Raw genomic sequence first — 111,900 nt, 5'->3', positions numbered from 1 at the left:
AAAACTACTCTTATTTTAGTAGGATTCCTGTTCTCTGCATGGTGGGATTAAAATACATATTATTTAAAGGTGAAGTGTACCTCATGTTCAGTATGTATGGGCAAATATTGAGGACAAATGTTTTCAAAGTTTAACAAATGTTAATGGAGTAGAACTCCTAAGTTACTTGGTTTGTCTTGAAAATACTCTCCAGGATTCCCTGTTTGGCCTTTAACATTTTCCTTTACATAAGTTATGTATTTTGTATATAAATATGTGTATTTCTGTATAAATGTATCAACCCCTCCCCATCCCTCGTGGTATACATGGGCAAGGAAAACCAGCCCAAGAGGCTGCACATTTTATGGACCATGCTTACAGAGGTTGGGCATTTTGTCTGTCAAGAATATGGAGCAGCCTGTTTCAGTCTCTGACACCTGACTGTCTGGTTATCATGCAGTCTCTCAGTGTAACTTGCCTTTTTTCGTCTCTCCCAATTCGTCCACTGTTTACAATAAAATATCGACATCCAGCTGCTCAGCAACAGCATGTATTTCATGCCCCACTCCATGGGTGAGTCTGTGTGACAAACATACTGCTCAGCCAAGAGGAGACGACTGCATGCGTAATGCTCAGCATAGTTTGTAGCCCGCTAGGTAGCTTCTTGACAAAGACAAAAATCCTCTTTGCCAAGTTCATGGGGGTGGAAGAAAAGGTCAGATGACTCCTTGGCCTTTGGTGCTTCTGTCATTACAGAAAGGTATGTTCTGTGAGATACGTTCAGTAGTATCTGCCTGTCTGAAGAGCTGTACAGCTTCTGCTAACGTACTTTGTAAATGCCTGTATTTAGATGGTCAGATCTCTTTTCCAGCTTGCAAGCTGGAGAAAACTGTTTTTCAGCTGGTCTTTTTTTCTTGGTGTTTGCCCCAGAGTTGTCCATTACTGAAAAAAATGTTGTACCATCCTACAGTTCACTGAACTTCAGACGTAATACCTCTTTCTGTGATATTTACACCTTTCAAATATTTGTGGATTTCTACTCTTTCCTGATAATTTTAAAAATCCCTCATCCCACATAACATATTTAACTTTTACTTATAACTATCCCTTGAAGTTTCTTCTTTCATCAATACACTTCTGAGAACAGTAGTGCCTGGACCTGAGTGTAACATTGATTGTACTGTAGTCCTCAACAAAGGCTCTGTTACCTCTATTGTGTGAGGCATTTACATGATCCCTAGCAGACTGGCTTTTCTACGGCTTGTTCTGTACCTCAAGTAGGTTTTAGTACAGTTCTTCTCATACAGTCTAGAGAAAAGAAGAAAAGCAACTCTAATAACTACGCAGTAGCACTGGAATCAAGCCCACAGACATTATGGTGCTGAATGTGCAACAGTGTAGTCCAATAAATTTTGGGCCAGCAACTAATGGCCTCTGTAATCATGCACCTGCTTTACGTCAGAGAGTATCTCTTCTCTTCAGAGCTGCACCACGAAAATACAGCTTCCCAGAGAAGTTAAAGATGTCCCTGCTCATTGTAGGGGGTGTTGGACTAGATGACCTTTAAAGGTCCCTTCCAACACAAACTATTCTATGATTCTATAAGTTAGGGCCTATTCTGAAAAATAATGCTGAAAAACATGTTTGTGTGAGATGAACTGGCTGACATAAAATGTATTGATGGTTTGCAGATAAGGTTTGATCAATCAATAGATTTTACAAGGCGAATATGGAACTTGGACATAAAGTTCCACCTAGTCTGAGTGGGATGCATGGGGTTAAAGTCCAGAATCAGCTTTGAAAGATCACAGAAACACAAAAAAATTAGGCCCCAAAGAAGATGTTAAGAGGTCATACGGTTCATCATCATGTTTCTGGGCAGGATCAGTTTACCAGTGAGTCTTAAGAAGGGGTTGGCTAATCTGTTCTCTGAGTTTCTCAGTGATAATAGATCCACAGCCTTCCAAGGCAATCTATTTATATTTCACTGTGCTACTGTTAGAAAGCTTGCCTTACTATCTAACTTAAATCCCCGTACTGCAAATTAAACACAAAATTCTTTATTTGCAATTTCCTACTTTGCGGACTCTGCCATGATAATTCACAGCCTTTTAAGATGCTATGGTTAGCATGTGTGAGCCAGAACTACACTGTGCTAGGTGCTGTTCAGATGCCAGACAAAAGTGAGATGTATTTCCCAAAGAGTTAACAAACTAGCAGGAAAGTGCAAAGGAAATGAGAATAAGCACAAGAGACAAAGGTCATAAATTGCAGGAGATTTATACCCTGACACCATCAGAGTACCGTATTTGCTGACGTACCTACTGGCCACCTACACACAACAGCTACACCTTTTGCTCAAGAGCAAGCAACGGATCACTGGTGTCCTTAGAAGCATTTTAAAAATAGGCACAATGACTGTAGCCTATATTTTTAGGGAAAGATTTGGGAAAGTATACGGTCGTGATGCAAGTCAGTGATGTATGTTTGACCCCACTACTTAAAACTCTATCACATGAAAACTTTTTCACCCATCTCAGCACTGAACTTCAATCCCAGAAATTGGCTTTTTATCATTTACTGTGTCAGGATAAGGAGTCTCTGCCCTTTAGATCATCTTTAAGAATAAGAATAGGTTATGTTCTTTCTAATAAGGGGTCCTGCTGCTACAGCAAACTTTACTCTACTTCCCTCACTTAGGGTATTGATTACATGCCAAAGCCACTTCCTCATTTATGTGAATCAGCTGAGAAATGGCAGCACTGACAATGAGTGTTTCATGTACACCTCATCATCCTGAAGTGCCGTAGTTTTTTAGTGTGTTATGATCCATAACCCAATTATAGGCTACTTCATTTTTCAAGAGTACAAGCTTACATATGCCCGTACACATCCACATGGTTTTTTTTGTGAATGCAAACACTCTCAGTACATGCATTTTCTTCCCAAAGCATTGCCTCCTGTTGCTATTTGCAAATAAATCATATCCCATATGCCATCCTAGAAGTGGTTTTGTTTCTGGGAAGAGTGAGATGACCACCTTCTCATAGGATCACACCAGAAATAGCTATGAAGGGAGAAGAAGAGTTTTTTAAATTTTAATTGCTAAAGTAGAATTGACAAACCTGGAGTTCTTTATTCTGCATTCAGACTTCTTATAGATTTCCAGGGAAGTGGTTATGAAATACATCATTTTGAAACACCAAAGCAACTTAGAGTTGCTGGTTATAGTAAAAATAAATGGATTTAGGGCCCTAAGTCACAAAGGCACAGAGAATTTAAGGGGAAAAGAAAAAGCTTTTGGAAAAAAAAAAACATTATGGAAATTCAATTTTGGATTGGGTTCATTTCACCTGATGTTGTCTGTGTAAATGCTGTCTGAAGCCAATGAAGAGACACAGACATCTCCAGAGGAGAATTCAGTCCTTCTCTCTTAATGCTCTACACTCTGCGGCCAGAGGGTGCTCTTTGAAGTCCTGTTTCCCTCCACTTTGTAGGAGTGATTCAGTTCCTAGTCAAAAGCAATTAGTGACATTTTTGGTGCCCTAGGGATACTGCCTGCTGTTCAGCTGCTTCTCCACATGTCTTGGGTCTCTTGCAGGCCCTGTGTCACAGCTGGCAGTTCCATGTGCATGTCTCAGGTGCCCTGGATGGTGTTCAGGAAAGGTAGCCTGTCTCTTGCTATTGGTTGAAATGAAACACTTCACTTTTAGACACCTTAGTGCCATTGAGACATCTGATGGTACAGCATTAAAACCATTTCATTTAAGAGGATGCCATCAAGGCCCTGCATTTTCTTTTGAGCTGATGGTCACCTGACCCTGCAATAAGGCAGTTCAGGTTTGACCTCTCCAGTTCAGCTCCCTGCTGCCCTCCAGGCAGCCTCAAACAAACCCCAGTCTCTACAGGGAGGCGAGTGGGACTCTGGCAATACAGCCAGGTTTGGAAGAGAGAGTAAGACTCCAGCAACACCAACTCAGAGCAGCTCAGACTTTGCAAAGAGGTCAAAACATAAGAAAAGCTGAAGTTGTCTTTCTACCATGTGGTAACAACATAAATCTTTCTCTATGCTTCCCGTTCTCTTCCTCTTCTCCCCAGTTCCAACAGAAGGGGCTGAGCTGGTTATCTTCACAGTTTATTTTGTGTTAACTCCTCTCATTCCAGTGGCAGGAGAACCAGGGCTTATTTTCAGTGCCAAACCCATTCTGTTTTTTCTACCACAAGGAGAAACATTGAGACGAGAGTATACTTTACACTGACCAATACCAAAGGTAGGGGGTTAATTTTCACAGACCCAGTTGTATGTTTTGATTCTGGCCCTGTGGTCTGTGCATAAAAAGAAGCGCTGAAGTCACTCCACAAGGGAATAGGTGAGTAGCTTTATCTTTTCCAAGTCTCTGCTTGTTAAATGTCTCCTGGATACAATGCATAGTCCCCTTCTAAGGCTAAGGGTTAGTAATCATCAAGAAATGACTCTGATCTGTCAGAGCAAGAGGAAAAGAGCAGGGAAAATGTAAACTTCACATTGAAGTAGATGCAAGTGGAATCCCTTCTGCTAGCTAGGATGCATCATGGCACGGGCTTTTTAAAAGGATAGAGGTATAATAGCAGCTTCCAGCCATCACAAGAGCTACATGAGGCCAAAACCTGAACTTCCCTCTCTCATTCCTTGCATCTATACCAGAGTGAGCTGCAGCTAATGCCAGTTCTGTATATTCAATGAACAATTCTGTCTGGCATGAGCAGAGAACAGAACAATATCCCCCCAAAAGCAGGAGAGCAATTGCACCTTCCCTGACAGTGTGCTTCAGAGCAGTCTCCACAGACACATCATGTCAGGGAAAAGCTCATAACAAGTCTTAGCAGTGCCTATCTGCACACTCCTCACTCAGGCTCCACGTACATGAGCATGTGTTTGTCATACATGTGGTCTGACCTGTATTTTTATTATACCACAGGCTGGTCCTGTTTGTGAGGCTGCTGCAGTAAACTTTCTATTGGTCGATCTTCTAATCAGCAAATTTCTAGCTCCCTGTTTGCTTTGCTTCCCCTTCTGCTTCCCTCTCCCATTTTACAAAGGAAAAAATGAAGGGGGAGAGATAAAAAACCTAGCTACAGAACCAGCAAGGCTAGGCATCAAGCATGATTAGCTCTTTGCCGGAGGACCAAACCCACTGTCCATGACTGTGATGAGTCCAACAATCACTTAGAAGTAGCTTATGGAAATGGCTTCTCTGATTCCCGCTTCCTGCCTTTTTTCTGTTTACTGCTCCAGTGCTTGACCTATTCAAGCCCACGATCTGGGCTTTTACTCCAACCAATCCATGAGACAGAAAAGTGTTTCTGACTATCGGGGGCTGGGGGTTTTTTTGGTGGGTTTTTTTATTCAGCTTTGTGTTTTTACTTGTGTGTAAGAAAACTAGATGCAAGAGATCGTTAGAGAATCAAACAAGAGACTACATCTTCTAAATATATGCTAGGAATAACCTCAAGCTAGTGACTCTGGATAAGTCACCTTTTTCTTGATCTTGGCATGTTATGACTGGAGAGTAATTTACTAACTTTTCCAGCTCCTGCAATGGATAGCCATCTGATATATGCTAGATTATCCTAGGTAAACACTCATCATCCATATTAATACCTGCTTCTGGCTGTGGTTATCGATCATCTAGCAAGAAGGTGATGTACTGCAAATGCACAGGGCTGATGCTAATGTATTCAGAAGGTATTCACCTGGCTAATGGGGTGCATCTCCAAGTGTATCCATCTTTCAATCATTTCTCTGACTTCCTGCAAGACTACAGGTTTCCCTCAGGAGTCATCAGACCTTCTACTTCTCCATCTACAGGGCTGATGAGATCCCTTTAGACTCCTCCGCCCTGCCACAGAAGGGGAGGGTACTTTCACTCTGAAGATTTAAAAAGGGACCCCCAAACCTGTAGGAGATCTTGTCACACATTATCCCAAGAAAAGAAGACTGAAGATTTGCCACTGAACTAAGTATGAAGGTGAGTGAGACTCTTTGGGTGTGTGGGAAATGTTTAGTTTGCAATTTATGCTTTTTCATGCAAGTATAATATTTAGGAACTGTGGGGCGGGGGGGTGTGCTTAATAATTTAAACTTAAAAATAACCTGAGAGAAATATACACAGTTATATTCAGTGTGCTTCAAACAACTGCATTAAAAAAGCATTAATAGCACAATGTGCTCTCAAAAACAGGATGAAATAAACCACTGTCAATCATAATGTAAGATGCTCTCTGTTGCCCATCACTGTTATCAATACATGAATAACACGGTCTGTGCGAACAAGCAGAGATGCAATTTGTTCTCAGAGGATTCATGCTCAATGCTTTCATTTGCATGTGCTGGATCAGCGAACAAACTCCAAGAATCAAAAAAGCCAGTCTCGTGACATGTGTGTAATCATGGTTGATACAAATAAGATGCTAAGTTTGAAAACTTTCTTTTCCTGAGGAAGTAGTGATCCGCTCTCCTGGTTGGTTGGTTGGTTGGTTGGTTGGTTGGTTGGTTTGGAATGGCAAGTCCCCTACATTTGCTTGTTGTCTAAACTCTATGATTCAAGGTTTGGTAAAATCAAGATATACTTTGTATTGTCTTTCTGCCTTAGCACATTATTCTCATTTCTGGAAGATCTAATGTCCTTGTAAATTGGAGCACAAAAGGTGCTTGCCTCGATGGCAGTTCTCACTGGTATGGAACCTTTATAATGAATATGAGTAAAGAGAATAAAGTATGTTTGATTTAACATTCATCCTCCTGTCTGATCACTGTGTATTGAAGCTGAAACAGCCACTGTTTCAGCAAGAGGAGGTTTGGCAGCAAGACAGGGAGAAAGGAGTGACTGGAAATACCCTCACATTTAGATTTGAAGTTGAGAGGATCTACAGATCTGAAAGGCTTTCCCTGTACCTTGTGGTTCTTTGTTGTGCACAGGGACTGCATAAACTGACAGCATCTGCAATGGCACTGTTTCTGGCAGCGTCCTTCATATCTTTCTCCTGGAGTGCACCTCAGGTAAACTGCTTGCTCAGGCTGAATGTGCAGCATGAGTCTCACAGGTTGGTGCCATTTAAGTATTTGTACTGGTTAGTAATGGCATGAAACCTTGACATGGATATTTTCTCTTTTTTGGCATAAAGGCTCATTTCCAAAGGAGAAACTGGACTCCCCAGGCTATGCTCTATTTGAAGGGTGCACGTAAGTCCCAAGCTCTTTCTATTTTGAGGAGATAACTTTCTCTAACACTGGGTTATTCCTGATCTGCTTGGCTCCACACAAGCAGTAAATCCCTGAGGATGCTGTGGAGGTAGAAGTTCTGAGACCTGCAGGGATGTGCTAATTAGTTATTTCTTCTTGCCTCTGAAACAGTGGCATTGGCAGTATTATTATTATTTTTTAAAGAAATCAAATTGAAGAAAGCAAGTGCGGAAGAAGAAAAGCAAAACAAAGTACTGAAAATATATAGAGTTTGAAGCTTGATTGTAAAACCTATTGGAAAAGCAGTTTCCTTAGCTGAAATAACCTTAAAGGGGGGTTAAGATACAGTGGATATAGTTATCATTCCTTATTCTCACTCAGGCTTTATTAAAACATCTTCTCAAGCGATAGGAGAACACACATTCCTATTACAAGCATCTTGCATTAGCGTTGGTGTTAAGACCACAAGCATCGTCTCCTAAGGAGAACTTGGATGTCAGTGTTATCAATATTGTGGTGTTAAGGTTGTGCAATGAACTTTTGAGTTTCTTTTGTTAGTCTAGAATTAGAGAAGCATTAAATATAAAGATAAAATTTAGAGCCAAAGAGAGATTTTGTCCTTTGATGCAAACCCACAAAATTTAACAGAAATATTTGTATTTTAAAAAATTCTATACTGAATTGTTGTTTCAAAATTAAAAGCTATCAGGTAGGGTAGGTAATAAAAGAGCAAGAAAAATAGCTTCCTTGAAATAAAAAAAAAATAAAATTGAAGCTCACAACCCTGAGAGAAATGCAAAAGGGAGATAATACAAATAATAAAACCACAAAAATAAATATAGGCTCCAAAGACCTGTAAGTGTAACTGAAAGAAGTTCTAGTGACATTAATAAAATTATTTCTATTCATAAAAAGAAAGAAGTTGGCCCTTTTTTGTTTTGTTTAATGCTTCCAACTGAATAATGCACTGTGTTACTTCTACACTGACCTGTGTATCATTCCTATTGATGCACAGGAAGTAATATGATTTTATTTTTTTAGCAGTTTTTTTCATTTTTTAAATAGATATATGCCTTTAAAAGGCAATATTTTATAGTCCAGCAAAGGGCTTGAAGGCTCTTGACCGTACAGCAGTCGAGGAAAGAGTGAGGAAAAGACAGTAAATTCCTCCCTATGTACAGTTCCTACAGCAGGTTAATAGAGAACGAAAAGTGCTGAAACACCAGTTCTATGGAATAAAGTATGTCTTGAGTGTTCTGGTTCAGGATGAGCTATTGCTGATTTGGAAAGACTCTGGAATGGACTTATGCCTTCCATTTTACGTTTGTAGAAGGATTGCTGTAATTTTGTACTTTGAAAATACTGCTTTAGGGATTGTAAAGTAGGAATTACAACACATTTGGGAGGTTGTTTTCACCCTTTTCCCACTGCTTTTGTAGAGGGACGTCGATTCATCTCAGATGAGAGCCAGCGAAAGGATCTGTATGACAGAATGCAGCTTGGTAAGTACATGTGCACAGGTATATGTTACACATCACTTTCCTCAGATTATGGGAGAAAACTGTGGAAACTGGAGGGGATTTGTTTTCCTGCAATGTTATTTAAGGAAGCAATTAAATTCCCTTTTGTTAGTTCCTTCATTCCAAAAAGCACATGATAAAGACTGTCTGATTTTCCTCTCTTGTGTACCTGTGTGACTTCATTTACATAAGTGATGTTCCAGACTGACCTGGCAGTTAAGTGGGATTATCATCAGTACCTTTGACTTTCTTTTTCTACTGGAAAAAATCAGATCAAGTTACTAATTGTGCTGAACTGACAAATGACAAAAGTAGACAACATTAATCCATGCTAGACAATGTTTCTGGAGGAAACAATGTTGTAGCAAAGTAAGGAACATATGAAAAAAGAAAATCTTATTACCTTCTAAGGGAATTTAAAATAGCCTCTTTTTTTTAAAAAGATTGCTAGTCTCTGTGTTAGATATTTACCAGGCTGGTTTTGAGCAGAGAATATTATAGAGCGAAGGAGACAGTATTTTTTTGTCTTTGCGTTTCTAGTTGTAGAGATAAAAAAGCAAAGAACAAAATAAATAAATGCCAGTAAACACTAACAAACCATGCATGTCTGATTTTATAATTCTAGAAACACGCAGCCAAAACACAAATCCTTTATCTCTTTCTGAAGCTGCAGCACTGTTCCTTGGTTCCTTACGGAAAGCACAAGAAGAAGGTAAATGCATGTTTTGTCTTACCCTGATGTTTTTAAAAGGGGTTTATCAGTATTTCATTTACTAACAATTTAGTAGGTTTGAAATGAGATATTGTTCCACAGAGTGCATTGTGTTAGAGTGTACATTTACAAAGAGTGTATTATATTAGGGTGTACATTTCTACAGATTAGAACATGAATCAGATAAATGATAGTAGGTAAACTTTGTATATTCTGCTTTTAATTTGCTTTTCAGATTTTTATTGGTTTAGATTCAAGTGAACGGCTATTTTGAATTGAATTTTCCAAACAAAACTCTACTGGGGCTCGTTTTTCTGCAGAATATTGTTTGCCTGTGAAATTTTCATCCTCCATTGGCTCTTTTGTCCTGGTGGAAAGGCTTAAAAGCATCCTAAAAAGCCCCCCCGCCACAATAACCCCAGCAAAACTCAGCTACTGAGTCAGGCTTAATCCTCATCTCCTTCATGTACATTGCACTCCCTTAGATGAGGACCCCTATCCTATATTCCCCAGCTCCCTCACCCTGCTGTAGTTCACCTTTCCTCCCTAGACCAGCTTTCCTGCAAAACCATTATCCTGAACCCCTCGTTGTCTGATGCATACATACAGCTCACCAGGCTGACACCCTAAATCTATGTTATCCATGTCCTCTGTCTTTCTACCTTTCACCTCTTCAGGTACATAGACTATTTTTTGGAAATGGAGCTGGGGATATGGAGGTTGAAAAAGGACCAATACACCCTACAGGTGGCTGTGGAGAGTCCATGCTGTGCTTTGACCCCTGGGTGCTGGGGAGGCTGTTGTAGCATGTGCAAGCCCAGGAGTTTGTCTAAGTTACGCTCTTCCCCTCTTTGGTTCAGGACAGGGAAAAACAGAGGGTGGCTAAAAGCTACCTTTGTTTCTTATTGTTCTGGTTGTGAGTTCCTTATTCAGACTCTTAATTGCTATCATCATGACAGGAAAAAAAGTGCTTTACTTGAATTAGGAAATGTGAAATAAAACCCTAGTAAAATATGAGGTAGTTTTGTACCTTTCACATAGATGAGTGGTAAGACAGGCCTGTTACTGTCTGATCGCCCTTGACATCATCAACAGTGTGTAATAAAACACCACCTTGTCATCACTGTAATATCACCTCTCCTTAGATATCTGAAGTACACACCTTTCCTGAAATGAAAAGAAGGTGTGAGGAAGCACCTCACAGAATTTACCTGGTGTATGTGCAGATATGCTGGAACCACTCCTGTCTTTTGCCACTTCCTAAAATCTCCCACTGTACCTCATGTAATGCTGGGGCTCTGTGCTCAGCTCTCTCTTTCCTGCCCTGGCAGAACTCCGCTAACCAAAAAAATTCAGTGGCATTTTGACTGAGAAAGGCAGAATTGACAATGAGCATAGTGTTTTGGACAAAATATATGAGCAGTTCTAAAGATAAATCAGTGTATGTGTCATTTGTGTGCTAACAAAAAGAGAAAATCCTCTGAAGTTCACGATTCATAAGTTTTAGTGGTATTTTCCTGCCTGCTGTTGCTGTTCCAGAGGAGATGGTGAACAGCAACAGCCCTCTGAGAAAAAAGGTGACATATCTGAGAGAGCTAAGCAGAACTGGCAGCTTGTTTGAAAAATACTATGTGGAATAACATTGCCATCGTTGTAGTAAGGAATAACAAGACAGTCAAACCTGGGTAAGCCATGCACTTTCAGAAGATCACTTTCAGGTGATTTCAGAATCCTCTTGACTGAGAGAAATATGCAAATAAAGAACAAACACATTATTTTCCTCTGCATAAAAAATTTGTGCCTTGTACTAAGATACCCCTCTGGACATGGTTTGTATCTTTGCTCTTCAGCAAACAGAAAAATTCCTACATTTAAAATGAGAGAAGACATGATTATTTCTACAGATGCCTGCATCTCTTAGCTAAGCAGTCACATTACACTAGGCATGTGCCTGAGGCACATCTATCTGCTGAAAACTCTGGCTGACTGAACTTTCATTTATCTACAGCTTATTTTTCCCCATTGTGTCTTGTCTTACAGTTGAAGAAGAAAACACTGATCACCCTGGCTACTTGACAGATAATCTATCAAATTGGTGAAATATTTCAAATTTCTTTAACATTTGTATTGCATATATCCTGAAATCATGACTTGTGTAAACAGAGTATTTCATCCATCTTCACTTAAGTTCACAAAGGGTGACATATATACACATTGCAAAATTTTGAATGCAAACAGATTAAAAGTTATTTGTTCAGGTAAGGAAAGTATTTGTAAAGTTCCTGCTTTGTTTAGACCATTTCATATGTCCCACCCAAAATTTAAAATACACTGTACCATCTTACCTGAAAAGATGATTAAAACTGTCTTTTTGGACAACTACTTCATTAAAAACAACTTTTCAATAGTCATTGGGAAACCAGTTACCACCTTCCACCCAGCTGTATATTGAAGCCTTTTTATTTCTGATAAAGGTAGATTCCTTCACCACTTCACTGCTGGCCCTGTAAGTTGCTGATAGTCAATAAAGTCAGTGAGATATTAAAGCAACCCAGCTATCTTTGACTGCAAAGCCGGTGATTTTTTTTTTTGCAGATAACTGTCACCACTCGAGAATAGGCAACACCACTTACTTAGACCTCAGTACTGCCCCAGTTACATGCATACAGAAATGTATACTCTGAACAATCCTACTGAGCAAGTCCCGCCACATAAAGGTAGTATGGGGATAGGTCTTACAGGACCAGGGCCTCATTAATGACTATGGCGTACAGTCACTACTGTTGTCAGGAGGTGCAGTACTGCTGGAGCTAGTGGTAGAGTACTAGGTACAAATCTAGTGTCATGCATGACAACAGGCACACAGAATATTAATCACATCGTTAGTGTACTTTTTTGTTGGCCTGGTTTTTGAATTGCAGAACTGGAATTATACATAAATTGGTTAATTATCATTCCATGCTGATAAGGATATATTTAACATTATTTATGTAGTTTTGTGGTCTTACTGGAAAGCCCTCTGTAGTTCTCATGTAATTAAAAAGTAGCCACATGATTCTTGTGTCCAAGCAACTATGTTTTATTTTTTTAACCTTTAGCCCTAGTCGTGCTCTTTATCTTTTAATGGTACTTTCCTCTGATCTTTCTCATGACACTGCTAATTAATTTTGTTAACTCACACTAACTATAATCTTGCTTCTCCTCAACACAAAGAAACACAGCTGAAGGAACAGAGGAATTAATTTCTATCATGGGGCTATAGGCACTTTCAGTAGTTGTTTATAATCTATATCATTTCATGGAGGAACGTAACCAGAGAAATCAAAATGTCCTTGTTTGTTCATTTTTAAGCACTAATATATCTTTCAATAGCAGTATATGATGCATGACAGAATGCATTCATGATGAACTTCATCTAAAGACCAATGGTATCCACCAAAATCTTTTCATTAATTTAATTGCTCTTTGTTTCAAGCATTCTCTGAATATCTCAGGTGCATCTAAGTTATTTTTCAGCATATTTTACAGTATAATCAGTCAGTGCTCAGACAAAAAGTAGAACCCTCATACATCCTTTGGTTTGTTAGTATCATGAAATTCATATGCCTCTAAACATCCCAGAGATACAAAAACTGTACTAATCACATTCCCAGTTGACTGATTTTTGTATGTATTCCTGATCTAAGCTTACTAGCTTAAACAGTTCTTTACAAAAATCATGAAACAGAATAAACATTCTGCCTTGTTGGTGAGCTGTTTGTGAAACCCTAATATTTTCAATCTGGCAGATAATCACTTATGCAACAGATAACTGCTACCAAGCTTGTCAGATGTCAGTAACTGTTAGAAATGTGTGGCATTTAAGTTAGGCAATCTGTTGCCTTGACTGAATGAAAAGCCATTCCCTCTAACATTGCAAATTCAAAAGGCAGAAATGTTTTGCTGTAGTTAAATTGCCTTGCTACTGATGGCTACTCCTAGCATTCAGGGCAGAACTAAAATAAGCCTAGAGGCATGAGGTAGAGGTCACTTTGGGCACTGCGGGACCATTTCTGAGAAGAATGGGCACAGTATTCACATTAGTCGTACCTCAAAAGTTGTGCACTTTCTGTCACCAGGGAGATGCTCAAAGCATGTGAGTATGCTGAAACAAACACACCTGGATTTGTGCGAGATGTCATGCCAGCTCTCTGCATTTCCCAGGGAGCTCAACCACCATAAGCACATCTAAGAGAACCTGCAACCTGGATCATACATGTTGCTTATTTTTCTCCGCTGGAACTTGTCCAGAAAGAACAAGTGTAGCTGTCTTAATGCAACACTAGCAAAACCTTCCTACTTTCCATATTGTCTGTGCTGTGTTTCCATCATTTAGCAATATTTACAATATGTGTGTAGTGATCACATCTTTCAGCACTGCAATGAAGCTGGGTCTGGAATGATGATAAACAGATATTCACCAGCATGTGGCTACTAGAACATTTTTAGGCAACAAAGGAAGTGCTGGATCACACTCAGATGATGCTAATGCAATTTTGATGACGGAATTTGGGGTGAAATGCTTTCCTTCCATACAACAGTGCATTGAAATATAAGCAATAATGGCAGATTTCTTGAATTTTATTTTTTTTTAAGAGAACATTAACTTTCAATCAATATGCCCTTTAAATGTTCTTTTGCTGGGACTCTCATCCATTACATTCTTTGACTCTGCAAGGGAATTTTGATTAAAAGCACTTTGGGCAAGAATATACATTTCTGAACTCACAAAATGCAGTTGTTCTCCACTTAGTAAACTGTATGAAGGAAAATATTTGCAGTATCTTTGCTTTCACCACTTTCATACGAAAAATAACTACTCATTGTTTTAATTACTTTTAAAAAGGCTAAAAAATAGTGACTCCTTTTAAATCCAATTAAGTTTTTGCCATAAAAGCCTGAACCTGTCTTCTGAGAATAGTTATTCTTTCAGGTATCCAAATCAGCTTAAGAATGAGAGTCCAATTTTAAAACTGATTTTAGGTGGCCAAAAATACAAATAGGCACCTAATCACTTTTATCCTATATGGCCTATAGTAAGAACCATATCATCAAATGTTGGTTAAGTGTTTGAAAGGTAGGTGTCTAATCAAAGTTGGACATTTAGGCTCCCCCTGGGATTGACAGTGAGGGTAAATACCTCCAAAGGTTACATCATCCTACCTGCTGAAGAACAGGCTGAATCAATTCCTGGAAATGTCTTTTCTTGAACAGCATGAGAAATTTTTGATGCAAAAACTTCTAAAATAAAAGATGAATCTCCTTCCTAATGTCTTCATGTCAAGATCTACTTCTGAAGAGCATGTTCAGGCACTCTCTGCATCTCTAGGAATGGAAATACTTTTTGAAAGCTTTCTGTAAGGCAAATGAAATGTCTAGTTCTCATTGTGAGATTCAATTATTCCCCAAGCACTTTGAAGTTTCAGGTGCTTTTTGAAATTAGTCTGTGGGGGAGATGTGTTCTTGGAATTCTTTTAGCATTATTTGTTATGATTAGGTCTCTTCTAGAAGAAGTGAATTAGACCATGGACTCATGGGGCAACTGGAAGAACTAGAGTTACTCATCTTTAGATGTTGTCACATTGCTTTATGGCATGTGGGTTTGTCTGCAGGGAAAGGTGTTACTTAAGGAAATTTTGTCGTTCTCTTTAGCCAAGTTACATTAATTTCCTCCCAAACTAGTGTGTTAACAAACTTAGAATCTAAGACAAGGTGAAAACAACAAAAGAGACATACCAGAAAAATCAGAAAATAAATGGTCTGCTGTTTATTGTGGGTCTAAATACCTTTAGAAAGATGACTTCATTTGCCTCTAAAATTCAAATGCCCACTGCATAAGACTTTATATGGTTCCACAGGAAGTATATTTTACCACTGGATCAAGACACTTCTTTGTGTTGTAAAAAAAATGTTTTAAATGATGTAAGCTTACAATAAACAGCATAAGGAAAAAGAATGACCATTTTCTTTTCGGTGTATCTTTTTTAACCCTGCCAAGGTTTCCCCAGTGTAACACTTTTTTCTCTAAATTTTTTGAGCTCTGGCTTAAAGTTCATGTTAGTTTAGGAGGGGAAAAGGTGAAACATAAATGAAGCAGGAATTCATTTGGGGATCCATAATGGAGCTATCAGCATAGACTATGATTAATATAGATGATTATGTAGACACAGGTATGGTCTGCAGTTTGTATAAGCCCCTGAGGGTATTGTCGCATTCTCTAGGTTTATTAAGCTTGAGAAATCTCTTCTATCTCAAAGGGGCACAGAAGAATTGTCATTTAAACTACTTTCAAGGTGAAATAATATTAGGCTTTCCAACAGTGTAGCTCAAGTAACATTTAAGATTCCCCTAATTATATCAGCTGTCCTTAACACAAAGCTTGCCAAGCCTACAGGAGAAACTGCTGAATGGATGGAGAGACCTTGTCACGGTGAGAGCAATGAATTCAGTTCCTGTATTCTCCATGCTGCTTCTTTTTTCCTTGTGGCAATACTCCAAGGGAAAAGGGAGACTTGATGTTTTGCCTATCCCTTTTGGCTTCCTCATCCTCATCATATCTTTCATCCTCATCTTCATCTTCGCCTTCACTATGGTGAGGGCTGGAATGCTGAGAGACAGAAGGTGATGGTGGCACTGATGAAGGCCTGGGGTACCTGAAACCTTCCGTCTGGCAGAGAGAGAAACAAGTTGTATATATTATCACAGTGCTCCTCAATTGGTTGTATACAGCAATTTAAGGCTATCAACACTTCAAAGGAAACCAATGGTGGGATGTAAGCTAGACCTGCTCTGCACTCTAAAATTAAAATCCCTTGAACCCAGATCCCCTCAGTCCTTCTCTGCCAGTAAGTACACACTTGTATGGCAGTGATCTTTAGCCTATGCCATAAACAATATGCTGCCCTTCCAGCACTGCTTTTTGCAAAATATGACTATCTTTATTGAGCCTTAAAACCATCAACATAACATGAAATCCTTCTGTACTCTGTAGTCAGAATATGCTTACTGAAATTCAGAATTCAGTCTGAAGTTTTAAAACAGTTTTCTAGTTATAATGTCAATATCTACAAAACCAGAACCAAGCAAGTGGTTTTGGTCTGAACCTCCTTTCTCCTTCTTATTTAAAAAAAATTGAGTTGCTCTCTGGAGGTGTCTGGATGTTTGGTTTCAAATAACATTGTTCTTATATTGGATCTGAGCAGCCTCCCTCCTCAAACTGGTGCTAATATGCCCTATGCAAGAACTGTTTGAAGGTGTGCCTTTAAACTGACCCCTTGCAGTTCCAGCCACAGACTCTTCCTCACATACCATGTTTAGATGAAGGCAATACTTTGCCTTGCTTTCCCTAGATCATCTTTTCCCAGCTCCCCTTCTATTTGGTTTGTGCAGAACATCTCCATAGCATTTATCAGAAGCAAAATTAGAACCTGCCACTCTTCTAATAGGAATTTCAAGGGTCAATTCCTCAGCTGGTCTAAAATGGCATAGTCCCATCCATGTCACTTTAAATGACTTGAAGAACTTTTCCTGTATTGCACCTGGTACCCCTCGTGTTTGCATCTGATACCATTACAACTCCTGACTGGAGCTTGGGTCTATAATTTGTTGAGCTTTTAACGATAAGTTCCCACTTCCTTTCAGTTAAAACAAAGCTTGCTAATTCTTTTCTCTCTCTGCTTCCCCCTCCTCCCCCCGTCCCCCCCTGTCCCCCGTAAAGTAGCTAAAATGCCAATGATCTCCAAAAGCACTTTACCTTTAGTGGAGCACTTGGTTCCATCTCAAATTTATCTGGGAATGTTCTGCTGAGGGCCAAGTGTCTGGCATGCATGTAATACTGCAACATAAAAGAGAAGCCTTTACAAGTCAAGGAAGTCTTGGGTAGATTTAAGCAGGAAAAAAAGGAACGTAAAATGAGTATCTTCTAAAAGATGATGCTGAACAAATCTAAACATGTTTTCAGCTAAGCAGAATCCAACTGATATCGCTGCTTGTAATGAACACGCTGCTGTGAAGTAGTAAGCCATTCATGTTAGATACACACTGAAGTAGAGTCTGGAACAGAAGTTGAATAAGGTTTCTGTAAGACTAAGATGTATTAAGATGGAAACCAGCATATGCCTCAGTCACTGTAGTTCTTATTGAGTGATAGGTACTCTTTATTCCTCAAGATAGAACTGGCTCTTTCTTAACCAGAAAAATTTACATCTTTAAATGTGCATGTTTATACACATAAACTTTGTACTTATCCTTGCATAGGAAGCATGTATAACAGTTACAGAGAAGTAACATTTATGAGTTTACGGAGGCCTGGTATTTAAGAATTCAGCAAAAATATTCATGGATCCACTATATTCACAAGTCTGCATCACACACATGGGAAAAAATAGCTTGTTGTGTCAGGGTATTATGTTGTGTTGGAAACCATATAAACAGAAAGGTTCTCACACAGATATCAGAGCAGGACAAGGTCCAAAATAGTTACAAAACTGATATATGTGCATCCACTTCTTTGCTCCTGTGGACTTGAGAATACTGCTTTCCTACTGCCTTCTTAGTAGGTGGTACTGCAGTGTTTTCTATGTCAAATTAAAACCACTATTTTTCCTTTAAGGCGCAGAGGTATTTTAGGAGTGTTGAGGAGGCCCAACAAGGCCCAGCAGCATTTTAGGAAGAACAGGTAGGATTTTTGAAAGAGGCCAGATGACTTTGGGGCACAAATCCTACTCTAGTGTAGGGTTGCCAGTGTTGTCAGAGACACAAGTTTTTTACATTGTCTTTAGCACCAGGAGTACAAAGACCTCAGTGTAACTGGCTTCTGTTCTAACCTATTAAGTCATGTCTCTCCTTACCACTGGGGAATGGGAGCATTACACTGAAATGTAAAGGCACGCTTTGCCTTTAGCACCTTTGAAAGGTGCTTTTTCAGAACAGGGATGTGTCCTTGTATTGTAGCATGATGCTGAAGACTGCTAGTTAGATGTATGTGTCTGGAATTTTTAATACTTCTGCTACATAGTTTCACACACCCTGCCTAGGTATCTCCAGTCCAACAGATCTGACAGCCTCTCAGTTCGGTTTCTTTGGATGATCCTCTGGCGACGGGACTGCTGACAAAATCCATACAGGAACTGAGTCAGCTGGTTGCATGATTCATCAGGTGAGCGGAACCTCCTGTCAACTATATAGATGCCTGAAGGACACAAAAAAGGTGAAGATGAGTGGAGCTGAAAATGGGATCTCACGTCTTACATTTCCATTCCACCTTCTGTCACACAGTCTTACAAACATTACATGTATTATCTGTTTTTTTCAATGTTACAAGGCAGCTGTAAGTGGAACATTTGTTACTATTCTAATGGAATGGAAAGCTACAGAGAAATATGTATTTTTTATTTTAATTTTCTTTACCTTTCAGGCTGAAATTCAGCAAATTATTCAAAACTCAGAGGCTTTGTTGTTGTTGTGTAAGTATGTCCAAAAGGATTCAAGAGTTTCTAGGTAAAGACATACCATCTTTATCTCCTATAATTTTTAAAATACTGACTGCTTAAAAAAAATAATCTAGTGCTTTCCTAGTTCGCAGTAGAATTTATAGGTGAGGATGGTCAGAATCAGCCTGTAGGACAGAGGCTGTGTTTTCTGTAGAAATACAAGTGTTTCCATAGAGATAGCTAACTCACATGCATTAATCAATATACAATTCCGGCAGAGAGAGGGCCAAGGTAAACTTTGCTTCTATGTAGTTTGTAGAGATCAATACTTTATTCTTGCACCTTCCTTTCACCAGGATGTTGGGAAGAAGAGGGTACTAAACCTCAGCTATCTTAAGGGACAAGACAAGATGCACAACTACCTTAACTGAAGTGCCCAGTGTCCCCTAGGAATGTACAGTAAGTTATGTCAATGTTCACAGCTATGTTTTGGCAGAGAAGAGCAAGTGAACTGTGCTCTCAGTCTGTACCTTTCTGAAGACTCTCAAAGACATGTCTACCCAGGCAGGCATAGCTATATTTTGCAAGTGACTCTACCCCTGCCCCTAGGTCAGGGCATAGTTGGTACTAGTGTGGATCTGTCATTGCCTGATTGTGCAGACAAGCCAAGGTACTTAGAAAGAGGCCCTAGTTTGGGCACATTTTCAGTATTGTCTTGACACACCAGGAGCTGGCTACCCTCCTCCTCACCACACTCCAATCACAGACCATTTCTAAACCTTTATGAGCAGATTCTTATCTGTAAGTAGGTTCCTTTTATTTTCACAGGTTTATTTTTTAGAGTACATGATAATTTACTCTTTTTTTGGTGGGGACAAATTTCACCAGCCTCAAAGTCCCAGTGCATCCTTCTTGGACCATTCAAAAAGAAGCAGATTTTCACTGCTTCCTTTGAAGGGCTCAGAGTGTTACAGTGTAACCAGAGGCATTAAAGGGGAGCCTTGGGAGACTCTAGAGTAGTACCAGGAGTGGTGAGTTTGGAAAGGTAAAGCAGACAAAAGGTTAAAGGGAGACAAATGGGAGAGAACCTGGAAAGGGTTTGGATAAATATGAAAGCTTGAATGGCTTGTTCAACATAACGAGATATTCAGAGCTCTGAATATATTCCCCTGATGAACTCCATTGCACTAGTGAAAGCAGGAAATCGAGGAATAACAGCATCGTTGCTGTGCTTTTTGCTTTCCTAACTCAGAGGTGGTATTTTTATATGGTGTTAAAAATTTTACCATAAGCTGCTGGGTCAGCAACATGTTCCTGCATGAAACAGCCAAATCCAGAAAGGTTTGTGGTTACACTGGGAATACCCATCACAGTACATTCAGCTGCCGAAAGAAACAGACAAAAATCATTTCAGGGAAACATGCTTTGAATGGTTTCACCTTCAGAGAAAAAAAAAAAGACACAGGCAGACAGAAGGTCCCATAACACTAGAGCTGCTCTGAAAATGTCAAGTGAAAACTATTATGCTTTGTTGTGGATTTGGAGAAGAAGAAAAAAGAAAGAAAGAAAAAGAAATTTTAAAGAGAAAATTTCACACTGTTTTTGCAAACATATCTTTGTGTTTCCCAGCAGCTAAACTAAAAACTTTCTGGGAGTCCAGTGTTGAAACAGGGAACCCCAATATAGGGTCTGGACTGTTTGTTTGGATTTTAAATTGAAGCCTGATGTACACATATGCTCGTTAGTTGTTCATAACTATTTACAAAACTGAATATCTTAAGTGCAAGAGCATGTTAAACTTTGTACTTGGATATTCATTGTTTGTAAACTGGTCCCTATAGCAAGAAAAAACCCCAACAAACCCCATCATTAATTCAGGACTGCATTCAAAGTAGATGTGGAGCTAGTTTTATAAAATTCAAAAATGTATGCATCTTTTGTAGTTATTTCTATCATCGCTGTGAGTAAGGGTAACTGCTTACTCAGGCTTAAACAGTTTTTGTTGATGAACATAAGCCTAACCTAAGACAGCATGCAGATAAAGTAAATACTCTAGTTTTTGAAACGCTGAAAGCCATCTACATGGCCTTCATTCATATGACAATAAAACTGGTGTCTATAAAACAGAGCTATAAATCTACTTTAAAAAAAACACTTTTTGTTTCTGGGAGAATTGAATGGGTATCAACAAAGAGAATTGCTTTTGCATTAGTAAAGGAAAGAGAAACTACCTTTTTAACTAGTGCACATCACAGCTTTCCTCAGAACTTCTAAGTACCAGTCTAACATTTCTGTCCAGGTTTACTTTAATGTTCACTTCAAAATCATCCATGGCTGCCACACTTTCTTTATACCTTAGCTGAGATTAGAACAGGAAGAGAAATGGCTGGAATGCAAGACAACAATGCAAGTTGTCTTACTTGGAATTGAATAGCTCTCTTGGAGAGAAATAGCTCTGGAGAATGACTAAACTTGCAAAATATCTGTTCTGATTCATTGGCTTACAACAAGTGCTCTTCAGAGGGTCACCCCAACTTTCAGATGTGTATCAACACTACAGAAGGTGTTTTGGAGGACATAAAAACCCCAGGCACCTAGGCTTTGATCTTCATAGATATTCAAGTTCATAGTTCGCACCGATTTCATCAGATGTTAAGTGCCTTTTGTAAATCTGGGCCAAATTTTTTAAGTCAGAAACTATATGCTCTCTGTATCTTTAGAAGTTTCCATTTAATTCTGTGAGATTCTCTACCACTGCATGTATTTGTGGTAAATATCTTAGATATGGTGTTACGTAATTTTATCACACTTAATTGTTATCTTGAATTAAATCCACTGAACTATGTCAGCTGGTAGCATCAAGATTTCTTGCCCTACTTTTTTCAATATGTACATTCCTCTAAATCTTCTTTTAAAAATCATTGAATCAAGTTAATTTGAATTAATTTTAAAAAATGATTTTTTGTTCTAAAGCCACAGAAAATCAAAAGATTACATGTTAGTATGGGAAAGGGTCCAGCGCAGGGACAAATGTGAGTAGTTGTCAGTCAGTAGATGCCATTTTATACCACCTGGCCCCCAAATTTTGCCAGCAGTAAGACCTTTGCACTGCAGAGGAAACAGAGCCAAAAGAGTTTTTTCAGCACTCCAGAAGAAACTGGCTGCAAAGCTATTCTGCATCAACAGAATGGGTATTCATCTTTTGATACTAGTTAAGTGTACAGATTGCCTACCTGGTGTGTAACCCCAGGGTTCATAGTATGATGGAAATACACCAAGGTGGCAGCCTCTAACAAACTCCTCATAGTCCAAGGGCAGCAATGGGCTTGTTGAAGAAAGAAACTCTGGATGTAGGATCACCTGGATATTCAAAACTTACATTAGAGGTGAAAGAAAACCATCATCAATACATTTTAATGATCAATAAGCTTAAGAAATTTCTTCACTCTGGTCTTTTTCCTAATTATCTGGACAACATCTCCTCTACCCATCTGTTACCTAATTCACTTCCCACACTAAAATGTATCCTGCCTATGTACTATCTTGTCCTTGAAATAGTACTGATAAAGAACCCTTTTTCTGGACAGGTCTTCAGCTTTATCCTTGTTGATCAAAGAAGACCATGTGCACTGGGAATTATGCCTAAGGCTGTGGCATTTAGCAATACTAAATTGGTTCTCTTAGTCTGTTATACCAAGCTACAGAGTATTGGGACGCCTTGTTCCAGAAGAGGTGTCAGGAGGATACAGCACTTATGAGTTTCACAGCATCCAACTGAAATATAGGAATGGTTATGGTACTCAGTGGATCTCTCAAGAACTGAGAATTTTGAAACCAGATGTATTACAGCCCCATCATCACAATCCTGTGCCTAGGCTAACTGATCTTGCTGAAAGACAAAGCTTATTAACTAGGGCTAATGTCCCACTTTCAGGACCCAAGCTAATTTATCTGCATGACTCTGCAGGGCTTGGGGTTACTGCCCCATATTCCACTGCTAAGTAGAGAAGTGCCTTGTATATGCTGTCCAGTCAGCTTTGGGAGGAAGAAGTGTGAGGGAGGGGTTTAATCTTCTCTGGGCTTTTTTGCCAGCATAAACATACTGCAGCCATTATTTCGCATCAAGCATATGCTTTTATCCTTTCTTAATAATATAGTCATGCTAGTCACTTGAGTAAATCAACACATGAATGTATTCAACCAGTAAATGGGCTGTAAACTCATTATGCAAGCTTATTTGATCCCAGTGAATCAAATATTTTCCACTGGAATTGCTGAGGCTATTTTTCACATGCCAGCTGTGTCTGCATGGATATGTCATACATCTCTCAAAATGACTTTCCATTTGAAGTTTACAGAATATTTGTCCATGACATTCAGCTCATTAAGTGTTAAGCCTGTTCATGCAGCAGGTAATTTTCCAGTGGTGATGACAGTTTTGTACAAACTTGACATATAGTTAGCCAATCAAGCCTGCTGAGAACCAGGAAGAGGTGTCTGCAGTGTTATATGCTATCTGCTTTCTAAGGACTTCAAGCAGTTAGTTCTGAGGAATTTTTTATTACATTTATATACAGTGCATCCTTCCACCCTACTTTTGTTACATCTAGTATATTATTACCATATTATGCTCTCAGAGTTCATTGGAGACACACACTTAGCAGAGAATATGTTAAGCCAGGAAAAAGCATCTAGTAAGTTGAGAAAAATGTTTACTCTGTTATTGTCATGTATTTAAAAGCCAAAACACTGAGAACAAGTGATATGTCATTGTCAGAGATACTATGGATCTGACTTTAAAAAGGTTTGGGCAAGGAAGAATTTGCAATTTTAGGTTCTACTTTGAATAGATAGATGATGAGATAGTCATAGTTAACAGAGGGAATGCCAGAGATTGCCAGACCAAAAAAAGCTTTGGCAGACTAGTGAAAGCGGGAGCTGATAATTTCTGTGGTCTGGCAAGATAGACATGGAATTAAGGAAAGATTTATTTACATACATTTAGCTTCAACAGTTAACGTAAACATAAGCACAGCATGAACAGGAAGTATTTCTGCTCAGGATCAAAGCCCTGATTACCTTCTACAGCAAGTGCTGAGTGTCAGGGTGAGGTTCTTAAGAGATGAACCAATACTCCAGAAATGTCTGTGCTCAAACTCTGGACCTCCAGTTTTAAGCAAATGAATCTATTACAGAGTTTTACATCTGGGTGCAAATGACCTGTGGCACTTTCTGGATTTCAGGAGTAGCAGCTCGTCATTGAGTACAGCAGGCAGCAATGCAAACAATTCCCTAACATGAGATTTCTAACTTGAAATTGACTTGGTTAAACAGCAACTGAGGATATCTGTGAAGTGACTAGCTGTCATTCCTGGAAAGGGAGGAAGACAGAAGAAGTAGTCTATTCTGCCTATCAAGAATTTGACTGCACTCCGCATGCTAACAATCCAGACTGAGACTGTATAAATTCCATTTTATATCTAAAATGAAAGTGACAGAATGTACCTTTACTCTATCTGTCCGGTTATTGAAAAGGCCAATGCGTCGGATGGTATTGAGGATTGGATCATTGCCATCATCAATCATGTTGTGGGTGGTCACTGGAGGCAGACAGTGTCGCTGATGAGAGAAAAGGCAGTCCATAAGCCAGACAAAACTCTTGGCAAAGAGTCCTGTTACCATTTTCTAAGGTTAGTGGAAGACAGTGGGAGATTTTGTCATCAATGTGAATAGGTTTTTACCCTTTCATTTTAAAGTAAGAAAGGAAAGTTATGATCATATAATGTTGTCTTTTATATAACTAAGGACACAAATGAGACTATAAAATCTGTCACAGGACTTGTTTCAGTTACCTTAAAATAAATATATTTGTACTAACTTCTAGAAAGGCCTACCATTTAATTTTAAATGTTTTTAGTCAATATGTTATGTCTCCTTAAGAGATTGGTTTTACATATTTAATAAAAATGGAAGAATCCAGGGTTCAGGAACAATGCAAAGTTCACATTTAGTGCAGAAGAAAAGAATTAGGAATTTTGGTGTCCTGCATGTGACTGGAGGAATATCCATGAATTCCCCAAAATAATTAGTTTAGGTCATACTCTCAGTAAAAACATTCACAGCTGATGTTTAAATGTTACTGATGAGAAGTATATTTGCTGAAAACTTCTTTTTCAATGCATGCATATCACTATAGGTCATACACAATCCTTGTACATAGTCATATTTATAATTTATACTAGATGTTTGTGTAAATAATACATTTTCTGACCTGAGTTGAAAAGATGGCTCTTTTCATAATGGTTATATCATCTCGGTCAAGAATCTTGTTCAAGTCTGGAATTTCTCCTCTGCAGAGGCAACACAGAGCCTATTTTACCATATGACTTATTATCAGTTGTATAAAGAAAATGAAGAAACGGCGAGCAAGGTCTGATCTGAAGTCTGCTGATGTCAACATGAATCTTTCCTTTCTTTTCATGGCCCTTCTATATTCCCAACATTTTATTCTCCTATACACTTGCTGACCTTTCAATTAGCTTCCAACAAAGCTAAAGAATTTTTTTTCTGTTTTTCAGACACACCCTGTTTTTGCTGAAGTTCCAGTCATCTCATCTGTTCTTTGGGTCATTCACTTCCAATTGTCTTTTGAAAGGATATGACTAAGCCACTAATACATACTACTTTGTCACTAGTGCTTTTTTCAGCCGAAGTAGCTCATTTTTGACAGTGAGTAAGCCTTTGTGTTACTTAGACATCCCCCATGTCTCTTAAGACTCTTTCCACAATGGGATGCTAGTACCTTTAAATCTTTTCTCTGTGATTTGCCTATTGACAAGTAACATGTATATGGAACAGAGGGTCCCATACGCTTCTCCTATGCCCTTCCTATGGATGTCAAAATTTCTTACACAAAGAGTAGAAGCACAGAAACACCACAGGTAAGGGAGCTGAATATGTGCTTCTGCAAGGCAGAGCAAAGTAACCTATACACTCACTTTAGCAGGGCATTGTAGAGTTTCTTTCCAAACTTTTCTTTCACAGATTGTGCAGTGTCCCTAGAAAAATAAATAAATATATGTATAAAACAGAAGAATCCAGGACAATGAATAAAAGAGATTCCTGCTGTTGGAAATTAAATTGTGCTTTCATATATACTGATGGAACCAAGAAGGTAGAAGCAGATAGAGGTCTGGTTCTCAAAATTCTTTTATCCAGCCAGCAGCCGTACTGATGGATTTCAGCACAACTGAGGATTTGACCTGCATCCAAAGATGAATGCACTGTGAAAGCCAGGAACAGACCTCACTAGTGATTACTTCTAATATTTTGCTTTCATCAGTAGACCACACTTTCATCTCAGCTATGAAAAAGAGAGCATATATATGACTCTACGTAGAGAAATATGATCATTAACATTGGGCACTAATCAAGACTGAGAGGTGTCCAATTTCACTTGACCTAGTAGAAAGACGTAAGATATAAGAGTTAAACAAATGGGGATTTTAAAGTAAGCATCTCCCTTCACTTTCTGCCCTATTTCCTGACTCAAAGACTTTTGAAAACGAGCATTAGACTAAAAGGTAGTTTGTCATAAATTAGTTTGCAAACCAAAAACATCCTGGAAAGCTCAGGCCATGTTTTAAGCTAATAATAAAGCCCATGCCAGACAAATCTTATATTTTAGCTAAGAAAGAACTCCAGTGAACAACTGTTCTAAATGCAGAGTCATTTATATTATCCTGCCCCTAGTTGAAGTAACTTGTAAGTACAGCTGGAAGTGCTGTTGTCAAAATAGCAAATACACTCTCAATTTGAGTGAAACGCCCACTTCATGGAACTCTTCCTGCCTTTCTGATTTCTAAGAATTATACTTTGGGCTACGACAAAACTTGTTAAGTGAAATCCTAAACTTTACCAAGCTGAGAATCCACATACCTCTATTTAGTTGCTTTCTCCCAACTCACATAGACTCACATAGAGTTAATTTTGGATGAGTTGTAAAGCACTTAAATGTCAAATGAAATTGATCCAAATCCCAGCAAGCCTGTCCCCTCATGACTATATTTTCATAGACTCATGCCATGCACAATATCCAAAACTTAACCCAGATAGGATAGACTGCTTTTTCAGCAGCAGAGGAAACAAGGGATTTTTATATCCCAGATCAGCCACTATCTATTCCTTTATAAGTGCTAACCTCTTCTTGTATTTAATTTCTGTGGCATCCTTGAAATCATCTAAAATTATTTTGTAATACTGATATCAGGTGTTTTTATCCAGGAGCTCCAGATTATAACCACGATAATGCTGCATATGATGATGCAGAGGGTCTTTTGCTTTTCACAGAGCACAGTGGGAAGAATAGCTGGAAGCAGCATTTTTTGCATGATTTCACATCTTTAGGTTTACCTTTACTGTAACTATTGTGGCTGCATTACTGAATACCAGAGAAATAACCATGTAGTAGAGATACAACATGGAAAAATCTTTGTATATTTAATTTAATTTAAACTTTCCTAATATCCATATATTATTTATTTAATATGTACCTGTTGTATTATATTCAAACATTACATACTTTATATTAAAGACAAAGCAGAGACCAAAAGCACTTGTTGCAGTTATGGCTGCTCCTCACTGCACACATTATTTTCCTACAGTTCTGCGTACCGAGTTCTCATTAAAAACTCTGGCTACATTACTCCGCTTTAGCCATCTACGGTTTAAGCTAGTTGTACAAATTCTCCACACATCCGCAGAGGGTGACAGTCCATTTCAGAGGATGATTCCCTTCATTCATCTTAGACACTTCCTGAAGTGGTATAGGATGAAACATCATTTGGAGTGAACCATCACTCTCCACTGGCAGTGAAGGCAGTTCACATGCATTACTTTTAAGAAGCCAGAGTTGGACAATTAATTCCAACCTCTACATTTGTGGTAACTGTTTCCAGCATGGTAAGCAGGTAGAATGTTTCCTGTAAGTCCCAAGAAGATGTTGTGTGATGACTCCAAAGATAATCTAGAGAGCAGATAGATTTCTCATACGTGTCTTCTTTTCCAGATATGGCAAAACCTGAATGATTTCAATGATCCTTGTTAAACTATTTCTGTCACTGTGTTTGTGCAAGTTTAGTATCCGTTAATCAAAGACTTCAACTTGATTACTGCTATCCAGAAACTGAGCCAGAGATCATCTGCTGGAGGCAGTTAATGAGATAACAAGAAAAATAGTATCCTTCTCTTACAAAGTGCCTTTCGTCTACAGATCTCTAAGTTGTATAGATTTCTATCATCTTTTAAATATAGAACTGGCATCAGACAGAGGTTAAACACAGGGAGACACAGGCATAAAAGCAGAAGCTAGGTCTTGTGGGTTTTAGTCCCTTAGCTTTAAGACCAGCTTCCTTACTTCTGCAGCAGAGTTTAACTGCTCTAGCCACCTGGTAAGGTGCACATTTCCATTTCCCTGATTAGATAATGAATCTGTAAATAAGTTGAGTGAAGTGGCATTTTTCACTTTTTTAAACAAAATACATCCTTGATAACCCACTACTGATTTTCTTTATGAATTTGAACCTTCAGTTTTGCCATGTCTCTCTGTTCAGAAGTACCTCACAACATGTATCTTTTCCTATGTAGAATCACATAGCAGTTAAAGTGAGGTGAAGGTTAAGTCTGTCTGTGCTTTGCTTTTTTGTTTGGGAAGTTGTAAAATGAAAACTGTTAAAGTGAGAAGGGCTGTGACAATTTTGCCTTTATAGCTGTAAGTTTCACTGCTTGAGTATGGCCATTGTTTATTGTAGGCTATATAGAAAATTATAGACAATTGTTATCAACCGTTATTCTGCTGGATTAGACAGTACAATTTCCATAACTCTAAATAAAAGAGGATGTGCAATTAATTTCTTTTTCCCACCACTGGCAGAGAAGCTTACTCTGATAAATTAGCAGGCAGTCCTTATTTTGTAGGAGCTAAATGGCATGTCCAAAGGGAGTACCAGAAACAGTCAGAAGACATCCAGAACACTGGATTTTCTAGAACCTTTGACTTTGCCACTGCAAAACAAGTACTATTTGCTAACTTGTTACAAAGAATGGCAAGGCAAGTTTACAAAAAATAATCTAGGACAAAAAAAGAGAAATATTTGCCCTTATATTTCATTCCTATCTCTTTCATTCCCACAACTACATTCTAGTTACCCACAATCCTCAATTTTAGCAAAGCAAAAAGAGCATTATTCTTCATCAGAAACTTTTGCATGTCTCCTCAATTCACTGTACAAAGACCTCAGTGAGAATGGCAATTACCAGAGCTGCTTCCGGACTGCTTGTCCTTTCAAGGTTTCCACATTGAAATTGTTTGTCTTTGCTGGCATGATGAAGAACACAACAACTGTAACATCAGTCTTATGAACCTACATGGACACAAGATGGAGAGGAAAAAAAATCTCACTACAAGGTATCACAACCAACTTTAACACTAAGAATTAGTCATAGGAAAAGCCAGTGCACTTTGTTTGTCCAGGAAGGCTCTGATCTTATACCTCTCCCTTTAGTTATGAAGTTTTTGTCAAGTCAGAGCTATACCTGAGGATAGATACAGGTAAACAGATGTCACCCAATTCCAATTTGGGCAATAGAGATCTTCCTAACTTCTCATGGTTTAGAGGCCATGGCTTAGAATGTGAACATAAACTACAAAAAATAAAAATCCTACACATATTTTCTCACCTAACACAAACTATGTTGGCTCAAAGGAGTCAGCAATTAGTTTACTAGCTAAGGTATGACCAGGTATGGGGTGAGGGAAGCAGAACTACTTTCTACAGCAATAGTGCCCCAGCTGTATGGGCAGAAAGAGGCAGAAAGAGCAACCACTATCTAGCTGAACCCCTGGCAAAGAACCTGCCAGACACACAAAAAACTGCAAGTGACTTCTTGCTCATGTCTCACATCCAGCTACTGCAAAGGCAAAAAGCATTTTCTGTAAAATCTGACCCTTTACTTATAGATGGTTTCACTTGCTGGTTTCTCCTGTGCACTAAGAAGGTCAGAATACTAGGTCCCTGAGGAATTCCTTGCATGGAGCAGAATGAGGTTGTACTCCTGTCAGCAACTATTTAAAGAAAAGTTAAGGGTGAACTCTGTTCAGAGCTATAAAAATTAAATTATTTTGAATTGTCTCCATTCTAAACTTTAGACACACATGCATGCTACTAGCATGCGTTCTCTCAGATTGAGGTACAGGGAAATGTCTAGTATAAAATAACCTATGGAAGCCATCTATCATTTTAAGGTTCTTCCCTTCCCTCTCTTCAAGGCAGGTTCAAAGTCCATCATGCTATGATCTCAGTGTGTATTAATAATCTGTCCCAACATTCATATTACATTTCCAAAATGTTAGTAGGGTTTTCAAGTAGCAAAGGAAAAGGACTCTATAAAATAAAACAATTCCATCCAATGATATGTATTTTTTAGGTTCAGGCTGGGACTTGTTTAAGCAGCAGCATCATTCCCAGATTCACAAGTAGTACATGTATTCTGCTGTTCCCAGTGGAATTACCTCTTGAAATAATTACAGAGCAAGTGTTCTTTGAACAGCTAGTCAGGTGCTGGCATGCATATTGCAACAGTAATGCAATAAAGTCAGGCTCAGCTTATGGGAGATGCAAGTCCCAATATACTGTTCTAGAGTTTTGGAAAACTAGCCTCAGTTTCCTTTGACCTTCCATTGGCCATTGATGTCATATAAATCATTAGATACCATAAGAGATTGCTGCAATCAATGCTTAAGCAATTCTTTCCCTCTTACCACATAAGACCTTTCACATTATCAGCAGTCATAGTTAATAGCTATGTAAATGCCATTAACAGGTAGCTGATGTTGCACAGCATTGCCAAACAGCAAAAGTCAGTTGTTTGGCAAAGTTGTGGAAGAAACACTTAAGTTATGCGAGGTGATCTGTTGTGTGAGTGAATGGATTAAGTATTTCCAGAAAGTCCACAGGCTCTAATGGTGTATTTATAAAAGGTGTGCTGTGGTTTAACCCCAGCCGACAGCTAAGCATCACGCAGCTGCTCACTCACTCCCCCTCACCCAGTGGGATGGAGGAGAGAATCGGAGAAAAAAAAAGAAGTAAAACTTGTGGGTTGAGATAAGAACAGTTTAGTAGAACAGAAAGGAAGAAACTAATAATGATAATAATAACAATAATAAAATGACAATAATAATAATAGAATTGGAATATACAAAACAAGTGATGAACAATGCAATTGCTCACCACTTGCTGACCGATGCCCAGTTAGTTCCTGAGCAGCGATCCCCCCAGGCCAGCTACCCCCAGTTTATATACTGGGCATGATGTCACATGCTAGGGAATATCCTTTTGGCCAGTTTGGGTCATCTGTCCTGGCTGTGTCCCCTCCCAACTTCTTGTGCCCCTCCAGCCTTCTTGCTGGCTGGGCATGAGAAGCTGAAAAATCCTTGACTTAGTCTAAACACTACTTAGCAACAACTGAAAACACCAGTGTTAACGTTCTTCTCATGCTGAACCCAAAACATAGCACTGTAACAGCTGGTAGAAAGAAAATTAACTCTATCCCAGCTGAAACCAGGACAAAGTGGTGGTAGAACAAGTATACTTAGGGCTTTGAAAATTAATATTTTTTCAGCCCTGCTGACAATATAGTATCAAGATTTTTATCCAGATTTTCTGTATCATTTAAATGACAGAGTACAAAAGAGAGAGTCTGGGACAACAGCCAGTCGATCCTTGCTAGATGACTAAAAACTGATTAGCATTTTTTTTTATTTTTCACTCTAATGTATCAGTCTTTGGGACACATCTAGAGACATTTTCTATGATCTCATTTGTAGGTGGCAAGTTCTCTGCTCTTTGATCATGACAAGGCCTAGGCCTTATCTTCATTAAAGTATCCCATAAAGGCATTTAGAAACATTGCACTCATTTTGTACCTGAGGAAACAGAAGCATGGAGGAGTGAGCAGCTTCCCCATGCTTACTCATCAGGCCACTGCCACACTGTGAATTTTAATGCAAGATTCCATCCAATGTGATAATAGTACTCAAAGATTTAAAAGAATATGGTCAGGTCATAATGAATTAAGCAATTTGCTTAAAAATATTTTTTTAAATTGCATCATTAAAGGATTTTTTTTTTTGCCTTCTAATATGTAAACCATCAGGGTAAATTCTTGAATCATATTTTCAGTATTTTTCTCTGAAAACAAGGGAGGTAACCATGGATTAACAAATTGAACTACATAATCAATTATTTTTAAGCAGTCCAAGATTGTTATATACTCTGATGACTCAGGGAGAGAGCTTTATGAAAACTGAATATCCCATAACTATTTTCCTATAAACCAAAGTATGGCATGGAAATTGTTGCAGGTGACTTCCATAGTATGGTAAGTTTGAGCATAGGCTCTATGTTATCTAGATTTGCAGAAGATTTCTTACCCTAAGCAAAAAGTTTAATCTTGACAAGGCTTCTAGAAACATATCGGCTCCTTTGTTGGAAAACTCATATCTCCCAGCAATGAAGAAAAATAAGGTCTTCTCAAGACTGAAGTCAAGATGGCTGAAACCAAGCAAACAGACAAGAGCAAACTATTTCTCAAGATATAATCAAACAAAACACACAACAGCTTTCTATTCTGGAGCAATTTATTATCCCAGGAAAATAATGAAAGTGAGGCTTTTCTGCTGTTCTTCAAATTGACTATCTTAATCGGATAAACTGCATCTTGGGTAAATGATGAAAAAATCAATACCTTCTGCCTGATCCCACAATCTATTAAGCAGAGTTAGAACCAGTGTCTGAAATTCATTTATCTTCTGACTGAGAAATCCCAGACAGATATTTGAATAAGTTGGTAACATTTGGACTTCTCTATGAAGTACGTGTTAGTCTTCCTGCTTTGGTTCTTGCTTTAAATAGTGTTGGACAACCATTGCTAATTTTTGAAAAGTAAAAGCATACCCATAGAAATGACCTCGAATGAACTCTTGGATCCTAGCCTTGTACATGGAATGCAAATTCTGAAACTCATGCATTGCTGAAAATTTCTTAATGTTCAAGCCATTTGGGGTGACAACATCTGGAAAAGCAGAGAAAAGGCAGAGGTAGACATCTTCAGAGTCAGAGAAATCTTTAAGGAAAGAACCAACGTGTCTTTCAGTTGTCAGTATGTGAACAGGTTAGGTACCCTTATTACTCATGCGTAGGGAACAGCACTGTCTAACACAATGGTCTCCACCAGCTTACTCCACAAAGCTATTGCATGTGGCACTCCACTGTCTATAGCATTGAAGTGGCTTTGTACCATTTTGACCTGTACTCAACATTAGCATGGACCCTGCTGAACACTGAGGTCTCCCCATGGCCTTTTGTACTGTCAAGACTTAAGTAATGTCTCCATTTAGCCATATGTTTTTTGTGCAATATGCCCTTTACCTCTTTATTCTTGTATCACTGTTGCCTGCTTTATTACTATAGATTGAAAGCTCATGAAAGCAGAAACTGTGCTGTATTATGCACTTGTTTCCTGCATGGCAGAGGAGAGGTTTGTTCTGTCAAGACTTCTGAAGATTTACCAGGAAAGGGAGAATATAAGAAACTTTTTTTAAAAAGACCACCTTTCAGTAATCTGTTGGATTTCTCCTAAAAATAGCCACAGAATAGTATGCTTTACCCTTTTATGGCTGCTCTCCTCAAGGATTCCAAAGCATCTTACAATTAATTTTTTTTTCATTTCCAGTATCTTCTAAGGTAGAGTTATAGAATATACACAGAGGATAGACATAGCTTGTTCCAACCAACACTGAAATTCAGTCACTCTTCACCTTTCTGGTAGAGCACAGCAGCTGTTTAAAGGCTTGCCCTAAATCTAGTTGAAGTAAATGGAAAGAATGCCATTTTCTTTTCTTTGAGTTGGCTTATGAAATCCATGCATAGAAATGAAAGGGAAGGCCAGTTCCTCAGCAGATGTATTTCATAGTAACACAACTGACTTAAATAGACCTATACTAATTTATGATTAAATTACCAGAGATTCTTCAAATACAAAGAATCTTCAAAGAAGCAAGAAATGCTAATTATTAGAGGATGCACTGGTGCCGATTTAATGCTTGTTCTCCTGGCAAGTGTCATCAGGTGTCTAGTAACCACAACCATTAACTGTAGTAATTTTAAAAGTTCTATGCATCATCCAAAGGACCTTCAGTAAGATATCATTCCCTCCACACATGGTTCATACAAACAAAATAGCATCTCCTTTGTTCTCAGTGCACATGGTTAACTCCCCCCATACATCAGGTTTACTGATGGGAGTACAGTCTCTTGCTTGCCAGTGATACAGGACTTGAATGTTACTTCTATTGTGGTCTTTCAGTCAAGGATGCCTGACATTCAGGGTTTCCCATCCCTTCCCCCAAAAGCAGAGGTTTGCATGTCTAGCATTAAGCATCTGACCTAATACAAAACTGTCTGTTATTTCTGGAGAGGCTTATGGAGATGTCTTTAAAACATCTGTGGTTCCTTTGGTTGATTACATATCAAGATGACCTTAAAATAAGTACAATCAGTTCTCCATATGCTGTCCAATATACTTGCCTGACATTTTTCATGCAAATGCCATGGCCATTTTTAATGACTTCCTTGAAACTTACAGTCTACTTTAGCAGTATATGCATTTCCCTGCCAGGTAAGCAATCTCTGATTAATCTTTATCTTGTAAAGTGCTTTGGGACTCTCCAGGTTAAACAGCAGTAGATAAAAGTATAACCTTTATTGGTAACCATGAAATACCAAAAATTTTGATGGATCTGTGATGAAATACCATGTTTGAAACTACAGACCAGACTTTACTAGGAAATCTTTACTTGTTAGTTCCTTAGGATTTGGTTCTCAGTGTCAAGAAAGGAGTGTCTTGGTGGGCCTGACAAGAAAACTTCTGTTCTTATCTTCTGCTGCCCAGCGCTAGGAGCTGCTCTGAACAAAGACCTGTGTGGCCTCATATGAGTGGAGGAGCCAACAGAGCAGCAACACCCTCCATTTCTCTTTGTCTTCACCAACAACGTATCTTCTCCTTCCTCTGACCTGCTTCTTGTTCAGCATGGAAGAACTGGCTCATGCAGGACATAGCTTTGAGACTGTAACCATTTCAAGCTCTTCCCAATAAAGTAAGAATCCTTGACTGGGTATTTCTGACCAGTTTCCATCCACTCTTTTGCATTTATTTATCAGGGAGTTTTGGACACTCACCCATCATCATCAGCCTGTATATAACCTACTCCCATGTTCTTTGATTCAACTGCAGCTTCATTTACCCTTTCATCAGGATTGGGGCTCAATCCATCTCTTATTGAAGCCTTTGAGATACAGAACAGACACAGTAGCCCAAAGCACTCAGTTCACTATTTCTGCTCAACATACAATAATATTTTGAATATGTGTGAGGCAATGTGCCCTTGCCCTAGGGAAGAAGTGATGAGAGAGAGCTTTGTTCCTATTTTAAGTGGTTTGGGTTTTTTGTTGTTTAATGAATTAATGACATTTTTGTTTTAAAATTGTCCCAAGTAGGTCAAATTAGAATTATTTGACTTCTGTATTTATAGGATATAAACTGGCATTGATTTAGGTAATAATAGCACAGTGTGCTGTTTTCTGTTGGTAAGTCACTAAGAATCATAAAATCGTTTAGGTTGGAAAAGACCTTTAAGATCATCAAGTCCAACTGTCAACCCAACACCACCATGCCCACTAAGATTCAGGGTTGACTCATACTTCTTCAGAGTTTGCTTCTATGATTTTGATCAAATATACAGATAGAAAGTCTAGATCTAGATCTTAACTGATACCTAAGTCTCCTGGAATTTTGATTCAAAGTCTTCTCTACTGCTAGTGAGAAACAGGTTTCATACCTGAATGAAAATATTAGAAATCCCATATCAGTTTCCAAATCACAGGAATATAACATGATCACTGACAGAATCTTGCATGATACATCAAAGCAAACAGGTTCAACATCAGATACTCAAGCTTTTAACAAATATAGTTTGATAAATTATTGATCAAATAACAACAGCAGCAAGTGAAATCAGCGTAAGGCAAGCAGTCATTCTGCCAGGTTTAGACTGGCAAATTGGCCTTTGTCCTGGTGCAAAAGCTCTCTATGCAATCGTGTCTACTGACTTTTAAAGGGGCTTTTGCAAGTGATAAGATTTACAATTTAAATTATAATCCAAGTTTAATGTTAATGAGAAGTAGCAGAGACTGCTCTACTTAACACATTTCCTCAGTTATTTTTAGTTAACAACTTTGTTACAAAGTTTACCTCTCGATAAATTCTAATGCAAATAAAAGTTAATTGTGCCAATTCTGCATTCCCTTTTTAAAAGTTTATTTTTAAAGTGGATTGAGAAGTGTACACATTCTTTCAGTATTCATGTTCTTTTGCAGAATTCAAGCTTAATGATCTACTGAAGGATTGCTGACCTTTCTGAACAGCCAATGTCTATGTTGATTTCACAACTTCAGAGAGAATAAATAGTATGAGAATAGACTTCTACACAGTTTAGTTGTGGTCTAAGATTCAAAGAAAATATTAAAGTACTTATTCCCATCAGAATATATTTTCCACTTACAATTGTCTCCTAGGATTTGGGGTACCAATTCCTACTGAATTTCTTTCTAGCTCTGTCAACATGAAGCATGATATGTCAACAATTTTTTAACTCAAACATTAAATATATTTACTTGGTTTCTTCAAAGCTGCAAGAATAACAAAAAAAAGCTCAGGCCTATGAATCTCTGTGCATAGAATTCTCTTCAGCTTCAACTGACATTCTATCTGTGAGCGGTCTGCAGATTTTCTCTCCCACTCAGACTCATTTCAGTCTCCTAAAATCTCAAAACATAAACTATGATTTTCAAGAGTGGGGAGAAGCCTCATGCCAATATAAAGCAGCTTCAAAAGTCTGATTCTCAGAAGTCAAGTGCTCTGCACTTGGTAAAAAACAAGACCTTTCAGAGATATCCCAGATTAGATGATGGAACACAAATTACTTTTAAGACGTGGCTTTCATGTTTTAAATAAAAAGGAAAAAAACTTCTAGGTTCATCATCCTATTGACAGTTAGTCAGGAATGAGACAAAGGATCCAATGGACAACTCTTTTATCCTGATGCATGAACCACAATGTCGCTTGAAGCATTGAAGTTAACAGGAATAACAGTCCCAAACTATAATTAGCACTGGGATTCACCTAAAAAAATATCTACAAAGAATAAGCAAACCAAAAAAACCTGAAGTCATTTGAGCATTGCTATACTTAAAACAACCAACCAAACTGTGAACACACCTAAATAGTCTCAAAATTGTTGTGCAGTTTTTCCCCCATGATGCTTACCTGCAGATGGAGTACTGTGGCTTGTCGTTACAAAGCACTGTGCTGATTTAAAGAGAACTTAATGACACATCAAACTGGGTTCATGACCTTATTCAAACTCCATGCATGGAAGACAACAAGGTTTGTTGGTAAGTTCCGTATTTTATGAGACGAATACAAAGGGGAAAATCAGACAAACTCTTGGGCACATATCTTGACTATTTTTTCAAATTGTACTGGTTGGTCTAATAGAAAATATTATATCTATCTATGAAACTTACCATGGTTAGGTCCTAAGATCACGATGACCACAACCACACTGCTACTCCTAGCTGTGAGAGATACAGGGAAACAAACTGTATTGATTTACAGTTTGTTTTTTGCCTTCTCACCTCTTTCAATATTAAGTAAAGAAAACCAGCATTAGCACTGGAAAGCAAAACTCATCTAACATTCTGTTTTGCATATGAAACTTTTTGCTACATTTCTAAAGAATATATCACTCACCTCTAGCAAAGCAACAAATCTCACACTGTAAAAGCTGGTGAAATGTATTACAAAGGTTCCAGCTTCTGCTTTTGTCAGTTGACCTGAATACATTACCATCACTGGAAACCCTGCTATAGACAAAACTCCTGAAGCTGAGATGTCCTTGCAAAGAATGCCTAACATCCATGGAGTTAAACTAATGCTCTCCTGAAATGGTACTGAAAGCATTTATTAAAAGGTGCTGAACTTGATTTCTTCTGGATTACATATGCTACTAGAATGTTTTTCAAGTGATATTATCTGCACTCTTCTTTTGAAAATTGGTTATTCTTTGTAGTGTAGCCAGACATATCTATGCATGTGTCCTTGCTCTTCATGTTTGTATACCTGTCTCTATTATTTTCATTCAGTCTGAGGAAATGTAGGTACTTGGAAGAAATATAATAAGAAAACAATTCAGGTCTTACCAGGATTTCTTTTAAGCATATGTTCTGCTTCTATAGCTGTTATCTGTGAGACTGTGGTAAACACATGGGCACAATGTACAGATGCCCGTTCCATACAGTACCGATGGTAAATCTGTCTCTCTCCCGCTTCCTTGTCAATGTCAAACTGTTAAATAATAAAACAAACAAAAAAGACACCTGTGTGATATGCTCATCAGACTTATTACCACAAAGGTCTCTCTTAAGCTTGATTTCCCCACGGAATAAGAATCATGTGATTGGCTTGTCTTTCTGGTTTTTGAACCATTTTATCGACTTCAAAGAGTTTGAAGGAGCAAGAGAGGTCTCAGTTCCTGCATATTTGTGAAAAAATGGCAGCTCTGCATTGGAAGGAGACCTAGATTAATGATCCCATGAAAGGTAAGGATCTGTGCTATTTGGCCTGCTGGCTGGCAATATGCCATGCTGCATCTTGCTTGGGCTTGTTGGAAAACTTGGGAGAGCAGGGAAGTTGCTGGACACTGAAGGTATAGGAGAGAGAAGAAAAAAGGAATGGGGATGAGGAGAGAACCTGGGGACTACGTAGAATGGTGGGAATCATGAGTAGGCAAGAGAGAAATGGAGCTGTGGTGGAGAGATTGGATGTAAGGACTTAGTCACAAATCCCAAGGGAACAAAGAAAATAGTAAATGAGATATTTTCTCATACTCAGAGATGTTCTTTCTCCAAGTCCACCACTGTTATTTGCTGCTCCCTTTACTTCAATTTGAACTCCATTAATTTCTAGAGGCAGATGTAAGTTAAACTGCTAGATAAGACAATCCCCAAAACCAAAGTATTTCTAAATCACCTTTAAACCTTGCAGCTACCCCTTTTTTTACTGAGCTTATATTATCCTCATGGGAAGAAAATGCACAATACCTATTGAGCCCATGCTTAAGGGTTCGAATGTTCACTAATGATGTCCACTGCAAAATTGCTACAATGTAATCTGAAAAAGAATAATGCTAATGGTGTGCCAATGATTACAATTAAATTACAATCCTCTTAGTCTTACATGATGTTTCACTTCTGGGAACAAAAGCGTTGACCTCCTAAGGTCAACAGCATGGGCACCAAATAGACTGTGTGAGTTACATGGAGAGTGACAATGACTCTCAATGAGCTCTGTCATTATCAATGCCTAATGCTAGGTGCACAGTCTGATTTTGATTGCATTTGACTCTGTAACTTCATTGACCATAATAGATTTAACCATTATTATAGGCTGGGCAGACAGCACTTTCTATAGTTAGGACACTCTGACCTTTGCCACCGCTAGTTGCTTCTAGTACTTTAGAACTTAGCCAGAAGTAAAGCTATTTAGACCATGACTTCTCATGCTGAGTACACGCTTAAGGTTGGTATAGAACATATTTTAAGAAATTTCAGCAAATGTGAACCATTTCAGGGAACAAGATTTAAGCAAATAATTTTTCATTTTTACTTAGGTATATGTATATACGTAGATATAGATATCTTACAACTGTTTTGTTAAGAAACTTAAGTGCTTTTATCCACTGAGCACTCTGATTTTGCAGTGGTGCTATGCTGCTGGTGGGAAAGTGGCTTCCACGATATTAGTTGAAAATGCCACCCTAATGTGATCAAAAAAGGAGTCTTGAAAAATCTTGGCTAAAAAGTCCTAGAGAAACTAGATGCTTTCTTTTGGTATTGATGATTCTATATGTCAAGAGTTTCTAAGCTTGCCAAAGATATTTTTAGAAAAGCTAGGAAATATGCTTTACCACATATTATGCTATACATTATGATACCATTTTTTCACTTGTATAATCATATATTGTATTTACCGCATTTCCCATGAGAATTTTGGTGCATGAAATACAACTGTGTCACAAAAAAAGATCTTTTCTCTAGAACATACGTCTCATTTGTCACAGAAGTTGAATGGTAGAAAAAGCACAGGGCAGGAGGGTAGAGGAAGAGAAAAATAAAAGTGAATTAATTTGACTCCTTTGAGTGCCACAGATCTCTAACATGATGCTTCGCTTACCCTAAACTGATTCACATGCAGTTCTTAACTGTGTATTCCTCCTTTTCTGGGAGACTACCTTGAGATCTTTGAGTCTGATCTGTTGAAGTGTTGAGCATTCACATCTACATCTGAAATCCACTGGACCTATGCTCTGAGGTTATAAAGTACTTGGTACTGCTAACTCCAGTAAAAGCTTCCCTAAAAAAATATGCATGATGTAGCTACCTCCCCTCATATGAGTGTGGTAAACTAATTAATTAATGTTTCTGGAGCATACACATACCACTGATAAATGCTGCAAAACAGCTCTTAAGAAAATCACAGATATGTTCTTCAGAGCAGAAATCTTAATTACATGTTGTAAACAAGGTAGGAAGCTGCATATTGAACAGTAACAAAGCCAAAAATCATTATGATTGTTCAACGATTCTGTGTACCAAAGATACAAAATAGGACAGTTCTTTAGCATGCTGGGCAAACACACAAATGGGATGGGGTACCACTGCACAGTCAAAACTATGGAAGTTTTTTCAAATACATCTGACTCTGTATTAAAAATAATTTAAAAATCGCTAGCAAACAAATAGCTGGCCAAACTTTAAAAGGTTTTTGTTCTCTTTTCCCTTTCTCACGAAGAATGGGTTCTTTACAAAATATAATTAAAAACTACATTTGGGACATGTTCACTAACTGTAGATAAACACTCCCTCCAACACTACTGGGAAAAAGGTTCACAAAAGGATTGTTCAAAGCACTATGGCTTATTTCTTGCCAGCTTTTTTTCTTTGATTGCACAAAAGCATTTTACACATTTAACACATACACATACTGATGTTTATTTCTTTATTGCTATTCATTTTTTCATCTTCTGGAAATGCGAAATATTTTATTTTGCACATGCTTGCATGACTTTTGGCATGCTTTTTCAAAGGTACACAATTCCATGTCTATTAGCAAGTATAAACCAAGGTCACAGAGTTCTCACATTTCATTTGCTCTCGCTCTCCAGCAGTTTCCTCTACCAACTGGTAAAGCAAGATCTTGACCTTTGACCTCATTAATAGTGTGGAGTAGGAAACCTCATTGCGCACTTCTGAGCAGGCTAGATAAGTGACTTCAGAAAATAAGCCTTAGACAAGTTGAAGGGCAGGTTAAATGGAACTTAATTGATGAGACAGTGCAGGAGACAAATTTAGTCCACACAGTACTGTGCAAAGACAAGCTGAGCTTGCTATGACAGTATTAGCTCCAGAACTAGAGGCATCATGGGGCACGGCACTGTGTTGAGCCAATATGCCGAAAAGAAGCAGAACACCAGGGCAACTAGTTTGCTCTTCACCCCCAAACCAATGTTTCTGCTCAGCAATTGGCTCTGCTGTCTGAACATTTGTCCACCCTAGCTCAGGCAGCTGTGAACTATGTTCCATAGTGTTCACGTTCAGCAAGAGCAGAGCAAAATACCTGTAAAGTGCGTCATGCTTACTTTTGTTTGTTTGCTGTTATCAGCAAATGGGAACGCTAGCAAAGCCACAAATGAAAGCTGCATCAAGAGAAAAACAGATCTAAGTCGGATTAACTGTTTATAGAATCATTTAGACCCTTAAGATCATTGAGTCCAACTGCTTCTTCCCTCAGTGACTTTTAAAGACTAACGACTTCAGTAGTCACTTCCCTGTAAATATTCCACTGCTACTCCCAGTGAGGAACCCCTCTGACTCTGACTGTTAGAAACCAAACAGGTTATTAGAATTTACATGATGGCAAGAATTAGAGGAGAAAATGCCTTCCTTATAAGGCTACTCTAATTTCAAAGTAAAAAAAAAAAGGTGTTCTGCAGGCATAATGCTTTGGAGTATAACTTGCATTTGCTGCAATGCAATTCTGAGGAAAAATTTCAGCTCATTTCTGTCCTTTCTATGGATCCGTGTGATGAGCATAACATTTCATTCATGTCTTAAAATTTAGCATTTTAGGGGGCACAGTAGGTAATCACTGAACCTCCCAGTATGACATTCTGTTGAAGACAGCTAAGACGATCTTTGAATGCATAAAGAAGAGAATATCAAGCAGTTATGGGATACTAGCATTATGTTTCTCTTGGAAACAGTGAACAGTCACTGAAGTAATCAATCCAAATCAGACATTCCTACTTCAAAATGAAAAATACAAATTGCAAAGGATTTACAAAAGCACAAGAAGAATATTTGAGAGTGGAAAAGAAGGAAAGACTATGCTAGCTATGTAAATACTTTCCTGAAAAACAGATAAATTATTTGTCACAGTCTGCATACAATCTCTAGATACTGATACTAGGCTATGCTTTCATAAAGGAAAAAAAAAAGTATGATAAAAGCCAACAGAAGTTAAACCAAGACAAATTCAAACTGGAATTAAAATACGTAGTTTTGATAATGAGTAACTTTGTGACACCTTTGCATAAATTATATAGATTCCCCTCACCACTTGAACCTTACCTCAAGAATGGTTAATGTTTTTGTAAGCAGTTTGTATCTCAAATAAAAGGTATAGGTTTGATGCATGAATTTTTAGCTGAGGATTTTAGGCAGAGAATGAAATTATCTCTTCTGGTCTTTAAAATCAGTGGTGCATTCAAGTTCACAAGGTGATTCTGCAGTGGAATCAGGAGCAGAGATAGGCCTGAAATTCAAATTCCTTATCTACCAAAAGGTAGAATGGAAAGATCCTCACTTCTAGCATAATCTCACTGCTGCCATTGTCTGAATTATGTAAGAATTACTCTTTTTCAAATCCAGTTTACGTCAAATTTAACACCCATTGATTGTTACCTTGTGCAAATAGAACTTTCATTCTTGTATAGCTCTGCCATGCCAAAAAAGAATGAAATTTACACTTCCTGGCTTAAGTCAGATTTCCATTAGCTGCTCTACTAACAAAGAGGATCAGCTTTGCATAACAGTGAGCTCAGTGGCAGCCGTTGACAGTAGTGTACTAAATGGAATGAGAGCTTGTGATCCTATATTGTCAGCATAAAAGCTCTTGATTATTCATTTTCATTGGGATATTTAATACTTTTCCTTTTAGACTTCTTGGGATAGAATTCTCCACCACTTTGCAAACTAGATTCAGCTGCACTTGTATGAGCCAAATGTAGAATGTTGCTTGGTCTAAATAAAAGTTACACATTGGCAGGGCAACATTCTATAATGAAAAAGGCAATGAAGAATGAGGCTAATTTTTTTTCTTCTCTTTAGAGCACTTTTTCCATTATAACTCAAGGTGATTTTTTAGAAAGAAGCATCAGAGGCTGAACCTTACAAACTTCTCCATTATGCCGGGCCAGTGGTTCACAAAACCATTTCAGATAGTCACCTCTCAGATGAAATTCCAGGTTAGATCATTTGCCAGAAAGACTATTCCCAATACAACTGTCTATTCACCTATGAACTAGCCTGGATCATCAGTGTCTCTCAGTCAATTTATGAAAGGTGTTGGTCTATTTCAAACCCTAGAGGGGTGAAATGAGACCAAAAAAACCGCAACCAACCAACCAAAAAAAACCCCTAAATAAGCCAGTCCCCTTAAACAATGGGGAAAGCAATAAAAGATTAACATTCTTGATCTTCAGCTGAGAAGTCAGTTCCTCCTGAAGAGAAAAAGACTCCACAGGCTCAGAACTTTTTTCACAAAACTTCTTACCTTCTGGATTAGCTATTTTGGTTCAGTTTATCTTAGCAACAAACGTAACCTTACTCTTACTGGTGTAAAAGCTACACTGGACATGGGGACAATGGGAAAAAAATGCATTGCCAGTTAGACTACTTAGATCTACAAAACTTCTTAAGCATAGTTAAATCTATGATAATATTTCTGTTGGGAATTAAGCTCATAGCATACCCTGCTTGTTATTGAAATTAGAAAGGGTTGACTTTGGAAGGGTTCAAGTAAGTAACCTGTAGGTAGGGTTAGCAGTCCCTGGCCCAGCCATTTACCCAGGGTTCTTCAGATGCTTAAAAGTAAATACAAAAACCACACACTACCAGTTACTGTGCAAGTCACCTTCTGTTTTGTTCTTTTTGTTTTCCTTCCCTTCCTTTCTCCAGTATCAGAGTGATTTAAATGTAAATCTAGAAACTAAACCGTACACTGAATAGCTGTTATATGGTTATTGCCTCCGGGTTCCTTAGCTCAGACACAGCCCATCTGTTTGTTACATGCTGCTGAGGACACAAGAGTTAGTTCTGGTGTTTGCTACGCTCCTGTGCAAACTGTTAAGGGTTTAACACCCAGGTTTCCACTGGAGCAGAGACAGCTAAATTTCTCCCAGTCCAGATGAACTTAGTTAAGACTGTAAGAATATAAGAATTGTATAATCTCATACAGTAATGTTGTGTAAGAACCAGGATGCTGTCTGACTGAGGCAAAGAGCAGATGGCTCAGGAACAGGTCAGGAGTCAGACAACACCACAGTCTTACATCTGTAGCGCACCCTCCTTTCTTCCAGCAATCTACAGCTCTGATCTACTACATTGACTAGGTTTTCAGTCCCCCAGAAAATGTCCTCTTAGAGCTTACAGGCTGACACGTGCCCTCAGCTCATGAAACAAAGGGTTTTGTTAGCCTAAAGTTGAGGCCTCTATATGATTTATGGAGTCTGTAAAGAATCATGCATCACAGTGTGGCAATCCTTCACTAAATCATTCTTCCCTTTCCCCAAAAGACTAGTAAGGCTGAAGGTCAAATTTTCGCAGGTCCAGTGTTCGTGAGGGCTATCAGAAGACCACATGGAACCTTCCCTTCCAGTTTTATCACCTGGCAGGGGCTGATGACTTGGGTTTTTTGTTCATAGAAGTGCTAGAGAAAATGTCAGCCACCCTGCACTGTACAGACCTTTGCCTGATCATTGGTATTGATGTTCACTCCAAATAGGTTGGGACTCTGGCCAAAGTATCCTCTGGTCTAAAACTACTGACCTCACTGGCTTACTTCAGAGAATACATTTGTACCTTCTATACTTATGCCAAGTGGCACCTATTGAACTTTGCTAGGAAGGTGAATTAAAGTGGTATTTTCTCACTGTGGAATCCAGAGAAATAAAGAAAATCTCTAGTAATCCTTTACATTTTTAAAAGAGATCTTTCAACTCATCTGTGTCTTCTGGTCCTGCTTATCTACAGGAGTGGTTTAACACTGAATGGAAGAGTGCCGCATTGTGTGGCCATGTGTGCATGAATGCATGTGTGTGTGCAGAGCGTGCAGGGCTGGTGGACAGTGGAGAACAAGCTGAGAGGGTGTTACAGTGTCAGGGCTAACAGGAAATATTATGGTGAGGAACAGCACACTGGTCCCACACACCCAGCGCACTGTGAAAGGAGAGAGAGGACTGTGAAGATGCCAGGTAAATATCTTTTATCAGTCCTCAAACAATCATGTCGTGGTTTTGCCTGTGGATCCTATTGTTAAATCCTTCAACACTGCAGAAAAGCGCTTGGCCTCAGAGGGCTGAGTAGAGCCCTCTAGCATGGGTTCTAAGCCACCTTTTTGTGGACTGTGTTGGGGACTAGAAAAGGGAACATGAGGTTTCCTCTTTTCTCTGTAGGATCTGTACATGCCTGATTGTCTGTAGGCACAATTAGGCCATACCCTTTCCTTTTGCGCTGCAACCATTTTTCTGTGATATCTGGCACAGCACATACTACAGTTGCATCTTTCCCACCTATCTCAGTTGCTGTGCTTAAAGCTGGTGGAAATTGCGTTCTAACCATGAAATGCTGATCAAAAGTGAGAACTTAAAGTCAATTATTATTATGCTTTAAAGGAATAAAATTATGCAATAGCACTGAAACAGGAAAACCAGCTATTATACTTTGGGGTAGGAGGGGATGACACACCCTAAAAATATATTGTCTCATCCAAAGATTAAACATTAGGAAGCCCTGGAGAATCTTATTCACTGGACAAATTGCTTGTTTGACTAATAGTTTACTACTAGAAGACAGCAACAAGAATAGCCTCTGAATACCTCACTATCTGTATCATTTAATTACTGTACTCTAGATCAACCTCTCAATGTTTCTCAACTGACTTTTGTGCCACGTTGACCCTTTTACAGCCAAGGGAGCCCTCATTAAGATATCTGATCTCGTACTAAAAGTTAACTTTGTCAGGATGAGCTTTAGCACCCTATAGGCATGTCAAATAGTAGTATAACAGCTTGGCATCATTTCCTCTATTAGTACCTTTAAATATCAATCTCTCCACAGAGGGCATAAAGCATCATGGTCTAGAAATCCACAAGTTTCCTCCCTTAAATATTATTTACAGCAGTTTATAATAATACTTTAAACTGACACATGTTTCATTCCATATATTCTTAGAATAAAATGTGAATAGAAATTTCTGTATTTGTGATGTAGCTGATAGTTTCCAATGGGATTTGTGAAGCTTTGCAGAGGGATGGACAGTACCTTATCACATGAAGTTGGCCATGTCATGTGTGAACAGTAAAAATTATATTAATACTGTGACTAGATTATAAATATATTAAAATCTGTAAGTCTGCTCAGATGTAAGATCATTACTTTTTCTTTTGAGTACACAGACAAGGGTGAGGCCCCCAAAGTTATCAAGGAGGGGAAAAAAAGTTGCTTTTGAGAAAAGCAAACTATTTTGCCAGACCACTTGTAGCTCACCAAATTACCCAGAATACAAAACAAACCAAATTTCTTTTAGAATTTCCTTTACAAAAGGAAGGAAAGGCTCTGACATAGTATTTTTAGCACCAGTTTGTAAAACATTCAGCATTCTCTTTTTTTTTTTTTTAAACTTTAATTTCTCATTTTAAATGCCCCCCCCCCCTTTTTTTTTTACTATGGGTTCTTTACTAACGAATTATGTGTAAGAATGCAAGGGTGAATGAATAAAGTTACTGCTGAAAAGTCCCCACTTTCTCAATTGTTAAACCTGAAACTGCATGGTTTTAGTTCTTTCAATCTAGCTCTATCCAGAGAAAAATAATTTAATGTGACTTTAAAGCTAGATTTTTCACATATACACATAAGGAGAATATAAGGGAGTAGGAATGTCTAGACTCCTGAAACTTGGGTCTAACAGCTTGACTGGGTTATTCATGCTGCCTCATTAATGCACCTAACAAATGTAGCTAATTTAGGAGACTAGTTTTCCTAGGTGATGGAGACAGATCTTTCAGATGGTAATCTGAGGATGTTTGCCTTACACTAATTGTGAAGAGGCCAGTGTAACTCCACTGATGATATAGGGAGCCTAGAAGGAGTAACCACCTATGTTAGTTACCTCATACTGGGCAGAGAGAATTCCCCCTACACACTACCATGCTGCAACCTTTATGCATAGGAGTAAATGAGTGGAGACAGTCTTTTACTCTTAATGTGTTCAGTAGATTCAGTAGCTGCCTTTGGTGGGAAAGGAAAAAAAAAAAAAAAAAAAAAAGGAAGAGTAAGAGGAGTAAGGTGAATAACTGTTTCCTCGAAGTACAAGAGAATGGCAGTCTATTCTGTGCTTCTGAATAAGGCCAGTAGCACACTACTGCTTGGGCCTTGTCTTTGGAAGACACTGTTCCACAGTGTGTCAAGCTTCAAACATCCAGTTGAAAACTGCCAACTAAGTACTTTTCTTCAATGATTTTAGCCAGGGAAATGCATGGACAGTAAGGCAGTTGTTTCAGCCTTTTAACTACCTCTACCCTCAATAAGTGTTAGAATGCAAAAATCTCTTGAACTCAGTTTGTCTGTAACCTTATTAGAAATCCCAGATCATATAAGCTACCTCTGGTGAAGGCAGTGCTAAAGACATCTGGGTCCTTGAAATACCGGTTTGTGTTAATGCTTTGAGTGGAAAGAGAACAGTGAAAACCAAAACCACTAGACAGTTTACAAAAATTCCAAGAAACAGATGTGGTCTTTTGAACTCAGAAAATACTTCCTATATTTGCCAGTTACAAATTAGGCCTAACCTGAAAACTTTGAAAGTAGAAGGACTTATTATGACTTGCAAGAATTAAGAAGTAGGCTGGGGAAAGAAGAAGAAAAAAAAATTAATGGAATTCCAGGGTAATTTCAGCAAGAGGAGGGCTACCAGCTGTTTTTTATACTGCCTTTCATTAAGAAAGAGTGCTGTGAGGCTGCACCTGAAGAGTCAGATGATGACTACAGCTGAATAGGTTTTACATTCACTGGTTACTCATGCTGCTAACAGTAATTCCCAAACCATAGCAATCAACTCAAGCAATGGATGGCTTTCGTGAACACAAAGGGGAAGATTCTCAAGGACACTTGACTTGAAGTGATGTCTGTGCCTGTAACTCTCCTTGCTTTTGAAAAATGTCCCAAACCATTGAAAAGAAGGTTAAGAATCTCTGTTGGCAATCCCATACTGCTACAATAACACTCCATATATCAGTGGATTGGACTAAGGCACTGACTTGACTGGAGGCTGAATGAGTTTCAGTGCTCTGCAGTGCAAATCTGGTAAATCAAAGTTCACTGAAGGTAGTGCAAGTATTCTAGACTCCACTGAGCTTTAAGACCTGTCAGATGACACAGAGACAAAGGCACTCACGCCTAGACACCTCATGGTCTTACAAATAGCATTTCTTGTGCTCTGGAACTGACAACCTATCACTCAGCTGTGGGTCAATAATAAGTGATCACACAAGACAGAAACTACAATATATGGTGTAGCACAGTAAACAGAAAAGGAGCCAGGAGCTGATTAGCTGAAAAAAAGAAGGAATGAGTAAAATGTCTCTTACCTGGTCAAGATTGTTGTAAAAATCTATACTGGCTGCACACAGGTATCTCCCAAGCAGAGTCGCATGGGTAGTAAAAATTGTGGCAACAGGAAGTTTCTGAGATCGAGACAGTATTAAACCCACTCCTGCCTGCCACTCATGGAAGTGGGCAATTATGTTGGGCTTGTCATCAAACTGACAGGAAAGCTGAAAATAATTAGAAAGAACATACATGAAACACACATTATCCTGCACATCATCCAGCCCCAGAACCTTCTTTTTTTCATGCCGCCTTCTGTGTGCTTGCTTTCTTTCATATGACAAGGCAGTACAGTGTTTTAAGTGGTCACATGTCTTGATTCCCATCAACACTAATTCTTAGCCCAAGAAGCACACGTGCCTCACTAGTGCCTCAGAACAGTATCTTCCTAGAGTGTTGGGGAGCTCTGGCAAGCACAGTCACTCTTCTTTCTTTTAACTTGCTCTTCTGCTGTTGAAACTCTTGTTTGCATAAGAAAATCATGAGCACCTATGACAGACAGATGATTCTGCAGATTAACAAAATTTCCTCTTTTCAGGTAGGCTGTGGTAGAGTGACATGTGAAGTCACAGTGCTACCATTAATTCTTTCTGTCTGTCTATATTCCCTGTGCAAGGTAGTACTTAACTGCTGAGATGGATTGACTGGCTTCAAGGACAGTTAGTGAGTGTGACAACTTGACTACTATAGAAGAGAAAAGGGGAGTTTGAGATCCTACTTGTAAGAGCATCAGGTGACAAATAAGGGAGTTGAGAACAGAAGGGGAAGTGACAGTAAAGACACAGCAGATTTCACATAGGGCAGACCCTCCCATTCTCCCAGAAAAATATAGTTAAATGACCAGTTAAGATTTAAGTTTTAAATACAAATTAAATCTACATCAGGTGTCAACTTCCTTAAAATTAGTTTTCAAACTGGAAAATATGAACCACATCCCAAAGCTTTTTTTGCCCTGCTGACAAGGCTGAGGTTTGAAAATCTCTAGATTTAAAAACTGTACCTCTTTTAAAAACCAGGCTGTTAACGATCCAAAAATCACAGCATCGTTGGCTTCCCGGTCATGAAAAGGGATCCCTATGTTGCTGGCATCCCAAAATTCACCTTTCCACCTATCCAGATTCCAAGCTGCTGATCCTATATCAAACAATAAGACATACGGGCTGCCCTCTATCAACCATCTTCCAAAAAAGACCTATGGGAAAGAGGCGAGGATATAAGAAGAAAATGTTAAAGTGAACATAAAGGCCAGTTAGCATAACTATTTTCATCCATCAAAGCTTAGGTATTTTACATAAGGAATATGTGATCATAGTCCTACATACCCAGGATTTGTGGTTTTCCTTGCAAAATACAGTGGACTAAAGGCAGGGGTAAAAGGAAACTACAATCTTTGGAACATTTAATTTCAGATTTTCATTGGAATGTTAACTTTTTTTCATGAAAAGAAGCTTAGGAAGACTATACTTAGTTGAATAATGAGGTCTTATGTTCTTATTGAAGTATTTATGCCATTTTTGCTCTTATTTCAAAATTATTATTTTGTTTCAGTCAGATTTGTCACCAATCTTTTGCCATTTATGCTAGATTACTGGCAAAAGATTTTGTAGGACAGGTGCTTGGGACCTGTATCTACCATGACGTTTCCTCATTCTGCCCAAGCAGCGCAGCTGATGCCCTTCAGCAGAGTGGAAGGATCAGTCAGAAGGTGTAATAATACCTAAACCCACATCAGCCTAAAAATACAGCTTTTTTGCTTTATCTGCATCAGTATAGTTAAACATCTCTAAGACTATTTAGAACTTCACTGATATAACCTACCTGCCCAATCAGGAGAGCAGGTTGAACTGTCATAAGGCAACACAATGCAGCTGGGCCCACACTACAGATTGTACCAGTCTGTGCAGTCAAACTATTTCATATGAATTCTACCATCAAAATGGCTATAGCAGCAGAAACATATTAAGTGGGAAGAACAAGGTACTATAGGGAGGCTAGTGCAGTTTATATCCCATGCAGAGGAATCTTTTATGCCACTGTTCAATCTTATTTCATTCACTAACCCCTGGGACCTCAAGGGTTGAACCCAGCCCTGATGCTAGAATGGGCTGAATAGAGGTCACATCTTGAAAACAGTGATATGAAAGCTCTTAGACCTATTTGCACAAAAATCAAAGGTTGTAACAAAAACAGGTGTGTGAAGGAGGGTCAGCTCCTTATGTACTTATTTCAGGCTATCCAGGTTTCTTTTTCAGCAAAATGAGGATAAAAAGCAGGGAGATTGTGTAAACCCTGACTTCATCTAAATATGGAGTCAGGTTGTGGCAAGGAACACACCTGACCCAAGAAGTTTGGAAGCATTCCTAGGTCCCCTCGTTTAAAGGGATCCATTGTGATGCATAAGCAAAATCCAGACATAAATGTTAATAGGATAAGCACAGCTCCTGGAAACTAGAGCGTCATTATTAGAGATCAAAGCTATACTTGACGTACCTGGGACAGATTTGCTGCTATATAGGAATACTCCAGCAGCACAATGCACATGTTAGGCTGGCAGAGTTAGCTGTTTAAATTGAATGTATTGCTGGAACAGCATGAAGTGTATATATAACATTGCAATTAATCTGCCCCACAAGTCTTTAGCTGTTTTCCAAACAAAGGAGTGTTACACACCTTGCAGAGACATCTCTCTAAGCAACAGAGGCAACATGGAAAACTTGATCAATCACTTATAAAAATCTGATTAGAAATAAGAAATGGCAGTTAGATTAGAACTCTCAGTTTGAACCTCAGCCTGAACAATGCAAGCATCACATAATGTTAGTGTCCCCAACAGACACTTTCCCAAGCTGTGGCACATACACATCCAACAGTACACTTCTACATAATATGCAATAGGGCATTAGATCCTAAGAACAGCAGAACTGCTGTTACAACAGAAGATAACGTTGCCAGTTCCACAGCTGGTGGCAGCCCAAGAACTTCATGAATTTCTATATTAAAGTGTGTCATGCCCCTCAGCCACAGAACCTTGTAAGAATGCTTCCTTGCTGCTGTATCTCAATGCTTTTCACATCTGTTAGGCACACATTATAAGCAGACAGTTTTTCCTCCTGCAAACTACTATGTCTGAGGGACTCAGTGCTCATTCAGAGTGAAGGTGAGTTCTAGGTCTCCGATGAGGACTTTCAAGAAAGGAGGTCAGATTTAGCATGTGTTATCTTCCACCCATTTTCAGGTAATCAATTGTTCTCAACGCTGCAGCTGTTTGCAGCATAGTAGCTTGCCCATCAACACAGCAGATTCTATTCCTTTCAGCAGATCACCTTTGATAGGAAGAAGTTTATTCCTAGTTTATTGTTGGAGAAACAGAGTGACAGAAAGGCTATGAGGTTTGACTGAGATCACACAGAAAACACTGGTTAAAAATTGTGTAGGAAACACAGATGAATTCACTCCTTGTGCTGTGGTTTAACCTCTCTTCCTAGGGAACAGACAGCTAGTTGCATTGATCTGAGGAAGCAGATTCTTTGTCAGTTGGGTGCTTTTCTTAAGTCCACCTGTTGTTTGTCCCTTTCTGGCTTTCAACTCAATATAATGCTACATAAGAAAAATTGTGAACTAATGGAATGCTCTTCTCTCTCCAGCACAAGAATGCCAAACGTAAGGGTTCAGTCAAATTAAGGTCATATTATATCTACTAAAATCTCACTGCATTTAGAGACTAGATAAATAAGTCATTAATCCAATTAAGCAGACTTGCAGATAAATGACTGTTAAAACCTGTAATTGGATAAACTGGTTCTTCCTCAAAAATAACCTTTAATGAATTGACTCTGCTGTTCTAACAGTGGATTCTGAGCCTTTCCCATTGTGACATTGACCAGGACTGCTGTGTCAAGTGGAACGGCAAGAGCATTAACCAAAACTCTAATCTCCTCAGAGTCAGCTTTGTTGCCCTGGGAAGCAGTAGCACATCTGATTTACCTGACACCCTTGGCTTTTCATGGTGTCCATTGCCTTCTTAACTGCGGGGTTTGGAGGTTCACATGCTTCCACCTGAGTCTTCACATTGTGCTCAAAATAGGGACCAACCAGAAAATAGTTTTCACCCCATTCATCTGCCGTAGTTCTGGCTTTTGTCTGGATCACAGTGTAAATGCCTCCCACTGCAAAAGAAGATCACAAAGAACAAAAAGTAGAAAGGGGCACAGGCCACAAAGCTCTGGAGTAAGCTCCAACTCACCTGTGGATCAGATACACCTCTAGTTAAATCACTTCACATATTCAGATTTTAAGTGAAACCCAGACTCTATCAAATAAATAGAAGTTCAGTCTCTTAAATGGAATCAGAGCTTCACAGTTCAATTGAGGAGTATGCACTGATAGCAGACTGTGTGTAATTCTTAAATGACAATTTAGGGCTTTGCTCACTCCTGGGTGACTACATATGGCTTCCCTGAATTTCTCCTCTAATCTCAAATGGATGCTTTCTATCCTTAATGGTTATTTTTATGTAGTCTATGATTGTTCAAATTTCTTTTAGGTGTTCAAAGTCACACCACAAATGTTCAGCCAATATATTATTTTATTCTTATGTTATTCCCCCCACTTTGGATTGTGAAATCTTTAGACTCAGATTGTGGAATTCAAATCCTGGGGCTTATGCTTCCATTCTCCCATGCCTAATCTTGACTATACTACATCCCAAGCACAGCTTTCTGCTTTTTTATTGCAGCAGTTATAATTTTCAATCATATTTTTTGTGATGTGGAAATACATGTGGTGAGAACTGAGCTGGCACTTCCAGCTTGTTTTACACCAATCGCTGAGAGAAGTTGGGGGACTGATGGACTTCATTGACTACTGACTATAAAAATGGATTTAAACCAGTATCCTCAAAGCAAAAGGTGTCATGTTCCATTACTATTCTAAAGAGTTGTTAAACTTGTAATGAATGTAGCCTGTGTTGCCAATATAAATATCTGTAGCACCTTCTACCAAAATATTGTCCATTTTAAAAATAAACGCAATATTAAAATGTATAAGAGAATGCTACAACAACATGTACAGAGGCTAGGTAGCTGCTGTACATCACAGACAAGCTTAGCATAGCTCCAGTGATTTTAAAGAATGGTAAGATAAATGAAGCTCAACAGGTACAAGCAAACAAGAAATGAAAAAATAAGAAGGGAATTAGTGTTCCTACATAAAAATTTCATCCTCCACTGAATTTGGAAATGTTTGGTAATACTCCAGGCAAGATGACTGTGCTATGCCTTTCAGCAGTGATATCAAAATTATGTAAGGAGTCAGCACTGGAACTTGCCAGTGATTGATAGTAGGAACTCCAGACTTACATTTTTAAAGGTACTAAGGTAGTCAGAGGTGCCAGTGCACTGCATCTAATTGCATATGGCAAGAATCTTGAGAAGTTACCTGATTCTTCTTAAAAATCTGCCACAAATGACCACTATTTACAACAGAGCAGCTGAAGTTGCTCAGCACTTAGGGACATTAGTTCCCAAGTTAATTAACCTGTAACACCAGACAACTATGGAAAGCCTTCTGCCAAGCCTGGTATCTTGCAGCCCTGAGGAACTGAACAACAAACCTACGTTTTCAATTGTGCTCCTGGGAAAGAAATTGTGCACTTAAAATCCTTTTCTCTACAAATATTCCATCTGTTTTGAATGCTGGAAGGACCCCTAGCCCTACTATTTTTATGTCAAGATGTCTCAGGATTCTAGGTATTCTACAAAGAAAACCAAATGCAGTTCTAATCTACCAGCTTGCTAAGTAGAATTATTACAATAAATTATTACCCTACATAGTAATTCAAGACCTAAGATGACAAGAATCTTACAGATATATGTTCCTAAATCAAGCTTATTGTTCAAGAGTTTCACATCATATAGACATGGAACTGCAGAAGGAAATTTATGCATTAGACTATTCTTCTCTGCTTCATTAGGACCAGAAATCTAAGAAACTAACTTACAGTCATTGTACTCTTCCATGGCTGCTCTGGACAGGGATTTAGAGAAATCTTAGGTAAGTGACACTATATATTCCCTCCAAGTTCATCAGCTCACAAGCCGAGGGAGACTACCCGAATAGCTTGGATTCAGATAAACACGTAATTTTAATTATACGAGACAAGTCAGAATGTTCAACCCATAAAGTGATACAGTTATGATGACAAGTCTGTTCTCATGGGGTGGTAAATATGAGCATAAGGCACTTCAACATGGATAAATACGGGGCTTGGGAGAAGTCTTAGTCATGCAACTAGTTGGTTTTAATTGGCAGAAATACAGAGCTTACAATAAGGGAAGATTTTTGTGCAAAGCAGCCTGATGACCTGGGCAAAAGAGAAAATATGTACCTGCAAGCTGTATATGACTAGAGAGGTGCAAAGCTCTTTCCCCACCACCACAAGAGTGGAGATCAGCCTCTTTCATACCGCAAGGCATTCAACATTGGGATCAGCAAGGTAGCTGAGTTTCCACAGCTATTAATTTTAAGAGTAGCAAGAAAGCTGCAGCTCAGGAGCTGAGTAGAGCCCAGACCTTTGCTTTTTTATAGCCAGCAACTGAGTGTTTCTTTTCACAAGGTTTTCCTTAGGATCATGGTGTGTGTAAAGCGTGCCCTGCCAAAGATGCATGGAAGACCTGTTCTGAGGGAAAGAGAGGAGAGTATGCTGTGCTCTGCCATTGTAATCTGTTGCATGGCAAGGTAAAAAACATTTCAGGTCACTGATTTGCCTGAAATGCAATGAAAAGTACTTAGGATGAAAACAAAAAAGTATGTTTTACGGACTGTGAAAACTCTTCAGAAGATAGCTGTGATAAAAGCTCTGCGTTACGTGGTCCCAAAATTTGCTTTTGCTTTCTCTGTTACTGTGGAAATATGACTCTCAAAGCATGCTGTGCATAAGCTTTAAGTTACAGGGGAGGGAAAACATGCAAGTGAAACTATGTATGTGGAAAGTGTTGGGCATAACTTAAAAGACATCTTGAGAAGAACAGACCGATGTCTAGGATAACGTATTGACTTTTGAAATTACATTTCTCCATAGCAAATTCAAGGAACACAATATATATCACTAAGAGATAGCTTATATCTGCTCAGTTACTTCGAATTCCCGGAAATACCTGTGCCAGTAAGCAATGCATTACATATCCTACTGAGTAAGGGTTTACATATTCACTTGGAGCCTAACAGAATTCTCAAATTACTTGCAACAATTTGGTAACCTCCTTCTTCTTCTCTAATATGATGGTTTAAGGTCATATTATAAACAGAAAACCTTTCCAAACAACAGGTATGTACCAAAATCCCATGATGTTGCAAGTTTCTGTATGCAGCCTCTGAAGTTTTGTACTTTGAAACAGGTTTTAAAACAAACAATAAAAGACAAAATGAGAAATAGATGCAGAATCAGGAGAGATCAGATCCAGAGAATTGGTTCAGATTGTCACAAACATGGGAAATTAGCAGTAAAATGTGGATACAGGGCTAGTTTAGTGTTCTGATCTCCACCAAAATGCTTTATTCAATTATTTTAAATTTTAATCATTTTAAAGTGTCCTGGAGAGAAAAATACTTCTATTATTTCTTTTTAAAACAGGTTTTTAACTTTCCCACCAGAATAAAGGAAATCAAGTTAAAAAGAAAATCAATAACAAATATTTTTCCCCATTTATTTATTTTCCATTCTTCCTCTTTTTCCAGGGAAAAATAAACTGGCATGGAAAGGGGAACTAAAATGTTTGGGAAAGAAGGATTTTGTTCATTTAAGAGAAGTTTGACTTTTTTTAGTGACCTCTTTAAAAAACAGAAGATAAAACCAGAATATTTTCTCAGAAAATATTTCATAAAATTATTTTTAAAAGTTTGAATGTTTTCATATACATTACCACTATCATGAATTTGTCTAAAGGAGTTATCTGCATCACTCCAGCCATTTTCTTCTTTCCTTATTTCAAGTCCTGGTGCATTATTTCTTTTGTATATTTAAAACCCAGCCATTAGAGCCCTCCAGGATGGACATCAGAACCATCTAAATAAATAAAAAGTCTGTGAGTCAAGAATAGTCTCCTGATATCATATCACTACTGAGGACAACATTAGGCAGAAGCAGAGATCTTTGTGCAAGATCTAACACGTAGATGTGCTCTTTCTGCTGCAAGCTGTTATATGGAAAGATGCAGTGCCAGTGCTTTTTGTCACCTGATTAGGAAGGGTCCACAGCTTCCAGGATTACCTAGGAATTGCACTGACAAGAAGTGTCTTCTGGAGCTGTGATCCTTTGAGCATGGAATTGCCCAAAATTCTCAAAACTGCCAAAGATACCCACCATTCATTTTACTTGCTCTCCCACCCACCCCTCATTACAAAAGGACAGAGAAGCAGAAACCAAAAAGGAAGGAGAGAGATAAGAAGTGAAGCTATGCAAGTGAGACAGAGATAAGTGGAGACTGCTGCTGATCACCAAGTGCTTCCTCACACACCTTTGCTACACAGAGACAGAGGATCAGGATGCTCCCAGGGCTCTTCAGCTTCTTCGTTATGGCCTGACTGAGCCATTCGGAAGGTACTATAGCTTTCCTGAGGACCGTGGCTGCTATGGAATCCAAGAGAGCAGTGGGACCCTGGGTTCAGGGTTCAAATTGATTTCACTGCCACAGTTATTAGTTACATCAACTATCCTTTTGTCCCTTCCCCTCAGAATGACTCTCTGATCTATAGAGATGGGATAAAATTAGGCTTAAACTTATCCTTTTCTAATGTTTGGTTGGAATTTTATCTATTTATTGATTGATTGCCTGCTGAGATTCCTGGGGACCCCTTACAGAATAAGGTTGTAAATTGTGTCAGGTGAAAAAAACCCAGCATCTTCAGAGAGCAGATGTTTTTCCTGTATTTTTTGGCTACATTTGTGGCCAGGACTCATCAGAAGATAGAAGTGAAATTCTGTGAAATTCTGGCATTTCAAACATATTCTGAAATAATACTGAAACACTGAAATTTATGACAGATGTCCACAATGCAGAAGCTATTTCTGTGTGCATCATCCCCAATGCACAAGATTTCATTTGAGATTGATTTGACATTGATATACCACCCCACTCTAGAAATGCAGAGATTTGATGCTGTGCTTATGCCAAGTTTATGCCAGCACATCCCCACTCCCCAAAGTGTGCTAGTTCAGGTGTGTCACAGATTACAGCATTCACCTTCTCCCAAGGAACTTTCATCACTTCTTAACACAGAGAGGTAAAATGCTAGTCCTACTGACTTCAGTGGATTCAGGATTTAATTTCCAAGAGTCCAGATTTTCACCAGAGAAACTGTACATAGAACTCTGCTCCAGCGAGAGCTGAACCAGGGTTTGTTTTTAGGAGAGTCTTCATTCCAATAGGGATGGAAAAACTATTTAGGATTCATCTACCAGTGACTCTTGAGCTAATCTGTTCACAGATGAATGATGATACAAACTGGCTGTTTGCCCAGCATTTTTAAGCATTCTTCTATTTTCTATCTAAAAGCTGTTAGTAGTACAGCAGGAGATACTAATCTACATATTACTGGAATGATTTTAAAGACATCTTTATAGAGCACAGACCAGATCTTGAACATTCTCAGCTCTTCTCATTAATGTATCAGAAAATCCACTAAACTACAGTTAACTGTTATTCTAACTTACAGATTTAGACTTCTCTCCCCTACTGAGATTAAATACTTCAGTTTTCAATGGGCAAACATTTAAAAGAGCTTAAAGAGGATGGAGCCATTTTCACTGTGGAAAATGTCCAGGACTGCTGCCATTACTCCTGCAATGGCCTTTGACTGCTCCCTGTTGATAATTTCCATCTGTGGGGCTTCAGACACAAGATCTACAGAGCTTGTAGCCACTTGATTTGTGCTCCTGTCCTTAAAGTTTTTATTGGTCTTCATGTTACGGAGGAAAGAAAACCAGTCTTTTTTCCCAATGTGCAGAGAGATATGACCAGACCTGTATTTACCAGAGCATGGTGGCCGGGAGAGAGGACGAAGGGTGAAAAATGCTGAGCTTCCCCATGATTACCACCAGATCACGTGGCGCTGCAGTGCACTGGGGCCCTTGCCTGCCTGCTTTTTTCCCCTTCTACCACAGAAACACAGTAGATCCACTTCATGGTATGGGTTCTTGCCCATCAGTGAAGAGCCAAATAAAGGGAGGAAAATCTTGCAAAACAAACTACAGTTTTCTCATTTCTTTGGCAGGGGACTTTCAATACAAGGTGATTTCAATGTTGTGCTCGGTTTAGGTGGCAAGTTCCTTTTCACATGACTTGGGTGAAGGGGAAGGGAGAGAGACACTGGCGAATGAGCCTTTTTTATTTCTCATTCTCTCCTTCAGCTACTTTATCTTTGCTTGCTCCAGACAGAGAAGAGGAGAAAGAAGAGTAACTGAGATGTTGGTGCTTTCCAACACATTAGCACAGGCAGCAGCCAGGACAGAGAATATAAAAAGGAAGCACGGAGAAGTAGAAAGCTCTGCCTTGTTACAGCATGTGTTAAATGATCTATACTTAAAAAAAGAGTGACACCTTCACTGTACCAGCTGCTGAGAAAGAAGTGATGAGACTCTGGAAATAACGGATACTTGTAGATCTCTAAGCACTGAATTCATACAACTGACTTGTCCTTCCCTACAGCTGCATCTCATGCCTCAGTACAGCCAGCACCATCAGGGAAATCTCATTAAATGCTTGCTCCCCATGGGCAGCCTGGAACATGAAGACCCTCTCACACTACATAATCAGATGTGCTCTAATTTGCAGGACCTCTTCATCATCCTCAGATTCTGAAGGAGAATATATTTAAGAGGTTCAGAAAACAGCTCACCAGCTGTAAAGGGCACTGTTTACAGGTGCGGGAATAGATAGCCATCTATGAGCTCTGATAGCATGTTCCTCACAGGGAAGAAGACATTCAGCCTTATTGTCACTGCCACAGAGAAATGGAGGAATCACTAAGAAGCAGCACTGGTCAATGAGCAAATGTACCCATAGCCAAGCACCTAGTGATGTGCACAAAGTTAACACAAAGACTTGAACTCTCTCCTGTAGGCAGCAGCAGCTTTACACCACTTTAGCAGCACAAACCAACTTCATGCTGAACTACTCTGACACACCTTTGCATTGCCAGAAAGGAAGAAAGAAACCTTCACGTTAAGTGCTCAAAATTAGCTTGTCAGGCAATAAGCCCAGCTAATGCTTTTCTTTCCCTCTATGTTAGGAACATATACAGCAACATTAAAACTAAAACATGTAGCAGTACTAAATCTATGTGGGGTCAGCCTACAATAAATAAATAGTTCTTCCTTCTGCTAAAGGAGGCGGGAAATATACAGTGTAACCTATTATTTCCTAAGCCTATGTATCTTCTGTGATGACTCTCCCTGTATTTTGTTGGCTACTCTCTCCTAAGAAACACAGTGCCCTAACATTTTCCAAGAACTGTTTATAAAAGTTAGGTCACCAGGGAACAGTATCCCACCATGTGACTTAGACATTCAGTTGCCTGGAAGATATAGAGATAAACCTTCAGTATCAAGAAATAACCAGAAAAATAAGCTGAAATAGGCTTATTAAAGAGTTTTTGCACAGATGTTTCCAGTCAAGGTTGGTTAATGGAAACTTTGCACTGAGATCCAGTTCTAATGAAGAAATTGCCATGGTTAGTTCAGCCAGCCCTGTTTGAATATATAGGTTTGGTAAGTGGTGTAATTAACAGCACCTTATTTTTAAACTAACTGAATAAATATTCACTCTCATAAATATTAATTCTCTCATAATATGTAAGAATAATAAATTTTAGCTGTGTCAGTTGATTTGGCTTCAGTGAAGTCAACAAGAGCTATAAGGATGATTAAATGATTCACTACCTTTTGTACATACACAGCAAGACAGATAAATCTAGTTGTGTTTTACTTTTTCTTATACATATTGTGTGATATCCATAAGCAGTGGGTTCAGATGACTCAGAAAATATATATACTATGGAGTTCAGAGATATTAGCAAGAACACCTGAATTTCCTAGATTTCTGCTGCCATCTGCTTGCCAGTGCCTGCCTTACCATGCACACTGCAAAAGCAAATACTGCATGCTCCAATTTCTGACAGTAGTAAATGAACTTAAAAAGCTTGACTGAAGCTGCTGAAAAATAAGCCCACAGCGATCTGAAGTGCAAAAGCTACTCTGCACTGCCTCTCGGCATTGATACATCTCACCACCCTAAAAAGAGCAATGTAAAATTGTACTGCAGTGCGGATTAAATACCCGAAGCTATCACAGAATAGTAATTCCAGTTTCACCATGGGGATAAACCCTAGTACTGTCTGTTCCTCTCACACACATTTCCCCTTTAGAGTTAAAATCTTAACAGATTACAGATCCCCTCTCCTGACTAATCTCTCTATTTATCTGCCAGGACAGTAAGACACATGAGGTCAATCATTTACTCATACTAACTTTTGTGGCAAAAACGGAGCCTGTTCACCCTTGGTGAGCTACACCTAGCTGAAAGGGGATGATTTGATGAGTGAGTTAGAAATGGAGGCAGAAAGATCTTTGCATAACAAGCAGTGTGCACTTTGCTTGACAAGCTGTGTGCAGTGAACAATTTTTCAATCTGGACACATACACAAAGCATGAAGTCCCTGTCTGGTACCACCTGTGGTTGCAAAGACCAGTTCAAAAGGGTTTCAGCTGACATAAAGACTGCTGGTCATTGACATCTGCTTTTTGTTCAGTGGCTTCAATGCAGCTATGTTTATTTATACCTGTTTCAAATTTGGCCTTTTCTCCACACTGCTCTAGAAGGCTGAGGGAGACTGCTAAACTACTTTGAATCTGATGTCTGTTTTACAGCTCATTTTCATGCATTACATTCCCAAGTGAATTTGCATGGAAGGTAAAATATAAATACATACAAAGCAACATCTATATATCCATACATCTGCACACCCAGGCATAATACTTAGATGTTTGTTTAAACAACCTGTCCCTGGTGGTGAAACATGTAAAGACACACAGATGTCCTGACTACATGCTCATCCCACAGAAGCACAGGAAGATGCAGCCCACACACAGGATGTACGATTACACACAGGTGCCACATGCACTCCTTCCAATACAACAGCTGTGCAGCTGACTTTTCCACAATCTCTCCTTAATGCCTTTCTTGTCCAAGCCCTTCATGCCTCCCTCCACTCCTGTGAAAAAAGCGATACCAACTCTTTATGAGCGTTGTACAAACCTTTGTTGGTAACTTCCCAAGAAACTTCAAAGAGCAACAAATCCTCCACTGGTAGGTCTTCATCCTCCCACTGAGGAAGCCCATTAAGAGAAGTCATGGACAGTGATCTAGCCAGTGGCATTTTCTTCAGCCCTCAAACGCTCACCACGCAGGCCACAACAGTTAGCAAATGTCCAGTTAATGTAGCAGTTCTCTGCAGTTCTGGTTAGAGCAGTCTGCTGGTGCGCTGGGCTCTGAGGAGAAAATTATTCAGATAGCTGGGAGCTAATGGGTTTAAACTGTCTGACCACCAGCATTAAATTGGCTCAGTGAAATCCTCAGGGCTTGAGAAGCAGCTGCTGGTAGAGGTAAGAATTTAAGACTGACCTGAGAAAGGTCTTGACTGGTTTGGGGCCAGGACTCTTTCTTTTTCTTCTCTTAGAGGGAGGTAAAAAAAGGTTCTGAGCTCCTCAGCCACAGCATTCACTATCTACCACCTCAGGGACAACTGAAACTCACAGTTGTATATTCAGCACTGCCCTGAGCAAATTCCAGCAGGGAGGACACTTTGAGTTCACCACCTGATCTGAGTCCAGCCCCTGAGTCCTCCCCTCAAGATACACCCTCCCATTAATGCACATGGACCTTCTCTATCTGCTGGCCACTTACCAACTGGGTTAGTAGAGTCTTTCTACATGATGTCTCTTAGATTACTTGACAGGTTAATTGCTGTTACCTATTCTTGTTCATTTCATCAGTCTGTAAGCACTAGTTTACCTCATACACTATCTCCACAATTAACTCCAGCTGTGTTCCCAGGGCTCTGCACAAGCCCTTGGCTTCATTCTGCTCTCGAGCAGCCCTGAGAGCTTTTACAAACAGAGCTACAAAGGCTTTATCCCTACTTTGGCACACACTTTGGCCCTCCTTGCAGTCCCGGTCCCTGATTTTGCACCTGGTTTCTCTTTTTCTATGCCACAGCCCTTTTCTAGCCTCTGGGCCCATGCCCTCTCCCCAGGCGAACTAGTGAGTAGTATGTCATGGAACAGTATGCCCCTGTCTTGCTCCAGCACAGAGCTGGGATGCTGCAAGTGGTGCACATACATCTGCAGAGATGTTGGTCCCTAATTCGCAACCTGAGATCCTCACAGCTCCACAGAGCAGCTGCCTGCTTGGAAGATGCTTATGTGCTTACACGTCTGGTAGAGAAGCCAGTGCTTCTGGGACAGCTGTGTAAGTTGAATCCGATTCTGAGCTTAGAGCACAACCTGCCCAAAATCTGCAGTTCAGCAGTGAGCAAATCTCCAGGTGAGATCCAGGGCATCTCTGGCACTGTGGAGAATAACATCGTACCAGCAGGCACTGACTATGTAGTAGCATAGAGGGAAAGGCTCTGAGCCCACTTAAGACAAAACAAGTCCAAGGCTATTGATTTAGAAGACAGGCAGTCCACCTGCATAGAAGTCTCTTAGACATAACATAATACAGCTGAGCCTACCTTAACGGCTAACTATCTCCCAAAAGACTTGCTCTTCTGCTTACACTTCCCATGCTTTCTCTGCACTTACCACAGTCAGACCCACCCCTGAGCTGATGGATACAGCTCACTGAACTAACCTCAGGATGGAGAAAACTTTTTTGCCAAGTTAGGAACTAGAGCTGTCTCAGCAAAGAGCCTGGCAAGAGGAGATAGAGCAGCACGGCTGGGAACAGGGAGAGCCGGGAAAGGTGAGGGTGAATGCGGCCTGGCCTTTCCAGCCAGCGGAGCTGGCAGGTGGGCTCAGCTGCACCGTGCCGCTTCACCCGCCGGCTGGGCTGTGCGTCAGGGGAAAGAGGTGTCCCTTCTAGGTTGACTGGAAGGCGTCACAGCCTGCCCAGGGAAGGATTCAGGGGTTTATGGGCTGGGTGTCTTTTTGTCTCAGTGGTTTGAGTTGCCCTATGTACCAGTTTATGAAAAAAAGCCTGGCTGAGAATCATTATTTTTAGGGGACAGTGTGGCTTTTACCACCCGGAGTAGGTAGGAAACCAGATCATCCTAGAGGTTAAAACCCGTGTTACTTGAAAGAAAAAACAGTAATATTTTAAGGGTCACTTAATTTCTGAACCATCAAATCTGCCCGAGTCACATTTTCACACTTTTCCCCGGAAACCCTGAGGGCGAGGCTGAAAGCTGCCGGTCTCACAAAGGCCATCTCAGGTGACCAGTGGAGAAGGCAAGAACAAAGCAGCCCGCAGGCCCGTCCTAATCCCACAGGCTTTCGTCAGCCCCGTGTCAACGGATACACTGCAAAACCAGACATTTTAAACGAGGCGGAGGAGCGGTTAGACCCCGAACTGCCTCACCAGTTGCGGCCTGTGGACCGAGTCCCGGGGCGCAGCGGCCGGGGGCTGCTTCCCGCCCTGCCGGCCCCCGCGCCGGGCCCCTCTGCTTCCCGCCCTGCCGCCAGGGGGCGCCGGGCGCCGCCCAACGGCCGCCATGTCAGCGCGCAGGGTCTCCTCGGCCCCTCGCGCCTGCCGCTGTGGTGGCAGGCTGGGGCGCCGGGGTATCCCCCTAGCAGAACTGTCGCTGGGGTTGTTTGTAGGGTTAGGCCGTACGTACGAGCTTTTATTTAGCGAAAAATGAGATTGCCGCCCAAGGAACTCACACCTGCTCATTCTAATTACGGGTAACTAGGGTGAGCTGCAGCTTCCCAGAGGGAAACCAGGTGGGTTTGCAGGTGCGCGGGCCGCATCGTCACTGCCGGCTGGGTACCGCTGTCCTCTACAGCCCTTTGAACCTCATCCAGGACATGTAAGCCATCCTGCTCATGCCAGTTACCTCTCCACAGATGACATACAAACCTCTTGTTGTGATGCCAGATAAAGGATGGCACTGGCTCACTGACATAATCACTGTCCCCAAGCATTCAAAAGCCTAAAAAACATGCAAATAATTTTAGAACACTGGAATGAAGTTGTAATAATAAAATTTTTTAAGCTCTTTGTATAGTCTGTGGTTTTCAGGTTCTTAGGTGTCATGTTTTTCCAGCTTTTTTTTTTTTTTTTTTTTGTAATTAGGGGATACTTCTTTTACTTTCTGGATTTAGCAAAAGATTATATAGCCCCTTAAACCTTGGAGAATGGATTTGAAAGAATCATCAGATACCATGAGATAATTTCACAAGCACTGGCAACACCATCATTGCATGAACCTGGGCAACTCATGTAACTACCCTGTGCTTTGTATTTATCTTTCATAGGTTAGAGAAAATACTCAGGGTTTTTTTTAAGTGTTTCTGATCTTCTGAGAAAAAGTGCTCTATAGCACTATGATCATTAGTATTCCTTCATATTCTGAGTACATTTGACTTTATCCAATCCGTATGTCTTAAGCTTTTTTTTTTCCCACTGTGCCATCCCAGATTCTTGCTTTTCTGTTATTAGTGAGGGAAAAGTATCTGAAGTGCCTAGGAAAGGTTAGATCCAACAGGCAGTTCAAAAACTTTCATCCCTGCAAATGTTCTCAACTGCTAGAGAGCAAAGGGCCCTATTCATTATATTTACCGCCTGCCAGGATTAAGTGTGGGATCTCTGTGATGTGCCTGGAGTTATCTATGTTTACTGCCATAAAGGAGATAATGCCTGTAGCTGTGCACCTACAGCAAAATGAGCTCTCCATGAGCAAAGCTGTATTCTGACATTAAGAATGGGCAAATTTAGCACACACAGTGGAGGGGCAGTCACCAAGAGCGGAAAGGAACAGAAAGGTAGTCACTAGTTATCCTCCAAGCGAAGTGCAATGAGGTGCAAATAGTGCAAGGGATGCTCTGCTGACACTAGAACAATGTGTCATTTTTGTCATAGAGGCAGGGAAAGGTTGTGACTATGGTTGTACAGTTTGTTCCTTTTTAGCAAAACAGCAAACAACTGCTGAAGTGGGAAGATGGAAACCTACCCAAAACAGTAGTTTTTAAAATATAACATTGGTTAAAGTATTTTCCAGAAATCTGGAAACCAGTGAAACTGGTTTTGACACTGGCTTATCTAAGTTCTCGTATTGCTTTTATCACCAAAGTATAAAAATGCCCTCTGGTAATGCATTATTCACTGTGTCTCAATTCTGCCAGACATTTGTTATCCTATGAAATTCTTTTTCAGCCCACAGAAGTGAAATAATTTTGCTTGCAAGGATACTGGACAATAAGAGGGCTGAGTCTGCAAGGTCTTTGAGGAGAAATCGTACAAAGTGTGTATTGTTTTTCCCAAATTTCCTACAGTTCTCTGGAGATAGCAATGCAGGGACAATGCTGTGCATTCTGCCCTACCTAGAACTCTTTTTGAAACTGTCACGTCCTAGGATGCTGTCTTCTCTTCATGCTTTGATCCAACTCCTTCTATTTGGGTGGAGCAAAGTTTTCTGCAAAAACTAACTCAACACATCACTTCAGGAAGTGAGTCATGGATGTTGTCTTCACACCACAGTCCCTCCAGAAGAACCACTTCAGACATTTTTAGTTGGAAAATCAACTTCAGCCTCCCTAGCTGCAAGTGAGAAAGTGTGTTAGGGGAAGAAACGCTCTCAATGTGTGGGAGTTTATAATGAGCTAACTGTCTAGGTGTGGCTTGTTCTAAACATAACTGCGGTTTCAAGGTTTGCCTACGTTAACTGTAGGGGAAAAAAAAGGCACAGGTGTTAAAAATGCTCATACACATTGAGTCAAATTTTACAGGAGGAAGCTACGATGGTTTGTAGCAATTACTGGTATACACACACTGTACTTTAGAAATAGGGCAGTAGGTGGCACTGATGGTATTAACATGAGTTCTCCAGTGTCTATAGTTTTGTTTGACCAAAAGGCTGTTTTATCCCTCTCACTAAATCCTGGTTCATGACAAACCTTAGTTCTATGAAGCCCGTGGAAACAGAATCACAACACAATCAGCAAAATAGGCGATCTTGATCTGGAAGAAAAGCCCTTGCCTCAGGCTGACAGACATGGGGAAGAGAGGAAAAGAAGAGCAAAGACAGGATCCTTAATAAAATGAGCTCTTAGTACTCAGCAGTGTGGGCTGCAAAGGCTAGAGCAACCATTATGAAGAAACTTAAGGAACTCAGAGATAGAGGCTGAGCTCTATTTTGTACCCCTACAAGTAATACCCACTCTTCTAAAGGGATACATTACAGACATTTGTTTGCTGAGGATGCTGTTGACTTTAAAAAAGCAGTATGATAACATTTTATTTCCTTTTTTTTTTTTCCCCTCTTCACCCCAGGTTTTTGTTCCTTTCTTTCTTTTCCTCTTTTGAACTTCATTGTGGTATTTCCTGTCTTCAGTTACCTAACCTTCAAAGGTGTTCCTTTGATCTCCATTTGATGTAGGTGACTTTTTGACCCCACTGGAAGCCTCATTGTTTATTACCTTTGCAATTTAGGTGTACTGATGAACCTCCCTAGAAATATTTTAGAAGAAAACTCAGATTTTTACTTAATTAAAAAAAAAATAATTTCCAGAATTTAAGGTAGAAATGTCTTATTTTCTGTGGTTTAGTTTTATGTTATACAACCACAGTTGTCAGCTGCACTTGCTTTTAACCATTCTAAAGAGAAAAGGGTAAAGTCTTACTATATTTTGCTTCAGAACCTAGTAAACCTCATTATAAATCCCAAAGTGGTATGAAAATTAGAATAATAAAGCAAACCTGCCTAAGTGATGTGTCTAAATTGTTCACCAGCATCCTCCTCCTTTTTTAAAGGGGCTTTGTGATCAGGCATCTTGGCTCTCCTGGCCACCTACCAAGCTGTCATGTGGTCTGAAACCCAATGGGAGAGCTGGATTATGATGGACAGACTTTCCTTAATAAATAAGACTTATGAAATGCAGGAGTGTACAGGTATGCATAAGACTGCTTGAGACGTGGAGGGTCTTTAGTAACCCTTAAAGCATTTGGCATTCAGTGTATGACCAAACTCCAGTCAAATCTGTTGTAAAAGTGTCTGGAAAAAAATTCTGGGAGCTTTACATCCAGGTCCTAGTAGCTGATAAAATCAGGACCTGTAGCAAGGAGGTGGGGAACACATGTCTGATAGCTCAGCTAGCCTTCTCTCTTTCTCTAGTTGAGACACAGCTATGATTTTGCTCCATTCAATAACCATGGTAAATTGCTTACCCAAGGGAACTCTGGAAAAATCTATTGGTGGGGATGTACACCCCCCCCCCATCAATTAGTTTTGATGGATCATAAGTGTTTATCAGCCTGATCTTACTTTCCTAATACTGTAGGCTAGAAAATCATGTATTATTAAGCACTCTAACCTTGGTAGAAGACTTGAGACTCAAACTCAGCCTCAGATCCCTGCATTATGGGGTAAATGGCTGTTGAGAAAATCCTGGCTGAGGATACTCCCAAATCGGTAGAGACTCCCTCAATCCTGAATCCCAAACACATTAAGGATAACTGTATATAGTTATAAGCCCCTTAAAGCCACAGACTGATAGACATAATTTTATATCAGTACTACAAACAATTTTGTACTTATCTGTTAAAATACTAATCAAAAAAATCCAGGTCTTCATGGCATTTAGGCTGCCATGAAAGGAATAATTTAGTTTTAGAGAGAAAACTGCCTGTTCAAAACCATAATTACTGATGAGAGGATAATAGCAGTTGCGTGGCATGACAAATAGCTAAACAATTTTATTTTCCTACCACAGCAGAACACCTATGAAACTAAAAGGAATTCACGCTTCAGAACAGCATATGAACTGCTAGGAGTGCTGCTGACCGCTCTTTTTGCAATGGCTGACATCTTTAGGCCTGATCATAAGGGCCTTAGCTGTTGCGGAATCAGACCCTGTCAGCCAGACTGTTCCTTTTTGCCGCCATTTACCTGTTTACTGTGTGGGCTCTCCTGAGCTGCTAGCTTTGCTGCGCAAATGTCATGAGAAGTGAGGCTGCCTAAGCAGCCAGCTGAGGGCTCCCCAGCATTTTTAGCAGCATACCAGAAAGCTGCTGGAGGACAAAGCTGTTTGCAGAGAGAATAACTCATTGAGAGAATAGCTCATTTTCTAGCACATTGGTCATTTAGGGTCATTGCAGAGTTTAGGGAAAATCAGGGAGTTGTTCAGAAACGCTCTAGGGCCAGCCCTAACAGCCTGCCTGAACTCAGCAAGTTCAGATCATTCCAGCTGTGAAGTGACGGCCTTCATGCCTGCTTTGTGCAAGTCTAAAAAACGCTCCAAATCACACAAGTGGAGATTTGTTCCTTCCAGTTAGAAGATGGCTATACAGCACTCCTGTGAAATGGCCAATAGGGAGAAGAGGCTATGAAACATCTTAAGTTTTGGGGAGTGATGTGACACAATGGACTTTTCTCAGTGACATCTGGTATACCTTTTGTCCCAAACAGGCATGGCGTGCATGGACTCCAGGACACACCAAACAAAAGACATTCATATCAGGTGGTCTGAGAGGCTGATGTTCCCAGCTCTGCAGAGCATTGTGGCCTCTGCTGCTTCATCCAGGAGAGGAAGAGTAAGAGCTACTCATCCTGCAGGTATCAAATCACCAGGGCCATGTTTACTGTTAATCCTTTTGGACTTGGCTTTGGAAAAGGATGCCAGGGTAGCTTGGCCTACTGGATCCTGCAACTTGGATAAGCATCAGAATGCTGCTGTCCTATTTAAAGTTTAAAATAAATGCTGCAATGAGCAAGTACCCCTCTGAGGCACAGGACTGTTAAATGTGTAAACGCTATGCTACAAATTACGTATGCCATTTTCCCCTGTGAGTTGAGATTTGGGAATGTTCCCATTTTTAAGTCACCTCACCCCAGGCATCTGAAGTGATCTCTTCACAAAGGATGGACATACAGCCCACATTCTCTGAGAGAGCAGTCTCCCTTTCTGTATCTCCAGCCAGGCACTAGGCATTAGAGACTGAAAAAAACCCACTAGTTCTTTTGGGAAAGAAATGCATAGGCACACACAAACACAATTTCTGAGAAATATCCAAGATTTTCTGTGTGATGTCTGATATGGCTGTAACTTGTAAAACTAAAATGCAAGGCTAATACACTATTTTGCCTGTCTTTTCTACTGTACAGTGCCACGCCCCCACCTATAATTCAGACTTGTGTACAAAGACACTCACAAACACCTTCATAGATAGACACACACATATTTGCTTTGATATATATTTGTTTTCTGTGGTCAGTACAGTGTTTGTATCATATTTAGCATGGGGATTTGTCAGTCTGTTGGTGTAACTTGTGGTATTTTCTCCTTAAATGCAAGTGGTAATCACAGAAAGACTGAAGCCTCACTTGCCTAATATTCTGGGAGTTTCCCTTTTTCTCATGATTCCTTTTCTCATCATAATTGCTGTTCCTTTCTGTTACATCAAAGGGGACTCTTTTAGGTTTGTGGGGTTTTGTTAGAAATGTTAGAAAGCTCAGGCGAGGTATGAATTCTTAGTACATCTCTTTTATCTTGTGTGACCTTGGAGGAATTATCAGGGCTGGCAGCTCAGCTTCACAGAGCTTATCTGCATCTCCTCAAGTAGCCAGGACTGCATCATTTTACTTCTCTGGCTGCAAACAAAGGTTTCTATGCTTCGAAAGACTATGCTGCAAACTCAAAGGTATAGTGCTGAAAGAGGCATTTCCATTCATTCAGCTATGTAAATATAGTGAAGACTTTCAGTATAATAAGGACTTAATAAAAAACAGGTTATCCCATGATCAGCATTAAGATTGAAATTTAATGTGTTGAAATTTAACCCCATTCAACAAACCACTTAAGCATAAATCCTACTCAGTGGAATATAGGCACTTGATCTAAGGTGATTGTGGTCTTAACTTCTTTTCCATCTGTTTGAAAACCACTCTACTGACTTTGGGTGCCCTTGAAGCATGTTGACAGACATGTTTCTGTTTATTCTTCTTCTGACTTTTATCTTTCAAAAAAAAAAAAAAATACTGCAGCATTCAGAATTGGGCCAGTACAGAAGCCATTTAAAAAATATTTATTTCCTTCTACTGCACAACAATTTGCTACAGGAAAAACAAATTCAGTAAAATGATCATAAGGTCAACTAATACTCTTCTAGACTGATCTTCAGTCTGAGAGGAGCAGGGACTACTCTATTGTCATATGCAGGTAGGAAAATGAGTTTGATGTGATTCTTAGACATGGTAATCAATCCCAATTCCCAGTGATACTGGGAGAGTGTTCCAGCATCTACTACTAGTGGAGACTGCTGAATGAACAGAGAGTTCATTGCATTTCTGTCTTACTGTCTGAAATACAGAATTAGCAACACAGAGAAAACTTTATCTCAGGCAAAATGTCTCTTTTCTTCCCTTTGTGTTTTCATGTAGCACATCTCACAGAGCAAGAATTACGAATATTCCCTTCCAGAAATCAATACTGGTAGGAATCCACCTTCATGCTATTTTGACAAATTTTCTGGATTTTTTACCTCAGATATTGAATGTGTAAACACGTCTAAATAATGTTGAAGAGTTATTAAAGAGGAGAGCATAAGGGAGAAAATATTTACTCAGAAATCTTTTTTTGCATAGCTACGGCCTGGGCCAGGCTATGCATTGTTGCTTTTGTTTGCAGGCAAATTATTCATTTCAGACACTGAGAAATCCAGCCCTCCTGAGTCTGACCTCTCCAATAGACCAATCTAAGTTAATTATTTGCACAACTCCTTTGCTTGCACAGAATAACAACTCACGTAACAATGGTATCTCAGGAACGGTTTATAAAAATGTAGTGCATCACAGTCATTGGTGTGGATTTTAGGAAGACCTTGGCTACTGTAGTCTCTGAAAAGCTTTGAAAGTTTTGACTCACATAAGGCTGGATTCACAGATGTGCATTAGAGGAGAACTGTTCATAGAAGAAAGAAATGCCCCAAACTGGGCATTGCCCTGAGAGGCCATTATACTATGGCATCGTGTCATTCTGGACTACAATATAAGGATCTGACTGAAATGTTTTTGGGCTCCTGGTCACACTGACATCAGTGAGAGTTCAGCATCTACATTCCACTGAGAATTTGCAGCTTAATTGTTCTGATTTGTATCTGTATAAACAGCATTTCTTTGCAGCACAAGGCTGACATGAAGTCTGTAAACACAACGATAATGGGAACTCTGTGAGGAACTTAAGACACAAGTCACCCACTCATCATAAAACACAGTTCTAAGTTAGCTGGTATGAAAGTCATATAAGCACTACTAGTCTAGCAAAATGCATATATAAAATTTCCACCGCTCTACACCTACATATTCTTTTTAACATTATTTCACTGTTTAAACTTGCCTTCAATTTTCAATTCCCTGCCCCATTTTTATCCTTTGACTACTACAAAAGCAGCAGATTTAACACTACATCTGAGCTCAGAACAAGCCCAGCTCTTGCTTGGGTAATGGCTGATTACCACTAACAGCACTGTTGTTTTACTAAGCTTGCAGACAGCTGCTATGCAGACCAATAATAAAGGAAAGGATGCTACTCATTTATCTCAACATTCTGGAGGTGCAGGTGGAAAACTCAGGCTCCCTCTCCTTCACATACATTGCTTTGGAAAGCCACAATACAAATACAGTGTTAACAGCATTTATCCGAGGCTGAGCGTAACTCAGAGGACTGAGTGCTGGTCCTCTGGAACAACCATACCAGTAGTATCCCTCCTCTCTGTTGTCTGTCAGTATCTCTTGTCTGACATTTGCAGGGTAGTCAGACTGACTTTCTATTCTGCAACCTGTATCTATATATCTGCAAATACAAGGGGGTTTAGGTCCTTACAGCAATTAAAATAACATTACTAGACTTACCTCATGTGAGTCGAGCGAGCTGTCCTCACCACTTTCTGAAGTGTTCTGCTGTGCTGCTTCTTACTGGCTATACTGCTCTGTCCAACAGCACCACAATGTATTTTGTTAGACCAAGGAGTGACAAAGGTACCTCTTGACACATAGGAATGTGGTTAAAAACCTGCATTACCTTTCACAGAATAAAACAAGAACAAAGTTCATGTATCAATGGGCTGTATGAACGAAGCATATGCAAGATAAACATGAGTCTATTATGTTCACAAAAAACCCCACAGATGTCTTTTAGAGATAAAATACTATAGCAATAGAGTTATTAAGGAATTTATATGGTTGATGTAAGACTATATTATGGATGGACTCCAAGTAACAGAAAGTGATATGCTGATGTTGTGTAAGCATACATAGGGAAGCTATTCTACAGCCATGTGACTGCAATGAAGTTGAGACAAGATTGTGCGATAAGACTCCTAACAAAAACCAATATAATTAGTGTCCTTGCATAGGGCTTACAAACATCAGTGAATGCAAAAAATAATCTGAAGAGCCTACTTACAAAATCTCAAAATCCCCTAGTTTGAGATACTAATTCCTATTTAACAATTTTGAACCAATTCCCCATAACACCCACAAGGCCACTTCATTGTTGTTTAAATTCCTTACAATTTTCCTTCATGATGTCATCTCCCCAGAAGTAGAAGTTGGTACAGTGAGGCTGCTGATGTGCTAAGAAAAGTGCTCATCAGGCAAACCAATGTTCTTTCCTCATTCCTTCAGCTCCCTGCTTCATCTGTATCCACTCACTTTTTTTGTCACAGACCACACTTTTTTTGTAGTAGAGATTGTCATTAGCTCTCTAGTTGCTTAATGTCTAGGCACAAATCTTGTACTGTTGTTACGTCTATGATCACTAACAAAAAAACCCCCTCTGTGGACTCAGAAGGGATTGAAGGAATGACAGATGCTAGGTGACAGTAGCTTCCCAGCTCACACACTGATTACCATGTTTCTTTCAAGATGTCCCAACCTACTTTCAGTCTCAGTTTGCTGACTAGAGAACAAGGTATGACCCTACATTTTTAATGGGTGAGGAATGCAACCTGATGCAATCAGGGACAAACCCCAGTTTTATTGTAGCTGAGTGATATTTAAAAAAAAAAAAAAATCAAGATTCACTATCAGAAGGGAAAAGGGCCCCACTCCCTGTCCTCTAAGGCAACAGATGCCTTTTCATGCACATCAGTCAAGAATCCTGCAAGATAATGTCCCACAACATAGCTTTGAATTTTTTCATTAACCAAAAACAGTGTAAGAACAAAGCCAGGAAGGAACTGTGCAAGGTAGCCAGCTAAGCATGCTCAAGTGAAAATTGCTAATGGGTGTGTCCTGCAAACAGCAGCAGCTTATGCCATTTACCTCATGACAGCCAATCACCAACAGTTCTCAGCAGGTACTTAAGCTAATCTTTCCAGGTGTGGAAAGCCTTCCAGTAAGATCTCCACACTGAGTTATGAAAGTAGAAACTAATTTTCCCTATCCTACCAGTAAAGAAGTCTGGCATTTAGCATGCAACTGAGAATAAAACATCTCCTAAGGTCTCCCTGGGATGCCCATCATAAATAATGCTGCCACCAGCAACCCATGCATATTTCACTCATTAGATACTTACTAAATCACAGGATAGCAGTTATCTTGCAATATGACAGGACTTGCATGACCTTTTCTTTTAAAGGGAGCTACAAAAATTAAGCTACTTGCTTGTGAAAGTGTTTTAGTCTACTACTCAAAGCATTTTAAAGGCCTTTCCTAGCTAGGAAAGGCCTTTAAATCACTTGAACTTAGACCATTTGCTATGAAACAAGACTCACAGGCCCCTGAATTATGATACAAGATAGATGGATTTGATACTCTTTGTCCCCTGGACATTTAGGTTGCACAGTTCAAGGCATGCCAAGCAAGTACTGGCTATTTTATGGTTAATATCTATTCCATAATTCTAAGTGATTAAGAAATAAAACCTTGGGATTTTTGAAATCTGTTCTCCCAAGTATATCAGCACTTGTAAAAAAAAAATTCTGAAATTTAGAGATTATAAAGGCCCAATTTGACTTGTTCTATAAACAAGATTACCATTGGACTCCAGCCTAACTAAAAAACATTGGATTTTGGTAATCAAATAGAAACAAATGTTGGTTGTTCTAAACATTATGAAAACTAGATACCAATAACAGGCAAAGAATTGAATCCAGAAGAGAGAAGGATCTACAGAACCCTTTTTCTAGGCCAATGGCATACAGAATCTTAATGCTGGCATATTTTCAGCAGGTGGCCCAGAGGCAGATCCCCATTCCATTTCCTCTACCCATCAGTAAAAAATAGCAAGTACTGTATCAGAAAGAAGTCTGGGAATGAACAACACTTAGCATCTGGATTGAAACTAAGTCATAAAATCTTACTGGAAGCCTTTTTTGTATTAGTGAAATCCCACCACAGGCAATTACTACATTGTTTGTAACCTTTTAAAAGGACATGTGCATCTATGCTTCCATGTAGTCTGTGGCAAACATTAAAGGAGAATGCTAGACTAAGCTAGATAAATTAAATACTGAAAATAAGTCACTAGGACAACAAAACATGCCTGAAAGTTTGCTTTATTTGTTCATAAGGTCTGTGCGTTACAGCAAGCGTAAGTTTAGCTACTGTGGACAAAGCTCAGTCTGGAAGAGCATTAATGTTAACCGTAGAGATGTATAGTGAGTAGAGCCCACATTTGCACACAACACGCTGTTTTTCTATGGCTGGAATCTAACATTCATGAATTACAGATCTTTGAGATCTTTCTGGATGTTCCACAATGTATCCGCACTCTTCTTCAGCTGAGCCACCTCATCATCCTTCAGCTTTTGGTTGATGACACTTGTCAATCCAGAGGCACTTAGGACAGCAGGAAGGCTCAAGAAGACATCATTCTCAATGCCATACATGCCCTGCCACAAACAAAACAGATCACTCAGACATGAACCCATCACCCTAGCTGTGCTTTTAGTTTATATAGTAGGAAGCCTTCTGAGAGTAGAGCTCAAGACTATCATTTCACAGCCTGCAGAAAATTTTCAGTCACAATGTATTTGAGAAAATAAAAAGTACAGAGTTGTTTTGGACCAAGTGATTGGCAATACTGAGATGACTGATTTCAGAAACCCCACCTCCAAACCCCTCGCTTATTTATATACAGCAAGTAGCTGACAAAATTCAAAAACATAGGATTAGGGCAGGTTTTTTCTTATATAGAGGGAGCATTAAGTTCAGCCTACTCAGAGTCCTTAATGCACCAGAGGTTATACAGCTGGTACAGACTACATGCAGCCAGTTACACCAGCTATAAAAGGACACAGCTCTCTTCCGTAGCACCTTTGCTAGGCACTAGTTCATGGAATCACAGCTGGGCCTCCATAAAGTTTTCCATTTTTGCACTGAAACTTCCTTTTAATGAATCTGCATGCCATACATGGTAAACTTTACACAAAATTAGTACAACATTGCACAGAGTAAAGAGAACTTAGTTTCAGCTCCATACTTGTGAGGAGTGTAGGCTAATAGGTCATACTAGAAAAAAATTGCAATAGTAAGCTCCCATTTTAAATTCAAAGTAGTATTTTACAAAGCTTCCTTTGTTCAGCACCTTGCTAACTGAGACTATTTAACTTTTCCATAACAACAAAATAGACTAGAGCATCCAGTTAGCCACCACTTCTTACCTTTACCAGTGTTGAGACTGAGTGAACCCGGCACAAGTTCTTCAGCATGGTCTCACAGAGGTCAGCAACGCTAAGGCCAATAGCCCAGTTTGTGTATCCCTTAAGTCTGATTACCTCATAGGCACTATGGAAATATTGAAATACAGTTGCATTAAGATGTCTTCAAGGCACTGTGCGAATGCTAAGTCTTAAGGTGAGTGAATGTTTCCCATTGAAAAAATCTGAAATGCCTGTGACATTGTAAGTTTTGGAATTAAAACATCAAAGTAAGAGAGTTACATATTTCAGCATTAGAGAATAAAGTCTACAGTATCCCACATGTGCAACAAAGAAGCCCTATTGTTCTCCCAGGATTAGGTGAAAAGAAATATAGTTTCCATCTATGAACAGGTTTTAGTGTTAAGTAGAAAAACAGACACCTACAACTGAAGTTCTCTATTCAAGTCAGTGGCACAATCATTCTGAGTGCATTTGGAATAGGTAAACAGTCAAAGCCATGCACTACCTACATACACCCCCTAATTTTTTTTAACCAACATCTGTGTACACTTTATACCAGTATAGTCCTTGTTTCACAAGTGAGACAAGTGATTTAGCAACATGTATAGTTACCTCTAGACAAGTTTCCCTAAATTAATGAACAAGTTTTCCCAAATCAAGTCCAATGCTCTGCTCACAGAAACATACTACCTTTTCTTAGAGTCTTGTGCCTTTGTTCAAAGTTAACCATTTAAGAAGCTACTTGTAAGAAAGCAAGTGCACACAGCTCTAAGCACTGCAGTACTAAAGTGGGTATGTTATGCAATAGCTTGTCTCGCTGCAGGATAATAAAGCTTACCAACTAAAATCCCACATCTTGGTGTTTAAGCCAGCAGTTCCACTTACTCATGCAACCCTCTAAATAAAAGGGCATGAAAGCTGCAGCAGAATGGAGAGGCAGTGACAAGGAGGCAGCGTGCAGACTAGCTATTTTCAGCATCACATATATCCACCTTATTCCTCAAGTCATTGTACCTTTCAACCACTTGCTTGTGGAGATCCTTCCAGTTCTCACCATCTTTGTCACTTCCCATAGCAGGATTCAGCTCCTGGAGAGGAACACCTGCCACATTAACTCCGCTCCAAACAGCCACTGTAACAGAGAGAGGACATAAGTTTCCATAGCACTTAGCAACTCCCCCTCCACTTTTCCTATCCAAGATAACTGGAAACAAAGTACTAATAGCCAGAACCACAATAATGTTTGAGGCAGATTTAAAGTTTTCATTTAACTACAGTTAATTCTGAGAACTCTGGGGGACAGATATGAGACTACTTTAACAAGTCAACCACAACACATGAACAACAGAAGTTTCAGTCCTTGGAGGGTGTAGACAGCTACTTTTGAAGTCAGAAACCTCAAGTTCTAGCAAAAGGGCACATCTTAGCTGTTCAACCTTTTAAAACTAATTTTACTCAAAAATTGCTGCAAGTATGTATTTGCTGTCCCACTAATCAGTATTAGAGTTAGCCTTCAAGAATTATACCCTTATTTCCCTAACAGGGTAGCAATATGCAAACTTAGAATATCAAGAGAGGAATTTGCACATCTCCATATGGGAAGCTTACAGGCAGACTCACTCTCAGCTCCTGTGAAGTAACTAGGAGTTCTTAGTTACTTCAAGCAAACACAGCTGTAACACTGAAGCAAGATGAGCTCTGTGTATGCTCAGCCAAGCTCTGCTTTCATTACAATGTAGGGCTGGCTTCAGTAAATACTGTTGTTGATCAGACACTGTACTTTGATCAAATGCAACGGGACATTGAAGGGGTGGCTCCCTTAGAAATACACAGCACTAAAATATAAACCAGTATGAATCTACATAGATATTCTGCTGCATCATTTCAGACTTGAAAGAATTGAACTGAATTAAGGCAAATAAGCTTCTTTGATTTCACATCATTTTAAAACCATCTTCTCTTTTAAATAGCATGGAGAAAAGTCACAAAAAGGGATAATTTTTTTAGCCTGAATCTGCATTCCTAGCTTTTTCTACTACTTGCAGCAAGCTCTGTCATTGACCTAACAAGAGCTAATACTGCTTTCAGAGGAAAGCTGTGCTACAGGCTATGTTATGATACTCCAAAAACTGAGGATAAACAAAAATAGTAAGCTGTAGCCTTCAGGACACAACTTTAGCTAACAAAATTGGCCTTTTCAGTTCAGAGTTTAATCATACAGCCACAATCACTTTTATTAAAAATGTATAGCTACATTTCCTGGACTTGTCTCAACCCTAACCTTCATAAAAATACAGCAAAGTACTAGTTACTTGAGCTCAGCTGCATCTGTTCTTTCAGAATTTTGTAACACCCTTTAGGCCTCAACCTCTAACACTGTATTGCTTATTCCCAGGGAGGTCAGAACTGCTTCTTACCACTAGAATCACCATGTTCTCCCAAGATCCACCCATGGCAGCTGGTTGGGTGGATACCAAGTCTCTCAGCCATCAGATAGCGAAATCTAGCTGTGTCTAGATTGCAGCCACTTCCAATCACACGGTGTTTTGGCAGGCCACTCAGCTTCCATGTGACATAGGTTAATATATCCACTGAAAAGAAAAACACGCACAGTAAATGAGACAATTCACATACACCAAGAATGCTGCAACAATTACTTTACTGCAAGTAAGAGGGCAATCAGGACAACTCAAAACACAGTTACGCTCATTGGTCAAAGTATTTTAGGTCTGACTGTTTGGGGGATTAAAATGAATACACTGCTTGAAATTTAGGACCCATCAAGCTACTGTTCAAAGAAAATTGAGGAAGGTCTTTGGAGATTAGTATCCTACCAGCTAAAGTTGGAGGCACTTTGTCACAGCTAAACCCCTGGGGCATCCAGAATTGAGACTGAACTCATGTGGCTAAAAGATTCAAGCAATTTCCTGAAGTCATGTTACCTTCCACTTTATCATCACAATAAGAGGTAAAGCAATTTACACTGAAACATGTTTGAGATTTACATACTCTATTTCTAGTTGGTAACTACTGCAGTTTAATTTCTTGAACAGTCATGCATTAAGCAGTTTCTACACTGATTACCTCTGTAGCATGAAAAGCCAGATAAGCAATATGCTTTAGCTGCATGTGGCTTTAAAAATAGTTTTAGAAAAAAACAAACCTAGGTTGGGTCAGAGAAAGAGGGGGATGTGAGCAAAGAGAAAAACCTCTAATCCACAGCTCAAAGCAACAATAATAAACAGGCTGCAATAATTAATTATGGCTCAAAAAACTCTCAAAAGCCAGACAGTTCTCAGGAGGGAGTATATTTGTGTATATAGATCTAAAATACAACATTTGCTCTGCTCAAGCACCAACAGCATGTCATCTCAGTAGCATTCACACCTTGCTGTTACAAGTGGCATGCTCATCAGGCATAGATAGCTTCCCTATAGCTTGTTGGGGCAGTTCCTGCCAGGATCACAGTAATCTGTACAGACTACAGAGCACCTCCCTATCAAACAGCTACAATTGCTCCAGACAGTCTGGCTTTCAAGTCAGGTGCAGACACACACATGCAGACTTTGAGCTCTGCTTTGTAATCCCATCATTCACCTACAGTAGGGTTTTCCACAGGACAGGCTGTGGACAGTGCTATCTGAGCTAGAGCCCAGACAGATCTGGGGAACTTAAACAGGGAAGGACATCAAGGTCACACATGCAGTGGACACCCCAGAAGTCCCTTCTAATGGGCTCACAATAACTTCCACTATATAAAACTAGTGGACAAAACTCCACACATTTTGAGAAAACAAAGCATTATAAAAATAGTTCTGAAAAAGCAACATGCAATTCTCCTCCTGCAGCTGCTCTACCAGAAAGAATTCTATAGTTTGAATTCAGCCTTGCTAGAACAAGAACAATTTGATCTTTGGCTCAGTTGGATTTTTAGATAAGTGTTTAAAATTGCCATAAGTTATTGTACTTGCACAGTAGCCACTTGCTCAGTAGACTAGTGTTCTGTAGTACTAATTGCACACCAGCTAATTACTCAACCACCAGCTGAATTGCTAGCTTTACATGCACCATTTTGACTCTGCCAAGTTATCTTTAAAAGCAGCATCACTTCATTGCTAGCGTTCTGTAGTAATGGCTTTACTCAGATGTTGAATCAAGCAAAGACAGCCCTACAGAGACACCCTACAAAGCATATGAGGATGTTTACAGTCAGCTTTAGACATCTAAATATCCAAGCTGTCCCAGTGCTGAGATGCTTGCAAGTGAGTACAGAAATATGCATAATCAGTTATAACTAAGTCTTCTCTAATCTAACTGAACTGTGTAGTACAGTTAACCTTTTCCCCCACCATAGGCTTCAGGATGCAAATTCTTTTTCCTGAAAATACAGCCAAGACTATAGGGTAAGTTCTTAATCCTTAAAAATAGGCCGTATCGCATCCAGACACAAAAGAAAGTTATAATTTACAAACAATTTAAAAGCAAAACAGATGTCTCCTTTAGAGAGAAAAATTTTAAACTACCTACTGCTTAAGCCAAAGTATGTATGTAAAGAACTGAAGTATTTAGCACGAGGTATGCTTCTAAAACAGACACCATGAGAAGTTCTGAATAGAGAGCATTGGAAAATACAGAATATTTGTTTGTATTCTGCTGTTAACAACTACATGGCAGATGTCCACACAAAGCTATTAGTTTTCAACATTCAATTTGTACTTGAGAAGACTGATAAAACACTAGTTCTCTGACAAATAGAATTTTTAAGTGTTCTAGGAAAAGATTGCCTTACCTGGGTTGGAAACCACCAGAATGGTGCAGTTGGGGCTGTATTTGATGATCTGAGGAATGATGAATTTGAAGACATTCACATTCCTCTGAACCAGGTTGAGACGACTCTCCCCCTCTTGCTGACGAACTCCTGCAGTTACTACCACAATCTTGGAGTTGGCTGTGACAGCATAGTCTACAACAGAGCATGGGGGAGAAGATACAGAATGTGTTAGTTATCACTAATTTCAACAGCATTGTGTTCATACAGGTATTATGAGTAGCTCCTCCACTGTGCACACATTCAAATGCAAAAAACATGAGACATCAATATAAAAGCCAGCACCATCTCTTAACATTGTCCTGGTATATCAGTACATGCATCTTAAGAGTACATTCAACCCCTCTGAATCTCATTTCTACTATCCAAACAACAATACTATTTCTTCTACATCAGAGGTATTAGAGTTTCATTAAAATCAATTTTAGTCAAGCAGCTCAAAACTGTAAAATGGCCATTAGAAATGTAAGAGAAAGCCCAGACTGAGAGCCACTCCCATTGTTATGGTGTTCATCCAAACTCTCACCCCAGTTCACATACTTTAACTTTTCAATGCCAAACCCTTGGAGTTCTTTAGCATTACAGAACTAATGCTCCACTATTAAGCAAACTCACAGAACATCAGTATTAAATAAAAGAAACTGAGGTTCACCTTTGTCTGCCACAATCTTATGAGTATGAAGGAACAAGCTCCCATGCTGTAGATCCATCATTTCTCCTTTTAGTTTGTCTTCCAAAACATCAACCAGAGCAAGCTCATCACAAAGACCCTGAAAACAACAAAATTTGAAGGAGTCAATGAAGCAGTTAACTTGCATTTGAAAGTTACCCCTGAGTTGAGCTATATTATATTTTAAAGTAACATGTTACACATCTGAAAGCCTCTCTTCTCCAAAGGTAAACCAGCAGGACCGCACTTATCTCGGTGTTCTGATATATCTCACAGTAACGAAGCCAGAGGCTACTACACCACAGGTTCATGAAACTCATTCAGACTTTCCAGAAAAGGTATTATTTGTGGGGACTTTGAGGGCAGGCACAGCTAACCCTTTCATAGCAAAGCACTTCATGATTTAGTTATTATCTTAAGAAAAAAGTTGCATCTTTCAGAGTTGTAACAAACCTTCTAAATCTATCCAGCAAATAGGCCTATTTTAAATATTTAAATACCTAAAAGAACACACCTCAATTATCAAATAATTATTCTCTTATACCGTTCCTTCAATCAGTTCATTTCACAAAAATATAGAATAGGAACAGACTCATTTTTCTCAATACTAAAAATAGTATCAAGAGAAAACAGATTCTTTACCTAATTTTTCTCTACTAGAGCTACTACATTATATTTACTTTGCAGAACACATTTAGCCATGTACGCTTGTTGTCCAGCCAGGTTAAGTTAGGATCTAATGCCATATAGTCTCAGAACAGGAAAACACTGAAATACAGGGGTGGAGGAAAAAGGCATTCTGCTCTAATGCAAGATTTTACTGCCTTTTGACATAAGTGTTTACTACCCTTGTAAATTCTACTATACTTAAAGGCTTACCATTCGGTAAATTATACTGAGATTCAAATTACTTTTATTTTCCTAGGTATCTACACCATAGTTAAGCCATTTTTATGCTATTGAAAACACTACTGCAAGCAAGCTTCGTTTACTTTTATATAAAAGGTAACGATCATTATTTCACATGGAAATATTAATTATTAGCATCAACTAAACTACTTTAAACATGCAACAATACACACCATTTTTCCTGTGGAAAGATGTATTTAGCAGCAGGCTTATTTAATTTTTTCATTTCATAGTTTAAAATAATGTCAAGAGTTTACTTCTTTTCTGCATTGCTTCCTTTCACAGCTGATTTGATCAACTGCTGAAGGAAAACCTTAAGAACCTCTGCTCTCAAAATAGTCTGCAGGGTAAAATTAAAGTCTCAGTTATTTAAACATTATGAAGAAGTATCCTCTACTGAAGTCACTGGTGCTAAACTAAGAAGTTACTGTAATCAGAATTTGAAAAAAGAATGTGTTCACATGTGTGATTATGGATAGATTTATACACTCAGTCTGACAATATGGGACTTTCAGTCTAGACCTTGCAACCAGTATGCACCAGACTCAGCAGGTTCAAGGAGCCAGTTCTCACTGAAACAGAAGAGCACCTGGAATATCTCCAGTGACTAATTTCATGAATTTGTATTAGTGTTGCCTAGAGAAGAATTCAGCTCATTATTAGCACACACAGGAATGAAGTCTACACAATCACCAAATGCAGCTTAAAATATTCTCATTGAAAACAGCTGACTTGTGACTGTGGGGACATTTCCATTTCTAAAACAGTATGGCAACATCAGTGACTTGTCTCTAACAGAGGGAGCTAAAAATAACCAACATGGAAGTTTTAGTGTCATTCAGATTTATACATTAAATACTACACCAGTAAACTGAAATTAGTATTATCCCACTGTTTTAATTTTATAAAATTTAAAGCCATCTAAAACTCAACTGCATCTACAAAGTAAAGTATAGGAAAATAAGTACAAAATTTTATGCCATGGTTTAACAAAAAGATATCTTGGGGAGCCAACCATCTTGCACTAGTCAAAACCACATTGTATTGGTCAACAGCCAGCTGAATACAAGCCAGCAGTATGCCCAGGTGGCCAAGAAGGCCGACGGCATCCTGGCCGGTATCAGAAATAGTGTGGCCAGCAGGAGCAGGGAAGTGATCATCCCTTTGTACTCGGTCAGTGGTGAGGCCGCACCTCAAGTACCATGTTCAGTTTTGGGCCCCTCACAAGACGGACATTGAGGTGCTGGAGCATGTCCAAAGAAGAGCAACGAAGCTGGTGAAGGGCCTGGAGCACAAGTCTTATGAGGAGTGGCTGAGGGAACTGGGGTTGTTTAGCCTGGAGAAAAGGAGGCTGAGGGGAGACCTTATCGCTCTCTACAACTACCTGAAAGGAGGTTGGGGTCAGTCTCTCCTCCCAAGTAAGAAGCAACAGGACAAGAGGAAATGGCCTCAAGTTGCACTGGGGAGGTTTAGATTAGATATTAGGAAAAATTTATTCACCAAAAGGTCTGTCAAGTGTTGTAACAGGCTGCCCAGGGAAGTGGTTGAGTCACCATCCCTGGAGGTATTTAAAAGACATGTAGATATGGTGCTTAGGGACATGGTTTAGTGGTGGACTTCACAGTGCTAGGTTAACAGTTGGAATTCATGATCTTAAAGGTCTTTTCCAACCTAAACAATTCTATGATTCTAATTCAGTGACAAGAATCAGATGGTTTTGTTACAAAAGTGTTTTATACTGCTGCTTATACTTGTGAGAGTAAGAGAGCAGAAGCCTGGTTGAAATAAACTCCACCATGCCATAATCCCAGCTTGAAAAATTTAAAACCAGTTTTTACTCTGGGTTTGGTGCATAGAACTCATTAATAGTAAAACTTTGTGCCTAGATTTCTGAAAGCACAATTTGATCCTGCTTAGAGGAGCGTATTAAACAGATGAATGCTGGATTGTCATGACATTTGTGGTAACTTCACCTGGCTCCCTCGCTGCCAGCCTTACAGGATACAGTACTCCTTCAAAAACTGATGAGTTCAGACCACGAGAGGCAAACACTTGCTTAAAAAAATGTAAATATAAAGCCCCACAATGAACTGTTATCATTTTTCCATTAAATTTCTCCTTCAGTTATATAGTTTTAAAAACTATTTGTTACTTTCAGATGAGTACTGTGGTCTTTTCTTACTATCAGTTTTTTCCTTGCTCACAAGGCTCATGAATATCAGCAAGTGAAAACCCTTAGAAGTTTTTTTAATGATTAAAACCCCAGCACTTTAAAAACATGCATCCTCAAGGCAATATGTAGAAGAAGGATTATCTCCAAATAAAATACAGCTGGTTTAGTAGTACATGCAAGATTTTTGATCTCACTGTGAGCTACCTGATTTAGTATCTGCCCCTGCAAGTGGATAGGGCATATCTGTTAATGCCTTCTTTTAAAAAGAAGGTTCTGCAGCTCCCACTTGTCTTTTCAAAAAGAGCAGGAGAGGAATCAAATTTAACTAATTCACAATATTCTCCAAAAACAAAGTGCAAAGTATAGGAGATCCTTATTGCATAATAAGCCTTTGCTTAAAGACTGCAACATTAAATTTGCCAAAACCCCCAGAAACCAGTAACAGGAAAAGTCAGAATAACCTCAAGTCCAGCCCTCTATTTTTAGTTTCTGGAAAACTACCTAAACCTCTCTGGAAACAATAAAGTCATATAACCAAGCAGTAAGGGCTTAAGAGAAATAAAGAAGCCTACTGAAGGGGATAGCAGTATTTTCAGTTATTATAGCACATGCACATTAAAAGAGTAGAAAGCAAACACACATAGTTCTGATTCTTATCTTGTATTTTACATGGATTTCTGCTCTGTCTACATTCTTTGCCCAGCAGAGCTCTCCCACCAAGCAAACTCCAGCTTTGTTGTGGAAGAATAAGAAAATTGGAGAGAAAGAAAAGTTTGGCAGGGGCTTTAGAGCCATTGCTCACTACATTTTCCTAGCAGCTTGCAAAATAACTCTGCCTAACAAGAGATTTATTGCTAGGCACAGATGGAAAGGTGAGAGAACAAGGAGAAACTGAATGGGGCGGTCAGCCTTGCATGAACAATGTAGGTCACTGCTTACTTAAGTGAACTGCAAATGATTCATTCCTGTACTAACCTACCAAATTTACCACCATTTGCTAAGACAAACAGGCAGTGCAGAACCTGAATAGCACATTGACCTTGAGCCGTACCTTTCCAAGGATGCTGATAGCACAGGCCATCCCAACCTGTCCAACCCCCACAACAGTTATCTTGTTGTTCGGGACCACGGCTCCTGCAGCAACGGGCGTCATCAGCTTCTCCTTGAGAGTAGCCATGGTGTTCTGCAAGGAGAGGCAGAAAGCTTTGGTCCAAAGCAAGCCGGGGGGAACCAAAACGCACGCTCTGAACTGAAGCGGTCGTCTGCCTCAGACAGAAGCTTTGCCGATGGAAGCGCTGCGAGGGACTGCTGATGCGGGTTTACGTAAGGCAGCACAGGGGCACGCTGCCCTTGCTCGCATGACTCCTTCCACCCCACGGGGTACCAGCCCACCCGCGCACCCACCCCTCTTCGGCCACGGGGCTCCGGCTCCCACCCCTCTCTGCTGCGCTCGCTGGTGCCCCGTGGGGGGGCTGAGGGGGCAGACGCTATTTTGGCGGCACATAACAGAATATCCTTCTGCTCGCAGAGTTTCCAGAGCCTCCCCGCAGAAGGCAGAAATACTTTCTGCGTCAACGGCTCTTTGGCATCCACCCCCCTCCAAACGCCCCTCAGGGCTCCGGGCTGGGGGACCGGTAATAAAAGCGCGAACCAGTCTGGGAGCCGTAAGCCCGCTGGGATTTCCCCGGCTCGTTTCCATTCTGCCCCGAGGCTCCCTTCGCTCAACCCACGGGCCCCTGCGCGGCGCCTCCGACCTTCCCCTTCCCGCACATCCCTCCCGCCCCCGCCCCGCCAGCCGCAGACCGGCGCCGGCACACGAGGTCGCCCGGCGGGTTTCTGCGCACGGCCGGGGGCCGCCATCCCACCCAAATCCTGGGGAGCCACAGCCCGGCTCCGGCCACCGGCCGGCGCATCCCACCGCTGCCGGCACCGACCGCCGACGCCCCCCGCCTCGGACACCATTCGGCCGCCAACGCGGGGACGCTCGGCCCCGGCGGGACCGAGCCGCCCGGATACGGGCTGGGCGACCCTCCGGCACACACACACCCACCCCCCCCCGCCCCGCCAGCTCGGCTCTCCCCGTACCCACCAGCAAGGCTCAGAGCGGCGAGAGACAAGAGAAGCGCTGCCGCTCTCCTCCGGGGCTCGGGCAATGAGGGCTCCGCAGCGGAAGGGGCGGGCGCGGCGGGCAGGGCCGGGCCGCCCCCCGCCGCGCCCTCCGGGGCGTTCCCCGGCGCCACTGGGGAGGCGGCGGCCGCCGCGCTCAATCCCCGCCGAGGACGGAGGCTGAAGGCGGCCGCCGGCCCGCCCCCGGCCCCCCCCCCTCCCCCCCGCCCCCTTCCCCGCTCGTTCGCCGCCCCAGTCCCCCCGCCTCCTCCGCGGCAGGGCCGTGCGGCCGTTCCCGCCCGCGGCGGGGGCCGGCCCGGCTGACCCCTCGCGTCGCTGCGCTGCGGGCCGCCCGACGGGGGAGGGGAGCGCTGGCTCGTCCCGCCGGTTTTGTGCTGACGGCGGGAGGGCGCGCAGAGGGGGCGAAGGGGTGCCGCGGGGAGGGGAGGGGAGGCGGTCCGCCGTCAGCCGGCGAGCGGCCGGGCGGGCGTCCCCGCCGGGCGCTGCGCATGTGGCGGCCGTCGCAGGGGCTGGCGGTCTCCCGAGCGTCTCTGAGTCCGCCTTCGCGGTCGGCTAACGAGGTGGGGAAGCGTCGTCGGCGTTCCGCAGGGCCGGAGGCTGGGCTGGAAGGGGCGCGCAGAGGAATCGCTGCAAGAAGCTGCGCAAAAAGGATTTTTACGTGACCTTCTTCCGGGGCAAGGTCGCTCAGGTTGTGGTCTCTGATTTTTATGCTCTCTGATTTTTGCCCTGCAGCTGACTTCGGCCGGGTTTTTTGTGGCTGAACAAATCCCAGTGGCACGCCTGGAGTCACACGCGGATGAGTGCTTTGGCGGGAAGGAGGAGTGTAGCCTGATGCAGTGCCACAGCCGCTCCTCCGGCGGCTTCGGCCACAGCCGCATCACACTCTCTCTGACTACTTCGCCGTGTCCCGGTAGAGCATCACTTTAAAACGGTAGTGTGGAGGACCTGGGGAATGAGCCCCTGGAGCGTGAATGGAGTTTTGTGACTTGTTAAAGTAATAAGCACATCCGTCACCCAAAGTAACAGTAAAAACCAGATGATACGACACACCTTTCCTCTGACCTGTGGAGCAGATCAACTGAAAATTCGGGTATGCGATTTGCCACTGTTGCTGAGCAAAGGAAGAAGGAAGTGATTTGTTTAAATTCCTGCAGGACCAACCCATGCAAAATAAGAAAGAACAGCAAAGAATATTTTCTCCTAATGCTGTAACATTACTTCTTTCTGGCTGTAAAGGAAGAAAGTAGAGGCAAAATACTGAATTGTACACATTTAGTTTCACTAGGGAAGAAAAGAAAGCTTTAGGTTTCTTGTCACAAGTGATTAATTCTCTCTCCCAAGAGGGAAAACAGAACGGTAGATTCCAGAGTCCTCCCCAATAAGCCACTGGGTTAAACGTGACTAGGCAGAGACTCCGGCCCTTGCCGTCTAAGACTGTGGTTACCTTTTTTTCTGTCGTTGTGGCCAGTTTAAGGTTTTATTGATTTTTTTGCCAGGTATTTTGCCAGGCTAGTAATAACTGGATTCATTCCCTCTGGCTCACCAAGCAGCCAAACAAACGCTGGTGCCAGCATGAGAGAGGTGGTGAGCACAAGTGGTGAGGAAAGGGTAAAAGCTGCTTTTCTGGGCAGCAGTACAGATTCATGCTGGCTTTAAGTGACTATCTAACCATGACCTACTTTGCTTCTTTACATTGTTTGACATTGCAAAGGGTCCCCTGGAAGGAAAGTAATGAGTTAAGCCATCCACATGGCATTTCAGGTAGCGACTTGCTATAAGCAAATAAATTCAAGACTTTGGTAACTACAGCTGAAATGGGAGCTGGAGGTAAATAATAATTACACAATGAAATGTAAGGGTAAGAAAGTCTATCCTGTATAATCAAAACAGGAACATGCACTCCTGAACTTCAAGAAAATAAGGGGGAAGGGAGAAGAAAACGTACAGGAGAGGTTAGGGAAGGATCAGAGCAAGGTTTTTCATTCCTGAACCAGAGCCAAGGGGCTGTGCTTGTCCCACCAGCGCCTGTTGGGAGGAACATTCGCTGCTGCACTATGCGTTCTTTGGACAGGATCCTTCTCTCTCCTTATGGGCATTCAACAATCAATTATCATAGTACCATTTGTAATAAATGGAGAGGAAAATGCCACTTCCCTATTGCAAGATCTTAAAGCTTTTAAAAGGCAGACTGGACCATGTACCACATCTTACAACAGCTCTCCTAGGCCCCCCTTTAGTTCAGGCTTCATTTTGCTTGCAGTGTTAAAAGCATGGGGTATTTAATCCCCTCCCTGAAGCGCTTGCAATCTAAATAGACAAGGCAGGTGCAGAATGGCAGAAGAAAGATTATTCCCTCTTCCTGCTCTTAGTTATTTACTTATTTATTGTTCCAGATGATGGAGGATTGAGGCACAGATAGGTGAAGAGATCTCCCCAAGGTCACACGGGAAGTCTCCTGGTGACAGGTCACAGTTTCAAAGTTCAACTCTAGTTCAGCAACGTTGGCATTTTTGATGAAGTGCAGTTTTCCAGAAAAACAAACCCTCGTGTTAAGGGACACAGTCTAAATAAATTTGCCTGATAACCTTCATACAATTACAACATTTTTGTGTGTGTACATTTTAATCACATTTAACTTTTGGTTTGTATACAAAGTCTGTAATTAATTAGATAAGTCTGAGATACTCTGCTACTTGCATCTGTCCCATCATCTTCCCAAAACACATGAAAGTAGATAGGATTTCCCTGCTGTTTCTTTTTTTCCCAAACTGCAATTAAACCTGATTAGAAACAGAGATCTAGCTTGAAAAACTCTCTTAATGGAACTCTTTCCCACAGCAAAATGTTGATGGTCTGATGGTCATGGTCTGATGGTGGCTGTAGTCCTAAGGTAGTAAACATCATGAAGAATACAACCTAGGAGGGAAGGAACCCATTACACCGCAAGAACATGGGATATAGGCCTGGTGGTGGGAGAACATAAGGTAAAAGGTGATCTTCTGTCACTGTGTTAGACCTGGTAGATCAGGTCATCAGGCTGTGGGATGGATATGCTCTAAGCGTGATTTCACATGGCTGTAATGGAAAAAAAGAATTAGTTGTCCAGCTTTGCAAAATACAGAGAACTGAATTCATCCGCTGGAAATCACGAAGTGCTGACATGTGCAATGCTGGCAGGTGCTGAATTAAAATTCTGGTCCACCTATATTTTAATTCTGTGCTTATTCATCTGGATTTTCCATTCAAAGGGAAAATACATCACGCAATAAAGAAAAATTATCTTGGAGTGGCAGTTTTGCAAGCTTCTTTTACCCCAGTTTTATTTGAAGGAATGGTTCCTTATTTTTGGCAGTGGGCCTAGTTTCTGTTTAATTTTTGCTTAAAGATTATACAGTGTTATACAGATAACACATTCATAATAGTTAAGTGCTTTATAATGTAGTTAATAAAACAAGACAAATATATATCACTTGCATGCGTGTGCAAGTTTGCACAGTGATCGCCCGCAGTTGAAGTTCCTCGTGTTAGTGGAAGAGGTAACAAGATGGAGACCTTTTCCTCTTTAAATGAAACTTTCTTTTTAACTCATCGTAATAGCCCACATTTTCAAAATAATCTTGATTCACCCTCTATTTTGGGGCACTTGTGTGTGTAGGTACCCCCAATACCTCCAACTGCTTGCACAGGCATGCAGAAGCTGAACAAGAAAGCGTATCTGGGAGCCACGGCAAGTGAACACATGGGGCTTCTTCCCGCAAACCTGCATCATGCTGGAGTGGAGTCTGTGTTTCAGTGTCTGAGACTATAGTGCAAAAGGAGTGAAATGTGATGATCTCATTTAATGAATTTCTTTGATGTCAGAGGAAACAATTAGTTATAAAATTTTGCAATTAGGTAAGTAATAGCACTCAGTTTGTAGCAACTAAACTGCATTGATAGCTCTGGCTCATTAAAAAGTTCAGGAGAAACAACAGCTGTGAAATAAAGTGAAAAGACAGAAATGGGGCAATACAGTACTTACATGATATGCACATCTGGCTCTGGGAAAGGACCTGGCTTGGGAAGGACCTTCCCTCCCTCCCGTGCCCTCAGTGACTCTTCATACCCTTGCACTATGGTTCCCTCTTCTCCCCACTCTGCCAGTGTAAGTGTTGGGAAGGCCTTGTAGGATCTCTGTCATCATCTTGGTGAAATATAATCTCACAGGAAAAAAAGGAAAGAACATCCTAAACCATTTTTGTCAAAGATCCTTTATAATTTCATCTTTAAAATATCAAAGAAATATTTTGAAACATTTCCTACTTTGTTACAGTCCAGTTTGTACACCATCCATGGATAAATAGAAGTCTGTCTTCCACAAGGACCATTCAGCCAATGCCTTCCAAATGCAAGCAAAAATATGTAGAATTGAGAGTTTGTATGACATACGGACAGTGATGTTTATCTGTAGATGAATTTCCATAGAATAAGGACAATTTCTTTTCCCTGAACTGGTTAACTGTTCAGAAAATTCAGTAGTCCTAAGATTTTTAGGTATGGATTTTGTTCATTGTATGTCTGAAGAAGTGAATATGGCTTTGTCAGCCTAACACCTCTCCAGACACATGAGTGCAAGGCCATGTTCGTGCTGAAGAGTTTTTAACATAGTGCAGTGACCCCCTGTAATGACATACTGTAGCATATTTGCCTGAAGAGTGATGTGTGCCACCGCAATTTATTGTGGTACAAAGATTTTTATAGTACTGCTGTTAGTATAATTATTATATTACACTAGGTTTTCCGGTAGTGCTTCATGTAGAAATACGTATAATGTCTTCAATGACTTCTGAAGTAGTTCCACAACTGCAGGAGTGATTACTTTTTTAGGAGCTCATTCCAGGTTTCCTCGTATGCATGTCATACTTGGAGATGGTACTATACTATTTCAATCCCCCATGTCTGGACATTGTTTAAACTGAGTTTTGCTAACAAACAGATTCATCTCTCCCACTCCCTTCCACCTAGACATTCACTTACATGATCCCACAATTTACCTTGTTAAAAATTACCGTAATTCTGAAGACGGACCGAATGCATTTTTGCCTGTTTTACAGAAACGCACTTCTGCCCATGCTCTCGAGTACAGTCACAGGCTTCCAGCCGCTGCCTTTGAAGCAGATTGTTGACATTAAGGGTCAAGGCTGATCGACCGCTCTCCTCTTTGGGAAGCATCCATTGATATCTTAACTAACCTTTGCCGTATTGCACTCTGGACCCATACCGCTCTGCAGTTCACAGAGCAAGCTTTGTGGAAAATACTGTGCACACAACTGAGCTTCCAGTGAGCATTATTTAACACGTTTCCCAGTACTGAGGAAAGTTTGGCTCCATCACTACAGCCAAGTCCTGTGTGAAGGCTAGGAAGGACACACTTTGCACTGAACCCACTGGGGACTCATGGTGGTACAGATTTGTTGATGGAAGTTGGCAGAAAGCAATCAGGCAATGTGGGGGAGCATCCTACCCTTAATGGTGTTGGCTTTATGGGGAGGGGGAAGAGGACTGTTGACAGATGCAGTGTGTCAGTGTATATCTGAGTCCTGGGGAGACTCCTGGAGTGTCCTCAGACCCAGCTTATTTCACCTGACCAGTATATGTCCTGAGAGGTGGCAAGTGGCAGCAGCACAGGGGCTGCTCCCTGTAGACGGCGTGGTAGCTTAGCTCTCCTTGTCAGCCTGGCAGACTTGGTCATGAAGGTATGCAAGTATCTATGCCAGGCTGATCTCATTGAAACATTTTCTGTATTTCAAACTAAGGAGTTTTCAAAATCTGAAAATAAAACTCATTGCCTTTAAAATCACACATGATGGCATGCTGAGAAGAAGGGCTATGCTGTGAGTCCAGAGTGCCCCTTGACTCTGCTAATCTGTTCCTGTGGTTAGCAGGTTTTGCAGTGGAAAAAAATGATTGCTGAAAGTGGGGACAGATGCAAGTCCCACACAAAGTGAATGGGGTTACATTTTCCAGTAGTGGTCCTAGAGGGTGATACACAAAGATCAAGTAAGACATCCATGGACACATTTTGGATCTTCTCCTTCAAACATATCCCAGTTATTCAACCAATCAAGCTTCCACTTTGGTTTGTAATGCTGTAGGCAAAGCAAAGTGAGCCATGAGCTTCAGGACGACTGTAACAAAAGTCTTTGAATTGGGTTTAACAGGTGCCCACTTATAATTTCTATGATTCTTTTTAATTATTGTGAGGAACTGTTGTTTCATTTAGCACACACCATTACTGTAAACTGAAAGAAGAGCCAGTGAAATGCTTTATGGCTAGAATTTAGTAACGTGACCTGGAGGATTTCAATGCAAACTCATTGCTCCAAAGCTGGGTCAAACCAGCAGAGATCAGAAGATGTTGCTTTCTGACTGTCTGGCTCCATCTAAGTACCATTATTTTTCATATTGATACCCCTCTCTTCTAAGCAAAGAAACCAAGACATAGAAACTGTTCCTCAGTTCTGCAAGTCAACCCCAAAGCAAGTTTAAGATGTAGCTCATGTTCTGATTGCTCATGCCACCTCCTCTAGGCACCCCCCACCCACCACAGACATCCACTGCTCTCTTCACGTAACACAGACTCCCAGCTTTGCCCTTCTGACTCGCACCTAAGCGAGATGCCCACAGAAGAGAGGACTTGAACCCCTCCTGTTGTGGTAAGTGAATAAGTGGAGCCTTCTAGGGAGCCTACTCCCAAATGCTAGTTCTTGCCCGGGGAAGCTATTTTCATCCCCCCACCACAGTCAGCAGAAACTCTCCTCCAGAAGCATTCTAAGGCATAGTAGGAGATGCTGGCTTCGGAAGCTAAACCAGCTTCTGATGGTTTTGCCCCATGTTGGCAGCTTCCAGTTCTGCATCGCTGTTTGCTGCTGTCTTATCTGTATTGCTGCAATTGCGCTGGCTCGAAAGCAAATCCCTGTTTTCAGGGAAATCATTTCTATCAGTTTGTTACCCAGCCCCATGACAGTGACCGCAGCATGAGAACAGGAGTGGGAAACTACAGTGTGGGTGTAGGGACTCCTTTAGGCCACTTCCACCATTAAAAGCTCTCCGTTTACATAGCAGCCAAGGGTGAAGTTACCCAGCAGAGCTGAGTCAAAGGATCGGCTCAGCACTGTGGGAACGGGCAAGTCTCAAAGTGCTGCCCTCCACCCCTGCTCATCCCTCGCACCCACCAGCTTTGATGCTTCTCTAATCTCTTCCTGAGCCAGTTCAGCTCACTAAATCAGCTGAAGACTATCACTTTTCTTGCCTTGAAGCAGTCTTCTGTTCATTAGCCAACTGACTGGGTTCAGTGAAGTGCCCAGCAAACTCCAGAGACAGCTCAAGAAGGGCCAGGATGAGCAGGCACAAGGAGAGTCCCTTCCCTTTGTTGTGGCTGAGAAACACTAAATCAGCTCTCTGCCTCTCCTGAAACTTCCACCCAAATTAAGCTCGTGCTCTGAGTTGCCTGCTAGAGAAGCTTACATTTCCGCAGGCTACAGAAGGAGCTGCGGATAGGGATTAGCTTCACTCAGCTAAATTTAGTCTATGTGCATACCTCTTCCTGTACCTGGTGTAATTCCAACACTTCTTATTATTGATAGCTCATGCACATAAACTATCGTTAATTGTCTTGAATAGCATAATCAGCCCCAGCAGTGATAGCTAACACCAGCTAGATAAGCACGACATTTTTTAACTTGGCACGCGCCAGAGATTTACTGTGCGCATTTAGCTTGTACTCTTGAACTCTCCGTGTCGTTGTAAACTTACTAGTTAATGCTGAGACATATGCATGTGGGCAGCAGGAGATTTGGTAGGTTCAGAAAGTCACAAGCTCCCTGTAATTTATTGATTTGCTTTTTAGCACCTCAAGAAAAGTAGGTAGAAATTTACCCTGCCTGGATTTTAGTTTTATTGATTGGGATTTGGAATAGTAATTAAAATTAATAGATTTAAACAGTACACGTTAGATGGCGGGGGCTTTTGGTTTACAAAGGTGCAACTAGAAGTGGTTTATTTTGAAAGTTTAAAAAAACAGGGAAGCATTTTGCATGAAAGCCATTCTGAAAGCAGGTAAAAACTGTATTTTGTGTGACCATGAGTTGTCTTATCCTTTTATAACTTTACTGTGACTGCTTTGCCTGCTTGGGCTGGTTCTGGGCCTGAAAGATGGAGGCCCTTATCCTAGCTATTCTGAAAAGTTCATAGAACAGAAGACAAAAAATTAGTGAACGTTATGTAGTAGGTATCAACCCCCCTATTTTCCCAAATCATCCCTTTAGTTACAGATTGGCACTCTACTGACTGCTGTCTTTAGTGATTGTCATATTTATTTATTTCTACATCAGTGAGTAGATTAAAAGCCCTTAAAACTATGTGATGTCCTAAACTTATTGTTTACTTTTCCTCAGTACAGCTGATGCACCTTGTAGTCACTCACTTTTGCAAAGCTATTCCTGATTGAAATTATTGAATATATGATGCTGCTAAATGCATTTCAAATTGTATTGTACCTGCCTGTATTATTTCACAAATGATGTTTGATATCATTGCAGCTGTTGTATCTACTTGGGAATGTGGTGCTCACCTTTCAAATCAAATAAATACACAAAACTGATTACATTCCACTTTCTCTTTAGTGGTTTCATCATTGTACAAAATATAATTAAATTGTCTTGCCATATGATAGGAAGTATACTAAGAGGACATTTACAGCCCTGCATCCCTGATTGTTGCTTCATGTCATAAAGGAACTTGACATCTGTCTCTGTTTGTACAAGGTAATGGTTTGCTCATTGTCATGAGTTCTAAATAGCAACTGAAAGAGCTGTGTGAGCATGGATGATTATCTTCATCAATTGCTTATTGTTGTTACTCTTTGCATTAACCCTTTCCTTCTAGTTCCGTCCACGCTAAGACTTCATCAATGCTAGAAAGGATTTGGCAGCGCAGTTAGACTTTGAAAGTATGCCAGCCAGTGCTCTTGGCGGAGGCTCATCTTGTAGAGCAAGATCTTGTTTCTGGGACAGTTTATGTCACCTCTGCATATAAAACATGCTGTATCAACCAAACCACCTTTGATATCTAGCATGTGCGTGGGTATGTGTAGTTAAAGAACAGTTATACTATAGCATAATTACACGATTCCATATAGTAAGTGCTACTGGTACAGTGTAGTATTCTGACAAGCTTCAAATTGATGTTGCTGTAGCAGCATAACTTCTAAGAATAGACCAGGGCTCTGCTTCATTTTTGGTGTAGTAAATGACAAAAAATACAGTTGTGACTTCTGGGCAACTTCCCAGTTGCCTTTTAATGTACCATTTGTGAACTGTATTATTCTCTAAATATCAATTATAAGATGTTAGCTATTGAAGGAATGCAGAAAAAAATACACAGAAAGAGCCCATCCCTCTTCCACTTGTTTTTGCCATGAAAAACGCCTGTGGGCACTGGGCTTGGGCAACCTTTGCTTCCATGGATGGCTGATGGGCGAAGGAAAGCACCTCATTGAAGGATCTGTCTGGCATGAGGCTGACACCGTGATTCTGAAATTGGACATGACAGAGGCCATCCTGGCTTGCTCAGTAGTGAACTGTTGATATAGGGAATTTAACTGGAGAAAACACAGATCCTTACAGACATTAATGGCAGAATACCAGCACCTGACACTTGATCCTGAGGGCAATTCGACTAATCCTAAAATACAGGCTAAGAGGATGAAGTGCCTGTAGGAGAGCGTACCTCTCACTAGGATTGCAAAGGGTTCTGGTCAGCTGGCTTAAAAAAATTCTCAAGGGGGGAAATGTAGGAGACATGAATACACACTTTAATGATGGGATTTTTTCTCATCTACCTTTAGATAAACAGAGCATAGGTTTATAGGTGTCTAGTCACCTTACAGTGAAAGGAAAAAGAGAAGTTATTTTGATTCATCTGTTCTAATCCAGATGTCTGTTACAGAGAAAAATGCGTTGAATCCTAGAAGTGCTTTTTCCTTCCCTTCACTCTAAAAGTGGGCTGAATCATTGGGGGAAAATGAAAAAGATTAATTTTCAGTCTGATCAGTGACACAAGAAAAGTGGGTAGGGGCACATAGCAGGGGAAAAGGAAGAGGTGGGGTCACCTTTTTAGTACTAGCCCTTCTTAGCTCAGTGTAAGCCAGTCATGAAGCTGCACCTTCAGAGCGAGGTGAAGGTCACTCATTCCAGCTGAGCGCCGGGCTGCAGAGGATGGCAGGCATGTGCTCCTATTGTGCCCCTGCCAGTTTCAAAGGACAATTATTTTAGCCAAAACAACTGCCAAGGTCAAGTGACTGCCTGTGTATTTATAGCAGCAGGGCAATGCCATTAAGTAGCATTAAGTGCCCAGACTAACAAAGGAAAATGAGCAGGTCTACAAATACCATCTCCAGCTCGGGTTCCCTCTGGTGTTCACGTGCTGGAAGTCTGCTTTACAGCTGTAAGGAATTCTGTCACGATCCTGTTAGCGGACATAAAAAAATGAAATCAGATTGGGTTACTGTATGAATGAGACGCAGTGGACCCCTGCAAAGAGTGTTCTGTAAAACTGGGGTTGGCCAGTACTTAGGGAACTGATGGCACTTCAGGATGCAAAATGGTACTAGTGCTATCATCAGAGAAATAGAAAAAGAGAAAATCTAAGTGCTTCTGGCTGTTAAGGGCCTCAGAGGTACTCGTTCTGGGAGTTTAACGCTATTTAGACCAGTGTGCTTCTTCACTAATAAAATGTCTTAGAAGGTAACATTTGGTATTGCAAAGGGTTGTGGGTATTTCTATCTCAAGCAGCAAGGTAATAGCAACACCTCTTAAATAAGCAGTTGTGAAGTATTTGTGTCAGGAGCCACTGAGGGTGTCTAATTATTTAACTAATCATGTCTGTATCGCCGATGTTTACATTGTGCTGCCCTCACTGACGCTAGTATAACCCTCACCTACCTATTTCAGGCATCTGTCTGGGTCAGGAAATAAAGGTTGCTTTCCTTCTAACTGAGTTTCTTACAAGCCTTTTATTGCTGCCACTCCCACTCAGAGTGTGCAGAGTCTCCTGATTACTCTGATCCCTTTCCAACAGGTCTAAAGATTGAAAAACGTAGTGGAGATGGCCCAGCTTATACTGATCTATGGTGTATTGGGTTTGCGTGGCAAGGTTTTGGTAGCGGGGGGGCCACAGCGGTGGCTTCTGTGAGAAGCTGCTGGAAGCTTCCCCTGTGTCCGACAGAGCCAATACCAGCCGGCTCCAAGAGGGACCCGCTGCTGGCCAAGGCCGAGCCAATCAGTGATAGTGGTAGTGCCTCTGGGATAACAGATTTAAGAAGGGGAAAAAGTTGCTGCGGCGCAGAAATGGCAGCCGAAGACAGGAGTGAGAACGCATAAGAGAAACAACCCTGCAGACCCCAGGTCGGTGCAGAAGGAGGAAGGAGGAGATGCTCCAGGCGCTGGAGCAGAGATTTCCCTGCAGCCCGTGGGGAAGACCATGGTGAGGCAGGCTGTCTCCCTGCGGCCCATGGATGTCCACGATGGAGCAAATCTCCACCTGCAGCCTGGGGAGGACCCCATGCCGGAGCAGGGGGATGCTCGAAGGAGGCTGTGACCCCGTGGGAAGCCCGCGCTGGAGCAGGCTCCTGGCAGGACCTGCAGACCCATGGAGAGAGGAGCCCACACTGGAGCAGGTTTTCTGGCAGGACTTGTAACCCCGCGGGGGACCCACGCTGGAGCAGTCTGTGCCTGAAGGACTGCAGCCCGTGGAAGGGACCCACACTGGAGCAGTTCGTGAAGAACTGCAGCCTGTGGGAAGGACTCACATTGGAGAAGTTCATGGAGGACAGTCTCCTGTGGGAGGGACCCCATGCTGGAGCAGGGGAAGAGTGTGAGGAGTCCTGCCCCTGAGGAGGAAGGAGCAGCAGAGACAGTGTGATGAACTGACCATAACCCCCATTCCCCATCCCCCTGCACCACTGGGGGGGAGGCAGAGAAATTTGGAGTAAAGTTAAGCCTGGGAAGAAGGGGGGGGGGGGGAAGGTATTTTAAGGTTTAGTTTTTATTTTCTTATCATGCTACTCTGATTTTGATTGGTAATAAATTAAACTAATTTCCCCAAGTCGGGTCTGGTTTGCCTCTGATGGTAATTAGTGAATGATCTCTCCCTGTCCTTATCTCGATCCATGAGCCTTTTGTTATATTTTCTCTCCTCTGTCCAGCTGAGGAGGGGAGTGATGGAGCAGCTTTGGTGGGCACCTGGCATCCAGCCAGGGTCAACCCACCACATATGGTTTCCTTCAGGTGGAAATTAAGATCGGAGCCATACAGTTGGATGGCTTTCTTGGCATCTATCTTCGATGACAGCTTTCTGGTTTGTGCTCTGGAGGGAGAAATTTGTTAGCTAGCCAGCTCGGGAACTGCCAGGGTAATGTTTATTCTCCTGATTGGTATCTTTTGCTCTATGGTCTACTTGGAGCTTCAGCCTAAAAGTCAGTGAAAACTGCAACCGGAGCAAAAAGTGTTACTGCTTTTATGGAGGTTTAAATGTTTGGGGGGGGAATGCCTCTGAGTAGTTGATGTGGCATTTTATGCTCTGGAATCACACAATCTGATTCAGATTTCCAGGCACAATCATAGCACAAACAATATTATGTCACGGTGTCTCACAGCGTGTTGCATCTGTCTCTACCCTGCCTATCTTGGCTGCCCCTTTGCTTCAGCAACGCTGCCTCCTCCAAAGTTATGTTTCAGCCTTATTCTCAGTGAAATCTACTCTGTCCTGAATTCCATGTCAGGGCAATATTTGTGTGCTGTGTACACCCAGCTCCAAAGTATTTGTAATGATCACATCTCAGCTGATAATTTCTTTTAATGGTCTTTTCTATTATCCAGTTACTCTTTTGACCATGGAGCAGATTTTTCTTTCAATCACAGTGTCAGTAACCTATATGAAAGCTCTGTTGTCTTTAATGATACAGTAGTATCCAGACTTAAGTTCCCTTTGGTCCTGCCTTCAAGGTCATTTCTTCTCAGCCTGAGAAGCCTTAGGAAACCTTACCCAAGCACTGACTGATCTTTCATTTTCCTCTTGGCTCCAAACATTTTTCTTAGCATATGTAAGTACTCTCTGAAAACCTTTTTGGTTGTTTTTTTTTTTTTTTATTGTGTCCATCCAGTAGGTGCAGAAGAACATAAACCCAGAAAAAAATTGTTTTACAGACTTTGTGGTCCAAAAGCACAAACTTAGAGTTGGAGCTTGAGATCTCTTATGGAGGGAATACAGCATTTTACAGCAAACATGTAAACCAACAGCAAATAGATGGCTCCAGATAGGATTAGCCATCTGGGAGACAGCAGTATCAAGAGACACTATAAAAGGGGCTGTAAAGGTTATGTCAAGGCCCAGGGATTTATAATTTACATGTAATTGCATTTGCTGCCAAATGAGGAGGAAAGTGAGACTGCTATCATGAAGCAAAGAATCAGGACCTCTAAAGAACTTAATGCATAATTAGCACTGTGAGTGACAGCCTCTGTTATTATTGCCACTGCATTTCTTGTTATAGCAAGACAAACAAATAAATAAGGGAAGGGGTGGGTGCTAATCATAGAGCACAGAAAAAGCTGAGAGAGGATGCTAGAGGTTGTATGGGTGTCAAACTTACCAGAATGACTGAGACAGCAGCTTACAAACACCACCAACAAAATCATAAACTAGGCAATTTATGAGAGCCAAATTAGGGATAGCCACAGAAAAGAAAGAGAAAGAAACAGCACAAATGAACAAAGAAGATCTGTGCACTTTTCCTGAGTGCTAGGAGTCAGTCTGCTCAGAGATTGCTGGCAAGTCCCTTCACTTCTCCAAGACCCACTTCTGCACCTGCACTCCTTGTAAAGCACTTTGAGACTTGCAGAAAACAAGCAGGCTGCTGTAATGAATGGATTTTTAAGGACTGCCATATCGGGTCAGACCAATAGGTCATTTAGTCCAGTATCCTGACGCCTGTTGTAGCGAAAAAGGAATACAAGAAGCAAGACAAATGCTGAGAGAAGTTACTTCTGGTATGTCCTCCTTACTTCCAGCAACCAGTGGTTTAGGGATAGACTTTGCTGCTAAATCTGTCATTTGTTGGAATTCACAATGTTAAAGTCTTAACAACACCCTGGCAAGGAGTGCCTGGAGTGACACCAGTGGTAGGAGGGAACAGTAGTTAAACCTTGGGGACATCTGGCCACAGTTGTTTCAGAATGAGCTCTGGTACAAAACCCCAGAGCTAAACCAGCCATGTTTGGAGCACTTTAGTTCTGGAGTCCCAGCACGGAAAGCGCCTGGGACATTCGATCCAAGCTTATTCCTCAGTAGAAAAATTTTCAGCTCATGGCTATGTCTGCTTTGTAGTAGTTTTACATTACAGGTAAACAGAGTTGTGTAAATCATGTTTGTTTTAACTTTTCTTAACAAGGCATCTCCCATAACGCACATTCGGAATTAACGATTAGGCAAAGCCAAAAGCCCCGCTGTGGTACTATGACTGGAGGTGATCATCTCTAGCATTTAAAAGTGCTCACTAAAACAAGCAAGCAATACCAGCACCTGCGTAACCTAGCCCTTCTGGAAGGTAAATCATCTTCCTTGGCTCACGTGACCCCTGGCAAGGACAAAGGTCCCATTTCTGCAACCTTGTTGTCTCAAGGGCTTGTAAATGTCTTTACCTTGGGTAGCATCTTCTCCTTATTCAGTTCCATTTACCTCAATGGGATTGCTTGCAAAGTAGTCAGGGCTGACAGGGCATCGTAAGCTGGCCAAAACAAGAGAGTCTTTTGACCACCCGTGGAAGCTGACAATGTGGATAGGAAATATTAATGTTGGCAGTGCTTATTATAGTTTTTCCTTAAAACGAATACAAAGAAATTTCTTTAACAGATAAAAAACATTTCATATCTAGTCACACTTACATTTACTTCTTTAAAGCAGTTACAGTATTGTTTAGACAGGTATTTGCTTGTTTTCACTGTTAAAATTACTTGTCCCTTGAGCAGAATGTCAGATATTTACATTTTGCCAGGGGCCATTCATTTAGATACTCTGCCAGTCCGGCAGAAGTAGGCTCTGAGGCATTTAAGCAAGGAAATTCAAAAGTAAAAGCAACTGCAGAAAGCTGTGCTTTTCCTCTTCAGAGTCTGGATTCACTGAATCCAGTGAAAAGATTTTAAAGCAGCATCCCAGGAAGGAATATAAATGATCAACAGTGTCTAGAAGAGAGCACTGTCTATTCCTGTACTGTGTTAGTAAAACAGAGTATCCATAAAGGATTAGTAATCCAGAAATATGTAACCCCAGTTATTAAGTGCTTACAACTGACATTTCTTTTTAATAGATTGTTCACGTACACAGCCACGCAGGAGCCTTACATAGACTCAGCCTTTTGTAACTGCATCTTTTTCAGGGCAGAATGAGAGCCTAAAATATACATGAAAGACAGTAGTAGAGGAAAAAAGATAAAGCATAGAATTTGATCAGGTTTAACCCTGTACACATAAACCATGTCCCAGTTAGATCTGCTGGAGTCAGATTTGTTTCTTCCCCTGTAGAAAGAGAAAGGTGGGTAAAAAAAATTATATATTTTTTAAATTTTCTTCTTGAAATTTCTGTTTCCTTCTTCACATAGTTACACAGATTTTTCTATGAAAGCAAATAGTTAGACAAAGGTTAGGTTAAAATTTTACCAGAATCCTTAACTCAGCACACAAAATCTGAAGTGCCTTTGTGTTTCCCCAAGGTCTGTAGTGAGTTTGCTTAGCTGTTCCTCTCTGCTTTGGGAAGAAGGGCTCCTACCCAGAAACATCAGCACTCTTTATGCTTGTTGACTCCAGTTATACTGGAGATAATCTTTATCTCTAGCACTTAAGGGACGGCTGTAACTGCTATACTTATTGGAGTCAACAGAAAACCAGTGCTGAAGCTGTTTGCCCAAAGCCCTCACTCCTCCAGCGAACAGGGCAGGGTACCAACCTCCTCCTGCCAGCCCTCTGGACCAGAGCTAAGGAGACACAAAGTTCCAGTACTTTCTTCCTGCTCTCCTAGGATTCTTGGTTTATTTTCCACCTTGTTTCCTAAAAGGTAACACAGCACCAAACCTGATCATTTTTACAGGCTCTGCCTGTGTGTGACTGCTGCTCTGTTCTCCTCTGAGAACTACTGAGTAACTCCTGGGCAATTTCAGCAACACATGAGAGAGGAGATGGGTTCTCAAAACCACTAACTTTCTACATGCTCAGCAAAAGACCAGGAGAGGAGAGAATTTTTTCATGCTTTCTTGCTAAGTGGAAAGTTAATGAGCTTACTTTTTCCCTAGATGTTAAAGAATCCATACGATAGGGACATTTTGGAAAACAGACTTCGTTCCTTCTGCAGTCTGTAGCATTGGTTAACATGCACAGTCATCAGAACGAGCTGGAATGAAAGAATCAGCAGATTTTGTCACTCATGTCACCGCAGGACAGCAATGCTGCCATCACAGGACTGGGACAAAGAGTTAGGTGTGGGCCAGCACGCACACAAAGGCAAAAGCATGCAGTGGAAGCAGAAACTGGGTAGCTGGGAAATACAAAGGAGACTGTGAAAAAAAAAATACTAATTTGTTAATTAGTCAAAAAAGCATTGCCCACACAGCTTGTTTTCTTTGTTCTTTAGCCAGGGGAGGGCTCTGATGAAACAGGACAGGCAATTGTGTAATGTCAGTGCTGCACAGAAGGGTGGTCAGGGCAATGGTAAAACAAAACCTTGAGGACAAGAACCAAGAGGTAAGGCTGATTTGTGAAGACATATCACCAATTAGTGCACCGGCAGCGGTGGCTAGAGACCAATTGATTCTGAAAGAGAAGTACAAGTGCTCTAAGAGAAATGACGCCGAAAGAGCTGGCGATAGGGGATGTGCCTCCATCGCTGACACACGTGCTGATACAGACCATTGCTCACTGGGCTCGGTTCCCGCTGAATTCAGTGCCCCCTCCAAGACACCTTCCTCCCAGCTGCTCCCTCTGCCAGCTAACGCTCTCCACTGGTTGAACCAGCACGTCTCTCTTTTTCAGACTAAGCCAAAGCTTCTTTTGTTTCTGCCTGTCAAACTCATTCCCATTTTTTTCTCATCTGCTGGATAAGATGAATCCACTCACACACAGCCTGACAAAGCTAGAAAAGCTTCTAAGGCCGGCAAAACGGTTGTCTGTGAAGCAGCCACCCATGCGTTCTGCAGTAGGGGCCTCTGCATTTGTCAGTTTTGTATGCAAGAGGTTCAGCAGCCAAGAAGCGCACAGCACAGGCAGCTGAAGAGATGAATGGCTGAAGCTAATGGGGAACATGGGCAGATGGTAATTACTAGATGTGCTTGGGACATGCTGGTATCAGTTTGGATGGATTTCTGTTTGCATCATTTCTACTCTCATTAAATCTCGATAGGCTTTTTCTTCCCCCATGTATTCCAAACCAGCATGATGACAAAACTAGAAAGTATCATGCAGCTGCATTTGCAAGAATAAACAAGGGATGATGTAACTCGCACTGTTTCTCAGGACCGACCTAGCATAGGTTTTGCTGCCAGTTACTCTCCTGCTCCCTTAAAAAATCATCACCCCGAGGGGTTTTTGCTCTTCCTGAGAAGGAAAATTTCCACTTTGCATTTCAATGAAAGGCATTCACTCTCCCTTCCCCGCCCCCAGACCGTTTCCTGCGCAAACCCTCTGACTTTCATTTTCTTTTTGAAGCAGCTAAATTTGCATTTCACCGAGCCCTCTCAAGCATCTTCTTTCTCAGCATGTGAGAGGGCTGCGCGGGGGGGACGTGCTGGGCTGCACATCTGGCCCCTGGAGCTGCCTGAGGCAGCCGGGACAGGACCAAGTCCCTCGCAGCACGACCCCAGGCACAGCAGCAATGTCAGCTTTTCTCCCAGCCTGGGGCTCCCTGCGCCAGAACAGCCACTTTTTTCCACGCAGGCTGTGTATGTGCGTGTTTGGATGGAGGCGGGCGGTCACATAGTGGGATACAGCCTGCGACACCGGCCCGTGTGAGATAACCTCATAGGGAGAATTAGCGCTTGCAGGGCACGGTGGTTTGCCGTATGGAGGAGACGGTGCTCGGAGCTTTTTAACTTTCACACCACCTAACCCCATTTAGGATGGAGGGATCCCAGAAAAACTGGACTACCTGACAGACCTGAGCCTGAATGTGATGGCCTCCAGCGGGAACATATATTTAGCAAGGTGAATTCCGACTAGCATCCTTGCTTCGTGTTTTCACACTGACACACCATCCGTCTGCATGCAGTGGATAGGCAGATTTGCTATCCCTCATTCAGCTCTAAGATGGATTGGCTTCCTGAAGTAAATTGGAAAAGAAATAGCTTCTGTCCTTGGGCATGGTGAGGTTTGGTGAGGTGAAATCTTGTCCATGTTGAGGGTGGTAGACACAATTTTTCACTCATCAACTTTATGTTCAGTAAGTGCACATCTATGATGGATGTACAAACCAAATGTGAAAGATGGCCTTTGTTATTTGAGCATTTTAATTAGAAAGTCTTTTTTTCAGACATCTGTACCTCACAAGGAAATACTGCAAGTTTTTGCATTATTGATTTTCAAAATGAGTTCTTTATCTTAATGCGGATGAAACAAAAGAGCTAATAGTGTGAGAGTGTATTTTAAATTTTGGCTGTTTATTTCTATGGCTCAGTTCCTGATCAGAAAGCCAGATGGCCTGGAGAGGCTGGTAAATGAGATACAGAGTCTTTTATCTTTAAATCAGCAAGTGGCCAAATTCAATTAGTTACCATCCCAAACCTACAGCTATCCTTTTCAATAAGAATAGGTGGTCCCTGCCCATGTTACTAAACTAGAGGTCAGTGTTCAGCTGTCAGTGGCTTGTTCTGATTTGTGCAGTGCACAGACACGATAAAGAAGCCGACATGGGAAAGCAGAATAAAATCTAAGTAGCAAGAGATAGAATTAATTCCACTACTCAGTAACATCACATCATGTGTGTTTCACTTATGTAGTGGTAAAGGCCTAGAAAAATAATTTTAAAGTGATTTCTGGGATCAGCTGTAAGGGTGGACTACTGCATTCTGAGATGGCTATACTGCACAGGGATGAACAGCCTAGAAATCTGTAGCCAGTTGACAGCTCTGGTTAAAATACGTTAATTAAGGCATTTATCAAGATCCACGCAATGAGGACTGTGCTTCAAGAAAAACTAAGTTGTTCCACGAATGGGAGAAGTAGTAGGTTTCACTTCTAATGGCTCTGTCATCTGTAGATTCTCTGAGGTCTAGTACATGGTGAGTTAATCAGACTTTCCATCACTCGGGGCATTACAGGGTCTCTCTTCTCTACCCAGTCCCTGTCTCATGAAGCTTCTGGGAACCTCCTCTCTCTCTTTTCTATCACGATGGTTGAAATTGGCCAAGCAGTTCAACATTTATGGAAGGAGGAGTAAGGAAAAGATTCAGACAGGATAGGATAGACAGCATGATCCTCATTAGTCTTCCTTCCCTGAAGAAACAAGCTGAAAAGCCTCATCAATGGGATTTAAGGCTGGACACTCCAATTACCATTTTAGGGTTTATTTTCCAGTGCTTTGCTGTTTACGCTGTGATGCTTGTAAACACTGGCAAAAAAACCCCAACAACCCCAAACCCCACTGGTTTTAAGCTGAAGCAACTTGAGCTTTTTATTTAATATGTCTGGCTGGCACATGCTGGCATTGTGAAAATTTTATTAATAATTTATATTTGTCCCTTGATGGTTTTATCTTTACTCCCTTTGATTTTGATGTTGTTGTGCCAATTCCAGGTAGATGGTTAAGCCTGACAAGTGTCCAAAAATAATTGGGAGGATCAACACCATAGCGATCCAGTTTGCATCAGAGCAGCAACAGATGATACCTTCTGAGTAACCCATTTAACATCATTAGGAAAAATAGACTTGCCTTGCCCTAGGGGAGATGCTTTTAGACACTAGCCCGGTACCAGCACCTGCGGCAGGAGGAATGGGTGAGAACCTGTTTTGGAAGCAGATGTGGGCTAAGCTGAACGGCAAAGGTGTAAGTTCAGATGCGGGCAGTGCTTAGGGAGGTGTAGATCTAGGATTCCCGTGCAGCCGACTGCTGAGGCAGATTTGCTTTGGTCTGTGGACTGATGCTACATTTGAAGTCTGGATGGTGTTGTTGCCCTCCCTCTGTTCCCTCTTCCCAGCATCTGAAGGTGGTTAGCTCTTTAGTTATAAGTCAGGCTAGATTTGAGAGGAAGGGCTGTATAAAGCAACGCTGTGTACCTGACAGAGCCTGGAGATAACCAAGATGAACTCAGCAAAGCCCTTCTACCCATTTGTCTCCGCAAACCATCCAAGCTGCCCCGGGGACAGCCTACGCCTGTGAGCAGACCCACATGCAGAGCGGCGTACGAGTCAGGGCCAGAAAACCTCCCAGTACGAACCGTCCCACCATCAGCAGTGTGACACCCACCTTTAATACAGGAGAGACAGTATGGGGTTGGGAGCCAGCTTTTTTCCAATAAGGGGACTGTAAACATGATACAAGACAAGCCCCGGAGATACAATCACACGTGGCGATGAACGAAGTTCTGTAATCGGGCGGTGGTTACCCATGGCCTGTTGCTGCGGCTTGAGCGCGCCTGCGTATGATCTGGCAGGGCTGTCCCCCTTCGCAGCCTCCCTGTTGTTTCCCTGCGGGCTTTCGCGTGCTCCTGCAAAAGTGCAGGAATCCTTCTCCTCTGAGACTGCAGAAGGATTCAACCCCCTAAATCAGGTTATTCCAGCCAGGCTGTTGTTCAGCATTCCTTAGTAGACAATGTTTGATGTTATGGAGTAAAAAAAGCCACCAAAGAAACCACTTAATATCCAATATTATTGAAGCCAGACATTTTGGGAAGGAATATTTTTTGTTAGTCCCCGGTACTCTGCCTGAAGTCAGAGCTGGGCTGGGAACAGCGTGTGGTTTGAATACCAGATGGAGCAGAGCTGGACGTATTGCCTGGACCTTGTTTACATTTGGCCACTAAGCCTGACGCAGTGCTTTTCAAAACATTTGTTATACACTCCGCGAGTAACATCCTTCGATTTCCTGGTAGGGCGTGTTTTTCATATTCCGGCCTTTTTGATCCACTTTTCACTTAAAATGTATTTCACGACAATTTTTGTTAAATTTAATACAGTGAGGGCCTGAAGGTAAAAAAAGAGAATATGGAAAGTACGACTGGTTCTGTTAGTAGGTAAAATATTTTCTGTGCGCACAGATAGAGCAGGCTTTACTCATTTTAACTCAACCAAGCTTAGTTTAAGGACTCCAGCTTCTCCAGCATTAAGAGGGGCAGCACGGAGGCCCTCACCGGTGAGGAGGCGGCTGGGCTGAGCGGTGTAAAGCACAGGGTGCAAGGCTCTTCTTGGAGAGGCAGCTTGTTTCTCTGGATGTACTGCTTGATTAGAGATGCTAATAGCAGCTTCTCCTCTTACAGAGATCCTCTCCCAGGAGGGAATTAGGGTTTCCATAGTGTGCAAAACAAAGCCGAGCTGCTTAATAGTCTCATTGTTCTGCTCGCACTCAGCAAAAGGGCAATTCCAGGCTGAGGAAAGCTGGGGTAGAAATCCCATAGGAAAGATTTACCTTCCGCAGCTTCCACTTCAGCTTTGTTGCTGTGTGAGTTGTGGCTATTTCAAATCACAGAGCTAACCCTGGGCTGAACCTTGGGAGACGAACCTCAGATTTTAATTTGGCTTTGTAGTGGTGTGCAACGGTACGTCAGAAGCTGAAATGGCAATAGGTCCACAAGTTATATCCCTGGCTTTAAAAAAAATGTGTCACCCCAAGAACTGAAGCAGCTGTGAATGCTCATTCTGCTACGTGTTTTTGTGCTCTGATGCTGTGCAGAATCACAGTACAGCAGAGTCTTTGGTAGAATGTCTGAGGATTTCTTTTCTCACCCTCCAGTATCTAGTATCTGAGCTAAAAAAGAGCAATATTGTTATCTGGGACCAAAAGCAGGCTGTTCTGAGAGGCAAAAGCAGTGCTTGTGTTTTGCAAACTTATACAAGAAATGTAATGTTTCCATACAAAGATGCACACACCAGGCAAGTAAAATGAAAAAAAACCCCACAAAACCAAACCAGGCCTGTTTTTATAATGGAAGTGTATAACTTTCACAATAGAGATGTATGATGTTTAGAAATCTGTAACTTTTTAGGGAGAAGGTTGGAAAGCGCCCACTTGAGTGTGCTGTGCATTATTACATACTCTTTCACGTCAATAACCTGAATTGTCATTGCACATTTATTTAACAGAGTGAAAGTCCTATTTTGCAGATAATTGGGATATATATGTTAAATAGGAAAAGAGCCTTGTTTAGGCTACATGCTTCTTTTTTCTCAGTGAAGAATTAGTTTAGCACTTCAATCTCCTATTCATGCATTATAAAGGCTAGAAGCACAGATGGTAGAAAAAGGAATTGTAGGAGATTATGAATGGTTCTTACTCTTTACTGAAAATGCTCAATTTACTTGTTATTTCAGGAAAAAAATGCATGTTAGACCACGGTGTAAAGTGTTAATATTTTTACATATGTTTTTAAGCTTTTTGGAGTATTTTTTAACTTTCAGGTTCCAAAAGCAAAGATCCTATTTTGTCTCATCTTTTTTTTTCTTTAGCCTTAATGAAGTCTTGCATTTCTATAGCCTGCATTTAAGATTTGACTCTGTTATCCTTATTCACATCATGTTGTACCTTACACCAAGACCTTGCTAAATTACCGCTTAAGTCATGTATTTTGATTTCAGCAGATTTTGGACTAAGCTCCTGGAATATTTGCATACTAGGCAGACAGTGCAGAATTAGGTTCTTATCAAAGTAGCATACTGTTACCATTTTCCAAACGGGAAGATGTAATGTGATAGTTTGAGAACCAGGGTAGGAAGTAAACGGAAAAGGCAGTCCTTGCCTACAGCACAAGTATGTCTAGACCACGTCTTGCTGAAGTTTGAGAGATCATTTGTGTTCATAGTGTGTTATTTTGATTCCTATTGCTGCAACTTTCTAATTGTGCCATCATAAATCAATGATTTACCCATACAATGGCCACATGTTTTACTTGCCTTAGAATATATCTTAGAAAATCTCCCTGAAAATTCTGCTTGTGACTGTAATTATTTGATAGAGGATGAAGCTTACTCTGATTATAGACCATACAGAAGCTTTGCCCAAAGTGCAGACAATGAAATGTAAACGTAAGTTGTTGCTCTGGTGGTTTCAATAGTTGATATTTGTTGGGTGGAAGCAAGAGAAACTTTCTGAGTTGGGAGAAAATCCATGGGACGCTCCTGATTAAAGCCCCCCACAGTATATTAGCTGACTTCTATAAAGCATTGTGTCACTTTAAACAGTTTACATGCTGTTAGAGAGCGATAAACACGTCCCTGTGTTTAACTTAGTATTCCTGGAAGGCCCTTCGCAAGTTGCAAAATATCCTAACTGTTACTGGGAACTTTTATACCTTAGTTAAGACAAAGTGTGTTTAGTTGCTGGCTTCCACGTACAAAGACAAGAAAACTGTGAGAAAGGAAATTTCAGTTTAAGGAGCTGGTTGAAAAATTCAGATTCTGGAGTAGGAAAGCAGGCTGTTGGAGAGCACGAGGAGGTAGGCCAGGCTGCAGCGGGAAAAGAAAGGGGCAAGTAACTTCAGAAGCAGGGATGTGGCCGCTGTGTGATAAAGACTGATTTTGAGGCTTTTCAAGCCTAAGGCCATAGCGCTGCAAGTTCAGTGCCGTGGCAGGGGGGACAGCCCTGCCCAGAGGTGCCCTCAGCTCCTCAGTCCCTCTGCCAGCCCCTCACTCTCCCCTGTTCCTGCGGGGGGGGGGGGTGTCTCCAGCAGGAATCTGCCTTATCTCTTGCCCCAGCAATCCCCTCTCCTGTCCGTCCCCATTACTTGGTGGGACAATGCTTTCTGTTAGTTTTATGTTTTGTTTCTAATTTAAGAAGGGGTTTGTGTGTTAATTATAAACTGGAATTTAAATCGTACTTTGTGCACATGTGAAACAATGTGGATTTTAAAGAAAAGAAAGAGCGTTTATCTCGCATAAGCTGTCTGATGCCACCCAAAGCAATTCAATAGTTGGTCATGACTTGTATTAATGCCTGTTAACCCCAGCTCTTTT

At 40.7% G+C, this 111,900-nt stretch overlaps 3 protein-coding genes and 1 long non-coding RNA gene across 5 annotated transcripts; 1 reads left to right on the top strand and 3 right to left on the bottom strand.

Moving 5' to 3' along the window:
• The first annotated feature begins 5,938 nt into the window (after positions 1-5,938).
• SPX (spexin hormone) lies at positions 5,939-12,488 on the top strand. Its single transcript, XM_030040900.1, has 6 exons — positions 5,939-5,987; positions 6,938-7,018; positions 7,144-7,201; positions 8,641-8,703; positions 9,347-9,433; positions 11,474-12,488. Exons 1-6 carry the CDS (start codon positions 5,982-5,984, stop codon positions 11,530-11,532), a joined length of 354 nt encoding a protein of 117 aa, XP_029896760.1. The 5' UTR covers positions 5,939-5,981; the 3' UTR covers positions 11,533-12,488.
• Positions 12,489-15,216: 2,728 nt separating this feature from the next.
• On the bottom strand, positions 15,217-62,909 carry GYS2 (glycogen synthase 2). 2 transcript variants are annotated; one of them, XM_041129655.1, is made up of 16 exons: positions 62,393-62,909; positions 53,067-53,248; positions 50,083-50,274; positions 49,064-49,249; positions 38,280-38,424; positions 32,916-33,084; positions 32,393-32,513; positions 29,218-29,324; positions 25,902-25,961; positions 25,175-25,253; positions 24,409-24,522; positions 22,137-22,263; positions 20,190-20,285; positions 18,499-18,662; positions 17,226-17,306; positions 15,217-16,139 (listed from the first exon to the last, which is right to left on the bottom strand). In XM_041129655.1, exons 1-16 carry the CDS (start codon positions 62,511-62,513, stop codon positions 15,918-15,920), a joined length of 2,166 nt encoding a protein of 721 aa, XP_040985589.1. In that variant the 5' UTR covers positions 62,514-62,909; the 3' UTR covers positions 15,217-15,917. The 2 variants fall into 2 exon arrangements, with proteins under 2 accessions (XP_040985589.1, XP_029896751.1); XM_030040891.2 differs by having other exon boundaries at positions 32,916-33,033; positions 62,393-62,908.
• A 12,922-nt stretch (positions 62,910-75,831) lies between these two features.
• LDHB (lactate dehydrogenase B) lies at positions 75,832-87,756 on the bottom strand. Its single transcript, XM_030040778.2, has 8 exons — positions 87,624-87,756; positions 86,586-86,717; positions 82,435-82,552; positions 81,744-81,917; positions 79,372-79,545; positions 77,969-78,086; positions 76,955-77,078; positions 75,832-76,183 (listed from the first exon to the last, which is right to left on the bottom strand). Exons 2-8 carry the CDS (start codon positions 86,709-86,711, stop codon positions 76,016-76,018), a joined length of 1,002 nt encoding a protein of 333 aa, XP_029896638.1. The 5' UTR covers positions 86,712-86,717; positions 87,624-87,756; the 3' UTR covers positions 75,832-76,015.
• Positions 87,757-87,917: 161 nt separating this feature from the next.
• LOC115352498 lies at positions 87,918-104,305 on the bottom strand. Its single transcript, XR_003927173.1, has 5 exons — positions 104,032-104,305; positions 102,400-102,524; positions 91,964-92,039; positions 91,683-91,860; positions 87,918-90,441 (listed from the first exon to the last, which is right to left on the bottom strand). It is a non-coding gene; the product is annotated as an uncharacterized LOC115352498 (long non-coding RNA).
• Positions 104,306-111,900: the final 7,595 nt, after the last annotated feature.

This window comes from Aquila chrysaetos, chromosome 17 (assembly GCF_900496995.4).
Source record: "Aquila chrysaetos chrysaetos chromosome 17, bAquChr1.4, whole genome shotgun sequence".
Classification (NCBI taxonomy): Eukaryota; Metazoa; Chordata; class Aves; order Accipitriformes; family Accipitridae; genus Aquila; species Aquila chrysaetos.
This window is presented reverse-complemented; position numbering and strand designations above follow the sequence as displayed.

Bases quoted from the DNA above. Each gene is read 5' to 3' on its own strand.
- SPX (XM_030040900.1), top strand. The intron at 7,202-8,640 runs GTAAGTCCCAAG...CTGCTTTTGTAG, and splicing joins GCTCTATTTGAAGGGTGCAC to AGGGACGTCGATTCATCTCA. The intron at 9,434-11,473 runs GTAAATGCATGT...CTTGTCTTACAG, and splicing joins ACGGAAAGCACAAGAAGAAG to TTGAAGAAGAAAACACTGAT.
- GYS2 (XM_041129655.1), bottom strand. From the start codon at position 62,513: ATGCCACTGGCTAGATCACTGTCCATGACTTCTCTTAATGGGCTTCCT. The intron at 18,663-20,189 runs GTAAAATTTTTA...TGTGTCCTTCAG, and splicing joins TGCTGACCCAGCAGCTTATG to GCATCTATATAGTTGACAGG. The intron at 16,140-17,225 runs GTAAAGTGCTTT...TCTCTCTGCCAG, and splicing joins AACCAAGTGCTCCACTAAAG to ACGGAAGGTTTCAGGTACCC.
- LDHB (XM_030040778.2), bottom strand. From the start codon at position 86,711: ATGGCTACTCTCAAGGAGAAGCTGATGACGCCCGTTGCTGCAGGAGCC. The intron at 79,546-81,743 runs GTAAGGCAATCT...TTTTCTTTTCAG, and splicing joins TCTGGTGGTTTCCAACCCAG to TGGATATATTAACCTATGTC. The intron at 78,087-79,371 runs GTAAGAAGCAGT...TCTCTGTTACAG, and splicing joins AGAACATGGTGATTCTAGTG to TGGCTGTTTGGAGCGGAGTT.